General features: G+C 37.8%; 1 protein-coding gene and 1 pseudogene across 1 annotated transcript; one reads left to right on the top strand and one right to left on the bottom strand.

Moving 5' to 3' along the window:
- The first annotated feature begins 49,985 nt into the window (after positions 1-49,985).
- On the top strand, positions 49,986-96,207 carry LOC145983055 (NADH-ubiquinone oxidoreductase chain 2-like; annotated as a pseudogene).
- A 13,526-nt stretch (positions 96,208-109,733) lies between these two features.
- Positions 109,734-110,192, bottom strand: LOC145983056 (protein CFDP2-like). The gene has a single exon (XM_083116335.1). It carries the CDS (start codon positions 110,190-110,192, stop codon positions 109,734-109,736), a length of 459 nt encoding a protein of 152 aa, XP_082972461.1.
- Between the last annotated feature and the right edge of the window lie 33,987 nt (positions 110,193-144,179).

Genomic DNA, 144,179 nt, shown 5'->3' with positions numbered 1-144,179 from the left:
TCAGTGTACAGTTAATGAGATAGTTAAGTATAAATTAGATGTAGTAGCTGTCCAGGAAGTTAGGTGGCCAGGAGAAGGGAATTGTAAAACTAAAAACTATACTTTTTTCTATGGTGGTACTGAAAATCATAATTTTGGAACAGGCTTTTTCATAAATAATATAATTATCTCGGCTCTTAAAACAGTAGAATTTATTAATAATAGGATATCATATGCAGTTTTACAGGGTAGGTGGTGTAAAATTATTTTAATAAACATACATGCACCAACAGAAGATAAAGATGATAATACTAAAGATGATTTTTATACAGAGTTAGAACAGGTCTTTGATAAATTTTCTCAGTATGATATGAAAATTCTGTTAGGTGACTGTAATGCACAGATTGGCAAAGAAGAGACATTTAAACCCACGATTGGTAAAGAAAGTCTTCATGAATTAAGTAATGATAATGGTATAAGATTGATTACTTTTGCAACCTCAAAGAATTTAATTGTGAAAAGTACCACTTTTAAACATAAAGATATCCATAAATATACCTGGTCTTCTCCAGATGGTAAAACTCATAATCAGATAGATCATATTCTCATTGATAAGAGAAGGCATACTAGTATAATTGACGTTCGTACACATAGAGGTGCTGACTGTGCCAGTGACCATTATTTAGTAATTGCTAAATTAAGAGAAAGACTATCAGTGATAAATCATAAGCAACAAAATCTAAAAGTTATAAAATTTGATACAGGAAAGTTTACTGATGAAATAATTAAGAAAGATTACCAAATTAAACTGTCAAATAGATTTGATGTTTTGCAGGATTTAAATGATGATGAAAATATAAATGAAACAGACGTAAATAAGAATTGGGAGCACATACGTAATGCAATAGAATCAGCAGCTAAAGAAAGTATAGGATACCATAAACCGAGAAAAAGTAAGCCATGGTTTGATAATGAATGTCATAATCTAATAGAAATAAGAAATCAGGCTAGACTTAGGTGGTTAAATAACTCTGATGATACAAATCTAAACAATTATAATAGAATAAAGCGAGAAGTTAACCGCACGTTTAGAAGTAAAAAAAGAGATTACTTGAAAAGCAAAATTAACGAAATTGAAACAAACAGCAAAAATAAAAATATCAGAGATTTATATAAAGGTGTAAATGAGTTTAGAAAGGGGTGGCAACCTAAAGTAAACTTGATAAAAGATAAGGACGGGGATTTTCTTGCTGACCCAAGCGATATTCTAAATAGATGGAAGAACTACTTTAATGACCTTTTAAATGTCCATGTACGAGATAAATCACAAGTGAATGAAGTACACACAGCAGAACCTTTAGTTCCAGAACCTAACTTGACTGAAGTTAAAGATGCTATTAAAAAGCTAAAGAATAACAAAGCACCTGGCATTGATTTAATACCAGCTGAGTTAATTAAATATGGTGGAAATTCATTAATATGTCAAATTCATAAATTAATTTGTTTAATATGGAATAAAGAAGAAATTCCTCAACAGTGGAAAGAATCCATAATTGTTCCTGTGTTTAAAAAAGGTGATAAAATGAACTGCAATAATTACCGTGGAATTTCTCTACTCTCAACAACATATAAAATATTATCTAACATTCTTTTAACAAGACTAACCCCATATGCTAATGAAATTATAGGTGATTATCAATGTGGATTTAAACGTAACAGATCAACTACAGATCAAATTTTTCACATCAGACAGACACTTGAAAAAAAGTGGGAATATAATCAAAATGTCCATCAGCTATTCATTGATTTCAAAAAAGCATATGATTCGGTGAAAAGAGATAAATTATATAATATATTAGTAGAGTTTGGAATACCTAAGAAGCTTGTTAGTATGATAAAAATATGCACCAGTGAAACAGAAAGTAAAATTCGTGTGGGTATTAATATGTCTGACAAATTTACAATTCATGATGGGTTAAAACAAGGAGATGCATTATCTCCATTGCTCTTTAATTTTGCCTTAGAATATGCTGTAAGGAAGGTAAAAGAAACTAAAGAAGGACTAAAATTAAATGGTGTGACTCAGTTGTTAGCATATGCAGATGATGTAGACTTACTGGGGGATGATGTGAATACAATTGAGAATAATGCTAAAATATTTTTCAAAACTGCTAAAGAGATAGGTTTAGAAGTTAACAAAGAGAAAACTAAATATATGCTTACAGGCCGAAAACAAGTGTTAGGTAATAATCAAAATCAAATTATTGATAACAACTCGTTTGAACCAGTTTCCAAATTCAAATACTTAGGAGTAATATTAACAAATGAAAATTATATTAAAGAGGAAATAAAAAGTAGGCTTAATTCAGGAAATGCATGTTACTTTTCTCTTCATAAACTTTTGTCTTCTCGTTTAATATCTAAGAAACTAAAAGTTAAAATATACAAAACAGTAATTTTGCCTGTAGTATTATATGGGTGTGAAACTTGGTCCCTTACATTGAAAGAGGAACATAAATTGAGAGTATTTGAAAATAAGATCCTTAGGAAAATATTTGGACCTAAAAGGGATGAAGAAACAGGCGAGTGGAGAAGGTTACATAATTTAGAACTACATAATTTGTATTCATGTCCAGATATTATTAGAATAATTAAATCAAGAAGACTTAGGTGGGCAGGCCATATGGCACGAATGGGAGAGGAAAGAGGAGTTTACAGGATTCTTGTTGGGAAACCTGATGGTAAGAGACCAGTAGGAAGGCCAAGACGAAGATGGAGGGACAACGTCGAGATGGACCTAAGGGAAATTGGTAGGGATGGAAAAGAGTATATAGATCTTGCTCAAGATAGGGACAGATGGAAGGCCTGTGTTGCTGCAGCCATGAACCTTCGGGTTTAAGAAGGCTAGAGAGTTAGTTAGTTAGTTAGGGGACAGCATATATATTTTGCCGCCTGGTGTAAATGGAGAATCATATTCTTTGTTGGGGATGCTGTACAATTCAAGAATTACTGAATGTTTTGGATTCTCGATTATGCCTGTTATTTCCTTTTCTGCTGTGAGCAATCTGCTTGTTACAGATTCAAGGTGCTCATTGATGGTCCTAACAACATCATCATGGCCTGGCTTGATTTTTATGTCCACAACAAGTTTTTTGTATTGTTGCACAATTTCTTGAAGCTGGGTGGCAAAAACAGACAGAGCATTTGCTTGATTGGATTCCATGGTCCCTAGCTGTTGCTTGATATTAGCTACAATTTGTTGCAAATTTTCAACAATTGCCAATTTTGAATTTTGAGCAGTAAGATCATGGACCTGTCTTCTGATATCCTCAAATAGGGCATGCAATTCTATATATGTTGATTGGTTGGTAGAGTGGCCACTGCCTGAGTGAGATGTTTGATCTCTGCCTGGATATTCTTGATATCTTCTGATTTCAATATCCGATTCACTGCCCTCTTAATATTTTTAAGTTCCTGTGATGTAGGAAGATTTGAGACTGTATTTTGCAAAAATTCAAGTGCCAATTTCACATCATTTAATTCAGAAGCATGAGCCACATTTTGCATAGCATTTTGGAGCAGGGCTATATCTGCCTGAGAGGGTGTGGATTGTTGTAAAATTTCAAGTTTTGTTTGGATATCATCTATCAAGTGATGAAAATGAGATAGTTCAGATTCAGTGTTGAGGTTTTCAAGCTTTGTGATTTGTTGCTGGACACTGACAAGGGTATCTACAATACCGGGCAATCGGGATTCTAGTACATTTGCCAAATCACTTTGCACTGCTGCTATTGTACCTTCAAGATGGGTTATGGAACTTCGAATTTTTCCAAAATCTTCATATGTTTCAAGTTGCAGCTTAATATTTGCTACACTGCGAGTTATTGCACTTAAAGCATCAGAAGAGGGCAAATTGTTCATAAAATTTCCAAGTGTCTCAATTTTTTCTTTAACCTCGGCTATGGCATTGTTCAGAGGGTCTAGATTAGGTATTTGGAGTGATTGAATCTGTTCCTTTAGAGTGGAAATCACTAGATCAAAATCTTCTTGTGATTTTATGCTTTTGACAATTGTTTGGAGCTGTGTCTGGACATTATTTATCTGCTCTTCCAATTGCTGTTTCAATTGCTCAGAGTTGTTAGCCTGGGTCTTAAATTTGGCTTGAAGAGCTGCTACAGCTTCTTCCAAACTTTGAAAATTATCCAATGTGGCCAAATCAGTATATTTCTGAAGCAGCAATTTGAGTTCAGAATCAATTTTAAGAAGAGGGTCCATGCATTGTGATTGCAAATTTGTAATTTCCAATTGAAGACTGGTATTGAGTGTAGTTTGTAAAGCTTGTAAATCACTTCTTAATTTCTTGACTCTGACATCAAGCATAAGAATCTCATCACTGTGATCTTCATGTCTTGTATGGCCAAAAATATCATTAGGCATTTTGTTTAGTGGTTATTTATTATAGAGTATCTGATTCTTAATTCTATAAAAAAGGGTATAAGCTTGTCATAAGATCCAGGGACCTAAATATATAAGCAGTCACCAGCAGAAACAGTATAAACAGTGCCAGAAATCATGTTTGAGTGCTTAATTCTGTAAATATTTCTCCCTACTGAAATCTTGACATCACCCTCAGGGGTTCTAATAAATTGCAATTGCCCACCTACAGGTAATTGGTAATGATTTAAATTATTGTTAAATATGTACAATGTTTTGCCTGTTTCATCATCAATATCTGTAAGTATGCTGTTCAGATGAATAATTAAGAAACCACTCAGTTTAGATATTATATCAGAAGAGGGTTGTGGTGTTGGCAGCTCCATAATAGCCCGTTTTTTGAACCCAAATACGTTCATAGGCATGTTTATTTATTTCAAATCATGCTCTGGAATTGGGCATTGATTCCCATTTTTCAAATCACAATGACCCCATGGTAAAGTATGAATGCCACATGATAAAATGCATCTCTTATCATCATGTGGGTCCAGAGCCACTTTTCTTACAACATTTGAAGTCAATAAGTGATCCACACTCTGAATTCTGGATTCTGATGTTCTGATTAAACTCTGGGATTTGAGGCAATTTTTATAATCTTCAAATTCAAGCTCTTTTTCCACAGTTACTTTGCCAATGCCCTTGGCCTTTTTGGCAGCAACACCACTACATGTTTTAAAACTGTACATCTTGGCACTTAACCCAGCAAATGCCACAATAACATCACCAAGTGTCTCATCTTTTAACTTGCCGGGCACCTTTTTGTTGTGGTGGTGTTGAATCTCTTTATGTTCACTGGTATCAAAATATTTAAACAATTCAGGCTGTGCTATATCTTGATAAACATTTTCTGTTTTAATATCAAGAACAAAACTATCCGTGTCCATGTACATCAATTTTATATTATCACCATAAAAAGGTTTCAACACATCATAATACAATATTGACATATGTAATTTGGCCAATTCCAATATTGTAGCCCCTACATAAATAGGTTTATCAAACTTAATCTTTGTTTTTTTCATGTTGAAAAGTGCCATATTTTCGTCATAAATTCTTCTATAATTGAAATTAGGCTTTGCAACCAATTTTTTGCTCAGGCTGGGGTCAGTAATTATTTTAACATCGGTATGTTTTCTGACATTTTCAATTGTTTTGCCATACACAGAATTAACCATCAATTTGAACAAAGATTTATCAAATTGGCTCTTTGCAGAAGTTCGAAGCTCTGTATTTGTATTAATGTATGGTTTCAACCATTTTGAGTGCCTGAACCTCAAAACTTTGCCAAGTTTGGTCACTTGAACACCATGATGCATCAGGAACTGGAGGTTTTTATAATATATGACATAACCCTGTTTTGGCTCCAGAGTCATCATCAATTTCTTCTGTTTAGAGCCAGGTGAGCACTGAACCTCAGGAATTGGGGGCAGATCAGAAAATTTGTTGTGTAAATCATCAGGAATTGTCAGATCAACCTCTAAGAAGAGGCCATAGTCACTGTCATCAAAGTCCTGAAGATCCTCAATATTAAAATCTTCAACCCATTCAAGCCCTGCATATGGTAGTTTTTGCATCATGGCATAAGCATACAGGCTGTTTGCATCTACATACAATATATAATTTGATGGCCGTGCTGGATAATAACCAGAAATATATTTGTTATTTGCTCTGGCATATCTCTGAGAGCATTGCACCATGCCTCCTCTTATACATTGCTCCATAAACAGATACATATCTTGATCTTGGATCAGATCCAATTGCATTTTGGTGTTTAAAAACATTGCAGCCCTTGCTAGGCCCGGGGCACTGTAAAAATATATTGGATTCAGTTCATAATTTTTCATGGAAGATTTTCTGAATGCCTGCAATATATCAGCTAAGAGGGTCACATCAAGTTTTAAATATGCCATGTGATAATCACCAAATGTCTGGCATTTTAAATTGTTCCACATCAATTGGGCATGGTGATAATCATCATCAGTGATTCCAGATCCTCTGATTTTGCTGTAAAACTCTTCTTGTGGTGGCAAAGAACATTCATCAAATTTAGAAAAATCTGTAACATGATCATATGGATATACACCCTTCCGCCTAATTAATTTCAGGTCCTGATTTGGAAACATGGCACATGTAATTTTGAATTGATCATCAGATAATTGAGTGGCCAGTGTAGCCAGGCTAGCAGATAAAATTCTGTAAGAATCAAGAAATCTTATGTGAATAGGAACACCATTAACTTTAATTATTTTGCTAATAGATATATATTTCTCATCATTTTCAGCTAAAATATTTAAATTCTGCTTGTCAAACCCCTCATATCTGATCAGATGATGGAAATCATAATTGGATGCTCCATGGCAAAATATGGGGACAAATTTTGGTCTCTTGATCTTAATATTACAGCTATTACACAGGGCCATTTTGAATTTACCATCTGTATGAGAATGGTGTTTCACCTTGATGTTTGTATCTGAAAATTCAGAATCACATACCGGGCATTTTTCTGCATTGTTGAAATCTTCAATCTGTTTCTCTGTTAAAGGCAACATGGGTTTTGATTTTAATAAAATATTCGATGCTATGTCACGGCACTCATTTTCTATTCTATGTGCAAATATTTTGATGGCATCTGGCCCCATGTATGAATCTTTTTTACTAACAACACCATCCTGTACAATCACATAATAAAAGCTGGAAGGTTCATGTAACTGGTATGGTGTAATTGAAGATTCCTCAGGGTCTGGGCTACAGAATGCAAGAGGTTTGAGATTTGATTCAAAATCACAGACTATATATGCTGGGTGTTCCAACAAGGCTTCAAACTTTTTGAATTTTGCATTTTCTCTTGGATTGGGCATCACCATATGAACAGGTTTATGATTTTTACAGTATTTCAGATGCTCAATTAACTTGTTTTTAGCAATTTCTGCATTCACTTTACAAACCCCTTTTATTATTTTTTACCATCAAATACAGTTAAACATCTTCTGCACAACTTAAATATTGTATTGGATTTGTCTAGTTGTGTTTTCACTAAAGCTTCAAGATTATGTATCAGAGTGTAATGATATGTGCCATCCCCTTCAATTAAGAGCAGATCAATCGGAACAGCAGAATCATCATCAATTGTACTGATTCTGAGAGGTTCTATCAAGCAATTGCCACGGCCAGTGGAACAAATAAATACATTAATAGATAATTGTTTGCCATTGATATTCCTGGCCTTTTTTTCAAATTTATCAATATTCTGAACAGACATTGGATATTCTAAACCCTTCATTGCTTCATCAAAATCATGTTCATGTTGTTTGTAATAAGTTATTCTCTCAGGATGCCTTGAAACTGGATACAAAGCAGCTAATATACACCACAAAAAGCATTTCTGGTCGGTATTTTCAATATTAACCACGGCTCTTTTGTTTTTAATATTGTCAGGTAATGGCAGATATGTAGATCCTTGTAATGGGCTGAATTCAGAAATATTAACATATAACTTGTGTGGAGATCCGCATAGGCTCCATCCAGACTCTTTTGCTGCAAATTCAGAGTGTTTAATATTCAATTGATCTATCAAACTGCTTATTATTTTGTTTGAATTTGCATTTGAATATACAGGTACAGTTTCTGTTTTGTGGGGCTGTGTAAATTTTGTGCCATTTGGCTTCTTATATTGTGTATACAATTTGAGGGACAGCTTATAAGAGCCATTTTGTGCATTTAGAATTGCCTGCACATCAGGATTTATACTGTTCAAAAAATTCTCAATGCCACATCTTGGCTCTGATACAAACCGGTAATCCCTAAGTTGGGCATTAAAACTGCTATGGATAGGTTCATAGCGTGGCTGCTTTGCTGCTCTGGCATTAAGAGGTGCTTCATGCTTTCTTTTCAGACCAGATGTGGATGGTTGTGGGGGCAATATTGATGACTGTGCAGAACAAGTATTTTTATGTGTATATGTGAAGTATTGCATGCTGTATTTTCTATTGCATTTGGGGCATATTTTTGTGGGGGTTCTGTATTTGTCTGGGTTACAAATCTTTTGGTGTCTGGCCCAATTAGAGCTAAATATATTTTTATTGCACTGATTGCAATATTTTTGATTCGGCATTTTTGCTGTTGTTTATTATATACAATTTCCTGGGTTTCAATTCAAAACTTTATACTGAATAAAAAATATCAGTTGGGTTCAGCTGTGTGATTTGTGTGTGTATATATGTGTGTATGTATGTATGTGTGTTAATATTTTTGGCTTTGGTATTTATATAAAATTTCCTGGGGTTCAAATCAAAACTCTATGCTTATTATGACAGGTTGTAAAGCCAATAGCTTACAAGTGGAAAAAGAGAATAAATATTCATTCACACTGACCCAGCGCAAATACCTGCACAAACATGCATGTCTAGAATGGCAATAACCTTGTTATGTATTGATTTTTGTATAACAGGCTGGGACAAATATAAGCTTGACTCTAAATATGAGTGGATTACAACAAATATCAGATTTTATATTGTTCAATATGAATAATTATATATATTTAAACCAAACAGGCCTGTAAGTATGAGAAGCACTGTAACAACACATCTGTTCTCCTCAACCACTCTCACAATACTGGCTGATGCAATTTTTTTTGTTTGCACGCAAAGCTTCCATACTCGGGAATTTCTGTAAGCACCGGCGCAGAAGAGAAACATGCAAAGCAAAAATCAATACTACCGTCTCGGGAATTGTACACACTGACACAGAGGAGAATTACTTGAAACATGCAAACATATAATATAAGAAATGAGAGAGTCAGGGAGCAATTCTAGAGGGTCTCTGCATATTGCATTGTTTTAATATTGGATATACAAGTTGAGGCTGGTGCCCAATTGAACTTAAACTGGAAGTAAATATGTGTGTGTGGGTATGGGTTTTTGGCTTAATTTCAGGTGTAGCCAAAAAAATATCAATTTTTGACAAGTTTATGGACAACAATCTGGCTGATGCAATTTTTGTAAGTATAGGCAAATCAATCTGAGGGGGCTCTTCCTTTCACAGAAAATTCCCGAGGGCATTTTTACAAAAATCTTGGATTAGGCAGGGTTCCACACTTAAGCAAAAAGCTCATATGGGCATGTTGAGCTAGTTTTAAGTATAGCCAAACCTGCTTGAGGGGGGCTCTTCCTTTCCTGGGTTTATCCTATATACTTTCCCACTACTCATATTGTATATTGAACACCTACAAAATCCAATGATAAGTAATTGGTAAACCGATAACTATATTATTAAACTTGGAGGACTGTTAACTTTATTTTAGTTTGATTTTAATGATGTTGGGTGGAGGAAAACTATTTCAGTGGAATAATCGATGGCTTGTCCCAGTACAGAGCAAGGACCAGGTGGTTGAGAAACACTGTCCTAATGAGTATTAAACTTTCCGAGAAATTCACAGTGATATATGCGCCAACTTTATGGGGGGCAGGGCACTTTCTGCACCCCCCCACCCCAAAATTCCTCAACAAGTATGCACATTATACATAAAATATTAATATTAACAATCTTGGCTCCCTACCCAATATGTATGTGAAGTTGATGCCTCTGCACACTGAACTCCGTGGTCAGCGTAACGTGCTACGAAACTCTACTCTGTCCCGATTATCTCTGGAGCAAGACCGGTCATGACGGCAGAGAAGGGAGGGAAATCGAGTGGCAGAGCGAAGCAATACACGCTGTTGCGAGGACTGTTAACTGCACTTGCTTTTCTCATCCACGCAATCCCATTCCCTCTCACGTGTTCACTGGTGGAGCCGTCTCGCGTCATTGCTTGCGCAGGAACTGTTTTCGTTCGTTTGCTCCAGAGACAACCGGGACAGAGTATAGAGGCTTCAGGTTCGATCTTTGTGTAAAGACGTTATCCATTTATCCGTCCGTCCTTTATCGTCACGATCAACACAAATGGTAGAAATACGGCGTAAAATAGCCTAATTGGAAAGAAAAAGAAATTTCAAACCACCAGTCCAGTGCAATGCGTTACCATAAGATATGAATAAATATGTGGTGATCGACACAAAAAATTACAGTCAATATATACAAACTGTGTATATTTACCATAATCTCCATGAAATAACGATGGAAACTTCTTCAAAAGTACACCATCATTGAACTGCCAACTTGTTCTCCCTCAAAAGATCATCCAACAATGCTCGTTCCTTTCCACAAATTATACATCAAACCAACAAAAGAAGAAGAAGAAAATTGATGCTTCCATGTCATATTTGTTTGAGTAATATGCAATCAATTTCTTTCCATTTATAAAGATGCTTCTATTGGAGGTATTCTCATGTATAGATCGACAGAAGAGAGGTTGGTGGATCATTCTTCTTTCCAATAATTCATTCGCTTCACTGGTCCTTACCTATTATGCGTGCTGTCATGAGAAGACATCCAATATCCATTATACTATTTAATACCATGCATTCCCTCAGAGTGCAAATGGTGAGAAGAAGGCAGAAGTAAGTTATGTAAGTGGTAGGAGGTTCCTCCTTTTCTTATATATGTAGGCTACAGTCGTGCATGACATCTGATTACATTGGGGAACATTTTTTTCTCATTTTCTGTTGCATAAGATTTTTTAAGTATTTCTATGAATTTTTCAACGATATCAAATCTGAAACCGTGTTTCCTGTATATGCTGTAGTTATAATGCAATTTTAAACCTTCACTTTTTCAGATTTGATTGAGTGATTGATTGAGATGGTGTTTTAAGTCAACTTTATGCACAGTAAGGCTAATCGGGACTGAACCGAACCGCTATGTGCCACCACCGGGTATCGAACCCGGGACCCCTTGATTACAGGGCGACTGCAATACCACTGCGCCATCGGGAAGGTCCTGCTTTAGCAGAAAAGAACACTCATTGGTAGTGGAGATAGGTGGACAACGACGCTTAGATCCACTCTAACCATGCACTAAAACACTTTTTTTTTATGTTTTTTTCATATCGGATCATAACTTCTGCAAGTAGACATCTAAACTGAGTTATTAGCCTCTAGGCTGCAAGAAAAATATATACTGCACTGCTCAGCAAAAGTGCCCAATTTGCGAAAGACTTTTATGGACTTCTTTTCAGAAGACAAGCACTTGTTTACTGTCATGATATCCCAGGGCTTTTCTGCCAGTTAAGGGTTACCTCGTATCCAACCCGTACCCAAGATTTTTTTGAGAGGTTAGCGTAGCAAATCCAAAAATGTAGAACAAAGAGAATATCCGAAATGCTGTTGGATTGATTGATTGAATTTATTTATTTTACTTCGCTTTTTTGTGCCATTCCCACCATTATTTGAGGGAATTTTGTGTAGTCCATTTTTTTCTTATCTATTGACATTTGTAGACATTTTTGTGTAACCAGTTCTTCCTTCCTAGTGTGTTATGATTTTGTGCTCGATGTGGAAATTCCTAGCCGCGCGTTTGAATTTTTGAGTTTCAAGATAGAAGAGATGATTCTTGAATGGATCAACATGGAGACAATTCAGAAGGTGGGGGAAGTAGAGGTAAACTTTTCCGTGCATATAGCACCATGGGATAAAGGCACTTGCTTAGGGGGTGCTTATTCGATGCCAAAAACCTTTTGGGGGTTCCAGTCCTTGCGATCGGCCTTTCAGTGAGTGACAGATTTTCAGTGAATAGAACCTCATCGCAATCACCACTATATTGCCTATCTCTCAAGACTAGTCCGCGTCTATTTTGTTGTAGACTTCAATTGACCTTGTGTTCTTGCAATAACGCAGACAATCTAGAGGTCCAGTTAAACCACCAGAACTGATACATTAATATTGCTTGAATATATTATAAAAATATAAAATATAGATATTTTCTTATAGTCACAATTGATACATTATTAGCAGGCAAATGTCAGCGACTTATCCCTTGAATCTTGAGGTAGAGCTGCCAAGAGGATGGTTTTTGGGGCTGAAGCCGCACCCGGTGCAAAGTAAACAATTCCATACACCAGTATTTTTTCAATATATGATTATGCATTGACTATGTAACCTAATAAGTTCCCACTCTTCCAAGAAAGGAGCCTGCTTGCGCCACTGCGTTGAGGTAATAGAAAATATTTACAGTTTCTCATAGATTGAGACCATAACTGATTCAGTATACAGAAACTACTAAGCTGATGCACACTCCTGTAACAAAAATAAGGGAGGTTCAGGAAGGCACGTATATTTCAGGTGGGTTAGAACCAAGTGTCTAATAATAATAATAATAATAATACTGTTTAATAATTAGGTTTAAAGGGCCTCCCCGATGGTTTAGTGGTAACGTCGTCGCCTTGTAATCAAAAAGTCCTGGGTTAGCTAACCGGTGGAGACACATGGAACAGTGGTCGTATCCCAGTTTAGACTATAGGTCAAGTCCCGATTAGACTTATTTTGAATAAAGGGGACATTAGACAACAAATCAAAGAAAATCAAATAAGGTTTACATTTTTATAAGTATAACTGTATTAAATGAAATCTCCTACAACGGCTGAGGGTTCGACGTGATGACCACACGTCACCCCATTACTGGTTGAATATGTCCATTTTCCACACCTCTACGTAGGATTGTGGGAGGGAGACTGGTAGTCGGGAGATCAGCCTAGGCCCTTCAAGGGCTGTCGAGCCACGGGTCATTTAACTAAATTATATTAATTAAAATAATCATAATAATAGCATTAATTAAAATATTTAAATCAATTAATATTATATACGGTATAAGAACAGTAATATAACAGCACGTATTCGTTATCAAGCTTACGTATAACTAAGGTCGGCAAAATTTGTAAAAAAATGATCTGACAAGGAAACAAATGTCAAATAAATAAAGATTTGAATATTTATTGAATATAAAAAAAAGGATGTTAGACCGAGTTGACGAAAAGGAATATGTTATGCACATTATTATAAGTAGTAATAGATCTTGCATAATTCTTCCTTGGTACTGTCATCCAAAGTAGTATGATTCTAATATAATCCTTGCTTTTCAATTAGTTCTGCGGAAATAAATAACCCTCGATTAAACAAGTATATTTTCATTATTTTATTTGAGTTATATTAGCCTGGTGCAAATTCTCAGAAATGTGGCTGTAAAAAGTGTAGGAAGCCTTTTTGAGGAAAAGCCGGCAAACAACATTTTCTGAATGTAATTGGTGTGCTGATTCCGAATATTTTGTTTGCCACTCTCGATTTTGATGTTATGTGCTTCAAATTGCTAAAAAAAAATGGCGGCCATACGAAATGAGCTCCAAATAACTTTTGAAGGAACAGAAACAAAATAGTAATCTTGGTGTCAAACATTATCTTTTTGGGTATTTTGAATCCAAATATTATGTTTTCTAATCTGAAATTTTAAGCAATTTGCTCCAAATCGCTAAAAAACAAAATGGCGGCAATACGAAATGAGCTCCAAATAACTTTTGAAGCAGCTGAAAGAAAATAGTGATCTTGGTGTCAAACATTATGTTTTTTGGTATGCTGAATCCAAATATTATGTTTTCTAATCTGAAATTTGAAGCTATTTGCTCCAAATCGCTAAAAAACAAAATGGCGGCAATACGAAATGAGCTCCAAATAACATTTTAAGGAGCAGAAAGAAAATAGTGATCTTGGTGTCAAACATTATGTTTTGGGGTATGCTGAATCCAAATATTATGTTTTCTAATCTGAAATTTTAAGCGATTTGCTCCAAATCGCTAAAAAACAAAATGGCGGCCATACGAAATGAGATCCAAATAACTTTTGAAGGAGCAGAAAGAAAATAGTGATCTTGGTGTCAAACATTATGTTTTTGGGTATGCTGAATCCAAATATTATGTTTTCTAATCTGACATTTTTGAAAATTGTTGTTGTTTTTTCCTCTTTTTTAAACAAAAGAACCACAAAAATGACTAAACCTATAATATATATTTGTTATTTTTTTACTTTATCTCAGAATGATAGAAACATTGAACCATGGATCCACTTATAAATTTGAAAAGACCTGCACCTGTGAGCCATCATCTTAAGATGTTTCTTATCAGTTCCTCCAGAACATTGCCACAAACAAAGGATTTAGCTACTTCAGATATTCAAGATACTCTCCTCGAAGCTGAAACACTGGGCCAGGTAAAGCTAGACACCTTCGTGAAGGAAAGGATGATGGCCCCTGGTAAAAGTCACACACAAGTCAAGTTAAGTGATCCTCTACATAAGTCAAATGCAAAGACCTTCAAGTCCCTCTATGAAGTTAAATTGGTAGTAAGTGGCAAGGAAACCATTTTGAAAACTGACAGGAATATTCTCCAGCGCCTCGTAACTGCCTATGAGGCAGGTCGTAATGTGGATCTAAATCGCATTTTGTGTCATGAACTAATGCCAATTCCAATCTCCCTTGCCAACACAAACAGAAGTCTGAGAACAGGAAACAAACCCATTCTAGCTGATGTGATGACCAAGGATGTAATTTGTCCACCTGATATATCAATTCCGTCTCCGTCATGCCTTATAATAGATGGTCAAGCATTAGTTGTTGCACTTGGAAAGCCTGCAGGAGTTTTAAACTTTGGTCAACTGGCAGATGTATTTCTTAACCTTCTTCTTTCTATGGGAAGAAGATTGATGTCCCCTTTGATCGGTATAACGAAACTTCAATCAAGGCTGGAACAGGGGATGGGCGCTTGAAACATGCTCATTTAGTAAGAAAAGTAATAGAAAATGGATCCGTGCTAATCCCCAACAAATTCGGTGACTTTCTTGCTAACTCGGAGAATAAAAAAGATTTGGCCTGTTTTCTCTCTAATCATTTGATCAACAATGCTCCTGAAAACAAAATATTTGTGGTTTCCGGTGGATTTCACAAGGAGGATGACGTACGAACAAACAATCGTGATTTGTCTATTGAAGGATTGCAGGCAAACCACGAAGAGGCAGACACGCGTATTATACTTCACTGTCTTAATTCTGGTGCTGATAACATTGTTGTCTCAGCACGTGATGCAGATGTATTAGTGCAATAGGTAGATTAGATGTACGAAATTGTGGTTGCGAGCAGGAACATACATTCCAGTACATGAAGTCAGGCAGAAGCTTTCATTTACGGATCCTGTCTTCGAAACTCTCATCCCATTCCACGCCATAACAGGATGCGACACAGCATCCTACATTGCTGGGATCAGTAAGAAGACAGTATGGGAAATATTTAACACTACTAAATCTTGGTGTTGACGAATTGAAACAAGAAACAGCACACACGGCAGAGAAGTTCATGCAAGTTGGATGGTGTACCGGATGCAAGCAGCTGTGATGAAGCCAGAGTAAAGCTGTTCAGCAAAGAAAAAACACCACAAGCACTGCCCCCCCCCCAACCGATGTTCTACGGTTACTTGTACAACGGGTCCACTATCTAGCCATGGTGTAGAGGTAGTCGGTCATACCAAAACCTGTGTTACCACCACCTACTATCTTGGGATGAAAAATGGTTGATGAACAGCTCGTTCCAAAACTTCAATCGCTGCCACAAATTCCACAATCCTGCTACGACATTGTCACCTGTGGATGTTTGGGTGGTTGTATATCCGCTACATGTTCCTGCAGGAAAGGCCAGCTTGTATGTACTGCAGCTTGCAAATGTGCAGATACTGGCACTAAGGAGTGCATGAATATCCGTGACTAGAAAAATGTTATACTATTTTTGTAGGCAAAATAAGGTTGAATAAGGATAACATGGAGATTTATCATACACTGGTACTGTTAATATTTCAATATGGTCTTATGCTTTGAATAATATTATAATTTTGCATCTTTACTTCAGAAATGTTCTATACTTTTTTCTGTATTAAAAACCTACTGTTACACTGTTTTATTCCTAGTTCAAAAGTATGGATACGAAACATTGCATGGATGCACGTAGCCGCCATTTTGATTTTTAGCGATTTGGAACAAACAGCTTAAAATTTCAGATTAGAAAACATAATATTTGGATTCAGCATAGTACCCAAAAACATAATGTTTGACACCAAGATCACTATTTTCTTTCTGCTCCTTCAAAAGTTAATAGGAACTCATTTCGTATGGCCGCCATTTTGTTTTTTAGCGATTTGGAGCACATAGCTTAAAATTTCAGAGTAGAAAACATAATATTTGGATTCAGCATACCAAAATACATAATGTTTGACACCAAGATCACTATTTTCTTTCTGCTCTCTCAAAAGTTATTAGGACCTCATTTCGTATTGCCGCCATTTTGTCTTTTTAGCGATTTGGAGCACATAGCTTAAAATTTCAGATTAGAAAACATAATATTTGGATTCAGCATACCCCAAAACATAATGTTTGACACCAAGATCACTATTTTCTTTCAGGTCCTTCAAAAGTTATTAGGACCTCATTTCTTAGTTGCCGCCATTTTGTTTTTTAGCGATTTTGGAGCAAATAGCTTCAAATTTCAGATTAGAAAACATAATATTTGGATTCAGCATACCCAAAAACATAATGTTTGACACCAAGATTACTATTTTGTTTCTGTTCCTTCAAAAGTTATTTGGAGCTCATCTCGTATGGCCGCCATTTTGTTTTTTAGCGATTTGAAGCATATAGCACCAAAATCGAGAGTGGCAAACAAAATATTCGTAATCAGCACATCAAATACATTCAGAAAATGTTGTTTGCCGGCTTTTCCTCAAAAATGCTTCCTACAGTCAGAATTTTCAAAAATTGTCCCAGTCAATATTATTATTTCAATATTTCAATTTAGTACTTACAAGGGAGGTTATCTAAGTGTCCCCCTCCGATTTCCATGAAACTTGGCAGGTGTATAGAGGGTCCTAAAGGAAGAAATACGTGTTTTTTTGTTTCGGCTAAAAAACGGTTTCAGGGGGCAAAACCTCCCCTCTAATGTCAAGATGAGGACAAATTGAAGTGAGGATCTGACCTCTGTGTCCAACTCCGATTTCCATGAAACTTGGCAGGTGTATATACGAGCCCAATGGAAGAAATACATGTATTTTTGTTTCGGCTAAATAACTGTTTTAGGGGCAAACCCCCCTCAAATGTCAAGATGAGGACAAATTGAAGTGGGGAACCGACCCCTGTGTCCCCCTCCAATTTCCATGAAACGTAGCAGATGTATAGAGGGGCCGAAAGGAAGAAATACGTGTTTTTTGTTTCGGCTAAAAAACAGTTTTTATTTGGCAAAACCTCCCTCAAATGTCCAGATGAGGACAGATTGAAGTGGGGATCTGACCCCTGTGTCCCCCTCTTGTATCCTTGGCTATGGATATCACCTATATGATATCTAGGTGATGCTTGATAGGATTATGGTTCCCGTGTGCGGCTATTTTGATGCTCCGTTACCCTGCTTTAATCCGTCTAGTGTTATGCCCATGCCTATCCGGGAATAAAGGTGTCTTTGAATTCGGCATCTCTCTACAATTGCACTGCGTGTGGTACCGACAATCATACAGTTCTGTGCTGTGCGTGTTCCAATTATAATTATATGAGCGTGTTGTTCCTATGCCAGATTTACGTGGTTTCGGAGTAAGATCCCCACTTCGATCTGTCCTCATCTTGACATTTGAGGGCGGTTTTTAACCCCTAACCAATTTTTTAGCCGAAACAAAAAACCAAGTATTTTTTGCTTTGGCCCCCTCTATACACCTGCCACGTTTCATTAAAATCGGAGGGGGACACAGGGGTCAGATCCCCACTTCAATTTGTCCTCATCTTGACATTTTAGGGGGGTTTTGCCCCATAAAATACTTTTTTAGCCGAAACAAGAAAAAAAGGAATTTCTTCCTCTGGGCTACTCTACACACCTCCCAGGTTTCATGGAAATTGGAGTTGGACACAGGGGTCAGATCCCCACTTCATTTTGACATTTGAGGGAGGGTTTGGCCCCCTAAAACAGTTTTTAGCCGAAACAAAAAATACGTGCTTCTTCCTTTGGGCCCCTATATGCACCTGACAAGTTTCATGGAAATCTGAGGGGGACACAGGGGTCAGATCCCCACTTCAATTTGTCCTCATCTTGACATTAGAGGGGAGGTTTTGCCCCCTAAAACAGTTTTTTAACCGAAACCAAAAAACACACATTTCTTCCTTTGGGCCCCTCTATACACCTGCCAAGTTTCATGGAAATCGGAGGGGGACACTTAGATAGCCTCCTTCGTTAGTAAGTCTTTCTGGGGGTCCGGACCCTTTGGACCTTCTCCCCTAAATACGTTCTTGGGGGTAGAGTATTTGCGGTCAAAGTTAATATCTTGTACAACTCTTGAGGGGAGGGCTAGCATCATAAGTGGTGTATAAGTTATAGTATTGTGGGGCGTTGCGGATACGAAGGGCGAACTCAACAAACGTGCATTGTGCTGGAAATCCGTTAAGTTATAGTATTATTGGGCGTTGCGGATACGAAGGGCGAACTCAAGAAACGTGCATCGTGCGGGAAATCCGTTAAAAGATGTCAGGCATAGTGCGAACTTCACAAAAACTTTGGAAATCACGCATGAAACTTTCCGATCTACTGTTACCAAGTTTTTGTGGAGTTCGCACTGTGCCTGACAACTTAAAACGCATTCCGCAACGCCTCATACACTATGTGGAAGAAAGTCATTGGACACCACATGTCAGCGGATACCATCAGTTTTCTTGCAATCAATAGAACGTTGGTCCGCCTTTGGCAGTGATAACAGCAGCTACACATTGTGTTTCACTGGCCACAAGGTCGTGTAGTACACCGAGTGGGATATTCCGCCAATCCTCCTGCAGTACAGTCACCAACCCTGGAAGTGTAGATGGGCGAGGCGATCGCGACCTCAATTTTCACTCCAGTTCGTCCCATAGATGTTCAATAGGGTTGAGGTCAGAGCTCTGAGCAGGCCAATCCAGTCAGGTGACATTATTTTCTGCATACCACTCCGTGGTAGCCCTGGAAACATGACAAGTCGAATTATCATCCTGGAACACATATTCTTCGTTTCCATGGAAACGCTACAACTTGGGGAGCATGGAGTTGTCGAGAATATCTCGGTAGGACGCAGCCGTCATGTGGCCATACACCGGTACCAGTGGACTCACGCCATGCCAGCTGAAAAAAAACCCAGAACATGATGCCCCCACCACCATATTTCACTGTGGGCACTACACACTCAGGTAAGAGAAGTTCTCCGGGTAATCGCCATACCCACACTCTCCCATCTGTTGGAAACAGTGCGAAGCGTGATTCATCGCTCCATAGGACCTTCCGCCATTGCAACACCGTCCAGTTTCTCTGCTCTTTACACCAGCGTAGTCTCTACCATTTATTGTTTTTTGTTATCAGGGTTTCTGGGCTGCGGCTCGACCATGATAACTGAGCGCCTGGGCCCTCTTGTGAAGTGTCTTGGTCGAAACAGTCAAATTGGTCGCACTTTGAAACTCTTCTGCAATCGAATGCATTGGACGGGTCCTGTTTTTCCGAATCTCCCTCTTCAGCACTCTCCTGTCCCGGTCGTCCAATTTCGTGGGTCTTCCACTTCGTGGTGTATTGCTGCAGTGTCCCTTTTCCTTCCACTTCTTGATGACAAAGGCTACAGTTGATTGAGGGACCTGTCGGGCATCAGCTAAGCTACGTATACTCATGCCTCCTATGGAGCAGCCTACTATGATCCCTCTTTCAAACATGCTGAGCTCTTTCCTGTTCGTCATTTTAACAGCGATTGATCTGAGAAGCCTCCTGCTGCCGTATATATACCCATCTGTACTCTCTTTTCCATGAGGAAGTTCGTTTCAGAGTTGAAATCGGGGTGTCCAATGACTTTCTTCCTCATAGTGTATATATATATGTATATACAGGGTGATTCTAAAGGTAGGGTACAAACGAAAACCACAGATACCTGCCATGAAATAGAGACGAAAGTTCCTGTTCCACTTTGCCGAGAGATGCCTCCGTGAGGAGCTAGACAACGCCGAAAACGTGTGAAAATGAACTTCACACCGCTGTACAGCCAGTACCAGTGAAGATAGAAAGGCGGAACAAAGGACGTCAAAAGGAACACCAAAGTCGCCGATCCGAAAAACACCAGGCGGCAGCTGCGCAACGCATGCGCATGGGGTTCCACAAAGGAAATAGGAGTGTCCCGCAAGACAAGTGAAGGGAAAGGGTAGCGATCGACAACAGTAGGGACAAAAGAAGCAATGATGCATGAAGGAACAATTTCACAGCGGGAAAAAACACCATGACTGAAGCAGTGCAGTCTAAAACAGTAGTGCGAGGTTGCAGAACCACGGGAGAACGACGTAGGACGAAGAAACACACCGAGAATGCAAGCAAAGTGGTCCTTGCCAACAGACGCGTACATGGTTCGGGGCAGAAATGGCGGCGCTGGCGGTGCAACTCATGGGGAGTCCCTAAACAGAGTGTAGAGACACCGCTGCAAGAACAAAGCACGGTGCAACAGAAGAGAAAGAGGACCGGACGGGGAATGGTACCTGCCAAGGAGACAACAAATGCAGGACGAGGGATTCCCCGTAGCAGCACCGAGGGGATGTCACACAGAGGTCATGCGCCAGCAAGACAAACACAGCAACTACGGACACAGGAGGTTATTGCCAATGAAATGTGCACGTACAGATAGGACCACGTTCCTCGTACAGACGTTGTTAAAAACGTCGTGATGGGGCCCAATCAGCCTCTTAGAAATGAAGCCGGAGGCACATCGCTGGGTGGGAGGGGGCGACCCACCACTCCACTTTGCTTGCATTCTCGGTGTGTTTCTTGCTTCTTTTGTCCCTACTGTTGTCGATCGCTACCCTTTCCCTTCACTTGTCTTGCGGGACACTCCTATTTCCTTTGTGGAACCCCATGCGCATGCGTTGCGCAGCTGCCGTCTGGTGTTTTTCGGATCGGCAACTTTGGTGTTCCTTTTGACTTCTTTTGTTCCGCCTTTCTATCTTCACTGGTACTGGCTGTACAGCGGTGTGAAGTTCATTTTCACACGTTTTCGGCGTTGTCTAGCTCCTCACGGAGGCATCTCTCGGCAAAGTGGAAGGGGAACTTTCGTCTCTATTTCATGGCAGGTATCTGTGGTTTTCGTTTGTACCCTACCTTTAGAATCACCCTGTATACACACACACTAAAATATACCCAATATTTTACTTGCTGTGGAGAAGGCAGACACCACTGAGTGCATTTATAATTATAATATTCCAGAAGTGGGATTGGCACTTGGTCCTCACAAAAATGCCAAAGAAATCGAAAAAAATATGAACTACTTTATTTGTTTCTTCCAAGGAAAAAACCGTCAGATAGTTTGAAAGATTCTGCAATAACAAAATTGTGAATATTTCCGTGACAGAGATGGTAGTTTGAAAATCGATACCAGATTTTCAAGACATAAGCTGCGGTGGTTAACTCGGTATGGCATCTGACTGCCACGCAAGATCCCCGGGTTCGATTCTCGTGGCGGGTGATCTAATGTCGAAATTTTTCGGCCCTTATCCGGCTCTGGGTTTCATCCATCCTCATGGTTACGTGGGGGAAACTGTGGAAGCGATAACATTGCCTCCAAAGTGGGCGAGACCGAGAATATGCGGGCCCCTACCCTCACATCCCCTAAATGTGCCCTCATGGCACGGTGCTATATGCACGGGGAACTTTACCTTTTCGTTGACTTTCAAGACGAGACCAAGGAAGAGACATGCTTCTCTAAAGACAGAAAACACCTAGACTTACTGTTCGACACGCTCGTCTTATTGGATAGTTGGTCAATCGGAATGTGTGGCTTTTGAAGAATTAGCCCAAAACAAAATCACACGAGACCTGAGAACTCGATGGGATTGGTACAGTATCTCTCAAAAGTTTTAGGACAATGACATATTAAACTAGGCAACCCAATTTACACAACGCGTTGGTGGGTTGCGTGTAGAGTTAGGCTCAATTTCAGGGTTGCCACATGCACAATAGATATTTATGAAATACGTGAATGAAATAAAAACAAGTATTATTGTATAAAATTATAAGAACATCACTATTATGTCGCAAATGACAAAATTCGTTCTGAATGAAAATAACATAGGTTTTCTAGTATTTCATCGCTGATGAGTCTACATAAAGGAAAATAGGTGAGAGGAAACTAAAGGTGACAAAGGAGAGAAGAAAGAGAAAGCGAGAGGAGAAGAGGAAAAGTAGAGGGGAGAAAAAAGAGAGGATAAACGAGGATAAGTAGTGAGAAGATAGGAAAAGATTCAAGGAGAAATTAGGAAAATGGAGCAAACAAGAAAAGAGAGGAGGAAAACGAGAGGAGATGAGGGGAGGAGACAAGAGGAGATGAGGGGAGGAGACGAGAAGAGGGAGTAGAAAGTAGAGTAAACGAGAGAAAAAGAGAAGAACGAAAGGAAGAGGAGAAGAGTGCAGTGGAGTTGTAAATAGAAGTCAGGAGGGAGATAAGAGGAGTAGAGAAGAATGAGATGGAAACAAGATGCGAGAAAAGTAGGGAAGACGATATGAGATAAAAGCAGAGGAGAAGGAGGGGGACAAGGAGGAGAAGGAGAATTGACACACATTCAAAGGGATATTTTCATGTGTAAGATTGTGAATTCTGATACTCTAACGATAATTGTGTACTGCTTCAAAGACATTGACAAATATTTATGAAATATCTATTTATATTTGTGGCAATTCAGGACATACTAATTTTATCCATTTTCCCACTCGAATTCAATGCAAAGATACCTCCACAAATATCGACTGAAAAGTTTTCATCATGTGCAATTCTCCATTAAATGTTTTCGCCGATTTGTACTAACTTCGTTTTCTTTGTTACAAACAAGTATTCTTTGCACATTACAAGTAGAAGCAGAGTTGCATCTACATTTCATATTGGTCAGCTGCTTCTGCTTGCTGTCAGGAGCGAAATCTTGTAAGGTAGTGGTTACCATTAAGGATTGTCAACCTGATGGTCGTTGGTTCAAACCCGTCCCGTAGCAGAAACTTTTCGTAAGTTTTAGACATATCCCAGTATATTAATTGTCCACGCCGTGTGAAATGGAATGATTCAGTTTGGAATTAACGATGGGGGGAGGGGAAATATTAAATTATTTACAAAAATCTCCATTTCAACGAACCGAGAAGTAGAGAAATATTGGATAATTCTTATAAGTATTAAAATTACATTCATGTTTTTAGTGATATAATCGCAGGTAAAATCAAAGATCTTACGTGGAAGATTTTATCTTGCTCTGTACTCAGCCAAAATACATTTCACACCGATCGAATACATTCTCCAATACATTTCAAAATGTTATTGACTGTTTCATGTCGATAGTTTGATCACTGCATCAATTCTTGACGCTGAGACGATATTTTCTGCAACTACCTCTTCTCTTCTTTCCTTCTGTTCTTCTCTTCTCCTTCTCCTCCTTGTCCCCCTCCTTCTCCTCTGCTTTTATCTCATATCGTCTTCCCTGCTTTTCTCGCATCTTGTTTCCATCTCATTCTTTTCCACTCCTCTTATCTCCCTCCTGACTTCTATTTACAACTCCACTGCACTCTTCTCCTCTTCCTTTCGTTCTTATCTTTTTCTCTCTTTTACTCTACTTTCTACTCCCCTCTTCTCGTCTCCTCCTCTCCTCCACTTCTCTTGTCTCCTCTCCAAACTCTTCTTCTCCTCTTCTCTCATGTCGTTTTCCTCCTCGTATCTCCTCTTGCTCTATTTTCCTCATCTATCTTCGAATCTTTTACCTTCACCTCATTACTTCTCCTATCCACTACTGTCCTCTATTTTCTTCCCTCCTTTACTTTTCCTCTTCCTCTTTCTCTCCTCTCCTCTCTTTTGTCCCCTTCCGTTTCTTGTCTCCTCTTTTCTTTGTGTAGGCTCATCAGCAATTAAGTACTAGAAAATCAATTTTCCATCTTTCAGAAAGCATTTCTCATTTGCAACAAATGTAATACTGATATTTTTTTCTAGTTTTATACAATAATACTTGTCTTTATTTCTTTCGCGTATTTCATAAATATATATTGTGCATGTGGCAACCATGAAATTGAGCCTAACTCTACACGCAACCCACCAACTCCTTGTGTCAATTGAGTTGCCTAGTTTAAAATGTCGTTGTCCGAAAACTTTTGAGAGACACTGTACAAGTTTGTTACATCTCAAAACTCAAAATTATAACGATAAAACTCTTGAAAATAGAGACACAGCCGAGAACAAGACAAACTTTGCAAAATCGAAGCGAGACAGAGACTTACTGTTCGAGAATGTCCTCCCGCTGTAGACTTCGATAAACTTAATGTAGGCTATGGTGTTTGAAAGATAGCTTAAACCGTAATTACATTATTATTTGATTAATTTACACATATAAGGGAATAAAGTTAATTCCTCTCATTCCTCTAACGTCCAAGGGTGTCTGAAGGATTTTTTCAGCGGGGAGGGGGAGAGGGGGCCACCTTCAGTCATTAGGAACAAATATTTTAGCTATAATAATAAGTATTATTATTTTACAAATCATAAAATTGTAATTGAATTCAAAATACCTTGGTATTGTTGACAAGTTCATATTTTAGTCCAATATTTAAAGAAAAACATTTATCACTTTCTTTGATGAACAGTTCGTGGTCTTTTTCTACTTTTTCACAATTAATCCATGACCTAGGGCTCAAAATTTCACTTATTGGTACCACCTGGAGTGGCAAGTTCTAGTAATTATTTTTATAATGCTCCATGTGTGAGGGAAATTTTCTGATGTGATAACCTCAGCAGAGTGGTAGCTTAAAGGGAGTTATAACCTTTTGTCTCTATATCCGTGAAAGGCTTTTCGGAATGATAAAAATGACAATTTTCAGAAGAACTTAATTAAAAGCAACATAAGCTACAAAATTATTTTACATTACTTTCTTTTAGCAAAAGTTGATTGCACATGGTAATATGGAATGCAATAATAGCAATCAAACTCCTGTAGTTATTAGTTTTAGGCCTAGTAGACTGTTTTAAACAGGTTGGGGTTCGGTAAGTATAATGACTAACATGAAAGGTACGAATTATTTTATTGTTAATGTTTAACCTTGATAGTAGTTTTACTTATTATTACAAATCAACTTAGGATCAATACAACGGTAAAACGTTACAACAATCAATCATCATATTGCTCACATATATCATCGTCTGAGTCCTCAAGTTGGAAATCAGATTTTTCATCTTCCTGCTGTTTCTGGTTACTACAGGTTTGTAACTTGCACATGTATGTGCACTTGAGTCCATTGGACAGGCAAGTGCAGTTTGGCAGTTTGCAGCAACGCACACAATTACATGCTAACATTTCCAAAACCAGCTGCAGATGGAGAACGCATCCACTGAATGACAAGGTTGCCATCTTCACCATTGGACCATTCATATTCAGTAGGGCTTGACACCGTAGGGTTTTCCTGCAAGCAACACTTTCATATTGCTGCCTGGTAGTTGGCTCGTAGAACATGCATAAAGAGAGGGTCCCTGCATGGTTGTAGGTGGCCGGATCCAACCTCTCCCCTCTTGGCACAGAATAGTTGATAGCGAAGTTCATTTACCTTGTCCGTGTTAGCAATGGAAACATACATGCAGCAGGTAAACTTCTCGATTTTATGGAGGACTTCATCACTGACGTCTCATGACTGGCTAAGCTGAATAAGCATTTACTGGTATGAACGGTCTGCTTTAACCAGATTCAGAGCTATGAGATTCCAACGACCAGTAAAGGCAATGGCAGTGTCACAACCTGTGAAGGCATGTAAGACAGAGTGTCGCACATGGTTTGTCCGATTGAACTTGCTAGCTTTCTGATGTCAACAAAGTATGTCCTATTCTGAGTCCCACGCTTCTGGTAAATGGGACATGAGATCTTATTTTGTAACCTCGGGGATTTCCACTCTTCTACCAGGAACTTAATAAGCCTGGTCTTATTGAGAAAACTACACGATAATTTTCTCCACTGCTGGATGTGATGTCCTCCTGCAATGCTAATATATTGGAGAGTTGTGGATGAACCACTGTTGATCCTTTCAGCACCTTTGATTGAACGCTGGCGGTAGATATCAAAGACAAGATCTACTCTTTCACTCTGTGCTCCCTCATGGAGGGCCCTGGTCAAAGCCAACACTGCCAGCTGTGCGTAGGTCTTGTTGTTTCTCATAATTTTTTGCACAAGGTTCATCCCATCAACGATGGTGCTTGATGATGCTGGAATATCTTCTGCAAAGACAACACTCTTTTCGAGCTCTATGGCAAATGCGGCCTTGTTTGGCTTTCGAAGGGAACCATCAACATTTGCCAGAGCCCATGGTAATGGGCCCAGTGGATGGGCCAGAACCTCTTTCATGTTCAGGTTCCTACTTTCTGCTACCAGGATCATGTGACTAAAGAACCACTTCCTCTGATTTTGATCTATGGACTGTCTTTGTGCAGACATTGGAGAATGTCTTCAGGTTTTGCCTCGACATCTTATCATGAAATTTCACCAAACGTGGATCTTCATCTATCCTCGTTCGCTTCAATGCCTGGTAGGCTTCCTCTCCGACTTCAAGAGCCCTCAGAAGATCCTTGGCTACATCTGGTGGGGCCATGCTGCCAGTGGACAAACTACTCACGTCAGCTTCATCAGGAGATATAGGATTCAGCCATCTGTTCTTCATGTGATCAACGGGAGACTTCACATCTGCTTCGTCTTTCCTGATCCTTGGTCTTTGTAGATCTGGATGGGATAATTTAGACTTGCTTTGACCTATCATGTCTCTCAGTTGCTTCAGATACATGTATTTGTACTCAGCTGTAAAGTAATACCGGCCAAAGCACCTTCCTTCAAACTGTACCCCCTTGTCTCTCCTGGTGCCTGGGTATCTTTGTTCACAGATTCTTCAATTGTTTGGTCAACAGGGATTCGACCAAAAGTGTTGGTGGAGCTGAGTTGAACTGAAAATCCTCCTCGCATGAATTCAGAGTATACATCTGTGTGTGTACTTGCCAGTTGACACATCTGTGCACAGTAGTACGGGAGGTAGCGTGCATAATTTAGTCTGTCATATGCAAAGCACCATGGTATCATTCCTCGAATGGATGATAAATGTATCATCCAGTCTCCCTCTGTAGATGCTCGGGTCAGGCGTAGCAAGATCTCCACCATATCTAAATAAGACATCCAGGAGCGTAATAGGTTGTTCCCATTCTCACTTACGAGAAATTCACGATAGACTCCAAACAGATCAATGATAATTGCACATGAGAGTTTTTGGAGAACTTCCATCAGGGAGGCTTGTGACATATCCAGTCCAAGATCTTCAATGGTCTGCACTGTCTTATACTAGTGAATCACATCTATTGAACGAGTATCTTCCAACCATGACCGAAAACCTTTCCATGTCAATCGCATGGAAGCCTTATACACCAACTTATGTAGCCGAACCACTCTGTTGTACGTTCCACCTTCCATACAGCCAGCAATGGAGCCTTCGGCTATCACTCCAGACTCAATGCAGAGATCTTGAAGTCCAGCATCTCTAAATCGCTTCCCTATTATTGCCAACAGTGTGCAGATGATACGGAATACTCCAAGCCTAACGATGATGGTATTCTAGAATTTGTCTCGTTGTTTCCTTATGATCTCGACAACTTTTGCATACAGTGCTTGGTCGAAGACGCAAACAATCTTTGTCAGGTGCAAGGACTTCATAATTCTTAGTGACTGATTTAGCACCTCATTAACAGTAGACATTTGAGTTGTTGGAGCATTGATTGTTGGCAGGTAGCCTACATTGTCTCCGTTGACCGTGAATTGATCTCCAGTCTGAATGTTGAAGTCGGTCCACCTGCTGATTGATTGGCTATCTTGCTGTTAGATTCGTGTCAGAACCCATATGAGGTTTTTCCTTCTTGCAAGCTGAGTCTCAGCTGCAGCGTTGGCATCTACTGCTTTAGTGTGAGGTGGTTCCACTCGTGATCCAGCATTGTATGTTGGTATTCTTGGTGGTGCTGCGTCAATGCTTCTCTGCTATGTTTTTTTTTTCAACAGTGGATATGGGATGAACTGGAACTGAGTCGAACACCTTTGCCTGAACAGCAATCCCATTGACTCTGTGAGATGTCCCCTCTCCACTGATGGTCTCCTACACGGTCAATGTTGTCCCAGGCCAAGGTTGTAAAGACACAGGGTTTTATATTAGCTGGTAATGCTACAGCATTAACTGATGATGAGAGTTTCTGAAGGCACAAAGCAGTGTCGATCTCTTCCATCATTGTATATGACACGCTGTGGCCAAGTCGATTGAAGACAGTTATCAGCTCTACATTTCCTGTTAGTGATTTCACACTGAATGGCAGAATGACATGTTTGGGAGGCTTGATTTTCCCATGTGTTACTGCATATATTCCTGCCCAAACGAATGCATAAGTCGCTGGATTCTCTAAGATGCATCGGTAGAGTCGTTGGATCCCGTGAGTAGATAGCACAGGAATACCATCAAGGACTTGGGGATGATGTCACATTCAGATGTTGGTTCTACCTCTGGTGGCCAGACTTCACGAGCGTGTAGGTTGTTGATGTCAGCGCTCACTTTCATGGCTGCTTGAGGTACAATGTCTTCAACAGAATTGGCCTTCAGACGCAACTGCATTTTCAGAGATTGGTTTTCTATGGCATGTTTTTACGCGGAGAGGTTATCTGGATATAGGAGAAACTTTCCTTTCCTTTGTCATTGGGAAAAATGTGTAATATCCAGCAAACTCAGTCTCCAGCTTACGCCTTATATGCTACTTAGCCGATTCTTTAACTTCGGTAAAGCTCAAGCTGTTCATTGAATTAACCAGTCTATAAGAGAGATCGGCCATTGTCAACACCTGAGGGTTAGTAAAAAGTTCTGTTCTGAGAAAATAAAATAGCTAATTGTATGACTCACACACAGCAGCTTCATATTGCGTCTCAGCATCATCATCTTTGTCTCCCTTATTACTGGCAAACTATTCTGTAGAGGCCTCCTCTTTTGTGTACAGTCGATAACAGGACCTGTGGTAATGGCCCTCGGCGGCTACTAGTTCTCTGATAACAATTGCCATGATTCTCTTGTCCATTTTCTTTGTGGCTGCACTCCTTATATTCGCATCAGCTCGTAATTCCCGACACTGTATTATAACTCCTTTTTTCTTCTGTCCCTTGGCGTACTTGCTTGTTTTCTGACAAACGATGCACTCTGCTGAATAAGTTCTAGAACTACTTGGAGATTGTCGAGCTGATTTTATCGATTCTTTATCATAAGGTGGATCAGTGGTACTAGACTGCTCTTTTACATGGATAGACTGAAGAAGTTTCTTCATGGCAAAAATTCTGCGACACTTTCTGTGGTAATGGATTGCTGGAATCTGTCCATCTGGAATGTCTTTTGCAAATTCCAAAAGTTCTGCATGTTTCCGAATTTCGGCTGCCCTCAGCAAAGTTATTCTTGAGGAGAAACCAGTTTATCCGTATCATCATCACAACAATGGATAATGCACTCCAGTCGGGCACTCTTTGCAGGAACATTGCTCGCCTCAGCCATCTTAATTTACAGATGTCATACCTGCAACACAGAGAAATTAAAATGTTTTACAAGTTATTATCAAGTTATTCTTTTTCAGGTTTATTTATCAAGGTAAGGCAATTATTACCAAAATGTTTAGATGGGAAAAAGGTGAAACCCAATGTTTGTTTTCATAGCAATAATAATAATAATACTCATAATAATAATTTACCCAAACAGCCATATGAAAATCATAACAGAATTAAAGCATCGTGAAATATTCCACAGAATATGTATGGTTCTTTCTTGTAAGCTGTGAACTTGTACAATCGCATAACTGATGCAATGAATGCGAAAACATGTTACCCCTGAGAAAATGAAAAAGCTACTCATTTGAAAAGGTTATCACATATTTTTTTACTTATATTGGTTTAACAGATATTTCAGTACCATTGAAGTTTTGTCACCTTGGGTGGTACCGATATCTGGTCTGGCCCATGGACTAAATGCACAGATATAAAACAGAGACCACTTACTCCGCTGTCCTTCATGGTACCTCTGATCCATGTTTTTACTCACCGAAAGATACTGTAAAGAAAAAGTAATTCAAAATAACGCGCACGTATTGTCAATGTCAGATTCCGACTTCGGTAAATGATTTCTCCACTTTCGGGATTCCGAAAGAGTCAAGAAACTTTCAAAGATCATATATAAAAGTAATTTGTGCTATTTTCTGAACTATACGTTTCTGAGATGTCTTTAAGTAGACAGTTGATTGTCCAGAAGTGCAAAAACAATCTCTTGAGAGAGAAATAGTGAGTAAAATTCCAAATTTTCATCGCGTCGGGAAAATTGGAAAATTTCCCATTCAGAAATTTCAGTACCGAACATAGGGATTGTTAAAATTTTCCTTCCCAATCCGGCTACGACCAAAAATTTGCCATTACGCACACTGGCGTACGCAGGAGGGATTTTTAGAAATTAAAAATAAAATAAATTAAAGCAGTAAGGACAAGGAGAAAGACTACTCTTAAAATGACTCCCGATTTTATTTTCGTCCTTGAACAACTTTAAAGCATTTTATAGTATATACCGCCCCATAGAAAGCAATCATGTAATATCTACCTTACACTTCTAGCCCCTCCGTAAAAAAATCCTGCGTACGCTAGTGATCACACACATCTCTAGCTACAACAGTCAGCAAAATTTTTAATGTATACATGGCGAAAACATTCTGTTGCAATTTTGTTGGACATGGCAGTTAATTTCTGTTAATTTCTGTAACTATCAGCCTAAAAATCAGATATAATAATATTGTTTGCAATAAAATTTCAATTCAATATCAATTCAACTTGTTCCAGATATCTTAGGGGGCAAGTGCCCTCTCTAGTTCCATCTGGTGGCTCCCTTCCAGACGTCACAGCTCTAAAACTCTGAGATTGCAAGGAAGTTGACCGAGGACTTGCTTGGGTGTACCTCGCTCCCATCAACGGTTGTAAATTATATTGGCCGCTAAGTGGACTAGGGAGGCAGGCAGCTGTGGACTTTGCCTTCTCTCCCCTCGCCCCGCCTCATCCGTTCCCTTGTGAAAGTTTCCAGAAATCTCAACGACTTTGAAATTCTCCTTTTGTTCATGTTGCAATGGAAATATTAACGTGATGGAAGTGCTTCCTGTTTTAAGTAGAATATATATATATAACCATTTATTTAATTGTTCGACGCCCATTTGTCTATAGGGAGCTTGGCGAATGTATCTTTGCACTTCCCCTACCTCCAAGTTAACCTTTATTCAGCTCAGTGTGTTTAGATCTTCCCATGAGAAACGTATGATATCACGTGTGCAAGAAAACTCCGTACAGTTAATTTTGATAAACATACAAACAATAAAGGAATTTCGATTTCGGAAGGGAATACATATCTGTTTCTGCTTGCTCACTCAACTAATATTATCGGCTTATTTCATTATAGTATTTGTCGCTGTTTGTGAAACGAAATTAGCAGTGACGTCAGTTAGGATTTCTCGGATATGAACATTCAAGATGTAATTATTTAGCATGTCTATTTTCAAGGTTGGAACTTCCACGTAGATAATTTGTTAGTATGTCATGCCTGTTGTGCGACATGTCCCTGGTTCTAACCCCTGTGGGAACTAAATTTCCGTGCCGACTCAACACACATGGAGTGCTACTTGAAAGTAATACTACTTCACACCTGTCTTCAAAGCAAGAACACAGCGGCGATGGGACTGGATGCACTGACCAGGCGTTCATCAATGAAAATACACTTGGCAGTACTTGGTCCTCAAAGATCTGTTGCGCCACGGAGCAACAATTAATCAAAGCACAGGGAATTTTATGGTGTCATATTCTGCTGAATGAGTTTCGAGATTTAATAGAGATATACACTGTTTTGTCTTTCTTACCTTCTTTTACTTGACATAGCTTTTAGTTGTTCTTCGTTAAGCTAATTGTGAACATGGGTTCAAATACTGATTAGAATAAAATGATGAAGAGACGCACACAGAGAATCGCTCTCCTGGTCAGGACCGGAACCTAAAACTTCGGTGGCGAGATCGTGATTCGACCACTAAACGCGATCGGTCACTGATTTGGCAAACGAAACCTTAAAACGCTCTTTTCTCATCTTTAAAGACAAAACTTTAGAAGACAGTTTGAATGATTACACATTCTTAGCACACCCTTGTATCAATGTTTAATCGTGAAAATATTTCATGTCTGGTTGTATTTAATAACAATTGGAAATCCGCAAAAACAAATAACCATGCTACGGGTAGATATTAAAATGTGTAATTTCTCGTTAATGACGTCTGGTCTGAATGGCTAGACCTAAGCAGTGATGCCAACCTTAGTACAATTGCGCTAAACGTAGCATAGTTTGAACTTCGTTGGAACCTAGAACCCTGTATTTGGCGCTTAACGGTAACATCATCTCCGCGTCCCTGGGAGACAGGTGAATTAATGTTATTTATTTTTTTTATCCACAGATCTTACTTCTCCGCCGATATGTTTCAAACAAAATGCAGTGTCCCTACCCAGGAGTACGATCTGGTCCAACCCCCTTCTTGTACTTTTTCTTATTTATCCTCCCTTATTTAGCTAACGAGCAACATTTCATTGTAGGAAATCGGTACAAAGTAAAGGTCACAAATTTAACAAGCAGGCCGCTGTTCTTAGTCGTCGATTTTTCACAAACTTTTTTCCGTCACTCATATATTGAACCTATTTCATTTTTTAAACCGTTGTAAATAATATAATGGGGGAAATTCCCAATATTGTTTAACTATAGTATCGCAAGTATACAACTCCAAAATAAATGCATAAATTTAACAACTACAGTAATCCAAAAATAATTATAATAAAATTAATAATAACAATAATCATATAATTATAATAATAGATCCAAGCACAATTTAGTCGCATTTGGCATAATTTCAGAGTTTACTCAGCACTTTTTCTGATCGGGAGGTTGGCAATGCTAGACCAGGGTGCGATACGGAAATATGCGATCGTCCAATGGTCGTGTGACAAATGACGAATTAGTTGTTTTCAGGAGAGTCATTTCAACGATTTTAAGTTTCGGTTGCAGTTTATTACTTGATGATAGTGAAGTAAGGTTTGTGGAAGCCCCTGGGCAAAATGTTTTGTGGGCGCCCACATTCTTTTTCTTTTACTAGGAGCTTTATTAGCTCAATATGTTAACCACCAATTTTCAATAAAATAAAGTTACAGGACGAATATTGTAGCAGTAAAAATATGCGTCTAAATGTCTACAGTATATTAGGAATAGTGAACACCGTAACTACAATATATAGTAAATACTAAGAGCGTTCAGATGGAGACAGAGATGTGAGAAGTAGACTGTACTTACGTACATAATTTATTATAAATTATATTATTTACAATTAAGAGTTAATATGTCACTACATATGGACAATTACAGACAGGTTCATTGTGGAAATTGTAGTAACTACACCTTTTTCAAGAAAATTCCCAAAGGCTTAACACTTATAGTAGACACACTTTTCTTACCTTTTTCGCCGAAAATTCATCTACTATATCATCGAAGTCCAATTCATGAAGAAGTTCATGTTCAATGCTAAATAAACAAAGATTGGATGGGCGATCCTGTCTGTTGACAGCACGAAGCCTGTTTTTCACTAATTTCATTTTTGAGAAAGATCTTTCTCCGCTCCAGTTTGTTACCATTAAGACCAAATACATTCTAAAGAAAATTTCGACATTGGGAAATATACTGCGGAACGGGTCCTTACATACAATAGTATACATAGATAGTTCCATTGGGATGTCTTCCTGATGTTTCACATTGCTACTGCTTACTAGGTGTGCAAACTGTATCAGCTCATTCTCTAGCGAGGGTTCCAGATCTTCCTCGTAGATGCTCACAAGCTCGCGAACTGCAGATGTAATTTGTGATGGAGTTGCCACTGCAAGTTCATTTAGAATATTGAACCTCTTTGCCACAGTATCATAGGGAAAAATCCTGTCTGCGAGTGATGAGGTGATTTGATCAATCACTGGTAAAAAATACTTTCCACTCTGAAAAGTTCACTAGGCGAGAGGTGGATCCAGAAGAGTGTAGACATACGACAATATTGAAGTTTTTTTATTTTTAAAATACAATTTCTTATTTAATTTTTCACAAGCATAGCCAGCTGTTTAAAATATTTTTTTTTGGTGGAGGCCCTTCACAGCTTCCTTTTGGTGGTGGCCCCGGGCAATTGCCCCAGTTGCCCATAGGTTAATCCGGCCCTGATAGTGCATTAGAACAATTTGAAGTGTGGCGTGTGCGTTTGATCGCACAAATAATGCTCATGCGTCGGAAACAGCGAGTGTTCACAGAGTTTCAGGTTGTACACTGGTGAACTTTTAAAAAAGATCTCCCTCCTCTTAGTTAGATTGGAAGCAACAAACAAAAACCGATATTGAATTGGAAACACTCCAGCGTCAATGCCGAAACTCTATGCAAGATAAGGAAGCTGTCAGAAGAGCAATGTTAACCATGAGTCATCAAGGAATTAGCACCGCTTTTCTTTCTGTGGTCATTCGGCCTCGGAAGAAATATTTGTTGTCCATTTTGAGCTCTCAAGAAATCAGGTTCTGAGCTGGTGATTTATTTGCTTCATGAATGAAAATATGTTGTTCATTTTTTCGTTTCTTTTCTCTCGTTTGTCATTAGCTCTAAAACAAATATAAAAATAAAACGAGCAAAGAAAGTCATTTCTTTCGCCACGTGAAAGGCATATGATGTAACTTTGCTATTTTTACGACCATATTATATCCCTCTTGTTTACTTTCAACAATAAGGACGAATGTTGGAGTGACCAGAAAAAATGAACGAAAACAATATGCTCTTAAATATTACCCACGCTTCGAAAAAAAGATTCCGGCCCCAGTGTCAGAGTGGTTATCACATCACGCTACGACGCCAGGCGTCCGGCATTCGAATCCTGGCCTGGGCATGGATTTGTGAGTGTCCATTCATCAATTTCATCATATCGTCACTCATCCCCATATTTGATTGAGTTTGATTGATTGATTTTGTGTTTGAAGTCCACTTTATGCACAGTAAGGCTAAACGGGACTGGACATACAGTTTAAAGTGGGATCCGAACCACTAGGTGCCTCCACCGGGTATCGAACCCGGGAACCCTTGATCACAAGGCGACGATGCTACCACTGCGCCATCGGGGAGGCCTCCCCCATATTTGCAACTTAGCCAAAAGTGGCACAAGAAGCAAAGTAAAATGAAGCAAATAAATCAATCAATCAATCGAACATAGGGTCTCCGGTTTCATAGAGCAGTATGCAAAGCACTCGGTCATGAAGACCCTCAAAATTGAAATAATAAGTGGAACAAAAAACCTGATATTAGTGTATTTTAAGACTTTAGGCAGATTAACAATTCACGTCAACCTACAACAATTGCACCTGTATTGTGTGACATATGATTCTGCCCTAATATAATTGAACGTGCTCTTGCGATAATAGTTACACATTTCCGTCTTGCAACACACAACCTCGACTCTGCACGATATGTGCATTTCCTTGCCCCTTTTCTGTATTTGTTTCTATTTAGGATATATTACGTTGCCTTTTTGCCTCTTGGTTAATCCGTGGCGATGAGAATGACTGACCAATTAATAACATGGATGTGATGGGGCAAACATGCCTTAATCATGGTCCGAACTTAAGACCTCTGTCTTCAAAGCACGTTACAATCTGCCACCTGTCTCTTTTCATCTCCAGTCACCATTAATTTCAAGAGGTAGAAAACGACGTTACTCAAACAAATTGTATAAATAATTTCCATGACTATAAACATTTGTTGCACTTGTTGAGAGAAATCCATACCCTCGTAATGTTATAAGTAAACGTCAACCTAGTTGATGTCCCAGGAACCCTTCGTTGCACGAAAATCACACTGTGTCTACAGGATTTACGACTGAACGCTTACTAAAGTAATGGAAATGTACATCCCCATTTCCATTAATCGTTCACTCTTCGTATATTTTGAGGTCAGCTAATTCGAACATACGACCATAAGACAGCTACGCACTGCCAAAAAAACTGCAGTGTCAATAAAAGTAATTACTGTATATTTATATATTTTATTTTTGGTAATGGAATATATTTCCCTTCAGCTTCTTATTTATGTTTGATTTGGTTTATTTTACTTCGCTTTTCTGCCACTTTTGGCTAAACGCGACGATAAGGATGAGCGACGAAATGATGAAATTGATGAAGGGACAGTCACAATAAACAGCGAACGAACACAATGCCAAGACGGTGCTTAAGCAAGCTATGTTAACCACTCTACCACGGAGGCCGGAATCCTTTTTAGTTAGGAGAAATCGTTCCTTGACAGCGAACTAAGAACAGTTAATATGCGTCACGTCAGAGTTTTAATATTTTAAATTACTAACAATCAATTGGGATTTACTCTTAACCATTTTTTAGCCTACATAAAAACTTCCACACAGTTAAGATCGTTTACACTAAGGACAACGGCGTTAAAGTTAATGCTTTAAGGAATGATTAAGCACACTATGATGAAGGATAATAATGATTCACATGACTATAGTGATGCATTACATCGATGAAACAATAATTTTCGTTCAGGAAGAAATATTGAAAAACGCAGGGACACAATGACCAATTGATTTATTTATTTTACTTCGCTTTTTTTCCACTTCTGAGTAATCACATAGATAAGGATGAAAGGTGTATTAAGACGAAATTTGTAAAAGGCAAACACAAACGTAGGACACAGCCCAAACTTCACAGACCATTATATTGACCTTGTGTCTAGACGCCTGATCATCGTTAGTCTGCAAAATATGCTCCATTGTAACAATGACGTAAGCATTTTTAGAATAAATTTGTATATCATTCTCCCCCTCCCCCTTAGAAATGTGAGCTAAACTAGTGCGCATTCTGTGATATGTTCATTACTTCTCAGGAACCACTCGCGGCCTTCAACTAGTTTATGCTGAAAAAAAAACTGCGGGTTAGGATGTTAACAGATATTTCAGGGACAATGTCCAAAGAATACTGTCACAAACGCAAAATGCAAAACATTTATATTTTCTCATTTCTACTACAACCCTGGCGAAATAAATTCGGCTGGAGCGTGGTGCTGATCGTATGACCTCCAAAATGGCCGAGCTCGAGAATATGCGGTGCCCTACTACCACGTCCCTTAAATGTTCCTTCATGGCACGTTGCTATACGCACGAGGAACTTTACCTAACCTTTACTACTACTAACTACTCATGCCAGGAATTTTGGTATTTTTTATACTTTTTTATTTGCCCTTTGCTAAGCTGGTTCATTCCCAGCCATAACAGCAATTAGTCGATGCAATAAAAAAATACGCCAAACTTAAAAAGAAACGGGTGTCGGCGAGAGCGCACACACACACACACACAGGGGGGTGGGTAGGAACACAAAATTCTTCCACAAACTGCCCAGATGATGCCTGACAAGACTCCAACAGAAAGCTTTCCGGAAACAAGTTTACGTGCGCATAGGGTAGTGATGGCCTTGTCTGCAAACGTCTTCCCAAACTTTCTTATCCAATACAGGAGTAATGAAGTGTTTCCAACTACCTTCCAATCTAACTAAGAGGAGGGAGACCTTTTTTAAAAGTTCGCCAGTGTACGTGGACGAATAGCATTTTAAGGAATTCCGGGAGGCTTGAGGTGACTCATCTCTTTAGTGCCGCATCGTGGACAGAAGGGCGAGGGCGTTCCAAGGTGGCTGTGAATGAGACGCCAAACCCACGATCCAGGACTCCTTCGCACCCTAAGTGTTCAGTACAATGGAATGTGATCTTCACATGTTCGGAATGATACGTAGTGGCATTCAAAGACAATACAAGTTAACTAGACAAATAGTAATTTCGCACCTTATGATCTGTGCGTTGGCATTCTTAATATGAACAAGCTTCCAGAATCCCATTGTTCTAAGAAACATAAGCAATAGGTGATATGTGAAAAGAAAGGAATGCATAAACAAGAGACGGTAGCATAAAGTTGCAGGTTGTTGTTATCAGCTTATCACACAAACATAGACAATAAGTTGTTATTCATAATACGTACTGGGTAAGCATCTGTACTGTGATTGGTCCAAAAATTGTCATGTGACTAAAACCAACCAATGCGTCATTTCTGTTGCAATCCTTGAGTGTCGTGATTGAACATTGCCATTTGTGTGGTGGTTGTGAAGTTTACCAGGTGCTTGACGAATTGCCTCAGCTCTATCCCAACGGTGCTGCTTTGCGAGGAAGCGATGGCAAGAGACATTGAAGAGCATTATAACTTGTGTCCTGGTAAGTGTATTGCTTAATTTTCTTTGATGATGATAATTCACTTTCTTATCAACCTTGCTATCCGACTTGGAGAAACATCTAAATCAAAATGTGACGAACTTCCTAATATTCTCACAGAAAGTTTATTTTTAGTGTAGGTTGTTGGTGTCGTGGAAAATTGGTGTAGACTGGAAAATAAGTTATTTTCCTTGTGTGACTAGGAAGATTTGTGATTTCAAAATCACATTTACATACCTCTTTTCACAGTTGCAAGTCCAGGATTTTCGTAAAACTGGATACAAGAATAACGAGGAAGGATGTCTTCCTTTTAATTCTCAGTTCTACATTTTCCATCTTGTCCTGCATGTCACATTCATTTTTAGGAATGATGGGCCAAAGGAGATGCTTGTGGCCCCTACGAAATATTCCTGGATACTTTACTTCTTTCTAGTCTGGCATATTGGATTGTGTACGGGGTCGAAAACCTTAAAACGGTGCACCTAATGATAAAATATCTACAAGAGTTGGATAATCTTGAAAACTGTACCTTGAGAATTTTTCTTTACAAAAAATATTACCCGAAATTCTGTACAAAAGACAACGGATGCGTAACTTTGAGGATCATTTCTCAAAAAAGTGGCAAACGACACGCAACATTTAGTCTAGCATTGGAGTGACATATTACTTGAGGTCGAATCATAACAAATAAATTTGTCTTGGTCTCCTTGTCGTCTTACTATTTGTGGCATCAGTGGAGAATGTTTCTTTCAGAATGCAAGGGGAAGTGGCTACTGTAGTGCCACCCTAAAATTTTTCTTACTATTATTAAATTTTTGGCCTCTCGGTTTCTATTATCACTTAGATATTCGTAGGATTTCCTTGTTTTTTCAAAGTCACACCCAGTCCCTTGCTTGGCATGGCAAGAGGGAGAACCACGCCCCTAAGGCAAGTCATATTGGCTAGGGTGTTCTTCTTGTTATTTTTTTGTTCCTTTTTTGGTGTATTAGTGTTGTGTCTGTGTGTGTTAGAGCCACTGGACAAGGCTAAAGAAAACGGCAACATTGCAAGGACACAAAGGACACAAGGGAAGTTTTGGCGTCTTTGGGGGACGAAGGACACAACGAGATAGAGGTGACAAGAGTGAGGGTGTGTCTTACGCGGTGTGGTTAAACTTTGCGTTTGTGCGTACAGGGAAACAGGGCGGCGCTTTGGAGACAAGCAGGTGAAGTACGACTGGTGTTCAGGTGGTGATAGTGAGTGGGAGGAGATAGAGATTGATACCACTCCACCCGACTGAGAGAACTAAGAGCGTCTCGAGGCTCGAAGCCGGAACAACATCCTGCTCAGAGGAAGGCACAAGGAAGCTGAAATCTGGAACCGTGACCAGTTCCTATTCACCGCCCCCTTATCACCTCCAACAAAGGATCACATATTCAATCCCCGCCTTATCATAAGAAAGAACAGTGCTTGAGTGAGAATAGGAATGGAAGTAATTGTATGTACGGTGCACCACGTAAGTGACAAAAGGTAGAGATCCCATTAAACTTTATGGCCATAAGAGGTACATAAAAGTTACTTAATTTTGTGTTGTATATGTGCTATGTCAGGATATTGTATATTTTTTTATTATCAATAATAATCAATTTATATGTTCAGAACAAAATTCGAGTTCTTTACATATTAGCCCCACACTACATGGCAAAAGGTCTTCTCGACAAAAGAGCAGAAGACATTACATTGCTATGTCGAAGAATAAAATCACGATGTCGAACCGACCACTGCCGTTACCAAAGCTACCACACATCTGCTGATATAGTCTACGGCAAGCATCTTAGGGCTTTTTACGTTAATGGCTCTATGAGATTCAAAACAGATTACGTGTGTTCTAGGAAAGTTTGACGCTCTGTTTGTTTAGACCATTTATGTGTAAACTTAATCCCATTGAATAATAGATGCACAAAACGTGTCCTGACAACATTGAAACACGTGACAAATACGTCAGACAGGTTGGCACCAAGCCCGCTCTGCACGATACCGATTAGTGTGGGTGCAACAGTCCGTGTGGTGTTGAGTGAAGTGTTTCTGACTGCAAGCTGTGTGCGTTTGGCGCACAAGATTCGAGTCATAGGGAAAGAGGATGGCACAGCGTACACATTTGCATGACATTACGTGTGGCCGGATCATAGGCAGATTAGAGGCCGGCCAAAGTCAACGAGAGGTGTTTCAGTAGTTGAATGTCGCTAGAAGGGTCATTTCTCATCTGTGGAGAGGCTTCCAGGTGGACGAAAACATTCAACAGCAGTATGGGCACGGCCGATCACGTGCTACAAGCAGCGCCAGATCGTTATCTTGCTTTAAATTCCCGAAGACACCCAACCACCAAAGCACCTGCAGTGGTTAGAGACCTCGTAGCAGCCTCTGGGACAAACATCTCCCGCCAGACTATGTATTGTCGGCTTTGAGATGTTGCTCTGATGCATTCTCCTCACACAAAGACACTGCGTGGCTCGTCGAACATGGTGTATTGCCCACAGTGATTGGACCCAGGAACAATGGCGTAGTGTGCTGTTCACGGATGCGTCTTCGTTTAGTCTGGAGAGTGATTATCGGCGCCTGTTCGTCTGATGTGCACCCTGGGATACGTTAAAACCCTGCCAATATTGTGCAAAGGGGCCGATATGGTGGTATCAGTGTTCTCTTCTGGTGGTCGACATCATGTTTGGGCACGTACGCCACTGCATCTGTTCCCACGGAGTACTGTGACGGCTGTATTCTACAGGGATGACATCCGGCAACAGTATATGACGCTTTTCCGTGGAGCATATGAACCTTGGTTCCGTCTGATCGATGATAATGCCAGATCGCACAGAGTGTGCCTGGTGGTGGAGTATCTGCAGCATGAGGACATCATGCGTCTGAACTGGCTCGGTCAGTTACCGGACCTCAATCCGATCGAACATGCATGTGACGCTCTAGGCCGAACAACTTCAACCCTAACTCCCCCACCATGGGCCATTGCAGACATCCGAAGGGCTCTTGTTCAGCAATAGGATGCTTTTCAGCAGAACATACTGGACGGCCTGATTCACAGTATGAGGAGACGTTGTCCAAACTCTATTGCCGTTCGGGGTCACCACACCCCGTATTGACTGGTTATGGCACCGTCCACCATGAAATGAGATCACAACACGTAAGTGCTGAACACTTTCAATTTCTAGTGTGACTATCTTGTATTCGTATCCGTATTACTGTTGCATTTGTATCAGCGCGGCCAGGGCACGTTTTCGTACATTCATTATCGCAGTGACCCAATGTATTCTAGTGAATCTCGCAAATCCCTTAACTAATGGACATGAGTGTAATTTTTGGACAGGTAAAAGACTAGTCGTGTCCATCCCCGATTTCGCAATATGACGAATATCATAATATCCACGCAAAAAGCATATTTTAAATCTAAGGTATTGGTGAACCGGAAGAACGGCTTAGACCTGAAAAGAAATAATTTCCCTTGTGTGACTAGGAAGAATTGTGATTTAAAATTCTGATACATACTTCAAGTCAAGGTTTTTCCTAACATGGGAAATAAAATAACAAAGACGGGTGTCTTTGATTTTCTCTTATCATAGTCGAAACCCAAATATAAAATGCCATCTTTCTACTTGCTTGAGAGGTTAATCTTGACTTCGCTTATCCGGACAGAACTCTAGAACCCATACAGCACAACATGGTTTCAGATATGTTACGGATACGTAACTCGTGAAACATTGTAACATTGCAGCAACATTGCGAAACATTACTGTGATGTTTCAGGTATGTTTCAGCAATGTAAAAATGTCCGCGAATCAAACATAACATTCGTAATGTTACAGAAACATGTCAGTGCAACATTACAGAAACGTGTCAATGTAACATTGCAGAAACATGTCAGTGTAACATTACAAATACATTTCCGTACAGTTTTGTGATATTTCAGTTACATTACAGTGATATTATTTCACATTATTGTTATATTGAATGGAATCAGTACTGTATTCATAAATGGCATATTTGAGGGGGGTTTGGGGTTAAACCCCCTTCAAAAATTATTACAATATTTACTTGTAAATAATTTCTTGAAAATAGAATTCACAGTATTTCTTTTAAAATCAAGTATTGTGATGCTGTGAAAGTGCCAGAGGTCTTGGGTTTGAAACCTCATTAGGCATGATGCTTAATATTTATTTTATCTCCCATCAATTGACCACATATCTCAATTAATCTAGTCAGGAGGAAAAGTGCATAAAATTGCTGATTATGCATTCGTTCATGTCAGACAAAGCTAGAGTTAAAAAAAACAACTTTAGACACCTCAAAAGAAAATATGAAACATAAACTGGTAATCATCTTTAATACCTTCAATTGTTTACAAAGGAATAGAGTTTTACATGCAATAACAAAGCTCTTTGTGGTTTGCTGTGCCACGTCACAAGGAAGGTTGGATTGAGGGTGATGTTATCAGCATCATGCTCCAGTCACTTTTCGCCCACTTTACCAATTGATGATAGACTGGAAGCATGTAAACATTTTACTAAATACTAAAATTTACTTTGTGCATTGTGTCACTTTATGATGAAAAATCTGGTACAATAAGGTATATTCTATATATTAATTACAAAAGAATGAACAGATAATTTGAGCATATCATCCCAAATAAACATTCAAAATTAATGTAACAATTAAACTGCAAACTTGCATGTTTGTAATTTATCACCACCTTGTACATAGCTATTGTGAATTATTTACACCATTTAGATTCTAATAATATTGGTTCTGAAACTTTATGCATTATTCTGGAAACATCTGAGATACCTTATTGGATACTTTCTGGAGATCATGCAGAGTGACCTACAAGTTACCTGAATTGGCAGTCTATAGATTTGATAAGAATATCCTACATAATTACATAATTGGAGAAATCGACCACAAAGTTGGCAACCGTTAAGTATGCCGTGCCACCCCAAGGTCTGCGGAGCCATGGATTATTATTATTAAAAGAATCAGTAAAAAATAAAAACTTGGAAAACTATCAGTTCACAAGAAAAAAGAGCAAAATGGACACAAGCTAAACTTGGGCAATTTTTGGGAACTAACAATATAAATAAGAATTGAACAATAACAGCAAATCAAAGTTTAAAAATTGATGAAATGTGTTTTGACATTCTCTATAATCTTGAAAATGTGCAGTATCAGAGGTTGTGCTTGCCAGTCAGAATTATTAATGCTATTACTGTTTCTTGTGAGAAATTTCCATTGTCTTGTTGCTTCAAAGATGTTCTACGATTTCCTACATTACCATTTCTTCATGAAAACAATTTTACATAGATTTCCTAACTTATACCAAAACATTTCAAAATGAGAACGTGCAAGACATGATTTTTGAATGATTTATATTATATCTTTCATTGACTTTCAAAATGGTTGTGCTAGGCTAGGTTCGTCAGTTTCAGAATACACTGTGAGAAATATAAATAAGAACCTTGCAGTGAAGGGATCCCAAGTTCAATACCATGTGAAGGCACATTGCACAGTGGTTGGAATCCCACTTTAAATTGTAGGTCTACTCCCGATTAGCCTATCTCACATTAAGTGGACTTCAAACAACAATTCACACACGAAACAAATATAAAAGGATAATTATTATCAAAGGAATATATATTTTTTCACAAAAGAGTCTTTATTTTTTTTTGTTCAGTTGAAATTTCTGCAGACCACAAGTTCTCACTCAGACAGCCTCAGTGGAACAACATTCAGTTTTACCTGTAAAGAGAATAATGACATGTAACATCAATTCTGAATTAGCATTCTGTGGGCAGAAATATCATTTAAAGAAACAAAATTTTGCATAAGGTCATTCCACATCAGACATCAGTTCAACCAGATCACGGTACCCATAATCTCAAATTTTCATGAAACTCGGCACATTTAATAATACTTTCATGGTGGTGAGAAACCATAGTTTTTCTCTCTCTCTAAGTTGTTCAGTAATTCCTCTTTCTTCCATTCCCAAAGCCTCCAAGTGTGAGCTGCACTGTCCTGGAAGAAATATTCTAGCTCCCTTACAAATTATTCAAACTTCTTTGAAATTTCACAACATCACCAAAATAATAGAAAGAAAATATGACAACGTATCACATTCACATTTTAGTACACCAATAAATTAGTAAAATATTACCAGATTTTAGGCCAAAAACAATGTTTACTACAATTTCGATTTTTCTTAGGTTTGATATATCATCTAACTAGCCCAGAAATAAAATAGATGGTGATTCATTCCTCCTCTGCTTTTTTTTTTAAGTGACTACCGGATTTTATAGTTTTCACATTAACTCTTAAGAATATAGATATCATTGAAGCACATTTTTTGGAGTATAAAATTTTATATAGCGTTTTTATGGATGCCAGGAACGCAGGGCATGGAAGGAAAAGCCAAACTGGTGTCTTACTACTGGACCACCAGATCCACTTGGCAATTGGACAATATCTTCACTACTTGAGAAGCGGTTGGAAAACTATGAAGTGCTTTTTGTTGAAAATGGCTGGCTAGTGTATGCTAGTACCTTGGTATATCAGTAGCTATAACATGCTCAAACACTACACAAAGTCTCATCCTAAACCGAGGGATCAAATCTACAAATTGTAATACAAGTTACATTCCTCGTTAATTTCATTCCATGTATTAAAAAGTTATAGTAGTATTCAACTACTTTTTAAGATGTGTTTTTGTCATAGTAAATGTAAATAAACCAATATTAGTAATTATAAAGGTAAGAACAAAACATTCATGTTTGACCACAGGATGTTTTCAGGTAGGGCCAAGCACTGAATTTTTTTCAAATGGGAGGGGGGAGACATATTTTCTCCATAATAGTGTCACTCCCTGAAAGAAACACCGTCAATTCAAAGTTATCACATTTCTGCAATATCCTTTTAATAATTAACTCAAATGACTGTGACTGAAATAAAATTATATGGGTGAAGTATGAAATTTTAAGGTGACACCTTCCTGGCATCCATGAAAACCTTATTTAAAATTGTATACTCCAAAAATTGATTCTGTGATATCTAGATTCTTAGAGATAATTTGAAAACTATAAAATGTGATATAATTTTTTTAAAAAATCAGAGAAGGAATGAAAACACCATCAATTTTATTTCTGTGTAAGTTAGATTATATATAAAAAACTTTACTTTAAAAATATTTGAGTTGGTGTTGCAACTTTCCCTTTAAAAAAATCGAAATTCTAGTAAACCTTCTTTTTGGGACAAAACCAGGTAATATTTTACTAATATACTGGAATATGAATGGCACATTTTTCTCCGAAATCTATATTGTTCGGTTAACGTTGTGAAATCTCAAAACACATTACATAATTTGAAGAGCGACAGAATTTTTTTCGTCTAGGACAGTGCAGATCACACTGGAAGGTTTGGGAATGGAATAAAAAAAGGGAATAACTAAAAGTTGAAGGGGTTATAATTCAAGGTAAATACCAAAAAAATCATGTGGTTTCTCACCACAATGAAAGATGAAATGTGCTGAGTTTCATTAAAATTGAGGATCATAAGTTCTCAAACCCCTTTTGTTGGTAGAAACCCTCCAATGGTGGTTGTATGACCATTTTAGAAAAAAAAACCTTATTAGTACATGTTTCTAGATATCAGAAACAATGTTCAAAAATATTTATTGTCTTTAGTTCTCCTGGAACATCCTTTTTCCAACATTGCAAAGGTGTTTTTTTTCTCATGTAGCAAATTACGGAAACCTTAATATCTCAAAAATCAGTAAAGCTAGAGACCTGAAACAAAATTCATTCTGTAGTTAATGAAACATACTTTCTATGATATGCAAGTATGTTTTGCTCAAAATTGCACCCTAAGAACAAAAATTAAGGTGGTAATTTGGGTAACAAGACAAAAAATTGGATTTTTAAGCCAGATGTTTTTATAATTAAGGAGTTTAGTCTAAGGGTTGATTTTTTTAATGTGCACACCTACCTGCAGCATGTTTGCTAATAAAATATCAGTGCTTGGAAATGCAACCCTATTTTTTCAGCATAGGCTTAAACATGGCCGTTTATGGAATTTTGAGTTTCGGTTTTAAATATCTCAGATGGGTCTTTTTGAAAAATTCTGAAATTTGGCATAGAGGAAGCCCTGCATGAACCTAACTCACAGTAAAAATCTCAACTTTTAGACTCAACTTGTTTGGTAAATATGACATAACATATGCGATCTAATTTGTGACATTGGTGTGTAATGTTAAGCTACATGTATACCTAGAATAATGAATGAAGCATTTCCTTTTTCATTTTTAAAGTTGGGTTTAAAAAATCAGAAAATATAGTAACATAGGATTTTAATAATTGACTTACCAGAAATTAAAATTACAAGGTATGACAATTGAATATCTGTGAAATCCGTCAACTTCTACATGAGCAAAAAAAAGTCACGGGCAATTGTTGGAAAAATGGCTGGCCCAGGAGAACTAAATACAATATTTTTTTGGGATATTGTTTTTAATATCTACAAACATGTACCAACATTTGTACTAAAAATGATTTTTCTTTCTAAAATGGTCATGCAACCAATTACTTGGTTGGTTTGACATGGAATGATCCAGAATTGACATGAAACTATCCTTGAGTAAAATAAAAGCAAGCCATATATTTGAACTTCTGCAACCCACATCTGTTCTACAGGGCTACAAAATATTTTTACATTGCAGTCTTATTTCTAAAATAAATACATTGTGTGTTTGTTTGTTGCAGCCAACTTATAAGAGGACGTGATAGAAATATGAGCAAAAGCATACTTATGCCTCGCTAGGGCTTCTAACCAAAGGCCACTTTCCATTAACCAAAAAGACCATTGTTCATCACAGTTTAAGACAGAACATCGCACAAATTTCCATGGAGTGGTTAGCACATTGCACTGCAATGATAGGGGTTCCAGGTTAGAATCCCAGCCTGGCCGTGGCTGAACTGCATCCATGAATAAAGAATTTCTAATAATAATAATAATCTTTACGATTAGCAAAAATGTGGCAGAAAAGTAAAGTAATATAAACCAAATCAATCAATCATCACCGGCGGTCGGTAGATAGGCCTTGGTCCTCACGGGCTGTTGCGCCTAGGGTTATTACTATTTGGAAAAGAAGTTTGCATTTCATTTCATTTTACGAAAAGAAAGAAAATAAGGTATGACTGAAGACGACCGGACCCCTCTCAGATTTTCTTCATATTTGGCATACTTACTAATTGAGGCCTGCTAATGATGAATCTGAAGTTAAAATTTGTCGGAAACGTCTAGAAATTGCAAAATAATTGTGAATTATTGACGCTAGCCCCACAAACCATTGACGTGTGGTTAGGTTAGGCAAACATAGTTAAAATTTCATGTCGTGGTAGTATCAGGATCTAGAAATTTCAAAATAATTGCGATCCATTGACGTGTGGTTAGGTTAGTTTCGGTAGGTTAGGCAAACATAGTTAAAATTTGGTGTCGTGGTAGTATCAGGAATATATATATATTGCTTGTGAAACAAAAAAATTTGCAAGAATCGACGGTTACCAGCCCGAAAACTAACGCCTTATTTTAGCTTATTTTGCAATTTCTAGACGTTTCCGACAACTTTTAACTTTAGATTCGTGATTTGGAGGCCTCAATTAGAGAGTATGCCAAATATGAAGAAAATCTGAGAGGGGTTCGATCATCTTCAATCGTTCCGAAAATAACTACTGTGTTTACACTTGGCAAATATGGGTGGGGGGAGAGTTTTGCTAAGATTTCTTGCTATCTTTGACTTAACATGAATATTGTGGCTAGTGGGAGATATAAAAAAGGTGCTGATGCCATCACTGTACATTATGGAGTATATAAAGGGAGATTACACTTTGAAACAAGCACAATAATGAATCCAGCACATGTGTAATTTCTACATGTTAATTTGGATCATCAACATAATGTTTTTTATGACTCCTTGAGCTAAAAAAAATACAAATTAGCCCATCACAGAACATTATTACTTACTTGTTTTCTCTGTCTAGCCAAGTTTGTCCTGCACAAGCCACAACATCAGACACCTCTTGCTCTTTAGTATTTGGCTGGTGTTGGCAAACAGTGCCTAGAAGAAAAAAATCATAAATTGTATAAGGAATAATTCATTTGTATGCAAACTGAAATGCAAAATTATCCATAATTTGAACCCGTTGACTAAGCAAGTAGAAAATATTGCATTTCACATAAACTACTTATAAAATTACAGAACAGTAAAATAAAACATTCTAGAAGTCTGACAATACTTCCAGTGCCTGCATAAGATACCATACTGCTACGCCAACACAAAATATAAAATGAGTGAAACATGCTGCTTGTCCATTGCTGATTAACATGTATCTCTCATAACTAATCAAGAAGTAATAAAAAAGGTTCTAGCTGAATCACCTGGCATAGCTAGTCACTCTATTATAATATACACTGTGTCCAGTCATGGCACTGTGTCACTTTCAGAGGATTGCAGTCATTTAAACTAGTACCACATCTACTTTGTTTACAATTGCACTTCAATGTACATGGGCTATTTATTATTGAAGGGTTTAGCCACCAAATGAGAGCTGAACTAGTAAAAATTGAGTTTCAGAAGTAATTTAAAATTTGGCTGTAACTACTTTCACCAAGTGGTGAGAATACTCATGGAACTCTTTCACCAGGTTGTGAGAATAGCAGGAAGTACTGAAGACCAGAAATCACATTATAAGATGTTGGAAGGGTAATGGTTCCGAATTTTTAATGATTTTTTTCAGTTTCATAGGAAGATTAAGTATTGCAAAATTGTAGAATTTATTGTTACAATAAATTTGAACCCTGGTGAAAGTAATTACCAGTTTGGAATTCCAAAGTGCAACTCATTAGCAAATAAATAAAAACACGAAAAAAGTACCTTACGCAAGCATTTGTCGACAAGGCATTTTTCATTTGGAACACTTAGAGCTAAAAATGACCCACCCAACCTAACCACAAAAGCATTTAGAGGCGTTTTTTGAAAACTAAAGAACCCTAAACCTTACTTGCCTAACTTTATTAAGAAACCCCTTTGCATCATGAACACATGGCAGTAGTAGTCCGTAATCAAGATGGCAGTAAACAAATGGCTGATTGCAATTGAGAAGTACATGTAAGTGAAACCTTAATCTCAAAGCAAAAACACAGAAAGTGATTGCTATAACTCTGAAGTACATGTGTAAACAAACATTGAACCATGAAAAAAATGCCTGTGTACCATAATGAAATTGGAATTAAACAATTGGAACTAGGACCAAACCATTTATGAATGTAATATTATCTTCATCCCTTCATCACGTGATACACTAGTCCATACATGATACATTTTTCCAACTGCATGGTGTGGAGGTAAAAAAGTAATGATCGCCTGCATGTAAACACACACCAATGTAATCTTTATACCCACCAATAACTAAAGAATGTGTGTGACAGTGTAACAGGTCAGGTCAGGTCAGAGATTATTCGCATGCACAGATTAAAACCTGGTGAAACAACTCTAAGCTAGCTTCACTAGTCACTCTGTCAAAATTTTACTTTGGTGGATGCTGTATATTCCATATTTAGATCAAATTCTGATTACATAAGTTTGCAATAATGTGACAATTATATTTTGAAGCAATGTAATCACAGAGTTGGGAAAAGTATTTGTGTGCATTGCTGGATTTAAGGTAAATTATCGCAATCACAAACACAAAAATTAGTTAGCAAATACATTTTTAAAAATATATTGTTTCTGTTACTTGTTCTTTCACCCATTTCAAGCTGTGGTAATTGTAATGCAGCAACATTTCATTGCGTACTGTAAAATTAGAATCTGAATTATAGGAGCACCATGTAAATCATGCTGTGATCTTCAGTAGTAGCCTGTTCGCTAAGACTCGAGCTACAATCCACACAGCTAAAAAAAAAATGCACGTGACAATGCTGCAGCCTTCGATTTACGTATCGAAATCGCAGAATGAATTAGTAGAAACGTATTTCTTATTAGATAAAAACTACTAGCGTAACAACTTATGTAGTTTAAAGTATTCTACGCCTCTTCACTATGCACAGGGAGGTGAGAAACTTTTTTAAGAGGGCAAGTTTTGTACAAAATTAGGAAGGTGGTAATTATAATGTAACCGAAAAATAATATATTTTCAGCAACAAGTACTTTACGTCTCTTCCATTCAATCTATTTTCGTTATACTATAAATGTGCACTGCTTATAGGTAAGCACTTTATTCCCTGTTATTTTAGTTTCATGAGGTGCGAGAAGTTCCATGCTTCTTCACATCATGTATTTTCAATTAAACAAACAAGACGAAATACTTCTTTAAACACTGGTTTGATAACGCCTGCCTTGTTTCCACTCACGTTCTCACACACGTTACACAACACAGATTAAATATATAGCGTGCATAAGTATAACACAATTAAACACACTTTGGTATTAATAATATTCAACTTACCGCTCAATAAACAACATTATTCTTCATAAGATGTGCACGACTCCCGGTCAGCGTCGAACGTAAACACAACATGGCCGCCTCAGAAAATTTCCCGGATGGCCGATGATGACTGAATCCAACGTTGCAATGTCTCTGAGACGTTCCAGAAACTAGACAATGAAACGATAACATTGCAATGTTTCAGAAACAAAACTGGAACTTCATGTGATGCTTTCTGTAACGTCAACGCGAAACCAGAATGTTAGAAACGTATATGAGAGATTGCAATATTTCTGAAATATGTCTGAAACTTGGTGTGCTGTATGGGAAGGACCCGACCGTCAACATTCAAAATTTGCGGCAAAAAGGAAAACCGGCCCGATTGTTTAGGTCGATTGTTTAACTCATCACCGTCAGTGAAGCGAAATGATCTTCTCTTACGGCAGTCGAAATCCGAACCAAAGGTCATTTTAACACCTACTTGAGAGGTTGAGTTGGACTTCGCTTAAATTTTCCGTCCCGACCGTCAACCTTCAAAGTTTGAGGCAGGAAAAAACATACCCTATGATCGATTGCTTGTTTTATCACCACCATTTGCGCAAAAGTATTGTCACCCCTAGGGCTGTCCAAACCAGAACAAAAGATGATTTTGACACAATCTTGTGAGGTTAATTTGAACTTCGCTTGATTTTTCCGGCCCGAAATCTAGACGGGTGAGACCATCAACCTTCAAAGTTTGAGCCCGGAGGAAGCCATTCCCTCAGATCGATTGTTCGATTTATCATCACCAATGGGGCGAAAGGTTGACACCTATGACCTAAGCATTACGCCCAAGAGTTGGTCCGAACATGGTGTTAAAGATAATTCTTCCGACATTTGTCCTAGCGACAGAAAACACCTGAAATAATCCCTGGGTTGCAGACAATTATCTTGTGAAGTGAAACTGGCAATTGATCTAAGGATAGATCGAGAACGAGAGGTGTACGTAAATTTTCTTCTCGGTCCAAATTTCAAATTTCTCAACGTCTAGGCCAGTCCCCGCCCAGTCACCCCGAATTTTAGGGTGATAGAATCGGTTGGTACAAGTTCTTCTAAGCTCTTATCTTCGCCCGAGACACTGCTGGTCTGATTGGACATTCAAGAATTATTCTTTGCCTTTCAACAGACCTCAGTTGTTACTGTTGTTCTGTTTCGGACGTTCAAACTGAACAGTCAAATCACCTAAACTTCTTAGTTTCAATAGATTGTTTGTCTGACGACCTCTTTCTCTTTTGATAAGAAGGCAGTCTCTCAGTTATTGATGGCAGGAACATCACTATCAGCAACATAGTCGAGCCGCTCCCTCATATGGAAATATGACAGTTCCTTCAGATAGCCGCTCTACTTTTAATAGTGACGCCTGTGAGAATTTACCTTCCGCTCTCTGAACTATACTAACTAAAATATAGAGTTCCGGTACCATGAAAGTGAGGCTAGTTGTCTGTTCCAAACAATGTGGGTACAACGGCTTCGCACGCTTTGGAGGTTACCCCCATTTGAACTTCTTTTATATCCATACGTTATAGATATACGTATGTCAAAAAATCGCCTCGACACGCCCTGTTTGCCTAGGAAGACATCAGTGGCGGAGCGCCACCTTTCAAATAGCCTAGTGTGATGAAGATTATTTCCCTTTGTGCTTATTTTTGAGCTGGCATGGTCAGTGAATTATCCACTCATATCGACCCCCCTCCACATTTTTTTAGAACACTTCCGTGGAATTTTTCACAAAAACCAAATTTGGAAATTAATTAAAAACGAAGTTACACTACACCAGATTAAATATTTTGGATAAATACCTGAGCCTGCACAATGAATAACCTAACGATAAAAAAATATTCAAATTTACATGAAACAAAGAATAATGATAATAAAAGAAAACAGAAAGAAACAGAAATAATTCTTACAATCGCATAACCAAGTTCCTTGAATCACAAAATCGGCGCACTTTATTTTTCGTATCTGTTACCATAGAGAAGTAGTGGGCCACGGCAGCAAAATCCTTGCTGGGAAACGGTATCTTCAACAAGTTCTCCACCCCACCGAACAATCACACTCGTTTTGTTCCATAATGAACTTGTTGTTTTTCACTATCACACGACAGCAAGCTTTTCAATAGATGGAAATAGCAGTAGTAGAGAAATAGGGCATTCATCGGATAAATCCGTTTGATACCGTAGCCTACTTTGGCCAAAATTAAGCTATATTTTCATATATTCTGGTGGATTTAGCTAAGTTCTAGCTGTAGAAAAATACCCAACCATGCTAGTACCCTCGTACTAGGGTGATTAACAAGAGCTTAAATTTTTTAATATCTTGATTGTGAATTCTACCCTTAGAGTCATGTGACACTATGTTGATTGGTTGAGAGTGTATTTAACTTATGCTACAAACAGGTGCCTAGTTTTATTTGATCTTATTTTATCTTATTCCTAATATCACAGAACACAATAATACGGTTGCAGTAGGAAATGAAAAAAATATTATTACTCTTGGTCAGTATAATCTATCAACATTACAATCTCATCTGTCTAGAGGTGTGTTAGTATCACAAAATTCATTACGCATAGAGTAGAATTAGTTTCTGCAACTGAAACTGTTGATCTTGGTACACTTTGTAACCCACTAGGTTTTGAGAACAACACAAAACTTGAACCTGCCATCAAACACATAGGTTACAATATTCCTAAATTCTTGGCCATAGAGACTTCGAACATCCATTGTAATGTGGCAGATGGAATGATTACCAATTCTGATGGCAACATAGGTAGTCACAAACAAACTGGAATCATAGCAACTTTCAAACCAAATTCTGAGTTCATGGAACCTATCATCTACACACACTCCTCACCTATCTATCTATTTTCCAGTATCCCACAATCGTATAGACCACATAGAGTTAGTAGTAACCAATGAGAAAGGAGAAGTAGTAGATTTTGTTGGTGCCTCCACAACAGCAATCATAGAAATTAATATATAAAATAACCATTAACATGGAGCATACTGAAAGTTATGAATTACAATCTTTTCCTCCCAATCGTCGTACATTTGCTATTCTCAATGAACCCAATCGTGAAATTGAATTTGACGTGTACGTGGGTGACAGTTTTGTACATCCTCACAGGGCTGACTTGTATATAAAATTTGAAATAGTAAAAAAATGAAAATAATGAAACATTTTCCCCTGGTGCAAACATAAAACTAGTAGATAATTTTGTGCCACACTTGTTCTATCAAGTAGAAATTAGAAAACATGGTACTGTGATTGATAGAATAGACTATCCTGGCATTACTTCTACTGCCATAGGAACACTTAAATTTTCCAAAGTAGATGCAACATATTTCCAGGCAGAGGGATTTGAATCAGGAACCAAACTTCTGACAAAAAAAACACACAGTACTATTTCCCATGCGTCTGCTACCAGGTTTCTTCTCAGCCTACAAGGACATCATATGGACAGGTGGTTTGAGAATTACTTTTCGCAGGGCAGCTTATATCAATGATGCTCTTATGCGTTATAGTACTTTAAATCCTCATGGTACAACATTACCCAACACCTTACCAACACCTTACCTGAAACAGTCAAGACCATGCAGCTAAGGATACCAGTAGTAGAATATGAAACTAATTATGCTCTTCAATACAAAGCAAATATTCTAAAAAAAAACACAAGTTCCTATTGGATTTTACACTTACCAGTGTGTCCAAAAACCAGCCTCTGGTGGTCGTTATGAATTTGATGCCACTAATCAATTCAGTAGTACACAGTATGATATGCCAGATTTTGTAATTGTGTTATTCCAGACTGGGAGAAAGAACAGTCAAGAGAAAGATTCTAGCAAATTTGATGATTGCAAGATTAAAAATATTTATCTTAAAAATGGACGTAATGAGATTTTCCCCCGTGAAAATTATAATCTGGACATAGCACAAGATGATTTTCTTAAATTATATGAGGCTTACACTGCTTACAAGAGTAACTGAAGGAAACATAGATGTATACTAAACTCCTAGTGAATTCAAGGCACACAGACCAATGTTTGTTATTAACACAGCAAAAAGAAAACAAGTGGTAGTCAATGACAGAACAAATATCAAGATTGTGTGTAAATTCCATTAGCCTCTGCCTGACAACACTTTATGTAGTGTTATTCTTATTGCAGAGAAGACGTTTGTTTATGATGTGAAGAATGAAAGAGTCACAGAACAATTTTAGTTGTTTAATTTACTAGACTAGATTAAACTAGTCCCTTACGTAGGATGCCTCAAAAGTTTCTTCTTAATATTGGTAACCAAAATAATATTTAAGAAACTACCTTAGGTATAAGAAAAGCAGAGTTTCTCAAAATAACTAGTAATCAAGTAGTCAGTAGTTTTTATAACTAAAAAAAATACTTTGGCTCCATTCTCAAACAAAACTAACTACCTGTTTGAAGCATAAGTTAAATACACTCACAACTAATCAACTGAGTGTCACATGACCCTAAGAGTAGAATTTCCAAGCTAGATATTAAAAAAATTGAGCTCTTGTTAATCACCCTAGTACGAGAGTTTTAGAATTCGTAGTAGGGTTAGGCAATTTGCAACACCTGCAGATTAGCTAAATCCACCAGAAAATAAGAAAATGTAGCTTAATTTTCGTATCAAATGACCTTGGACAAGATCGTCCGGTGAATGCCCTATTCCCCTCTACTATAGCAAAGAAAAAAATTCCGCGAGACTTTAATCATGCACACAACAAGAAAGGGGAAACAAAAACAAACCAGATCCAAAAGCTTTCACTGCTCACAGCAGTAATATTTCGGACTCAGAGGGTTGATTGATTGATTTGGTGTTTTAAGTCCACTTTATGCGCAGTAAGGCTAATCGGGACTGGACCTACAGTTTAAAGTGGAATCCGAACCACTTGTGCCTCCACCGGGTATCGAACCCGGGACCCCTTGATTACAAGGCAATAACGCTACCACTGCGCCATGGGGGAGGCCCTGGACTCAGAGGGGAATATCCCTTTTGGACATAAATAAATTCCCTCTCTTGCCTTAAAATTCCCTATATTTCGTAAAAAAAAAAAAGAGAACAACAAAATAAAATATAAATCAAATGCTCGCTAATTCTAAGGATTTATCCAGAAATATATATCAAAGGAGATGTAAGTGATTTCTTAGCGTACCTACTGTAAAAGCAAATCTAGCACCTAAAATACCATAAACAGAATTTTCCAACATTTTTCGAAATGTGTTTAAACTACGGTCTATGTAATTAAATGGAAGTTGTAATATTTGGTTCACATTTGACATGAGATTTGTAAAACTAGTTCAAACTTCAGTTATCATTAAACATTTTAATTTTTGAAAAACTTCTTCCACTTTTAGCTTCTACCAGCTGAGTTCAAATATAAACGAAAAACAGAGATCTTAATATTTCCGATGTTTATACTCTCCTACAAACTAAAAACAGAACCGTTTCTCGCTCATTTTAGGTGTTTCTCCTGTTTCCCCTTCATGTTAGTTTTTTGCTTCAGAATTCCCTGTTCCTCCCTGGTGGAAAGAAATACTGCAGACCCATGAACAACACTTTTTATAAACGTGAGGTTTGCAACGCTGCTGTCAGCCTCTCACTGTAGGTTTACATACACACAGTGTCTTGGCCCGCTCTTCTCCATCCAGATATGGTAGTCACTGCTCGCTAGCGGTCAGCAATTTGTAAGGCAAAATTCAAAAGGTTTACAACTGTCCACAAGCAGAAGGCGGGAGTTCCCGTGTGCTGCCTCGTGCTGAAGTGTTGCAATCTAACAAACAGGATCTCGATCACTGGTGTCAAACCAAGTTCAACTTTGAAGAATTTTACGAATTTTGCCATATAATTACACACATTTTACTAGAACTAATGATGCGAAAGCCAGGCTTACACGGCTAAAGGTTCATCCACACAATGCCAGCTGGCAAGGCGGCGCCCAAAAGTAGTTCTGCTTTGCCGAACTCAATAGACGTCCCCACAGCACTGCAGTGTGGAGATGTGCATCACTCTGGTTCGACGGCTTGATACCAGTGCAAGTGAAATACTCCGTGAAAATGCGACTTGATGGGAGGGAAAATTTGCTTTAAAAATAATAATAATAATAATAATAATAATAATAAAAACCAAATAAAACAGTTTTTTGTTTAAAACATGATTTAATGAAGAACAAAAACATATTTTAAACAAATGAAAAAAAATTCTAAGAATGATGATTAATAAGGAATCTGTTAATCATTAAAGAAGGACTGTGTTTCTAATCATAAAGGAAACACTTGATCAACTTCTTAAAATACCTATTTACGCTACTCTCAAATGTAGCATGTAAGCTGTTCGCGAAAGTTCAACTAATCCACACTCTCCACGTGCTGTTTTCCGAAATACATTTCATCGTGAATGCAACAAAATACTAGGGCCTCCCCGATTGCGCAGTAGTAGCGACGTCGCCTTGTAAACAAGGGGCCCCGGGTTCGATACCTGGTGGAGGCACATAGTGGTTCGGATCAAGGTCCGTGGAATCAGTCTTCCTCCCTGCCTGAGAAGGTCTCGCCATAACTGAGGTTTTTAACAATCCCCGCGGTCGAGAATTCTGTGACGTCATCGCGGAAGCACTTGCCTTCCTTCGCCAGTCTTTTTACATGGAAGCGCATTGGAGGCACAAATGTTTTCAATTAGTATACAGAACTATATGTATGCAATTGTTGTTGGAGTTCTATATAGAGAAAGGGGGAGTCAAGCTCCCTCGGAAAAGTTGCCAAGTACTAAAATTAAATAAGCAAAATACTTGATTACAGTATGATCAGGGTTTAAAGTGAGCCGGAACACTTCGGAACTCCGTTCGTTGTCAGAACTAATTTTCTGCTGCGACATTATACACGAAAGTCCATCCGTACAGTGGGATTCATGAGTATTACCGTGCAAGTTGTCCATGACTATTATTTACATATTTTTTTCTTCCATCCTATGTGTTTTTAAGCGACATATTTTTATGTATGTTGGTACAGAAGTTGTCAACAGCTTGTTTTGAGTTTTCTTTTAGTTCTGGAAGTTCTTATTGGGTCAAATAAAGTGCACGAACTTGGTGATGGACAATTTGCACGGTAATACTCATGGATCACACTGTACAATAGGTAAAGGGGAAAGAGTGGTGGTCCGAAAATTTAAAAGAAAAAAATACATCTCGGTCAGTGATATTCGTTGAAGTTGATTGATTGATTGATTGATTTAGTTCATTTTACTTCGCGTTTTGTGCCTCTTGGCTAATTTGCGAAGATGGGGATGAGTGATGAAATGATGAAATTGATGAATGGACATTCACAAACAACCAAGCCCGGCCTGGATTCGAACCCGGGACCTTGGCGTCGCAGCGCGATGTGCTAACTACTCGGCCACAGGGTCGGGCTCGTTTAAGTTGTAATTGAGAACGTAATTTCCTGAAATGAAAGACGTGATAAATCTTTTGTTAATGTGTTTATATATTTACTTTGGATGAAAAAATAATAATAATAATAACAATAATATCATCACTCCATTTTTCTCTAGCACGATGACAAATTATTTTATTTTTCTGGGCGTGTTTTTTTTTTGCCATTTTTGGCTAATTGCGAAGACGAGGGAAAATGGTGGTACGATATACAGGGTGTTTCGTAAGTTCGTTTACAACGCTTGGGAGGTGATTGTACGAGTGAAAATAAGGTGGAAAGTTCATGTAACGAAATTCCGGAAACGGCTTTGTTGCCAAGTTATTGACTGTTGAAAACGTGGGAAAATGATTTTCCGAAGTGAATAATGGCAAAACGGGTGGAGAGAAGTCGTCGGTGTTGAGCGGTCCACTAAGAAATTGGGTACGCTCTTGTCAAAAAATCACGCGGCAATGTTGTGCAAAGTCGGCGCAAGGGAAGATGTTGACGGGAGTGGGGTGGGTTTGCGTTCTTCGTGAACTGGTATCGACGAAAATTGGCATGTGTTGAATGGCACCAAAAAACAAAGAAAATATCCTGAGCCAAGGGCACCATGACGTAAAAACGAAAAAAATGAACTGTCATAGGTTGCATACCCTGAAGGGCACACAGTATGCTTAATGGAGATGTGAAGGGAACCTCATCACAGACGGTTTTCAAAGTGTCCACCATGTACTTCCAAGCAGAGGCGACAACGGCGAATCAAGGATTGTCTAGTGCGACCCAACAACCCCGGCGTTTCTGCTATAGATTCTGCAGCTACATTGATACGGGCAACGAGGTCCTCGGCTGACACGACAGGTGTTTCGTAAACGAGGCGTTTCATCTCTCCCCAGAAGAAGAAATCCAGGGGCGTAATAGGCGAACAGGGAGAATGTATGGTCCAATCAAATGGTCATGCAGTATCCCGCACCACACATTCACTGCAAATCTGTTCTGATGATGTGCCACTAGCAGTGCATGTGGATTTTCATTTTCCCACACATGACTGTTTTTACTATTGAACACACCAGTTTTCGTGAAGATAGCCTCATCAGTCCATAGTACCGTATTCTGAAAATTGGTGATAGTTTCAATTTGATGAACAAACCGTTGGCAAAAGTTCTCACGTGGGCCAAAGTCCCGAGGTAAAAGATCTTTCACTTTCTTCAATTTGTACGGGTGAATCCCCTCTTCTGCAAGGACTCGCCACACATTCACATGGGAGGTGTTTCGTTCGTGGGCTAGTGCGCGCGTACTGGTGCCTGGATGATCCATCACTGCAGTTAGCACATCTTCCACAAACCGTCGTGTTCGCACACTTCGCGGTCGTCCAACTTCTCGACGAGGTGGCAACACTGATCCTGTTTCCCGAAGTCGAGTGTCTTCAATTTGAAATAAGGTGTGCGATGGTAACACCCTATTTGGAAAACGTGCCCCATACAGACGTCTTGCAGCACGGCTATTACCTCCAGCCTCCCCATAAATCAGATGCATTTCCGCCAGCTCTTGGGACGTGTATGCAGCCATCCCTTACACCGGGCTACAAGTGTTTATGGCCGTTAACACTAGTACACTTCACAGAACACGATGGGCTGTGGCTAAGAATTTACATGTAACACTGCTAGGTCAAATGTTTGCCAAACACTACTGTCCAAGAACCTCACGTCTTTCCATTCAACCGTGAATGTTTAACAACCTGCTGCTGGCACAGCACCTGAAGCACGATTTGCACAGACACGTGCGCTCCTTCATGAGGAAACCTACACTGTTGGCGCCCCTAGCGGGAAATGTGGAACGTAACGTCAGATCACACGGACACCCATCTGCCCTTCAGGGTATGCAACCTGTGACAGTTCATTTTTTTCGTTTTTACGTCATGGTGCCCTTCGCTCAGGAAATTTTCTTTGGTTTTTGGTGCCATTCAACACATGCCAATTTTCGTCGATACCAGCTCACGCAGAACGCACACCCACCCCACTCCCGGCAACATCCTCGTTCGCGTCCTTTGCGGAATCCCTTGCGCCGACATTGCACAACATTGCCGCGTGATTTTTTTGACAAGAGCGTACCCAATTTTTTAGTGGAGCGCCAACACCGACGACTTATCTCCACCCGTTTTGCCATTATTCACTTCGGAAAATCATTTTTCCACGTTTTCAAACGGCAATAACTCGGCAACAAAGCCGTTTCCGGAATTTCGTTACATGAACTTTCCACCTTATTTTCACTCGTACAAACTTACGAAACACCCTGTATATACGTAGGGCAATCACAAATACATATTGACAGCAGTCATACAACACAAGTCCCAAAGAGGATTATACTGGCCATGGAGTCAGACGCCAGAACCTTGTAAGTATGCATAATGCAGTCCGGTGAGGTTGACATTTGGGTGTATAGAGAGAGGGCACTCCTAACACCCCTCAAGATCATTATGAACATACCACAATATTTAGAGTAGTTTCTATGATGAACGTAACAAATAATAATAAAATCGGAGGAACCTGAAGAGTACCAAAACATTTCTTCCCCAAAATATCACTAATGATGATAACAATAATAATAAATAAAATGGCATTGTTTTAATACGTTTATTATTATTATTATTATTATTATTATTATTATTATTATTATTATTATTATTATTATTAGTAGTAGTAGTAGTAGTAGTAGTAGTAGTAGTAGTAGTAGTAGTAGTAGTAGTTCCCATGAGCCGACCCCCGTGGCGGAGTGGCTAGCACATCGCGCAACAACGCCAGGGGTCCCGGGTTCGAATCCCGGATTAAGTGTGTGTGAGAGTCGATTCATAAATTTTATCATATCATCATTCATCTTCGCAATTAGCTAGAAGTGGCAGAAAAGCGAAGTAAAATAAACCAAATCAAACCAAAGTATTCCTTCGTGGTTGGCGTTCCGGCTATTGAATGAATTAGTTTTTTATTGACAGTGTCTGCGGAAATTAGTGCATGATGAATGATGATAATAACAATACGTTCTATTTTTATCACCTGGAACTATAACAACCTTTTCGTTAATCTCGTCCACGCCTTATAATCAAGGGGTCTCGGGTTCGATACTCGGTGTAGGCACATAGTGGTTCGGATCCCACTTTAAGCTGTACGTCTAGTTACGATTAGCCTATCTGTGCTTAAAGTAGACTTCAAACTACAAATCAATCAATCAAACTTATCGTTAATCTATAAGAAATTTATTTATTTTGTAGGTAGAACACCTCTCTCTGATAAAAATAATATCTCTAAACTAAGAGGAAGCTAGATAATGAATGTGCTTTGTTACATGTATATTCTTACAACTTCTCTTTACTGTTCATAGAGGTAAGGTATAGTTCCCATTGCACATTGCACCGTGCCATTAACCACACATCTTCGATCTCGCCAGTTTAGATGTGTGATGAGCATCACGCTCCGGCCCACTTAGTCCTACCCCAGGGTTGCCCTCAAGAACGCACATATTTGAGGTTCAGTTGACTGCAGAGTCCCTTCCAGCTGAGACAAGGCGAAAAAATTCCGACCTTAGATCACCCACATGGGGAATCGAATTCGTCTCGTAGCAGTCAGACGCCCTACAGACTAAATCACAGCGACTCCTGTCCCTATTCACATAATAATCCATAATTATTACAAGTATTACCTATTCTATATCTATTTCTTTCTACTTAGTTATTTTATCGCATTTGTGCCACTTTCGGCTAATCGCGACGATGAATGATAATTGGATGAAATTGATTAAGAACATGCATGCCCAGGCCGGGATTCGGACCCGGAAACTTCGGTGGCGAAATCAAAAGTCGACCACGTTACGCTCCCGGGCGTAAAATGAGGTTTTTGGCTTCTTGTATGTGTGTGAATTAAACTACTGTGTTTATAATTTAAGGAGGGAAATAATTATCGAGGAAAGGCGGAGAACGTTATAGAACCCTGAAGGATAAATAACCCTGTTATTGATAATATTGCACGTACATTTTCTTGCTGTTTCGGTATTGTTGTCGCAGCGAACCTGAGCATTGCTTAAAGGTTTGTCAGCATTTGGAAGTTGCACAACAATGCACTGTCGAAGGTAGCGCCAAGAGTAGGATGATTCATTATACTACCATTACTTATTCTCTGGAAAGAGAGAGAGGCAATGTTCTTTAATTGGAAGTTGAGTTGAATACTGGCAATATTAACAAAACATTTTATCTGCGGAACATTCCAGAATATAATATGGATATAAATAAACAATTTGCATTTCCCGGTTGATCTGTACAACAGAATAGGTTAATGAGACTTCATGGGAAAGTGTGAAAGTTCATAGAGTATATTAGTGACCAGTCAGTGTCCATTGAAAATTTTATAAAAGCTAGTGATTAAAAAAGAAGAGGACTAGTGTCACATTTTTCCGTAAAGTACGGAAGTCTATACTACTAGTTCCAATTCGAGTCCAAAGCTGAAGACGTTGACTGCAGTAGGACTCCCGGAGCCTCAGTTTACTGATAGTTCTCAGGTCAGGAGCCGAAGAGATAGAAGGTCTCTAAAGTGAATATGTCAATAGTAAAGTAACGGGTATTGGAGATGTAAATTAAATAAAAGAAATGAGCTTCACATATCAACTGAAAATTATGAAATGATGATTTTCTTTTCCCCAGACCAAATTTCGTGTATACAGTCGAAGATTTTCATGGGATGAAAGGACTTTTAAATCAATTGTTTTCGACACCCACTCATACACTAACCACCACAAAGAAGCAGCCATTAAGGACGAAAATAGTTATGAATGTCTATAAGAGAGAGCAAGATTCTGCACATGTAGAAATTTTAACGGAAAATGCACGCTCGACCAGGATCCGAACCAGGGTCTCTGGCATCTCGTGCCATTGCTCTACCAACTGAGCTACCGAGCCACTCTTGGCTTTACCTTTAACAACAATAAAATTACTCTACTAATTAATAAAATAATTGACATGATGCTTGTAATAGAAAAACTAAAAACCATTGATTTAAGAACATCTTAGTTACCACTAAGTCCGCAACTTATTATTCTACATAAACTATTTAAATAATTTAAATTCAATGAAATATTGGAGAACAAAAAATAATTAAAAAAATAATGGAAATAATTGACAAAATAATAATAAATATTCACGAATATTACTTCTTCAACAAGAAAATACACCAGAATAATATATTCCATGCTGAGTATAGGAATATAAATATAAAGTATACCCCGCGCTTAAAAAGGAGAGTAATGCAACCCCCATAAAACTAAAGTATGATTACCCAATAATTCTATTTAATAAACTAATCTCTCACAACAAATTAATAGAGGGTGGAGCAGCCATATTAGTCATTCTTAATATAAATCATCATAGAGATAGTCTAGGAATATAATTAATTATTCCCTTATTAATTAACATACTACGACTACCCAATCGCTCATAAGTAATATTTACTAAACAAAATATACCAGAAGAACAAAGACCATGTCCTACTATTAAAGTAAGACCACCATTCATACCCCACGCTCCTATAGTTATAATTCCTATTAAAACAAGACCCATATGTGCTACAGATGAATATGCAACCAAGGCCTTTAAATCAATTTGACGTATACAAACAAGACTAATTATTCAAATACCGACAATTCTAATACCAAACCAAAAAATATTATATTTAATAGCTAACCCCTCAATGCAAGAAATAATTCGCAAAATACCATATCCACCAAGCTATAATAGAACTCCAGCCAAACTTATAGAACCACTAACCGGAGCCTCAACGTGAGCCCTAGATAGTCACAAATGAACCAAAAATATAGGCATTTTTACTAAAAAAGCAAACACCATTCTAATATATCAAATAAAATAATTTATATCAATATTAACATATCTAAATATATGTATATATAAGCCCCCTACCCTATAATTTAATATAAAAGTACCAACCAAAAGAGGTAAAGAAGCAAGTAATGTATAAAAAAGTAAATATACCTCTGCTTGTACTCGCTCTGGTTGGTATCCCCATCCTAAAATTAAAAATAAAGTAGGAACCAATGATCCCTCAAAAAACAAATAAAATAAAAAAAATATTTTTATAAAAGTTAATATTAATAGTAATAATAAAACAACTAACAAAAATATAAATTTACAAGGATAAAAATAAATAGATATAATACCGTTTCTATCCAATATTATTAAAAAAATAATTCAAATACTAAGTAAAACTAAAGAATAAGATATTACATCCAACCCAATAAAATAACTAGCCCTCCATACCCCAATACCAAGCCACACTATTAATAAAAACAAAAAACAACCAAAAATAATAGAAACTTGAACCACTATCCATAAAGAAGTATTAAATCTCAAAAGGATTAAAAATATAAAATGAAAAATATATTTTAACACTTCAATAATACAAGAGAATTAAAATAATCATTACCATGAGTACGTGTAATTGATACTATAACAGACAAGCCAAGGGCCCCATCACATACACAAAATGAAATAAATAGTAGGCAAAAATAAGATTCTTCTTGATTATTAACAAAACAATAAGTTATATATCAATATAAAGATAATACAAAAAATTCAAGTCTTAATAGAGTTACTAATAAATGCCTCCGTTGAGAAATAAAGCATGAAAATCTAATAAATAAAATAATAAATAAAAATAACATTCTTAACATAAGTGTTTATAATTTAGTGAAAACAATGGTCTTGTAAATCATAAGTGAATTAATAATTCTAAAAACATCAAGGAGGATATATTTATATCATAAAAAGTTCCCAAAGCCAATATTTTAATTAAACTACCCTTTGACATTAAAATCCAATGAATATTGACTATTATTATACTGATAGCACTAATAATATTACAAATATAACATCCACAATCTATAGGGATCATACTAATTATACAAACTATTACTGCATGGCTAATAATATCAACATTTTTAAAATCCACATGACTTTCCTATGCATTATTTCTAGTACTTTTAGGAGGAATATTGGTTCTATTCATTTATACAACAAGACTTACACCAAATGAAATAATCAAAATAAGAACAAAAATAATAATTATAAACATAGCCCTAATATTATTATGTTTCTTTATACTAATAATAATAGACCCATTATTAACACCCTCAACACTACAAAATATAGATACATATACAACCTGAAGAAATACAACCCCACTGCCAGGAATAAAATTATATAATGAATCCATTATAATAATAACTACCATAACAGTAGTCTATCTATTTATTACATTAATTGCAATTGTAAAAATTACTAGACTTGTACATGGACAACTAAAAATAATTAAATAATTACAAATGACAAAGCCAGCACGAACTTATCACCCCATGCTTAAACTAGCAAACAATGCACTAGTAGACTTACCAGCTCCACTAAATATTTCCTACTGATGAAATTTTGGCTCACTTATAGGCATATGTCTTTCAATTCAAATCTTAACAGGTCTTTTTTTAGCAATACATTATATTTCAAGAACAGATTTAGCCTTTCCTAGAGTAATACACATCTGTCGAGATGTAAACTATGGATGGATATTACGAACTATTCATGACAATGGGGCCTCCATATTCTTTATTTGTATGTATATACATGTTGGCCGAGGAATATATTATGGATAATATTTATATATTCAGACATGATCTATTGGGGTTATAATTATATTAACAACAATAGCAACAGCATTTGTTGGATATGTACTACCATGGGGTCAAATATCATTCTGAGGTGCCACAGAAATTACTAACGTACTCTCAGCAATCCCATATTTAGGAACTATATTAGTTCAATGAATTTGAGGGGGTTTCGCAGTAGACAGTGCTACACTAACCCGATTCTTCGCCTTTCATTTTTTACTACCATTTATCTTAAGAGCAAGATCCATAATTCACCTACTTTTTTTACATCAAACCGGATCTAATAATCCACTTTCTATTAACAGCGATATGGACAAAATTCCGTTCCATCCATACTTCTCCATAAAATACATATTAGGGTTCATATGTATAATCTTAATATTAATACAACTCTAATTAATATTTCCTACGACCCTAGGAGACCAGAAAACTTCACTCCAGCAAACCCACTAGTAAGTCCAGTACATATCCAACCAGAATGATACTTTCTATTTGCATATGCCATTCTACGATCAATCCCAAATAAGCTAGGAGGAGTAGTTGCACTAGTGTTATCCATCATAATTCTATTTATTATACCAATACATCATAAAATAAATTTTCGTGGTTTACAATTTTACCCCTTAAATCAAGTATTATTTTGATTAATATTTGAAACCTTTATTCTATTAACTTCAATTGGGGCCCGCCCAGTAGAGACCCCATACATTACTACTGGACAGGTATTAACAGTTATATATTTGATATACTTCATCATATCAGTAGATGGTACCCGAGATCTGACCAAACAATAGACCCATTAATTGACATTAATGGCTTTTTTATTCATTTTCGAGGGGTGACGCTATTGTTAATTAATCAAGTGCCACGTGTCGGAGGCGGAGGAGGAGATGAGTCATCGATGACTCATGCACACATGTGACTTTGAAATTAATGGTTTTCCATTAGTGCACAAAAGATACTATTGTGTATTCCGTTTTCGGCCTAAGCTAAACTATTGTTGTATTTTATATATGTGTTTCTGGCGGATATGAGTCACTGATGATTTATACAAACGTTGGAGTTTGGAATTAATGGTTTTTCCATTAATGTACAAAAGACACTATTGTGGAGTTCGTTTTTTTTACTCTAATCTAAGCCTATTGATGTACTTTATATATGAGTTTCAGCCGGATATGAGTCATGGGTGCTTTATACAGACGTGGGAACTTGGAATTCATGTTTTTTCCATTAATGTACAAAAGACACTTTCGGCCTATTCTAAGGCGTCACGTCCGGCCATTTTGGCGTCGGTGGTGAGTCATATTTAGTATAATTAAGGATCCGTATTTACCCGAATTCAACCGGTCCCGACGCGTTCGATCGGAGGTAGAAGATATTATAACACATGTTCGCTTTAAAGGCGAAGAAATTGAACGATGTAACCTATATGAAAACGAAGTATGCGAGCGGAAGATATGTTATTAATATTAACCTGTTACGCAAGAACTTGCTTCGAGTTTGCATTCTTCGTCACCCCAAACTGCGAGCGTTCATGGACACGTGAGGGGGAAGAAAGGTTCTCTATTGTTACGGCCCCCATCGCTCGGTCTTCTTCCGGAGTTGAATGGAAGCCTGGTCCCGCCAATTCTTTTACACACGAGTATTGATTTTCTTTGAGGTTCCAATTTTATTTGGCAGAAGTAATATACGCGTTCTTTTTTCTTCTGCCTTTCGTAACATTGCAAAGATTATTTAACCTAAGGCGTAAGGAATTTGGCTGAACTAGGAACAATCAGTTCCTGTATCTACAGGTTAAAGTGGATGCGAACCACTATTTGCCCTTATTTCTAGCTTGCGAACCACGGAGCCTTTGATTATTGGGTTATAAACATCAGGATTCACGTAAAATTGACCAGATGGTTTTACTGTTAGGGCCAATATTTCGCATTTTTTGTGTATTTTTACTCAGAAAACGCTATTTGAACGATTCAAGCAAGAGTTCTCATGGCAATTTAGACACACAAACTGCGTTTCTTCAACTTTAGCTGAAGTTTAGGTTTATTTTTAATACTGTGGTGGTTTATTTACTTTTCAAGTACCTTTTTTAGTAATTCAATACCACTTTTTACAAATGAAACAAATGGTTTCTACAGACGAAAATTTTATTTTCACAAACTAGCCCAGTCAACAAGGTAATGTTGGCACAACGTTGTGGCAACGTTAGCCCCTAACATACCTAACGTTGTTACAACGTTGAATGTATGTTGATACAACGTTGTGAAAACGTTGTGTCAACGTTTCAGGGTCATTTTTTTCAACGTTGCTGCAACGTTGGTTGACAACGTTGTCACAACATGTACTGAACATTATGTAGCAACGTTAGGTATGTCAGGGGTTAACGTTGCCACAACTTTTTTGCAACATTACCTTGCTGCCTGTGTAATTTATGAATATAACAATGCATATTTAAAATATGGTTATTTCGCATGGTAAGCTATTAGCAATCTTGCCAAGCCATTTTTGTATATAATACATATGCGTATCGTCACAGTTTCTCTTTACATATTATAAAAACTTTTCCTGCTCCACCAAAATAGGCAATTGTTAGTCTGGAGATTGTGATGACTTGACCAACCTCTAACTACACCTGGTAATCGTTTTTTTTTTTGCAGTACTTACCTCCGGATTATATAGTCTGGAATAAAAATATTTATCATGGGAGTTTCACTTGTATTCAACACATTTCATTTTCTGATCTTCCTTACAACTTCAATATTCACACATCTTTCGAAGGATAATAAAACACATTTTTTCACTAATTACAATCGAAAGTATCCTTATTTGTGTTACTAAAACTTATGTTTGTTTTGCATTTGAGTTGCACTGCCATCTAGTGTACGCTGTAGGAAATATAAAGTTTGGTGGTCAGTGCACACACAAATTCAGATTAAACAAAACACTCCGATCTGACGCTTGTGGCGCTCATGGTGGTGATCATCCAAACTAAAGCATATTCAGTGGAATGTTTTTTTGCAACGTTGATGCAACGTTATCACAACGTTGTTCCCATACATACAACATTCATCATAAATACAACGTTGTGGCAACGTTATCACAACGTTGTTCCCCTACATACAACATTCATCATAAATACAACATTCATACAACGTTGTGGCAACGTTAGTGTGTTGACTGGGAGTCTACTACAAAGTATGTAATACATCAAGCTTTTTCAATTGTTACATATCAGAGAATACTATTCTACTACAAAGTAGCGTTATACTAACGCTTTTTTTATCTCTAATATAATTTCATCACAAGTGCGGTATCCAGGCTGATTGTTTCTTACTGTTCACTCAAAATTCTGCTATCCATGTTCACATTTTACCCAAGTACTCTGAGGCTAATGAACATCCAGCTACTACAAAGCTCTGCTCATTGATTAGGCTCTCACAGCATCCACACTGTTGATAAAGTCAAGAAAACGCATTTGTAAATTTTTTTCTCACTATGCGGTCATTCTTTTTCAAATCTTTCCCAAAGAAAGATAGAAAGTATCCCATAGTTAGATTCCTGCTGGCATAATAGAGGAACATAATACAGTACAATCCGCACACACTGGACAATGGATTCTGAATAACTGTTCTCTTTATACACCAACAAAGGCACTTGCGTTTCAAAAACGCTGTCACAGAAGCACTGGGGTTTTCACCAAAACTGTCAAAGTATGTTCCGTGGCAATTCGAATCAATGTACAGGGCAGTCCAATGTATTCCAGGCCCCGAATCTCTGTCTGTATTGATAATCAGGGAAGCTGGAAGCTTGATATTTTTCGGTAACGTATTGTCTGCAAACACTCCAACGAAGCTTTCAGATAGAACACTGTCTTGATGTACTGTCATGGCAAATCTTATGGTATCCATTTTGCAGCCGAATTCAATGAATATAAGTTCTCGTCTGACGACGAGTTGCTGCCTTCTTTGTAGTCTGATGTCGAGTTGTTCTCGTCTTGAGTTGAGGCATATGCAGGTACAACGTGCTGAATGAAACTGTAGTGGTGTAGAAAAAGACCGTACAGGTGCGCGTTTCTCAGAGCACAAGCTATTTTTCTCAGGCGGTGGTTCTTCTCACAGCAGGTATAGGTAGGGAAACTTAGTAGAGCTGATTTAGGGCATCCAAGCTGCTCCAAGTTCATCACAGTGCGTTGAAGTAAGGTAGAAAGGAAATGGCACTTTTCTGCGCCAAAGGAATAAATGGCTGAGGCATTTTCGGTACAGCAGGATAAAATAGTAGACATATTGGTAAAATTCTCTTCTCCAGCTTGCCAAGAGAGGCCGTGCACATTTTGAGTTTCCCATAAATTTTCATTTTGTATTCTGATATCGAGATCATCCCATGCGCACGGAGGTTTAAATACCCATGATTGCAAACAATTAGAATCTGGATCCACAACAGCTATTTCTTTCGGAATATATTTTCCATGATTATCTCGAAAACCTATAAAATCGATAACGGCTCTCATATTGTGAGCCTACTTTGAGGCCAACAGTCACTCAACTGAAGGCTTATTTGCTATAATCAGTATATATGGCGCGGTTCTTGTCAATTTGTACCAGAGAATCAAATTCTCCATAAATAACACAAGTGACTGAGGAGGGAAGTGGCGAAGCAAAAGAGACCTTTAATGTCACACTACTGTCGCGAATTAAGTCCCAGGTGGAATCAATTTCCATGGTTGGTGAAAGAATAAAGGCATACAGGGCAAATCCATTATCGTAGTCCTCACGCGATATACCGTTCCCACTATCAGAAAAATAAAGAGAAGTACCAGAGAATAATGAGTAATATGCTTGAACGATGTTTTTGTAACTAAAATTGAGTGCCAGATGCTGACTTGGGATAGACTTATTACCAATTTGAAACTGAAGCGAACTAAGATTGAAATGCTGAAAGTTGAAAGGGTTAGAGTCAAATCTACCAATGAAAGAACTATTCGATACGAATCCTACTATGATACGTTTAGGTACTGTACCTAAAAAGATGTTATCCAGATTGTAGGAAGTGATATTTTGAGGCAGTGTGATTGATTTTACTTCTACTCGTGTTATAGGGTACTTTCCTGTTGCTTTTTCAAGGGCTTCACTGTGAGCTAAGCCTACATGAGGGCTAATTGTCACACGGCGAACAAATAAGGAGACATCTTGTAACTGAACTCGATATTCTGAATTCCCACTGGTTATTAACCTTCTAGCGGGCGCGTTCATAATCGTGTCACCAGCGGGCGCGTGACGCATTTTTTACGTCATTTAGTATCATTCATTATGAGCGAGGATTTTTATAATATAAACGTAAATGTTTTGGGGTCTACATTTATTTATATCATATCTGAGGTTAATATAAATGAAACATATTGAAATACAAGTTAGAATGCTGAAAAAAAAAGAAAAAAACAGTACGTAACTTATTACATATTTATAGCGCACCACGGTTTTCATCAGCAGGCGCGTGTCATACTTTTTACGACAGATATTTCTGCTGAAAACCTAAATGTTACAAGTCTATGTACAAACACTTTACAATCCAAGTTCAAGAGGGATCGAATCTAGTAAAAATTATCTACGTCATATGAAAAATTATGGGCAGTCTATGGCAATATCCTCTGTACTCACTCCCCCTTCCCCCTTCGTTCACCGCGCGCGCGCGCACACAAATACTCTCTCTCTCTCTCTCTCTCTCTCTCTCTCTCTCTATATATATATATATAAAACTAAGTAAAATAAACCAAATAATAAGAACTTACTTTCACATTTTAAGATATGTCCGTCCCCTCAAGACATCCTGGGAACGAGCCTACCTACCAAAGTAGGTCAAGTCGCGATTAGCCTTTCTGTGCATAAAGCAGACTCAAAAACAAAATCAATCAATCTATTCTATTCAAGAAACTTGAAGGATACGTTGAATTTCGCTAATGTCTACGTTTTGTCGACTCATTTTCAACTATGACCGGACGAAATAATTACTGAACAGGAGCAGGCGCGCAGCGCAAACTTTACGACACGGTGATCTGATCTGAAATAAACAACAATTGACAGAGTATAACATATTGATTAGTAACAATGACTGCTAATATGCAACACAAAATACCTATTTGAGGAATACATAAAAAGCATAGGTCGACGAAATCAAAGGAAACACAAGAAAATTAAAGAAAATTGCTTTTGGCGTAAATTTTGCGCAGGCGCGCCCGCTCGAAGGTTAAAGCAAACGCATCGCTTGTTCTGTGCAATTTAACTCGCATAGACACTTTGTTCATTAGAAGGCGGGGCTGAGAGGTAATATCTGTATGAAGGCGACCATACATTTCGAAACTACGGCTACCTGTTGCAAAAGACATGCGTTTCTCAATTCCTTTGTTTTCTGTTAGATTTTCTAGTTTTCCAGGAGTATCGCGATACCACAGAGAGGCAGTGAGGTGAGATTTTTTAGCTTCGTTCGAGTAATTCAATAAAGTTTCAATGTAAGCACGGTAGGCATATGATCCAGAGGAGGATGAAATCAATTTGTCGTTCAACATTACGTCAACTTGAGAAAAGAGTGAATGTAGAAAATTGTTCACGGGGGAAACCAAGTTATCTGGAGCCAAATTTGCTCCATCCGGTTTAGTAATTTTACATCTCACATACAAATAAACGTGCGAAGGGTCCAAATATTCATCGCCGCCCCCAACTACTGAAAATTCGATTGGAGAATCTGAAGTTAGCGTTGAAAGTGGGCGATATTCAACTAATGCTGAATTCTCTATACTTGTCTGAGTGAGTGGAATTGTAAACAAATCAAGTTCCGAGTTTGTACAATCACAGGAGCCAGGATGTAAGAACGACATGGTGGTTAGCTATCGAAAATATCTCTGTTTACCCTACGCCTTCTCTTTTTGAACTGAGAAGGTACTAGAGGGATGCCAAATTTTATAGTTGCAGCCTTCCGTTTTCTTTTTCCGCTACCAGAGAGAAGTTGAGAAACTTTTTGTTCTGCCTTGCCTCTCAATGTTTCTCCTGCTTCGCCTAACCGAGTTCTAATCGAATGCTTTACCGGCTTATTTTCCAGGACATCCCCCACTACTTGCATCACAGTTGTCAGTGCTTGTTTTCCTAAAGTTTTAGCGCCTTGTTTGAGTAATGGAATAGCCAGACGGAACAACCCCTTGAAGATAGATCCTAACCCGTGTCCCCTTTGAAAGGGTGGACCTGAGTAATATGGGAGTCCCGAACCGGCCTGCTCGAGATAGTAATTGCGGTACAGTTCGCCTCTGTCGTATTTCATTTTCTCTTAAAATGAAGTTTAACGGTCAACTCCCCAAATGCAAATGAAGGTTTACGACCAGCATTGTCCCTTAAAAGGATTTCAATGGTGTCGAAATAATGCTTTGATGCTGATAAATAATGAACAGGATTGAAAATAATGTTTTGTGAACGTCCATACGGAACAGAAGGTATTGTAAACATTCTGAAAAGTGGAGCTTTAGTATCTCCTACTATCTGGTGACTTACTATGTCGCTGTACACCATAACTTGTTGTGGAACGCCAATACTTAAATTTGGTTGTTTCGAAGCTTGTGATTGCTTCACAATATTTCTATCTGGTTCAAAGCCCAACTGTAATGCTAAGATGCGCGAAAATTTGAGTGTGGATAATTGAGAATCGTAGTTTCCTTCGACAGAGTTTGCGGAGTAATTGCACCTGAAACGAAAAAGCCCTTCTCCTATGTGATTTTCATTCAAAACTTGTAACACAGAGTCTACAGTGGGATAATATCCAGGGGGCACCACCGTTTTTCCACTCTGCCTATTTGCCTGACCTGGCTGTGAGTTTTGAACTGTCCATGCAATCTCATTTTCCCCTTTCATAACATTGTAAAGACTATTAGTAAAGTGGACTTCAGAGAGCCCTACAACCCATTCTCCAGAATTTAAGTTGATTGGATATGCAAGTTTGGTACTAAAATGAGAAGGTGTATTGTTTCTGAAAAGTTTCTTGGACGCATTTGAAACCAAAGTGACGTAATATTCGTTGTCACTGCCTTCATCGATCATTGTTCCGCTTTTTTAAAATGTAATGTTACGCTCGACGCTCCAAACTGAAATGGGAGAGGGGTGCCGTGCTCTGATTTTAATAGTATTTCAATTGTTTCAATATATTGTATTTCAAATTTTATGTATTGTCGTGGTTCGAAAATATAACTTTTCTTTGTTCCATATTCATAGTCTACAGTGCTGAATGATCTTATCACGGGGCCGATATTTGGTTGAGATTTCACAATATTTGAGCAAATGTGAATCTCGTGTGGAATATGAAAATCCATGTTGCATGGATACGTGGAACAGGTTCGTACTATCCCTGATCCCATATCAGAATGTATAAGTTCCTTTTTCTCTGGAACAGATAACGAATAACCAAACACTGGAACCAAGGAAGGCGACAAAAGTACTTTCATGCTTTCATCATGTTCCAAAGTTGTTTGCACGTAAATTGTGTGTTTATGTGCATCGTATCCTAAAGTTACATGTTGAGCAAGCACTTTTCGTTTTGGAGGAGGAATATTCGAAAGCAACAAAGAAATATTGGAATAAAATCCTTCTCGGACCACACTTTCACTGTAAAACACTTCGTCTCTGTTTTTAGGTTTATATTCATATATAATAATATTGTTATCTCCAGCTATCTTATAGAAACTACATGTCATATGTACTTCAGCTACAGCAACGACCCACTTTTGATCCAATTCGATTGACTCACTCAACTTTGTACGATAGTGAGCAATTGTGTTGTCTGGAAACAAGTCTAAACTTGCATTGGAGGGTAAAGTAAGATAGAAATCGTCTCGTGCCATAGTGTCAACTAACCTAAACTTGAGTAATATCAGAAATAAATACCCATGATCTCATGGCTCTGGGATACCCCCGCCAATGTACAAACGCCTTATTTCCTTTTCGTTTCAATATTTTTTCAATAATAAAAGGTCTATTTGGATCCAAGTTAATTTTCTGTAATTCAGGTTCGTAAAATATCCCTTCTATAATTTCTCCGTTCCAATCTTTGATTCTATACGTTGGGGGATCAGTACTTATTTGTTTGTCAACGACAAATATTTCCTGTGTCCAATTAGGCAAATAACCTTTTTCGAATTTGAGCTTGTTTTTACTTATTCTTACATAATTACCAATATTAAATTTAAATTTGATATTTTCTTTTGGTTTAACGCGCGAGCGAGACCACACTCGTAAAGCATTATCAAAATTTACTTCTGCAGGCGCCATTTTTATGGATCTATGGTAAGAATGATTGTAGGATTTAACAATTTTAGCTAGAATATCAATATATTTGTAGGTATTATTTGCAGTGAAATGCTTATACAATTTTGATTTCATAGTACGTATAAATCTTTCGACCACGGCTGCTTTCATTTCAGAATTAACACTGTAATGTTGCACATTATACTTGTGAAACACTTTCTTCACATGAGCGTTGTAAAACTCTCTGCCTTTGTCTGTCTGACAATACACGGGAGGATATTCCAACATATTTATAATCTTTGTGATAGCCTTTGCCATAACCTCGCCTGATTTGTTTTTTACTGGGACACAGTACGCTTGTCTTGAAAACACATCAATTGCACAAAGAATGTATCTAAAACTGTCGTTAAATCGAGCGATATTTTGCATGTCAGCTAAATCCATTTGAACAAGTTCAAGAGGAGCCGTAGCTTCGTAACGTTTACGAGGGAAAATTTTACGAGCAGGAACATGTAAGGTATACGCATCCTGTTCTGACAACCAGTTCTGAATTTGTGTTCTAGATTGTGTTGAAGCCTTAGATATTTTTTCACTATTAGAAAAAGAAGTAGGAAGTTTATGATTATAGTACAAAGTTTTCAGATCCATGTTACAAGTCTTCCCAAATCAATTCAGGTTTCCTTTTTCTTAAAGGGGGTGGAGGCGTGCGTGTAACAATATATTCGCGAGGGATGTTTAAAGAGTGAAGAATGCGTTCGAACTGATCTTTTCCTATTGGTTCCCTGCTTTTTTTACGTGGGCGTACAACTTCGTTAATCAAATCGACTATATTGGAATTTTGATATAATTTCCCATGCATGGTGACTGTTCCTTGAGAATCCCAGCTTATGTTCCGAGAACCAAGCAATCTTTTCAATAACAATTCTGTCTTTTTCTGGAGTGTTTTAGGCACGAAGCAACAATTTCTTCTTTGAGTGTGGCAGTTTGTGGAGGTTCTTGTCGCTCTGTATCTACACGTATATCTTGTTCTTCTATCACGGGTAAATATATCTGACTGGGACTCGTATGTTGTAAGTATCTTCGAAGAGCCTGTTGGTATAATTTCCATTTTTCGGGTTCACTATAATCTTGCCTTGCCAATATAGCATGAATATCAGAATCTAACCGCGATTCGTGCATTTGTAAACGAGCGGCAGAAGCTTGCATTGCGGCTCCTGCTTCTTCAGGTACCAGTATCATTTTTTTTTACACTCATTTGTTAAACAAGGCACTTCCTAAGGCTGCGATAATAGGGCCAATAAGAAAAGATAGAAATCCAGCTCCTTTTTGTATAAGCAACTTTTTCTTCTTTTTAAGCGAAGTGCTCTTTGCAGCTAGCTTTCGTAGAGTGACTTTAAATTTTTGGAGCTTAGACTTTTGTACTTTTGAAAGTGGAACATTCCCTTTTATTGTATTGGCAGCACATTGACCGAGAACGCGTACTAGATCGGGGGACGCACGGTGCAACAATAGTTTACGCAGCTGAGGGTTGGATTTGCACAAAACTTTGAGCGCTGGAGCGTGTTGGTTTAGTTGTGAAGTCATTCTGAAGTACGCACCAGAAATGACTTGTTTGCGTGCTTTCCTGCCACATATATAGTTAATTGTTCGTCTGGAAATATATGCGCCCTCATTCTTAATATTTCGGGACTCTGTTGTGTCATATCGAACATTAAATAGCTATGAGGTTTATCTGTTGCATCTTCGAATGCTTGCAAAACACTTCTACTTTCGTCAGGTTTGAATTGTCGTGCCAAATAATTTATTTGTTGCTTATCTCGAGGGTTCTTGAAATACACAATGTAATGCGCGTTCAAGCTTATATCCCGCATCTTTGCACCTTTATGAAATAAATTTTGTACAATAAATATAACACTCATGTTCTTGTGGTGAGAATACTTGGTAAAAATGTCTGCTACTGAAGAATCTTTTCCACTCTCGTTCATCAGATCGTCAATAATAATTAATCCTGGAGATTCAATATCCATATTTGCAATATCGGGTATTCCTTCAACAAACTGAATATTGGTGTCTTGACACAATTTAAGATTTGGTCTAACAGCACCATACGCCCAGAGTATCGATTTCGGTACTCGAGTAAACATTTCATTTTTATAAAATAGTAACTTGTCCACAAATGTAGTCTTCCCGCTCTGAGACGGGCCGCACACAATCATAGCAAACGGGTGACCAAAGCGAAAATCCATTGTAAAATGAGCTTTGTTCCAACGTGAGCGTTTATTTTATGTTATCTTGCTTGAACAGCAAACACAAAATGGCTGACCTATGAGATGTAGTCAGTATAGGTGCCAATATTTTCTCTGTTGACTCTATTCGGTGCTTAAAATGAATTTTGTCTACAAAATACGTATCTTTCCGACATTCACATTCCGGGGGAACATGAAACATAGTTTCTATGTTTATAGCAAAATGTACTTTTGACTTGTTCATTTTTCGTTTCAAAATAAACCTAATGCTTGTTACGTACATGCGGAACATTTTATCTTTACATCTCGTACGGTAAAAAGACAGATGGGGAACATCTAAGTCTAAAATATACTCGAAAATACTCTGACATAAGGTTGACGGTTATCTGAGATCGAAATTTTCAAGCTTTCTCTCATGCATAAAGTGGCTCTAAGACCCACCAACCCTCAATAAAAATGGAAACATGCAGTAAAGGCACTTGGAGAGTTGTGGTGATCACATCATATGAAAAACATGCAAGAACAAGAATATATGGAACCCTACTCATATATTTAGGAAACTTTACCTAACCTAACAGTAAGAAAATACCGAGGAAACTCTAAAATAAGCAAACTTTCCTACGAACCAAACCAAAAATAGCGTAGTGGAAATCAATAAACCCTAACAACAACAACAAGATTCAACAACTACATCAAAACAAAAACAACAACAATAATAATAATAATACTAATAATAATAGTAATAATAAAGTTTGTGGGTACAGTTTTACTCAAAAGTACTTCTTCCTTAGTGATTAGAGAATTTTTTTGAAATAAAGAACAAAACTCAAAGTTAAGAATTAAAAAATATAAGATACAAAAGGCAATAAATAGAAAAATTAATAAAAGAAGTTGAAAAAATTATCTTTGCAAGTCTAAACTGCAATAAACACTCCTGCCAGAATAGATGAAATTGTGATATTAGAGTAAAAAATGGAAATATACTTTTAAAATAACAAGTTAAAAGTTGAAAAATGTGTTTGTGAGTCCAAAATTTAATAAAAAAATGTTGCCTGAATAGATGAAATTGTGATATTAGAGTAAAAAATAAACCTAAACTTCAGCTAAAGTTGAAGAAATGCAGTTTGTGTGTTTAAATTGCCATGCGAACTCTTGCTTGAATCGTTCAAATAGCGTTTTCTGAGTAAAAATACACAAAAAATGCGAAATATTGGCCCTATCAGTAAAAACATCTGGTCAATTTTACGTGAATCCTGATGTTTATAACCCAATAATCAAAGGCTCCGTGGTTCGCAAGCTAGAAATAAGGGCAAATAGTGGTTCGCATCCACTTTAACCTGTAGATACAGGAACTGATTGTTCCTAGTTCAGCCAAATTCCTTACGCCTTAGGTTAAATAATCTTTGCAATGTTACGAAAGGCAGAAGAAAAAAGAACGCGTATATTACTTCTGCCAAATAAAATTGGAACCTCAAAGAAAATCAATACTCGTGTGTAAAAGAATTGGCGGGACCAGGCTTCCATTCAACTCCGGAAGAAGACCGAGCGATGGGGGCCGTAACAATAGAGAACCTTTCTTCCCCCTCACGTGTCCATGAACGCTCGCAGTTTGGGGTGACGAAGAATGCAAACTCGAAGCAGGTCCTTGCGTAACAGGTTAATATTAATAACATATCTTCTGCTCGCATACTTCGTTTTCATACAGGCTACATCCTTCAATTTCTTCGCCTTTAAAGCAAACATGTGTTAAAATATCTTCTACCTCCGATCGAACGCGTCGGGACCGGTTGAATTCGGGTAAATACGGATCCTTAATTATACTAAATATGACTCACCACCGACGCCAAAATGGCCGGACGTGACGCCTTAGAATAGGCCGAAAGTGTCTTTTGTACATTAATGGAAAAAACATTAATTCCAAGTTCCCACGTCTGTATAAAGCACCCATGACTCATATCCGGCTGAAACTCATATATAAAGTACATCAATAGGCTTAGATTAGAGTAAAAAAACGAACTCCACAGTAGTGTCTTTTGTACATTAATGGAAAAACCATTAATTCCAAACTCCAACGTTTGTATAAATCATCAGTGACTCATATCCGCCAGAAACACATATATAAAATACAACAATAGTTTAGCTTAGGCCGAAAACTGAATACACAATAGTATATTTTGTGCACTAATGGAAAACCATTAATTTCAAACTCACACGTGTGCATGAGTCATCGATGACTCATCTTTTCCTCCACCTCCGACACGTGGCACTTGATTAATTAACAATAGCGTCACCCCTCGAAAATGAATAAAAAGCCATTAATGTCAATTAATGGGTCTATTGTTTGGTCAGATCTCGGGTACCATCTACTCATATCTCCTACAACACTACTACTATGAGATAAAATTTTAAAAAAATTGGCTTCTTGGTTGAAACTTTAAGTGTATGTCTTGAAAACATAAAATAGGACGTAAATATTCTAGAAATCTTTGCATTCTAACTATTATGCAATTAAATATAAATTGATATAATTAACCCCCTAAAACCACCAAAAAAAAATAATTTATAGAAACCGGAAGAAAACTCCTCCAAGCCAAATATATAAGTTTGTCATAACGATATCGTGGTAATGTTCCTCGAATTCAAATATAAATAAATCCTAAAAAAATAATCCTTAAGTAAAAAGAATAAGAAAGATGGTACCCCCCACCAATAAAATTCTAGATAAAACACTTATAAATAAAATACTAGCATATTCAGACATAAAAATTAGAGCAAATCCACCAGCACTATATTCAACATTAAATCCAGAAACAAGTTCAGACTCCCCCTCAGCAAAATCAAAGGGAGTTCGGTTAGTTTCAGCTAAACAAGAACCTAATCAAGTTAAAGGCAGTGGGAAAGCAATAAAAATAAACCACAAATAATGCTGAAAGATATTAAATAAAAGTAAATTATAACCACCAATTAAAAAAATAAAAGACAATAAAATTAAGACCAATCTAACTTCAGAAGAAATAGTTTGAGCAACTGCTCGAAGACCACCAAGCAATTCATAATTAGAGTTAAATGATCATCCAGCAGATATTACTGTATACATCCCCATTCTTATACAACATAAAAAGAAAAATACCCCAAATAAAAATTAAATAATAAAGTATGATAGGGAAAAACAACTCAAACAAATAAAGATAAAAATAAACTATAAACTGGAGATATATAATAAGAATAATAATTTCTAAAAATAGGTAGTGTTTGCTCCTTAGTAAATAGCCTAACTGCATCAGCAAAAGGTTGAAAAATGCCACAAATCCCGACCCTATTTGGTCCTTTACGAATTTGAATATAACCTAAAATCCTACGCTCAAACAAAGTAAAAAAGCAACTCTAATTAAAATACATACAACCAAAATAATAAAAGAAATAACTCCAATAAATAAGTCTAATATCATCTACTATAAAAAGAAATTTATCTTCATTTTTGAATTCTAAATTCAATGCCCTTCTCTGCCATAATAGTAATTATTATTAATCAATACATATTATATATAATATAAATATTTGGTCCTTTCGTACTAAAAAACTTTCAATATTAAGAGATAGAAACCAACCTGGCTCACGCCGGTTTGAACTCAGATCATGTAAGAAATTAAAGGTCGAACAGACCATCAAATTTGAAATGCTACACCCAAATGATATCTTAATCCAACATCGAGGTCGCAATCCCTCCTGTCGATATGATCTCTCAAGAAAGATTACGCTGTTATCCCTAAGGTAACTTATTCTTTAAATCACTAAAAATGGATCCAAATAACAAACATTATTGAACATTAAATAAAAAGGAGTTAAATATTATCTTCCCATCACCCCAACAAAATATTATTTAATAACATATATAGTTATAATACTAACCAAAATATTATTAAAACAATATAAGGATCTATAGGGTCCCATCGTCCCCTTAAAAAATAAAGCCTTTTCACTTTAAAGTAAAATTATACATTAATTAACTAAAGACAGTCTATTCCTCGTCCAACCATTCATTCTAGCCCCCAATTAAAAGACTAATGATTATGCTACCTTCGCACGGTCAAAATACCGCGGCCATTAAACAAGCGTCATTGGGCAGGATATACTTCATATAAAACCATGAAAAGATGTTTTTGATAAACAGGCGAGAATAAAATTTTGCCTAATTCCTCTAATTAATTAAATAAATATACTAATAGAATCATAATTTCCAAATCAAATTAATTAAAATATATAATTAGCTAGACAAGCAAAACTAAGCTAAATTTTTAACAAAATTCCAAATAAATTTTAACAAAATTACAAAAATTAGCAATCTCCAAACCAATAAATATAATAGTTTATTATAAAGTTATAACCAATATAAAAACCAGAAGCACATCCCCCAAGTCATAACTAAATATTAATATTATAATATAAATTAATATAAAAAGTATTAAAATGTAAAACTATATTAAATATAATTCCACAATAACTAGACATAAGATAAGTCGAATAACATTTTATTACAAATAGTAATTTTAACAGAAAAATATAACACTTTTACCTTAAAATTAACCCTACTAGCCCCTCATCTTTCGAGAAAACAGAATGTTTAATTAAAATGTAATCCTCCCTGATACAAAAGGTACGATTATTAACATCTCCTATAATAAAAATCAATATTTCATATATTTAATAAATCCTAACACTGTACTAATAATCTATAACACACTAATTTATATATACTAAATATATAACCAAAATCAATAAAATTCCTTTTAATTTATAAACAAAATTTAGATAGTAATAAAATTCCTATCAAAATATGTCGAATCGCACGACTAAATATTCAATGTAAATGAATACCCTACCTAATAGAAATATTTTGATATTAATAAAACAAGACACACCTTCCTGTGTGTATGTTACGACTTATCTCACCTATATAAATGAGAGCGACGGGCGATGTGTTCATACCCTAGAGCTAATAAACCAAAATGCTATTCTAAAACAAAATTACAATTAAATCCAATTTCAAATATATTTTCAACATACCATCCAAATCAACATAACGTAACCCATCTCCACCCATTAATAAGCTGCACCTTGACCTGGAATATATTACAAGAGAAAAAAAGAATACAGGGTGGCTCAATAAGTCACTTAAAACCCCCAGTACAACGCCACTGCGGCATGGATCGAGAAAATAGCGATCACCAATCGTTATCAGGCCAAGAGGGAACCACATTGACGTCACCCGCATGGTCGGCAGCCATCTTGATGTCCGCCATCTTGAATTCAACTTCAGAAATTTAAATGAGAAGGGGGTCGTGCGACATATCAAAATGGGCTAGAATTTCACCAGAAAAACGACTGTGACATTTGTTTTCACCTAACTTTAATTGTTGCAGAGTTAACAATACCACAAAGTTATGGCTCAATAAGTCGCTTAACACCCCAGTACAAGGCCACTGCGGCATGGAACGTGAAAATGGCGATGACCAATGGTTATCAGGTCAAGGGGGAACCACATTGATGTCACCCGCATGGTCGGCAGCCATCTTGATGTCCGCCATCTTGAATTCAACTTCAGAAATTTAAATGTAAAGGGGGTCGTGCGACATATCAAAATGGGCTAGAATTTCACCAGAAAAACAACTGTAACATTTGTTTTCACCTATCTTTGATTGTTGCAGAGTTAACAATACCACAAAGTTATAACACATGCTCAATATCACGTCCCTCTGGCGCAACACACACGTGTAATCGTCTCTCCCATGACCTTACCACATTCTGAAGAACCTCAGGAGTTATTGCAGTACAATCATCCACAATGCGTGTGCGCAAGTGGGCCAGATCCCTGATTTTCGTAGCATACACCATGGCTTTCAGGTGTCCCCAGAGGTAAAAGTCCAATGGTGTCAGGTCAGGTGAGGGTGCAGGCCATTCCACAGTCCCTCGGCGACCAATCCAGTGGTGAGGGAATTGTTGATCCAGGTACTGACGGACTATCATCCCATAGTACGGTGGAGCACCATCTTGTTGGAACCATTCAGGATAGCTCGCATCCTCGGACAGTAAGAATGGTAAGATCTGCTCCCGTAGCAGAAGCAAGTAGCCCTCTGTATTTAAGTTGCCCTCAATGAAAAATGGACCAACAAGTCGGGAACCCCAAGTACCACACCACACCATTAGCTTCACGCCTCCCGTCACCTTTCTGGGATCTGTCCAATGTGGATTTTCGGCTGACCAGTACCGCAGATTTTGCTTATTCACCTCTCCCGACACATAAAAATTAGCCTCATCACTGAACAGAATCTTCCTACCGACGGCAGGGTCACGTTGCAGTTGTGCTATAGCCCACTCACAAAACTTCAAACGCCTGTCTGGATCGTCCTCACTAAGGTGCTGCTGCAGCTGTATCTTATACGGATGCCAGTGGTGGTCACGTACAATCCTTTGAATTGAACCCCTGCTGACACCGCTTTCCAGCGCCAGTCTCCGTGTGCTACGGGTTGGGGACTTTGCAAATGATGCCAACACCGCTACAGCAGTACCCTCATCCGTGGCTGTTTTCGGACGTCCATGTCGCGGCTTGTCATCCACAGATCCAGTATCTTGGAACTTTGCCAGCAAATGGCTCACGGCCACATGTGACACCGGTTGCCTTGCAGGATTGCGGTTATTGAAGTCTGCGGCAATGTCACGCGTACTTCTCTCCCTTGACATCAATATGATGACAATCCGTTCCTCACGTGTTAGTGGCATTTTCGTTCAGATCAGTGAAAAAGGAAATATGCTACTCTTGACACGATCAATTCACATCATCACTCTTTTAAACTTTTGTGTAAAGACAAAACACAATCGTAATTCCCATGCCAACCAATACTACAAGATATGTACATACCGGTAAGTCAATATCCGGACATTTTCAGTGATTGGTCTAACAATAAATACCACATAATCACATACTAACGATTATTTGAACAATAAACATTTAAGCAAAAAGGAAAGGACGTGTCACTCTCCCATGCGGAAATCGCCCTTAAATTTAAAGTTAGGTGAAAACAAATGTCACAGTTGTTTTCCTGGTGAAATTCTAGCCCATTTTGATATGTCGCACGACCCCCTTCTCATTTAAATTTCTGAAGTTGAATTCAAGATGGCGGACATCAAGAGGGCTGCCGACCTTGCGGGTGACGTCAATGTGGTTCCCCCTTGGCCTGATAACGATTGGTCATCGCCATTTTCACGTTCCATGCCGCAGTGGCCTTGTACTGGGGGTGTTAAGTGACTTATTGAGCCATAACTTTGTGGTATTGTTAACTCTGCAACAATTAAAGTTAGGTGAAAACAAATGTCACAGTTGTTTTCCTGGTGAAATTCTAGCCCATTTTGATATGTCGCACGACCCCCTTCTCATTTAAATTTCTGAAGTTGAATTCAAGATGGCGGACATCAAGATGGCTGCCGACCATGCGGGTGACATCAATGTGGTTCCCTCTTGGCCTGATAACAATTGGTCATCGCCATTTTCACGTTCCATGCCGCAGTGGCGTTGTACTGGGGGTGTTAAGTGACATATTGAGCCACCCTGTATATGTATAAATTCTCAAAATACGGCGGTATACAAACTGATATTTTACAATAACAGGTCAAATAAAACGTGGAATATCGATTACGGAACAGGTTCCTCTAAATAGAATAAAGCACCGCCAAATTCTTTGAGTTTCAAGATCATAACTAATACTACTCAGACTAAATTTACAATGATAATAATAGTGTATCTAATCCTAGTTTAATACACCACCTTTATAAAATTAATAAAAATAAAGAACAAATTATATTAAAAATTTCACCTAATAAATAAAATATAAAAAACCAAAAATTAATTATTACTTCAATTAATCCAACAATCTTCCACTTATGTTCCCACGTCTAACCGCGGCAGCTGGCACGAATTTAGCCGGACAAATATATTATTAAAAATTAAAATCCTGTAATCTAATTTACATTAAAATTAAACAAACCCACGCACTGCGAACCATCAAACTCAAACATGCCGTCTCAACCCATAAAAAATTGGCGGAAATCCTACCTCTCTTTATAAAATACATATGCGAAATTTAATTAAGGAGATTTAAGCTAGAATAAAACTTTAATTTAAAATATAAAGAGAGGTTCTTATTATTATATAATATGTATTATATTAAATTAAACTGTAATTAGAAATTATTTCACGAAAATTTCCCCCCATTTTAATTATACTCACTTTCCCATACTATATAGAACACAATTTTTTATCCTCAAAATTGTGTTCTATATAGATATATTAACTTCTTTTTTCTCTAGATTCGATAAGTATTAAAATGACATACTAAGTAAGTCAATTACTTTAAGTTAGCTACAAATACTTCAAAAAATTAAATAAAATTAAAAACAATAGTGAAGTATTTTATATTATTTAATAAATAGGTTCTACTTATTAATCATAAAAATAAAAGTCTAATAAATAATTGTATTAGCCCACTATTATAATTAATATATAAATAAGATGTCTGAAAAAGGATTACCATGATAGCGTAAAGTATACATGAAATTTAACATGTTCTTATTATTTGTAATAAAGTTATTTTTTATAATTGAAAGAATTGAACTTTCCCCAATGATATCAAACCCCATAGTGCATAATACACCAAAATATAATAAGAAGGTAAGCTCATTAAGCTAGAGGGCTCATACCCCACATGTGAAGGTTTATAATTAATCCTTCCCTTTTTAATGCTCACAACCCCCCAAAAATTATATTCCTATTGACCCTCACAATAGGAACCCTCCTTTCTATTTCGTCCACCTCATGATATGGAGCCTGAATAATCTTAGAAATTAATCTAATATCTTTTATTCCATTAATTTCTACACCAAATAATCAGCAAAATACAGAAGCATCATTTAAGTACTTCTTAATTCAAGCACTAGCATCATCAATAATTCTGACCGCAGCATTAATTATAATTAATTCAATAAATTTCAACATACAGGCCCAGCTTCTAACCTTAGCTTTATTAATAAAAATAGGAGCAGCTCCATTCCACATCTGAATGCCCGAAGTTATGGAAGGAATAACATGAATTAATTGTCTAGTAATAACAACTATTCAAAAAGTTGCCCCATCAACGTTACTCAGATATGTAATTGACAATATAAATATAATTCTAATTGTAACAATTAGAACATCAGCAATTATTGGAGCAGTTGGAGGGTTAAATCAAACTTCGTTACGAAAAATTATAGCATTTTCATCAATTAATCATATCTCATGAATCATCCTAAGAATAACAGCAGAAGATAATACCTGATTAACGTATTTACTGTTATACATCCTTATAACCTCCTCCGCTATTATGCTATTTTCAATAAGCAAGACATACTACATCCATCAACTGTTTATACTAAAACTTCCCCCTATTAAAAAAATGTCCCTATTTATATCAATGCTATCTCTTGGAGGCCTCCCGCCGCTACTAGGTTTTTTTACCGAAATGAATAGTTATTATCCAATTAACCAATTGTAAGCAATTAATCATAATTATGATCCTTATTAGTATATCATATATATCATATATTACAACTCGTTTGAACCAGTTTCCAAATTCAAATACTTAGGAGTAATATTAACAAATGAAAATTATATTAAAGAGGAAATAAAAAGTAGGCTTAATTCAGGAAATGCATGTTACTTCTCTCTTCATAAACTTTTGTCTTCTCGTTTAATATCTAAGAAACTAAAAGTTAAAATATACAAAACAGTAATTTTGCCTGTAGTGTTATATGGGTGTGAAACTTGGTCCCTTACATTGAAAGAGGAACATAAATTACGAGTATTTGAAAATAAAATCCTTAGGAAAATATTTGGACCTAAAAGGGATGAGGAGACAGGTGAGTGGAGAAGGTTACATAATTTAGAACTACATAATTTGTATTCATGTCCAGATATTATTAGAATAATTAAATCAAGAAGACTTAGGTGGGCAGGCCATGTGGCACGAATGGGAGAGGAAAGAGGAGTTTACAGGATTCTTGTTGGGAAGCCTGATGGTAAGAGACCTGTAGGAAGGCCAAGACGAAGATGGAGGGACAACGTTGAGATGGACCTAAGGGAAATCGGTAAGGATGGAAAAGAGTATATAGATCTTGCTCAAGATAGGGGCAGATGGAAGGCCTGTGTTGCTGCAGCCATGAACCTTCGGGTTTAAGAAGGCTAGAGAGTTAGTTAGTTAGTTATTAGTATATTATTATTAAATCCTATATTATTACTTACTAACCTCCCTCACATCAATTTTAATAAACTATAAAACTAATATATGAAATATTATTAATAACAAACCATTAAATTTAAAAGAACAAGCGCTATCAGTAATTACAATTTTTATATCAATTTATGGAATACCTCTAGTTCAGCCAATTTATATATCTTTATAAGATCTTAAGTTAATTTTAAACTAATGACCTTCAAAGTCATAAATAAAGGGCACTCTTACAACGTATCACCTTGAAATTGCAGTTCAAAATTATATTCTTAACTATAAAGCCAAAATTAACGAGAGAGTTTAAAACTCATAAATAAATTTACAGTTTACCACCTATGATTTCAGTCATCCCATTCTTGCACGATGATTATTTTCTACTAACCACAAAGATATTGGTACAATATAGTTAATTTTCGGGGTATGATCAGGAATTGTCGGATCATCATTAAGTATCTTAATCCGTATAGAATTAGGTCAGCCAGGAAGTTTGATTGGGGATGATCAAATCTATAATGTAATTGTAACTGCACACTCATTTATTATAATCTTCTTTATAGTAATACCTACTATAATTGGAGGATTTGGAAATTGATTAGTACCTCTAATAATTGGGGCCCCCGATATAGCCTTCCCACGATTAAATAATATAAGATTTTGACTACTACCCCCATCATTAACTCTACTATTATCAGGAAGAGTTGTAGAAAGTGGTGCAGGAACTGGTTGAACAGTATATCCTCCCCTATCTGCAGGAATTGCACACGCGGAGTCTCTGTCGACCTATCAATTTTTTTCATTACATTTAGCAGGAGTCTCCTCCATTCTAGGGGCAGTAAACTTTATTACAACAGTAATCAATATACGAACTATAGGAATATCTATAGAACGGGTGCCATTATTTGTATGATCAGTGGTAATTACTGCAGTTCTCCTATTATTATCACTACCAGTTCTTGCAGCAGCAATCACCATGCTATTAACAGATCGAAATTTAAATACCTCAATTTTTTATCCATCCGGTGGCGGAGACCCTATCTTATATCAACATCTATTCTAATTCTTTGGGCATCCAGAAGTTTATATTTTAATTTTACCGGGATTTGGAATAATTTCACATATTGTAACCCAAGAAAGAGGTAAAAAAGAAACATTTGGAGTTCTTGGAATAATTTATGCAATAATAGCAATTGGATTTCTAGGGTTTATTGTATGGGCGCATCATATATTAACTTTAGGAATAGATGTTGATACACGAGCATATTTAACTTCAGCTACCATAATCATTGCTGTACCAACAGGAATTAAAGTATTTAGATGAATTGCCACACTCCACGGAACACAAATTAATTACTCCCCATCAATATTATGAGCATTGGGATTTATTTTCTTATTTACAATAGAAGGATTGACGGGAGCAGTACTAGCAAATTCATCATTAGACATTGTACTTCACGATACATATTATGTTGTAGCACATTTTCATTATGTATTATCTATAGGGGCAGTATTTGCTATTATAGCAGGACTAGTACATTGATTTCCACTATTTACAGGAGTAATAATAAATCCAGATTGATTAAAAATTCAATTTATCTCCATATTTATTGGAGTCAACTTAACATTTTTCCCACAACATTTTCTAGGATTAAGAGGAATACCACGACGATACTCGGCTTACCAAGATGCATATACAATATGAAATATTGTCTCAAGATTAGGATCAATCTTATCATTTACAGCAGTAGTTATTATAATTTTTATTACCTGAGAGGGTATAACAAGTGCTCGACCAACACTATTCAACCTACAACAAGCATCATCAATTGAATGATACCAAATATCGCCTCCTTCCGAGCATACATACTCAGAACTTCCAATACTACTTATTAACAACTAATTTTTAAGGTGGCAGAGAAGTGCATTGAATTTATGATTCAAATACAGGGAGGTTATTTCAGTCGTTCACCGCCAGAGTGACGGCCGTTCCGCGGACTCTTCATGCAACAGGTCCCGGCAAATTGCGTTCAGGAAGTCCGTAACAGAAACCGCTTGTTTTGTAATGTTTCCACTTTTCACAATTACAGTTACAATTACAATTGAAATAAGCACGTACCTTGTCGCACGGATGCAGGAAAAGGTGTCCTCCCAAATACAAATATTTCTGGCACCTTATTTCTGACATCTAATCTTAGATTAGTCATCGCTACTTTATTCTCAGTTGTCGCGACAGCGCCTGCAGCTTATCGGGGGTTGGGTGAGTTGTCAGCCGCGAGAGGGCGCTTCATACTGCACGTGTCGGCAGTGATGCCAACCGTAGGGACATGTCCCTACGCATAGGGACTTTTCACTAAATTTCGCCCGCGTAGGAACGTAGAGACAGATTTTGCCAAATGAGGGAAAACGTAGGTACTTTTTTCAATCTTGGTAAATTACATTTTATGAATTAGTTTATCTGGATACTTTAGCGAGGAGGAGAAAAAAGAACTAACTAACAGATCTCCATCAGAATTTTGGAACATGTTATCGGTTACCAAAAACTTTCAAGGCAAGTTCCTTTTTGAAAACATTTCCACTCTCGCGAAAATAGTGCTAACATTGCCGCATTCTAACGCGGAAACGGAAAGAATATTTTCAATGTTAAGTGATACAAAAACAAAAAAGGGAAATAAAATGGGACCAAAATTGTTAAAGAATGCAGGAAATACAGCATCACCAACCAACATCTATCTCTTCACAGCAGCAGCATGTATGACTTCAAATAACATAATCAACAGTAAACGACTCAACGTTATTCATTAGGGGTGTGCTGGATTCTTTACTTTAAGAAGTCGTTAATTCTCGACGTTTTCTGCCTTGTAAGTTTCTGGAACTTATCGAAAGTTGTAAGTTTTTATTCTAGAAATGCAAAAACAATCACTTAAAGTGAAAATGACTTGTAAAATTCGAGATTTCCAGTGCTTCGGGAAATTTCTAACATTTCCCGTCCAGAAAATTTTCCGACTTGGTCGGGAAATTGCAAATTTTTCAGTCCCGAATGTCGGGATTTAAAAAAATTACCGTCCCGATCCCGTCCCGACCCAAAAAATTCTGTCCAGCACACCCCTATTATTCATTAAGGCAAGAATTTACAATACCGGACCCTTCTGTAATTTCTATGTTACGTCTTATACTCACGAAATAATTATTCGTGATTATTTATCTCAAGTTAACATGTTGGGGTGAGGGGGAAAAAATGTTCATTAACGTGTAGAAGTTGTAAAATAAGCTTTTCAATTCTCGCAATGATTCTCCGTATACAAGTATGGTAGCCATATTTGTTGATATGAACAAATTAAAATTAGTTACGCTGTCTACAGCGTTGCCACACTGTTGATTTCATACTTGGAGAGCATGGATCGTGTAAGAATGGCGGAAGAGAACAGTAAAAAAGTTGTTAATGTTGTACAGATTGTTAGGTGGAGTGTGCAGGAGGATGGCTGTGGGCTAATTAATAAACTTATGGATTTCAGTATATTGCCCAAAGAACGTGCTTACATGTGACAGCGACAATCACGATGTAGAAGAACTGATTTGATTACAGGTAAATTTGGCAACAGTACATCAATCATAAAATTGCAGGATACGAAAATGGCGTCTTCGATGATGAACGTTTGCCGTTAAAGTGCTACGAAAATAATATTTTTTATCGGTTCGTAATCACAATTACCGCAAAACCATTCAGGAATAGCCCCACTGACCATTCTCGGTAAGTTTAGGTTAAGTTAGGTTAGGCAAACATAGTTAAAATTTGGGCTCGAAAAAAACATGCACGGGTAGCCCAACAAACCATTGACGGATAGCCCCACGAACCATTCAGGTACGGTTAGGTTAGGTTAGGATAGGCAAACATAGTTAAAATTTGGGGTCGTAGTAATATCAGGAATGTATATTTCGTTTTTTAAGTATTGGAAACACAAAATCTTCCGGTAAATAATAAGCAATCGTGCCGATCGCGGACCACTCAATGTCACTTATTTTGCAATTTCTACACTTGACCCCCCAAATTTTAACTTCAAATTCGTGATTAGGAGGCCTCAATTAGTGAGTATGCGAAATATTACAAAAAATCGGGGAGAGGTCCTGTATTGTAAATTCGCTCCTTCATTAATTGTGGAAGCACCGAGCAGAAAGATTTGGTAAGTAAATGTGTATATTTTATCTTCTGTTTGCATGCTCATGAGGTGTTTTTTTTTAGTCACTTTACTTGGCGTAGGGACATTTGGTCAGTTGTAGGGACATTTTGACTACGTCTGTAGGGACATTGCCGAAAAATGGTTAGCAACACTGTCGGCTACCAGACGTCAGTGTACGTTCATGTTCACTTCTGTTCATTTATCAGTACGCGTGTTGCTTATACTGTGTTATTGTAATGTGCTTACTCGTGGCCAGTGCTTTATTGTGTGTTAATTGTTATTCATTCATTACTTATGTCGTTAAACAAATATAGTCTTGAACATAGAGTTTTTATGTACGATAATTACGTGAAAACGAATTCTTGCAGAAAAGTGGTCAGGGATTACGATAGACAGGATCTCTTGAACCTAAGAAACGTGTTGTATTGCTGTTGAAGGAAGTCATTTTCAACATCTCTTATAACACAGGAGGTTAGTGATCATCATTATTATTACTTTTAAATATCATTTTACGCTTTCGGTTTGCTTTATGCGCCGGGATGCTGTCTTCCCTTTCTGTCAACTGAGGATAAAGTAGCGATGTCTAATCTAAGATTAGATGTCAGAAATAAGGTGCCGGAAATATTTGTATTTGGGAGGACACCTTTTCCTGCATCCGTGCGACAAGGTACGTGCTTATTTCAATTGTAATTGTAACTGTAATTGTGAAAAGTGGAAACATTACAAAACAAGCGGTTTCTGTTACGGACTTCCTGAACGCAATTTGCCGGGACCTGTTGCATGAAGAGTCCGCGGAACGGCCGTCACGCTGGCGGTGAACGACTGAAATAACCTCCCTGTATAAGGGTTACCCTTCCTTAAAAGTGGCAACCTGAAATCAAATAGGATTACAAGATAGATCCTCCCCACTAATAGAACAAATAATATTCTTCCATGACCACACAATATTAATTTTAATTATAATTACAGTATTAGTAGGATATTTAATAATATCATTATTTAATAATAAATTAACAAACCGAATGCTTTTAGAAGGACAAGTGTTAGAAACGATATGAACAATTATACCAGCAATTACTTTAGTTTTTATTGCTCTACGATCATTACGTTTATATACTTTTTAGATGAAATTAATCAACCTTCACTAACCCTTAAAACTATTGGACATCAATGATACTGAAACTATGTATACTCCGATTTTATAAAAGCAGGATTTGACTCCTATATAACCCCGAAAAATGAAATAATAATAAGTTCATTTCGATTATTAGTTGTAGATAACCGAACAGTATTACCGATTAATATAGATATCCGAGTACTAACTACATCTGCAGATGTATTACACTCATGAGCCATACCATCCATAGGAATTAAAATAGATGCTACTCCAGGACGGCTTAATCAAGCAGGAGTGAATATTAGTCGGATTGGTCCATTTTTTGGGAAATGTTCAGAAATTTGTTGGTCTAATCATAATACCAATTATTATTGAAACTACAACTCATAAATCTTTTATTAATTGATTAATAAAAATTATACAAGAATCATTAGAATCATTATATGACTGAAAAGTAAGTAATGGTCTCTTAAACCACAAAATAGTAATATAACAACTACTTCTAATGAAAAAGTTAGTTAACACATAACATAATAGTGTCAAACCTAAATTATCCTTATGGATACTTTTTATCCCACAAATATATCCATTAAACTGAATTATTCTATTCACAACATTTATATCAATTTATTTTCTATTTATAATTGTTAACTACTATAATTATAATAAATTATTAAATAATAACAATTTCAAAATAGAAAATAAACCAAAAATTAAATACTGAAAATGATAACAAGATTATTTTCTTCATTTGACCCAACATCATCAATTATAAATTTATCACTAAATTGAATAAGAACATTCCTAGGATTGCAAATAATCCCAACTCCATTTTGATTAATACAATCACGGACCTCTATATTATACAACATAATAATAATAAAATTACATGAAGAATTAAAAACATTCTTAGGAATACTTAATCACCAAGGAAGAACTCTAATATTTATTAGTATATTTTCAATAATTTTATTTAAAAATTCAATAGGATTACTCCCTTACTAGATCAAGTCACCTAGTTTTTACCCTAACCTTAGCCCTACCAATATGATTATCATTTATACTATTTGGGCGAATTAATAATACAAAACATATATTAGCACATCTTGTACCGGAAGGTGTACCAGCACTATTAATACCAATTATAGTAGGTATTGAAATAATTAGAAATTTAATTCGTCCAATAATTCTATCAGTACGATTAGCAGCAAATATGATAGTTGGACACCTAATAATATCAATAATTGGAAATACAGGAACAATATTAGAAATTATTGGACTTTCAATATTAATTTTAGCACAAATTATATTAATTATTATAGAAACAGCCGTGGCATTTATTCAATCTTATGTATTTGCATTGTTAATTGCTATTTATTCCAGAGAATCAAAATAACTAATGTCAACAAATCAAAACCACCCATATCACCTAGTAGATCAGAGCCCGTGACCAACAACAGGAGCCATTAGAGCAATAATATTAACAACAGGTCTAATTAGGTGATTCCACCAACAAAATAGAACACTATTATTAATTGGGGTAGTAACTATACTCCTTACAATAATTCAAGGATGGCGAGACATTTCACGAGAAGGAACATATCAAGGATTACATACAAACCAAGTTATAATAGGGCTACGATCTTATTTATTATTTCAGAAGTACTATTATTTTGTCATTCTTTTGAGCTTTTTTCCACAGAAGTTTATCCCCAACAATTGAACTAGGAATATTATGACCACCAAAGGGAATTATCCCATTTAATCCAATACAAGTACCTTTATTAAATACATCAATTCTGCTAGCCTCAGGAGTAACAGTGACGTGAGCCCATCATAGTCTATTAGAAAAAATTTATTCACACACAACTCAAGCACTTACACTAACATTAATATTAGGAGTATACTTTACTATTCTTCAGGCATACGAATATTATGAATCCCCATTTACTATTGCTGATGCAGTATATGGGTCCACATTCTTTATGGCAACAGAATTTCATGGACTACATGTTATTATTGGATCAACATTTCTAGGAGTATGCTTAACTCGACATATCTTATGCCACTTTTCACCAACACATTACTTTGGATTTGAGGCAGCAGCATGATATTGACACTTCGTAGACGTAGTATGATTATTCCTTTATATTTCAATTTACTGATGAGGTAGATAACATTTACGTAGTATATTTAAAGTACACTTAACTTCCAATTAAAAAGATTATAATAAAATAAAGTAAATAATTAATATAATTACAAGTACCTCATTAATTATTATAAAAATTACCTCAATTGCAATAGTATTATCCACACTACTATATAAAAAAAGATTACAGACCGAGAAAAAAGATCACCATTTGAATGTGGATTTGAACCAAAATCCTCAGCACGAATTTCATTTTCCATAAAATTCTTCCTAATTGCAGTAATCTTTCTTATTTTTGATGTAGAAATTGTATTACTACTACCAATAACAGTCATTATTACTAACTCAAAATTAATATATTGATTATGTGTGAGATTCTTATTTCTATTAATCTTACTTTTAGGTTTATATCATGAATGAACCCAAGGATCACTAGAGTGAGCATGCTGGAGTAATAGTTAATAATAACATTTGAGTTGCATTCAAAAAGTATTGAATAATTCAATTTACTTTATTAAGCAAGAAGCAAAAGCAATCAGCTTCGACCTGAAAAAATTTGTATAGATTACCCTTGCTTACTTAACTGAAGCCAAAGGAAGGCGGCATATTAATGTTAATAATAAAATTAGGGTTAACTCCTCAGTTAAGGGGTATAATATTAAGGGGAGGCTGCTAACTTCCATCTTTAGTGGTGAAATTCCATTAATACTCTTATATTATTTCTTTAGTATAAAATTACATGATCTTTTCATGATAAAGCTGGATTCTAAATAAATCCAAGAAATGTTTACAGGACTGATGATCTGCCCTTCCTAATAACTTCAATATTATGCTTTATTATAAGCTATATAAACACACATAAATTATTAATAAAATTACTATTAAAAATGAAAATATAAAATAAATATTAAAATAATTAGAATGTATTAGTTGAATATTTAAAGAACCACTCTGTCCACCCCCTGTCCACCAACCAACTCACTCCATCCGTAGTCAATAGTCCTAACATATACTCCCCCTGTAATAAATGAGCTATTAATCAAGCCTCCCGAAGATAAATATGGTAAATATCATATTCCACCTAATAAGTAATAAATCATTTTATTATTAAAAAATGGATAACTTTCGAATAGGAAAGACGTAATATTATATCCAATTCATCAACCTAATAAAATACAAATAATTGCTCCTATCTTCAGGTTAAGTGGAATAATAATAACAAAAATACATGGAAAAACCAATCATATTAAAACAGAACCACCTACAATGGATAGTAGTAATAATCCTAATATATCCTGAAATATACCCCAACCTCCATCATCAGTGCCCAAGAGATGTCTACGTTCAGATCGCCGTCCAAAATTAATGTCGCGTTGTTGAGTGGATTCTCCATCCTGTGCATAAGAGATTTCTAATGATACTCAAAGATACCATAGATGTTTTGATGCCTGATGAGAAGTAACGGATAAACACACACATACCGAGATGGTTTCGGCACACATGCAATGTTCATGCATTTAACAGGGGAGTCGAGTGATAAAAAAGTCCCGATTTCACGTTCTGATATAAATGGCAACCTTAAACAGTGGGGAAGATTTAGGGGATAGTTGCTCCCCATTTTTTGACCCCGTACTATCGCCTCTTAATGCTAAGCCTTGTATACCAAGAAGGTAAATTTTCCTTCCCCCTGCCCTATTTTGGCCCTAATCGCCACCACTGGCATCATGCTTACACTTGTGAGGTTCTATCTATATCCCTATAAAAAAAGATTTTTAGCCTCCTTCCCTCACCGAAAATAATTTTTGGATACATGCCTCGCTCTTTCTTCTTGTAGGACTCTCAGTTATAGGGAGAACAACTGACTAACTAACTAACTCTCTAGCCTTCCTAAACCCGAAGGTTCATGGCTGCAGCAACACTCCATCTGTCCCTATCCTGAGCAAGATCTATATACTCTTTTCCATCCCTACCGATTTCCTTTACGTCTATCTCAACGTTGTCCCTCCATCTTCGTCTTGGTCTTCCTACAGGTCTCTTACCATCAGATTTCCCAACAAGAATCCTGTAAACCAAGAACAACTGAAATAGACATAAATAATAAGAAGTGTGCAAGAAAGATAACTTATGAAAATGGCGGGAAAATAAAGTGAAATCATTAGAGATTAAAATGTATTTTTAAGACAATAAACATAAACTATTTTTCTTTTATGCGGGTGAGGAACATCAGTAATATTACAATATTAGCACGGCCTCAAAGTGGTTAAAAACAGGCCTCCCCGATGGCGCAGTGGTAGCGTTGTTGCCTTGTAATGAAGGGGTCCCGGTTTCGATACCCGGTGGAGGCACATAGCACAGTGGTTCGGATCCCACTTTAAACTGTAGGTCCAGTCCCGATTAGCCTTACTGTACATAAAGTGGACTTAAATCAACAATTCAATCAATCAATCAATCAATCAATCAAAGTGGTTAATATGACAGAATATTTTTTCCCCAAAGGTTTGGAATGATATGTAATAAAAATTGCATTCAAAGACAAACATGTATGTCTTACGTAATTACTTGCACGTTGGCGTTGTTAACATGATAATGCTTGTGGAATCGTATTGTTCTAAGAAGTATGAAGTGTAAGTAACTTGTTTTAGGTAAACGGAAAGGAATTCATAGACAATAGATGTTAGTAAACAACTGCAGTATATTGTTATCAGTTTACCACAAAACATAGACAATACGTCGTTATTATTAATACGTGTACTATGCAAACGGAAACGATTCATAGACAATGGGCGTAAGATGAAACAGCAGGTTATTGTTATTTGCTTACCACACAAACACAAACAATACTTCACTAACGTTACTACGTGTGACTAAACATCGACACTATGATTGGCTCAAAGAATACTACATGACTAAATCTAACTATTGCTTCATTTCCGTCGCAACCCTTCAGTGCCACCTTTGTGCTTGAGCATCGCCATTTGTGTGGTGGACGTGAATGTTACCAGGTGTTCGAAGACTTAGATCAGCTCTATCTCAAAAATGCTAGTTCACGAGGAGGTGATGCCAAGGAACACGCAAGGGTTCTGCAACTTGTGTACTGGTAAGTCTAATTATTCTTTTCATTGTTGGCAAAGAAACACTTCCTCTTTCTAATCATCCTGGTTATCCTACTTGGTGTAATTTCTAAATCAAATGTATAACAACTTCGTAATATCCAGGCAGAAAGTATAAGTTAAATATATGGTGTTGGTGTCGTGGAAAGACGTTGGCTTCCTTGAGTGACTAGAAAGAGTCGTGACTTCAAATTGACATATTGATGTACATTGTTTTCAGTGGCGGGTTCAGGTTTTACAAAAGATGAGAGAGAGGATGTCTTCATTTTAGTTGTCACTCTTACATTGCGCCATCTTGTCTAGCATTTGGCGTTCATTTTTAGGAATGCTATGCCAAAGGGACACCCTATTTGTAGTTTAGGTCTCGAATTGATTGTGTACGTGGTCCAAAGATTCAAAATGGTGGACTAAACTATAAAATGTCTACAGGACTTTTTTTGTCTTTTAAACTGTATCTTGGTAATGTCTTCATAAACCACATTTTCTGAAATTCTCTACCGAAGCCAATGAATGCGTAATTTTAAGGAAGATTACACAAGAGTGGAAAGCGACGATCGAGATTTCATGTGGTATCCGAGTAATTAGTTACTGGAGCACGAACCATAACAAATAATCTCACACTGCAGAGGTGGTGCGACACGCTGCACATTTATTTTTGCCCTTGTACGTATACAACCAACGGATCGACTTTACCTTGGTGTGTTCCGGGTCGCCTGTGTCTGTTTGCCGCACAGGCGCGGCAATTCCTCTAACTCAGAATGCATGGAAACGTGGCTATAGTGCAAAAATCATGCCCGTGCAGATTTCCCACCAAAAGAGAATATGTGGCTCTATAAGGGAAAATAAATCACGTCATCCAACCGACCACTGCCGATACCAAAGTTTTCCACGCCTCAGTTGATATGGAATACGTCTGAGAAGGAAACTTTGTGTTAAGCTATGATTTTTTCTGGTGTTAGTTTTCGTAGAGCTTCTGGGACAAATTCGACATGGAAGAGCTTTAGGCTCGGATGTTAGCAGGCCATACGGTTTCTTGGATCTCATCATGTATGTGGGAACTCCATCCCATATAACTAATTTCGGGACAGATAAAGACTGTAGCGAACTTCAGATAAAAATTATCTATTTCCGGTGTTGAAAAATTGTTTCGAGAGGCAGTGGACGGTGGGAGAGAAGAAAACTGGAGAAAGCCTATAGATGAATTCGAAACAGAATACTTTCTTGAGATACAGACTTGTTATTAGATGAAATTATAGAAACTTTTATATTTCATTAGTGCCCAATAATCGGACGTAGTTGTGGGTGGAACATATATCTCATACAGGGTTCCAGATGATATCGTAGGCATCCTGCATTTACTTGCACTTTCTTACACCAGAAGAGTTGCCAAATCGTCGATTAAAATATCATTGACTAGGCTTATTTCTTTTTCGTACTTCGAAATCAGACATTTGGTTGCTTTTCCAACTTCTTCGGTGAACTTGGGATGTCATTATGACCTTCATTCATTTCTTTAAAAATCAAATGGACAGAGAGTAAAGGAAAAAAGAAAAGCATCGTGCGAAGAATTATTTCAATGTGGAAGACACTGTAGAAATTCCAGGCTTGCTTTGTTCTTTTGTTAAGCAAACGATGCCAATGTACAAGAATCGAAATCAATGTGATACTGTACGGACTAGCAAGGACGGTAGTCGAGAAAACTTGTGACATTTAATGTTTTGGAGTGATCTATAATTCCACTACAACGTAATGTTTGGGCGGCGACACTGTCATTCTACATGCAATGCCTTAATTCATTGACAGCCAAGTACTTCTGCAAGATGTTCAACATGATGTAGTCACCAGAATTTTCAGGTTTTATACTGAGCCCGGTGCATCATATCACATCATTGTTTGCCACCAGCACCAGTTCAGCTATCAAAGTAAATGATCTTGAAAAGTGACCCTCATGAACTGATGGATCAGTTGTCCCAACAGACACTAACTCCATTGAATTAACGTTTCAAAATCCAAACAAGAGGCACTGAAAACTGGATTGCAAACGAAGACATACTATGGACAGTTATTCAAAATCCTGTTCCTCGAACCAGTGGTTGAACATTAGTCACATGGTAGACCTGGTGTTTAAAAAGGGAAAATTCAAACAGTAGTTATTGTTCAGTCTACTAGAAGATGGTTCAATATGGTCAAGCCTTAGATGGAAACTTCTACACTCGACAATTTAGATGAGTATTTTATGTTCTGCACATTCGATATCCGACACTCATCATTCGAAAGTGTATACAGCTGCAGGATGACAACGTTCCAGATCAAGTTTCCTGAGCGGTCCAGGATAAGTTACTGGATGAATAGGATATTGAAGTTCCTCCACATCCACCCTACAGCTATACCCCGTGCCATCATATTTTAATCTGTTCCAGTCCCTGGCCCACATTTTGAAAGAACGCTGCTTCAATTCAATGGGGAATTTTGAGAACACAATCCACGAATATTTGTCATTCAAACCGACCAAGTACTGTTCTCAAGAATCAGCAATTGACAGAAATATTGGATTAGACCAAATCAAGTAATGAGATTTATTTCCATGATTCTGTAAACATTAGTTTGTTTGATGAACAGATTCTCTTGAGATATCGCCCACTTGAGTTGTGGAAAGGTTTACAAGCTTTCGAGATGTAGTGCCACACTAATTTTTACGACAGAAATAGATTGCTCCTATTACAATGAGGCCTCCAAAGCTCTCAGCCATATGATTGCGGTCTACGGTGCATGGAATGTGATGACAGCCTCCCTTGGGCACAGCCATTTGTAAGACATATACAGTCGAACTCTAGGGAGATCTCCTTGTGTAGGGCATGATGGCCTTATGGGCAATGAATTGATAAGCCATAATAAATGTGGAATCTTCTAAAATAAGTTTGAATGAGGACTCCGATGTATGAGTAGCTTAAGCAAGCTATGTTTTTTTTTGGGATGTGTATTGTAATAAAACAGTAAATAAGCTTAAAGTTTTGATTGAAATTTTATAAATACATTTAGCTGGTTTAATTTATTAGACGTAAATGTCAGTGTCGATCTGGGTTGATGAACAGCAAGAGCAACTAATTACAGAGTTGGGGATGAGAGATGATATGATGAAATTGATGAATGGACACTCGCAAACACTCATGCCCAGGCCGTGATTCGAATCCGGGGCCCCTGCCGTCGTACTGAAGTGGAATGTGCTAACCTCTCCGCCACGGAGGCCTGCTCCTTTGTGAAGCGTCCCGCAACTTCTTGGCGATTTGCAGTACCGTAGGGTAGGGTCTCTTACTGTGATTTTTTGGTCCAGCGATTATAGAGGATGTGCGCTTACATCCCCAGCTGCCCCCCAAATATACGTCCCTTGTGTCACCGATATCGTCCCTCTGCGCAGGGTATCAAGTGCCTACATGATCAGTATGCTTTTGAGGAAAGTGGGTCCCCTCCGTGGTATGCGGCTTCCGGCGTCTGATTCACCTCCCATCCCGGCTCGCAGAAGTACTGACCTCAGATCATTTCCCTCTATGTCAATCTCAGTTGGGCCACTGTTGCCACATGAAGGGACATTACACTTTTCGTAAAAAAAATTCCCTTTTGCAGATAAATGTCGACCGAATTTTAAGAGAAAAGAGAAATTCTATGACAATTACCAAAAATTCCCACCTCTTTGAGTATAAGTCTAATGTATATTTATATTTTTTGTTTATTTTACGTCGCTTTTGCCGGCTTCGTGGCGGAGTGATTAGCACTTTGCGCTACGACGCCAGGGTTACCGGGTTCGATTTCTAGCCTGGGTATGGATGTTTGCGAGTGTCCATTCATCAATTTAATCATATCATTATTCATCCCCATCTTCGCAAATTTGCCAAAAGTTACATAAAAAGGCGAAGTAAAATAGACCAATCAATCAATCAATCAATCAGTCAATGAAACGTCGCTTTACTACATCCTCGGTCAATATCGACGACGAGGATTAACTTATGAAATGAACGATGGAATATATTTATATATATAACTGTACATTCATACCAGGATTCGAACCTGGAACTTCTGTCTCGGTAGCAAGAAGCATAAACGTTTCTGATGAATTGTTTTAAACATTTTCCATTTATACGAACATGGGCCAACGAAAGTAACTACTGCTACTACTACTAATTATTATTTATATTATTAGTATTATTATTATTACTCGTATTATTATTACAAGTTTTCTTTAAATGAAAGGATTCTAAATTGGCCGTAAAAAGAAATTTGTGCCCCTTGAAAAGGGAAATTGTATCTTCAGATAGTGGCAGTTGCGATGCGTGGACTGACGAAGGAGGCAAACGATGATCAGTCCAACAAGGCACAGAGTACAATGGCATGCCGGTTAGGGGTCAGTGAGGGTAAAAGCTATATATGCAAAAAAGGATAGCTATTCGATTTTCAAAATATTATAAAGTGACGGTAATAAAATCCGCAATCTTCATATTTACTTTCAAATTTCACTGTAACGTTATTCATACATAGTACTAAACACCTTACAAACGAACGGGCCGTTTGATTATCCTTATTTGTGCATTTGTTTTAATAACAGCAAATGATGACAAAACAATGGGACTCGTTTGTTCATTTTACGTTGCGAGTTCGTAATTGAGAATTGGTGGGCGCTCTAAAAACCGCATTCGGAGTTACCTTGTAACACGAACACAGAGAACAGGCGCCAACTTAGGAGGGGAGGCACGTCTTCTCCCCAAAATTCACATAGAGGGACGGCTTTTGCAAATACAGTGCGTTCGTTTTGGCTCTGGATCGAGATAGCGTGTGGATGCAAAATGTTAGACGAGGTGCGAATGCCGGCAGTCTCGACCCTGACGTGACACTTATTTTTACGCACAAATCTTTAACATGCAGAAAATTGTATTTATATTGCATAGCGAGTACTAACCTATGTTACAAGTGTTGTTCAAAGTGATAGCCAACTGCAATCACACATTCCCGGTTACTATGATTGACATATTTGTTCTGTTTGAAAGTTGCTATCTTGCCATCGTAAACCCGACTGGACGCACTTTGGGTAAAAATTACCCAGAAGAATATTGCTTCTTAACTCTCAATTTTAATGCTAACTACTGGAAGTTAAATGGAGAGATATGCAATCCTTTCTGTGCGATGGTTTTACCGTATAGAGCGCCCGAAAGCAGAGTAGCTAGTGCTAGCCAATGGGCTGCTCAGGGAGATTGCGTCCATCAAATTTTGTGAAATCGAGTGTGATGGAAAGTACATAAAGATGAAACATGAAGTACATTAAATAATATTCTAATAGTGCAAGGAGCACTTATCTCGTACGAAACCTTACAATTTAATATACTTCGTTTTTCTGAAACTTTTGGCTAATTGCGAAGATGATGAGTGGCGATCTGATTAAATTGGTGAAAAGACACTCACAAAGTACACCCATGTCCAGACCGGGTGTCGTAGCACGCTGTTCTAACCACTCCGCCCGGGACGTCGCTTAAATTTTGTAAGTAAGTTCATTTGAACCTTAAGCACATGGACAGGGATTGTCTTGTTCATTTTAATAATAATGTAAATTTGTTGAATTTAGGCCAATGAAAATCTGAGAAGGAAGAAACTCAAACTATTTATTTCAATAATAACTATTTCTGCACCACTCAACCACCTAGGTTCCCTCTGGGAATAAATCCATATTGCAATCACTGGAATAATATTTACTCTTTGTATCCATGTCAAATAACAAATTGCACATTAAGAGTGGCCTGGAGTTTGGTATGAAAACAGTTTTCCTGCCCTGACGCGATACAGACACACCTAGCGACATATCAGGTAACTAGGAATTCTTCTCAGCTGTGAAGAAGAGGACCTTCCTCCCTTCACCACCCCTCCCCTCCTCCGTGACTCCCGCAGTGAGGTTTCCAGGCAAAGGGCACACACCTGTTTCTTTTCATCCTGGTTACGGAAGCTAAGATTTCTCCACTGGCAAAGCAATTCACTTTCTGGCTGGCTCTTTCATGGAGCGAGTGGCCACGGTGGTTGGCTCTCCCCGAGACAGAACATTCATCCCTAAAGTTTTGATTGAATAAATTTGGTTGATTACAGTGGCTACTATAATTATGTTGAATTTTCTTGTTAAGTTTGGAATTATCAATTGAGAGTATAGAAGGAGATAGAGATTATCAGAGTAGAATGTAACAAGAGGAATTAGGGATACATAATTGAAAGTACACCGTGGCTGGATAGTTTTCCTGAATGAAAACTACAGCACAATGGCCAGGGGGAAGGAGGGATTTGCCACTCCTAGCGGCCGCAATTCCAGGGGGAAGCCCAAAAATTAGACACTGAAAGAACAGAAATGATAAAGACCATCGATTAAAAATCCTTAATATTGATTGATTGATTTAGTTTATTTTACTTCGCGTTTTGTGCCTCTTGGCTAATTTGCGTAGATGGGGATGAGTGATGAAATTCATGAATGGACATTCACAAACAACCAAGCCCGACCGGGATACGAACCTGGGACGCTTGGCGTCGCAGCGCGATGTGCTAACCACTCGAGCACAGGATCGGGAAATCCTTAATATTGTGAGGATGATGAAAATAATAATAACAACAACAAGAAGAACAACAATCTGTGGCGTAATAGCCCGTGAGTACCGACTGCCATCCTCACTCCCACATGCCTCAGAATAGGTAGGCGATCATTTAACCAGTTACGGGGTGACGTGTACGACGAACCCGCAGTCTTTGTTGTAGGTTTCCATGAACTGGTTTCTTAGTTCCCCAATTCCTCATGATGGTAGGTGGCCACCGCTCCCCTACACAGGCCGAAATCCCAGGAGCAAAGTTCCCCCAGGAGACTCGAATCTGCGCCACGGTACGGGACAATAATCTGATAATAGCAAATTAAAATAACATGTAAAGTCCTTTTACTTGCTTATCTCAAGAAATAAAATAGAATGTAGTTTATGGCGTTTAAATATCTTCTTATATCATAAGACAATTTTCACTACTGTAGTTTAATGAGAGTGTAAATCTGGAACCCGATCGAGATCAAGTAATAGTGCTCGAATATAATCAAATGTTTCTCCAAGAAATGAATGTAAACATTTTGAATGCTAAGTACTGAAAGTTAAGTGGAGGAATATTGACGGTTGATATCAACGTCCTGGTTTCTAGGTTCGCACCCAGTGCGGCTACCGTAATGTAGTGTCGGTATTGTAAGTTGAAGCATTTTTAAACGATTTACACTTGACAGAAGCAAAGTATGAAATGAATTCGGCTGGTGACTATTTAAAACCTATTCGCGAGAAACATTTAATTGAGCTTTTCCAAAATCTTGACGTTGCTCTCAGAATTTTTGTATTTTACAATTAAATGCCAGTGGAGAGCAGTTGTCCAATAGCAGGCTTTGTAGTTTGGCATCATTCACAGTGAATGCTGAATGTCCTGCAAGAAATAGACTTTGAGTCTCTCAAAAGAACACGTAAAGCACCCGTAACCAGTACTCTTAGTAACACACATTCAGATTTATCGTCTGCGATGGCTACTATACCTCAAGCGTTGTATCCTCACCACTTTATTGGGCAAAATCCTCAAGAAATCGAGCAATTTTTATTTAAATTTCAGACGATTGCCATCGCGACCAACTGGAATGACCGTAAAGAGAAATAAATGTTATCCCTATTTCTGACAGACATAGCTTTGATTCATGTCCAGGACATTATAGTGCAGGAGGCTTTAGAAAGATATCTTCGCGGGCTTACAGCAGACGACAATATGGGTGTGTGTCTACGAGAGCCAATCAGGTACGCGAATAAGAGAGCCCGGTTGCCACAGCTACCTCGCTGCACCCTTCTGGAAGGGTGAATGACCTCTGCCTCTTGCTACCTCGGCCTGTTTGTTCGGCTGAGGAGCAGACGACACGAGAGTATCGGCAATAGTGTGCGAGCGACGTCACCTTTAGCCCGCGAAACGCTCTTTCTAAGGCCTCCTGCACCATAAGACAAGATCAAACGTTAATGACTTAAGGGGTGTAAGGGTGCTCCTTCCACGTAGTACCCAATAGTCAACCTCACTTCCACGTAGTACACCCTGGACTGCAAACTAACGAGGCTCTGGCGACTGGCCCCATGGCCAGTATAATTTTGTTTGTGTTGTCCTGTGTTTTGTCCTTATTTGTGTGCTCCTTTACATCCTCAGCTTTTAACGAAAGTCAGACGATTTTAATATTTTATGATTTTAGTTCTGCAACGTTAGAGTTGTTATGTGTAACGATAAGGGGCTGGATCCCGTATAATGTGACGGGTGCAAAATAGCCTTATTGCTGACGCACCCAAAATTTTAAATTCAAATTCAAATTCAACTTTAATGACTTAACATACGCCCAGATCAAGAACGAACTCAGTACGTTATTCAGGGGAGCTTATATGCCCAGTCAGCCAGTACAAATAGTATTAGCAAGAAAACAGTTACTGACTGAACCCATCCATGCCTACGTAATAGCCAACAAATCTCTAGTATTACAGTACTATCCTGAGGCTTCCGAAGAACAGATTATATCATATATCATAACTGGATTCCGTTCAACATTTCTTCAATGCTTAACTAACAACACATTTTTGAAAACAGAAGATCTGATTTCCCATTTATTTACTTACTTACTGGTCAGCGCTACAGTCAATGTAGATCTTTGGCCTTCATGACTACATATCTCCATTCATCTAGATCCTCTGCTTTTCTTTTCCATCCTTTAACTCCTAATCTTCTTAGGTCCTCTTCCACGTCCTCTATCCATCTTTACCTGGGCCTGCCTCTTCTCCTTCTCCCTTCCGGTTTTCCATTGAATATTTTCTTGACAACCCGTGCTTCTTCCATCCTCTGAACATGCCCAGCCCATCGCATTCTACCGTTTGAACTTCACTACAATATCTGGCTGATTAAACAATATTTGATCTCATTCTCCATCCATCTTTATCTCTTTCCGCTCCAAATATCCTTCTCAGTATTTTCCTTTCCCACCTTAACAACCAATCTTCCTCTCTTACCCAACTTTCTGAACCATACATTACTATGGGTCTTAATATTTTTGTATATATTTTAATTTTTGTGTTCCTACTAACGGTTTTGGATTTAAACATATTTTGCAAAGAAAAATAGCATCGATTTCCACTTGTTATCCTTTCCTGTATTTTTGTAGTTGTCTTGTTATCTGCTGTTATTATTGAGCTCAAATATTTAAAAGCTTCCACTCTTTTATATTCTTTTCTATTTATTCTTATGTTCTCTTCTGCCTCTTTCTGGATCTCCCATCTTTATATACATTTGGTTTTATTTGTGTTCACTTCCAGTCCTAGTTCTTGAGCTTTCTTTTCTAATACTTGATAACTCTCTTCCATATCTTGCTTATTCCTTGCTATTAAAGCTACATCATCTGCATATGCTACTTTTTGTGTTAGTTTATTTAATATTGTTCCTCCAGGGTTGATTGGTAGTTGTCGGATTACTTTTTCCAATTCTAAATTAAATAGTATTGTAGAAAGTGAATCTCCCTGTCTCAGTCCTTTCTCTACTTTAAACATGTTTGTCATTTCCTGTTCAACTCTGACTTTACATTCCGTTGTTTTCATTGTCATTTTTGTCAGTCTTATCAATTTCCTTGGGATTCCAAACTCTTCCATTACACTGTAGATCTTATTTCTTTCCAGGCTATCGTATGCTTGTTTAAAATCGACATAGAGTTGGTGAAGTTCCTTGTTATACTCATAAAACTTCTCCAGCACTTGTCCAAGTAAAAATATCTGGTCCATCGTGGAGCGATTTTTTCTAAATCCTGCATGGTAATCTCCCATGATTCTTTCCATCCAATCTTCCAATCGTGTTGCTAAAATTTTACCACATACTTTATAAGTTCCATTCATTAGTGTTATCCCGCGGTAGTTTTCACACTTAGCTTTATCCCCTTTCGTATGTATCGGACATATTATTCCTATTGTCCAGTCTCTGGGCATTTCTCCTTTTATCCAAACATCTTCTATCACTTCATATATGGCCTTCTTCACTCCCTCTCCACCATATTTCAACCACTCCGATTCTATGTCATATTCTCCTGGCGCTTTATTATTCTTTAGAGACTTTATTGCATCTTTTACATCTTCTACTAAAGTTGGTATTATTTCTTCCTCCTCCTCCTCCTCACTTATTTCTTCCTCTTCTTCATCACTTTTCCCCTCTTCTTTATCCTCCTCATTGGTTCCGTTAAGTAATTCACAGAAATACTCCTGCCATCTTTCCATCATCTTTTCTTGGTCTCCAATGAGGTTTCCTTCTTTATCCTTGTAGAAAACTGCTCTGGGTTGGTATCCTTTCTTCAGATCTCTTGTTCTCTCATAAAACTTTCGTATCTCATTTCTATCTTTCATTTCATCTAACTCTTCTATTCTCTTTCTCTCAAAGTGTCTTTTCTTGGCTCTAGATGTCTTATCTGCTTCTCTACTCTTTTCTCTATAATCTTCCACTACTTGTCTTGTTCTCCGTTGAAACATCCTTTTTCTGGCATCGTATCTCTCCTGTATTCGTATTGAGCATTCTTCATCAAACCACTGTTCTCTCTTCTTGTTTTGTTTCTTTCCCAATGTATCCTCTGTTACATTACATATTATTGTTTTTAATATTTCCCACTTACATTCTAGTTCTCCTTTTTCCCATATCTCCTTTTTTGTTTCTAGTGCCTCCATGAGTTTTTCTTGGTATTCTTGTCTTAATCTGGCATTTCTGAGTTCCTCTACATTGTGTTTCATGTTCTTATTCTTCCTTTCTTTATCTTTTCACATCAATTTTCTGTCTATACTTGATTCTCACTAGATGGTGGTCTGTGTCTCCATCAGCACCTCTATAACTACTGATCTCCATAATATCTGTGTCATGTCTCCTGTCTATTATAACATGATCTATTTGGTTTTTCGTGCGGCCGTCTGGAGACACCCAGGTTTCTTTTCTTATGTCTTTTCGTGGGAGCCAAATACTTTTAATTACAATTTCCTTAGTGCTTGCAAAGTCTATCAATCTCATTCCGCTATCATTGCTTACTTCATGCAGGCTTTCTTTCCCGATTATGCTTCTGTACATCTCTTCTCTTCCTATTTTGGCGTTTAAGTCTCCTAGTATGATTTTTACATCGTGTCTTTGTACATGATTTATTTCTTCTTCTAATTTTGAGTAAAAAGCTTCTTTTTCCTCCTCCTCTGCTTCTTCTGTGGGGGCATACACACAAAACATTGTGATATTGAAGAATTTTGCTCTAACTCTAACTGAGCACATCCTATCATTAATTGCTGTCAAGTTAATAATACTTGGTTTGATAGACTTTTGGATTAGGAAACCTGTACCATTATTACCAGTTTCTCCTCCACTATACATCAGAATATGCTTTCCAGATGTTATCATTCTTTGTCCTTTCCAGCGTGTTTTTTGTAATGCTACAACTTTCACTCCATACTTTTCTATTTCTTATCTTATTTCTCTCAGCATTCCTGGTTTCTTCAATGTTCTTACATTCCAGGTTGCGAGCATTATATCGGTTTTCCTTCTCATTAGCCTTTTCTTTCGCCAGGTCGTCAACAAATTATCCGATCTCCTCCGAGGCAATCTTGTGGTATCCGTAACAAGTTCTTTTGACGGGGTAGGGGAGTTAACCCTACACCCCACCCCCAACCTGGAGGACCAGGATTTATTTAAGGTTTACTCCCCTAGGTAGGTTGGTGTTGCTATGCCTTCGGAGCTCTTCCTACCCCTTGGTTTTCTGTCAGGGTATCCCTCCCTTCCCTGCAAGGCAGCAGAGGCTGTGCTTATTTAATGGCGGCACTTCTTCGCCATGTCACAGTGCTGTCTTTGGGCATTTCTGGGTTTTAATGGGTGTGATCACTCTCTCCAGACTCTGATAGCACTGCCGCCTCGGTCCGGGACTGCTTATTTGGCTATGCCTTATTCGCAGCAAACCATCATATCTGATGGCCATTCGCTATCCGCCACCTGCGACCCGCCCAGTAGCTGAGGCCCGCCCTGGGTGATTTTCCATTTGCAGAATTTTAAACGCAAAAAAACATTAATACAGACTCGTTTAGTTGAAGAACAGAGAGAAATAGAGAATACGCTAGAGCAAGCAAGATACACTCAGTCAGTGAACCCTCTTTCCTCCTTTTCCTGCTATTCATTCCCGATGCACAGCAATAGCTCTGCTCCAACCACATATCCAAATACCCAGCACATTCTGAACAGCGGTCAAAGTCCACACCCTTCAATCCAACAGTGTCATCAGTGTTCCCACGCACAACCTCAGGCGAATAGCATGCATTGTCACCCAGTTAGTTCCTTGAATCCCCGCAGCGCAGAGCTACAAACAGTAAGAAACAATGAAGTCAATCACAATAATAATCCTAGTGGTCACAAAGAGAAACGTAATCCAGTAGACGAGATTACAAACCAAGTGCAGACTTTATTTCTCTCTCTACGAAAGAGACACAAATACCCTATTCCGTATTTTACTTTTGCGCGAATATTTTGGAATTCGCACGAAACACATCAAGTAACAGGATCAAAGATATAAAAGTGAGGTGAATAACAACAATTCCACTCACAGAAATCCCTACATGGCTAATAAAAGAGGACAATATCCAAAATATTTTAAAAATAGAGGTCAATCTTGGGGAAACCAAAGATCTAATTCACGAGGACAGTTTAGAAATACGGCTAATCGCGACTATGCTGATAGACCACCCTGTGATTATTGCCATAGGACTAATCACGAGAGTATTAGATGTTTTTATAAACAAGATGAGGCTAATGCATTAAACTAAATTCATCTTTGGTGTGCATGAACAATTCTGAAGATAAATTCAGAACAGATACAGTTCCATTAAATGAGAAATATTGGTTGGTTTTTTGACTTGGAGTTTAAAGTCCACTTTATGCACAGTAAGACTAATCGAGACTGGACCTACAGTTTAAAGTGGGATCCGAACCACTTGTGCCTCCACCGGGTGAGAAATATTGGTTATATTACATTAACGCCACCATTCAGGAGAAACAAATCGATTTACTTGTAGACGAGGATTCTCAAATTTCATTTCTTCTTGGCACTTACTCCCGTTTAAAGTGAAAACATATAAAGTACACTCCAACATTCAAGGTGTTACAGGGACAATCCTAACTGTAACTGAGATTGTACATTCCCTATTACAATTGGTAAATACAAATATCCACATCCCTTTAGAGTTGCAGAATCAAAAACCCTCCCTCCAATCTTAGGAAATGATTTTCTAAAAACACAAAGGTGTGATATTTCACTAAACAACAATAGCATTACCATTAATCATTTAGGATACATACCGAAGTGGAATATCTCTAAAATGAAACAAACCACTCATACAGTGTAACATGACATTTTTAATCAAATTGAGAATGTAAATGTGTTTAATGGTACAGCTAGAGTCACAGAAACAGTTCAGTTGAATCCACACACTCGACCATACATTACCATTTCCTTTACCCCCTTCGCCACCTACCAAGTAAATCAACCTTACTTTTCACCCCATCTCAATCAACAATGGCTAAATATGCAATTTCAATTCCAGATGCTACTGTAAATGCAAATTCAGCAGTCATTCATTTAATCAACCATAATGACACTCCTGTTAGCTTACAAATGAGCACTCCCATAGATGATATCTCATTGTGTCAAATTTTTGATGACGTCACATTTGTTTAGAATTATGCGAGTATTGAGGTTAACCACTCATATACTTGTAGCGCAAACAGTAAAATAGACCAACAATTAAGTGAAATCCAGCAAAAGTATGATCCTTCCCTGCTTAACGTCAACCCAGAAATACCACCAGAAGACAATGAAAAAATTCATGAGCTAGTATGCGTTCACTGGCTTGGTGATAGGTTATCTAAAACTAATGTCTTGAAATATCGTGTCATTCTAAAGAATGTGGGGATCTGAACCAGTCCTTGTGCAATTAATTGCTGGGTGATGTAAATTACTCATCATTCATCCTCTGATGAGAGCACTCGTCATTGGCATGACGAGTTAACGCTTGGCAATGCGAAAGGTACAAAATCACACTAAGGAACTAAACTGCAGAAAAAACAATGGTCACTCGTTGGGTTTCGTGAACCGTTGAACCTGAATCATGGCTGGGTGTTAGGGTAATTACCTGTCTATCTGAAGAATTAGGCTGAATAGAATATACGAAGTCCTCTGTTGGCTTCTCAGTTTGTCGACCAGAGCGTTGTCTCACTGTTGACCCACTGCTCTCCTGACCACTTCTCCCTTCTCAACTCCAATCCAAAAGTCAGTCCCCTCTCAGCTTGTCTCACCTCTATATCACTAGGCCATCGAGCTCTTCCTCTATCCCGAATTGTGTTTTTTAATTGCCACCATGCAAACCGCTGATTCTATAACCAGAAGAAAACTACCTGTTTCCTGAATGCTCAGGAGGTTTGCATGGCACAACACTGTGCATTGTAAACATGCCTCAGAGGCTGAGACAACTGAGAAAAACAAGTGAATGCCCTGGTCAACGTGAAGCATTCGGAGAGACTTAATAAAATAAACATATAATCTTAGGGATTGATACGATATGATATCATATTAAAATATAACACTCCTGTATATGCTAGATTGTATCCTTTGTCATTTCATTACCGTGAACCCATGAAAAATAGGAAATTTACAAGTTATTAGAGCAAGGTGTAATATCCCACTGTATGGGCAGTACTTATAGACATCCAGTACTATTAATTAAAAAATCTGACGACTCTTTTGGACTAGTTTCTGACCTAAGATCATGAATCATCCAAATTGAACCGCATTCTTTACAGACTCCCGATATCACTACGATTCTGGCTAAAATGCCTGAAAAGAAGTATTATTCAGTTTCAGATTTGTCCACCGCTTTTTTCAGGTAGAGTTATCAGAACGTTCTAAAGACATTACAGCATTCTCGGTCAACAACCTAGGCTCATTTCGTTTCGAACGATTACCGCAAGGAATGTCCACAAGCAGTCAAGTAATGAATAAAGTAAGTGACTTAGCATTACAAGGAATAGATAATTCTGAACTTTCAGTGTATACCGACGATGTGATTTTCTATTCTCATAGACTACCTTCTATGATAAATTTAATTTGAAGAGTGTTTCAGAAGCTTCGTAAAGCCAACCTTAAACTTTCTGCACGCAAATGCCAGTTTCCTTTCACTGAAATTAAGGTTCTTGGGCATTTAGTATCGATGCGTGGCTTTAAAATTCTGATCATATTTTGAGGACAATAATTGACTTTTCCCCCTTCAGACTAAGAAGAAATTACGTTTCTTTCTTGGGCTTGTCAATTTCATGCGCAGATATATTCAACATTTTGCAGGACCTACAGAATGCTTATTTAAGCTACTCAGGAAAAATGTAATGTTTGAATGGACAGATTAACATCAAAAGAGTTTTGACACGTTCAAAAAAAATTATCACCTCCGCCCCTATTCTCCGATCATATGACACCAAGCGTTCCTCATTTTTGTACGTGGACACCAGTACAGAGGACCTGGGGAGTGCATTACTACAGCCTGACGATGAAGGGATCCTTCATCCTTGCTTATATTGTTCAAGATCACTCACCGGCACAGAAAAGAAACCGGACATATTTTCATTAGAAGTAGCAGGTGCTTATTATGTACTGAAAAGCTTTGAATTCGTCCTTATCAACCATCATTTCACAGTTCTGACTGACAATCGTGTGTTATCCTATCTACGTACCACTAAAAATCTATCAGGAGTTTTGTCGCGTAGAGCATTATATTTTCAAAGCTTTGATTCATTCACTTGTTTTTCTCAGTTGTCTCAACTTCTGAGGCATGTTTACAATGCACAATGTTGTGCCATGCAAACCTCCTGAGCATTCAGAAAACAGGTAATTCTTCTGGTTATAGAATCAGCGGTTTGCATGGTGGCAATTAAAAAACACGATTCGGCATAGAGGAAGAGCTCGATGGCCTAGTGATATAGAGGTGAGACAAGCTGAGAGGGGACTGACTTTTGGGATTGGAGTTGAGAGAAGAGGTGGTTAGCAGAGCAGTAGGTCAGAAGTGGAACGACGCTCTGGTCGACGAATTGGAGAAGCTAACAGAGGACTTCGCATATTCTATTCAGCTTAATACTTCAGATAGACAGGTAATTATCTTAACACCCAGCCATGATTCAGGTTCAACGGTTCTCAAAACCCAACGAGTGACCATTGTATTTTCTGTAGTTTAGTTCCTTAGTGTGATTTTGTACCTTTCGCATTGCCAAGCGTTAACTCGTCATGCCAATGACGAGTGCTCTCATCAGAGGATGAATGATGAGTAACATACATAACCCAGCAATTAATTGCACACACACTGGTTTAGATCCCTTCATTCTTTAGAATGACACGTGGTGGAGATGCTTCGGGTCTTTTCATTTTTTTCGGAAATGAAAAGAGTTGCAGTTAAATGTTAGCTTTGAAATTTTCCCCCTATCTCCATTTTGACACGTGATGGAAATGTTAAGGGCTTTCATCCATTTTTTCGGAAATGAGATGGAAAATTGTTAACCAGTTTTTAATTAAATTTAACCCCACCCCAACAATTGACACGTGGTTAACCAGTTTTAATTAATCCCACCCCAAAATTTTGCTCACTTGTTTAGTTTTTTTTGTATGTCCTTGCCACAATTGAATTTTAAAATACACAGCGATTAAAGTTTTTTTTGTAACATTAATGGGGGAGAAGAATTTATATATGCCATGATAGATGTCGAGCTTTCACCTTGCTGATGAACTCGATGAAACATTAGACCAGTTATTAGAAATAGCACGAGGGACTACAAGTTTTAATTTAGATATCAGCGGTCCAACTGAAAGTTCCACCCCAAATTTAAGCGTAGCCCAATATTAACTAGACGCCTTCAGCGACAGTTATTAGAACAACAGGAAAAGGAAAAGCAATTAGAGCACCAAGTTCTGGATATTAGAGATTTAGGCCCAACACAATTTGCAACAATGGCTCAGTCTCAGTTTGTTCCCCCAACTATTCTAGAGGGTATCCCATTTCAGGGGATAGCCGGGGAAGACGTTTCGAAATTTTTAGACAATATAGATAGCCTTGCCATTTTAAATGGTTGGAACAGCGCCAGAAAGCAGGAATTGTTCCCAGCCCTTCTGGCCGGGCCAGCGTTACGATGGTATCAGACTTGGAAAGATGTTCCAGAAAATCAAGACAGGTCTTACGAGGATATACGACAAAAATTTAAAGATGAATTTACAGGTCCTTGGATCAACTCCAGATCGAGGAACAAATTCGATACAGGTTGCATAAGGAAACTGAGCCAGTTACAAATTATGTTCGGGACAAGCAGCTACTTATATTTAAAGCAGACCCCAAATTGGGCATTGAACAGCAGATTAAACAGATTATATTAGGACTGCAGGTGGATTACATGAAAGATATCCATCATAAAGAGTATGAGTCAGTGCATGGGTTGCTTAAGGATTTAAAATCCTTTGAAAAGCTTCAGTTTTTGATGAGGCAGCGCAAGCTGAAAGAGCTGAGGTGCGAAGATCAAAGGGACAGTTTATTCCTTCCTTTGCACAGTGCACCAACACTATCGCAACAGCAGCAGATTTTATTGCAGAATAACAATCTGGCTACTGCTGAGTCTGCACAATCGCGACCTACTTCAGAGATCGACGCAAGATTCAATGCCATGCAAAAGGAGGTCGAGCAATTGAAATTAGCTAATAATCCTCCAAGTAATAAAGCTCAAGTCCAGGCTCAGGAATCTGGTTCGGAAGCAAGATTAGCTAGTCTTACTTATAGACTGGATAGCATGGAGGATCAAAAACAGCACCCTGGCACCGACTCATCTAGTCAGAAACAATTTAGAGACCTATGTTATAGAGAGCATTATCAGACAGGAAATAATTATAGAGGTTCCTACCGGGGTAACAATAATAGAGGACCACAGTACAATAGGGGGTATAGGAATTCACGCCCTAATAATAACAACAATTCAGACCGCAATAGGCGATATGGCAATACCCAACAATGGCGAGGACGTGGAAACTTCCGCGGACAGAACTCGCGGGGTTCCTAGTCTTCAGCAGGGCGAGGCCAGGAAGATAGAGAAGAGCAACGGGGAACACCACGCTGCTCCATTTGTAATTACCCTAATCACTCGGCAGCCACTTGTTTTCAGAACAAGGAGGCTTTAAACTAGCAGTGACTGCCCATAGAAGAGACGTATGCGCAGATTTTGTAAGAAAGCTAATTTCAGTCTCTAATTTCCCCTATGAGGAATTAATATATATTAACACAGTGTTAGGGAGACAACGTCAGAGGTTTATTGTGGATTCCGGGAGCCAAGTATCAGTTACTAGTGATCGAGGTATTCCTTCAACCGCCAAACGTTTTAAAATTCATACGGCCATAAGGGGAGTAGCAAAAGAATAAATTGAAATTAAAGAGATTGTCCTGTTAACATTTGCAATAAACGGCCGCAATTTTACCCATCCTTTTCGGATGATTCCAAATTTTGAACATGGGACAATCTTGGGAAATGGTTTTTTTAAGAGCTCATCAAGCAAATTTGGATTTTGATCAAAATCGACTCACATTGCGGAGATTTGGTACTCCTCCGCGGAACCAGTTAAGGACGGAACACAGAAAAACCTTTGACGTATCCATAAAAGTTGCTAGTCTGATCAGGGATTTATATGTGCCAGAATTTGTAACTTCCAGACAAATTAGAATTAAACCTAGGTCTCATTTGTGTATTTCTGTCAAATTGACAAATTCTAGTAATCAGAATTTAACTTATTTGGAACCAGATTTACAGTTTCAAATGGACACAGGCTTAATTCTGCCTCGAGCCATTGTAAATCCGGAGTCATTTTTAATTTGGATTACTAACCCAAATTCGTACAAAATTAAAATTAGGAAAGGGGCACGCTTAGGTACCGAAGAGGCATGGTAAAATCCAGTACCAGCTTCGCGTCATTGCATCTGACGAAGGACCTAACGTTATGGTGACCAAGGAAACTGGCACCATGACAAAACCAGTGCACGACATTACTAAATTTGACATTAATCCAGCATTAGAACCCGATCAGAAATTGCAACTTACTCAATTATTAGAGAGGAATGTAGATGTGTTTTCTTGGTCTGAGCAGGACATTGGTTGTGCCACTAATTATACGCATTGTATAAAGTTAAAGGACGATTCTGAATTTCACGTCCCAGCCTACCCTATACCTGTACACCTGCGTTCGGAAATTAATCAGCAAATTGACAACTTGCTAGAGGCAGGGGTCATCAGTCCTACAACATCACCCTACAATTCCCCAGTTTTTCTTGTTAAGAAGAAATCAGGAGCTTATCGCATGGTGCAGGATTTTCGTTTACTTAATGCCAGGTCTGTTTTCGATGCAGTTTCAATAGGAAACATTTCAGAGATATTGCATAATATGGTCGGTTAAGAGCTACTACTGTAGTGCCGACCTAAAACAAGGATTCTTTCAGATTCCATTAGCGGAAGAATCGAAAAAATACACTGCCTTTACTATACCAGCCAGGGGACAATTTGCCTTGAATTTTACACCTATGGGACATGTGACATCTCCCGCGGCGATGACCCGATGTGTTCAGCTCGTTACAGCGGGTTTGAATGATAATCATTTTGCCTTTTATATTGATGACATGTTTGTATTTGCTAACACATTTAAGGATATGTTGGTGAATTTAGAGAAAATGTTTCAATGTTTACGATCTGCCGGATTGAAACTGGCTGTACCTAAATGTTCATTTGGATACTACGAGACAATTGCCTTAGGCCACAATTTGGGGAGATATGGGTACCGTATCAGCGATAGAATACTGTCATCCATTAAGAATTATAAGATTCCTACCACCACAAAAAAAGGTTAAAATGTTTTTAGGTCTCTGCAGCTACGTAAGGAAGTACGTCAAAAATTTTTCTGACATTGCATCACCATTACAAGGTTTAATCCGTAAAGGCAAGAAATTTACATGGGGTCCTTAACAACAATCAGCATTTGAAAAATTAAAAGAAGCACTAATTACTGTACCTGTTTTGTTACCTTCCGATCCAGCGAAGAACACCAAGGTTTTTACCGATGCTTCATCTCATGCTGTCAGTGGCGTCTTGATGCAGCCCAATGCAGAAGGAGAGTACTTGCCATGTGCGTACTGCAGTAGAACGTTGACAGACACTGAAAAAAATTGAGCGTAATTGAACAAGAACTAACAGCAATTTTATATGCTCTCAAATCATTTAGATTTTTTCTTGTGGGACGCCATTTTGATTTACACACGAACAATAAAGCAATTACGTATATTAGGACATCCCGTAATTTAAGCTCAAAGCTTTTTCGATGGAGTAATCTTTTGGAGGATTTTTCATTCACTCCTATACATGTCAAAACTACGGAGAACATCGCCGATCCCCTCAGCAGAGAATGTGGAGAAAATGTAGAGGATGGCAACACTGAAGAGGACATTCCCGAACCCAGGACACTTACATTATTTGATGCAACCACAGATGTCGCGGAACATAAGAGACAGGATTCATTTTTTGGCCCAATTATTAAAATTCTGGAGGACCCAGACAGGGACGATGGAACACTACCTTTATCCATCCAAAGGCAGGTTTATCATCATGTGTTGGAAGATGGTGTATTATATAGACAAGAGAAATTAGGAGCCACTACCAGGAAATTGTTATGCATTCCAATGACGTTACGTGATTCTGTGATTGAGACACTCCACGCTTCACCCATAGGAGGTTCTCATCTTGGATTTACCAAATGTTACAATGTTGCATTATCACGAATTTATTTTCCAAATATGAAATTATTTATTCAAAGGAAAATTAGGGAAAGTATTTCATGCCAGCAGAATGAACGCCGTCCAGGTCCACCAGTAGGAGAACTGTGTACTTTTCCCGCACAGAAGACATTCCAGCGGATTTGCCAAGACTTTTCAGGTCCATATCCTCCTTCATCCAATCTTCGTCACCGATACATAATTGCCGCAACAGAATTTTGGGACGCGGTATTTAATAGCCAAACCAGTTGCGGATTGTACGGCCAGTACAGCAGCTGAATTTGTGTATGAGGAAATAGTGTTACGCTTTGGGAACTCACATGATATTTATACCGATCGCGGATCAGCATTTAAATCTAAGCTTTTTCAGGAACTTGGCAATAAATTGGGAATAACCATCAAGTTTTCGCCAGTTTTCCATTACTTTGTACCTCAGTACGGTTCGATTGATTTTAAGTATTTAAAAATAAAGACAACACCTGAAAATAAGTAAGATAAGTATGCAGTAAAAAAATTAAAATAAAGTAAGTTAAACAGTGCTAAAAAAATTAGAGAATAAATCAATTATATCAAATAAATAAATTAAGCAGATAAATTGAGCCTAGAATTAGAAATAATTAAGTTGAGTTAAAATACCTACTAATTTAAACTAGGCAGGCTTAAAGTACGTGTTAGTTTTGAAGAACTGTTTGTTTTGTTGCCAAAGCAACATGGAAATCATTGCGATTTTAGTTATTTTAAATGGATTTCTTCCATACGTAAAAGCTTCTAATTTTATTTATTTGTTGAACAAGTCCTTTCACTATCCTTATAATATAATTACAATTTCATTATTAACAACATTTATTATTAGTATTTTTATAATTTTCATAATTTGTTACTGTCAATGTCAACGCAAGAAATCTATTACTTATGACCATGAGTGTACCAACGAATTAGCGTTAAGTCAATTTAATAATGATTCACCATCCATTGACCAGATTGACGACGATGTTGCATCAATGGTTGAAGTGGTACAATTGAAAACATTACACCCGCCAATCCCGCCTCCACTGCCCCAATCTGTTATTATTCAACATAGTGTACAACAAGAAGCTCAAGATTTATCCCGAAATATATTAGTCACCAAAGACGACATTTTAGATTTGCCGAAGAATATTGTATCTGTTAAGGATAGAGTTCAGAAGTTTGCCGTAAGCAAGGGTCCAAGTTTTGTTTAAAACAGCCGCAAAATTGAAAGTGAATTGACTATTTCACCCTGTGTCCAGCCAATTGTAAAAGTTAAAGATTTATTCTTCAATCAGTCAACAGAAAAAAAGTCGAGAAAGTTCCAAGTTTCTCTCTAAAAGCAGAAAGTAAGCCAAATTCTCAGGTTTCCGAACCTGTCGTATCTTTCACTGATCACATTTTTTACGATTATACGTTTGCCTAGAATTTTATTATATTCATTACGTTTTAAATTTTAAGTTATAATCCATTATTGAGATTTTATTGTACTTTATGCAAGGTTTATTAGTTTTTAATTTTGCTAGCACCTTCCCAAGTTTTGTTATTGTATGATCACGGAAGTGTTCGAGTTTTTAGCCACGCTGACAAAGCACGGCAATTTTTCTCTCTTTCCATCCCGCCTACGACGTCATTTCAAAAGTCCTTGACTTTATTTAGATTCTCGCAGCTCTTACTAAACCTTGCTTGTAGTAATTTAAAGTTTTGACAACATTCACGAGTTACTCAGCGTATCAGCGAATCATAGCGCGTCATTTTCCCCCTCCGCCTCTGATACGGAACCCGAAGTCGCCCTAACACGGCAACTATCCCCTTGCCTTGCTTTGAAGCCTCCAAGCTACGTTGGAATGCAACGCTAATCAGAAATACATTGCCGCATACATCGCCGCTGAATTTACATTTTTTTTCTCCGAGTGGACGCCTTCCAGAGCACGTTAGAAGCTCAGAAAGACTTAACATGGAAATTACAATGAAAAACTTCAGACTTTGTATATTTTTTTTGAACCAGTGGCGTTCGCTTATAAAATTTTCATGGGACCAGTTTAGTTAAGGATATAGCCATCAGAATTTTTTCACGATAGAATTTCATGACAACAATATTAGGGATATTTTGTGTTACATAGATAAATTTTGCCATAAAACGTCGCATTTATGCACTTAAGATTAATCACGACCAATAATTTTAACAAAGGAACAGCAAGACGAATTTTTTTTTTAGTTGTTCTTGCAAATTTTCCCGTTTTTATAAAGATATTTATAGTTAGTCCATTTTTTAGGAAATCGACGTACATTTGATTAAAATCAGGATAAAGTCAAACGAAATTTTGATAGAAATCAAGGAAATTTTACAAAAGGGCAATTTTAGCATTTTATGCACATAGAGTAATCAAAATTGTTAGCAACATGCCCACGCTAAACTTCGGTGAATAGCACAGACATGTGCAGCAAAAGGCGCCACGACATCGTCAGCCTTTCCAAATTTAAGCAGTGTGGTTTACCACAAATGTTATAATTTGAGAAATTATTATTATTATTATTATTTAGTATTAGGAAAGGTTTGATCACTTACCCTACCCCACGAACAGTCTCCATTCCCTGCAGCTGTGGAATAAGTTTCCCAGCCACAGGAAATCAAAAGAAAGCTATGTTTTGTTGTTTTTTATATTTTGTATGTTTGTTTTTCTAAGAAAATACATGGAATTGGCGAACCTGGGTCATGTCAAACTTTGCAATTTGATTTTTAAATTTTCAACATGAAAATTTTTTCCACCGCGGCAGAACTTATCAATCCCTAAGATTATATGTTTATTTTATTAAGTCTCTCTGAATGCTTCACGTTGACCAGGGCATTCACTTGTTTTTCTCAGTTGTCTCAACCTCTGAGGCATGTTTACAATGCACAGTGTTGTGCCATGCAAACCTCCTGAGCATTCAGAAAACAGGTAATTCTTCTGGTTATAGAGTCAGCGGTTTGCATGGTGGCAATTAAAAAACACGATTCGGCATAGAGGAAGAGCTCGATGGCCTAGTGATATAGAGGTGAGACAAGCTGAGAGGGGACTGACTTTTGGGATTGGAGTTGAGAGAAGAGGTGGTTAGCAGAGCAGTAGGTCAGAAGTGGAACGACGCTCTGGTCGACGAATTGGAGAAGCTAACAGAGGACTTCGCATATTCTATTCAGCTTAATACTTCAGATAGACAGGTAATTATCCTAACACCCAGCCATGATTCAGGTTCAACGGTTCACAAAACCCAACGAGTGACCATTGTATTTTCTGTAGTTTAGTTCCTTAGTGTGATTTTGTACCTTTCGCATTGCCAAGCGTTAACTCGTCATGCCAATGACGAGTGCTCTCATCAGAGGATGAATGATGAGTAACATACATCACCCAGCAATTAATTGTACACACACTGGTTTAGATCCCTTCATTCTTTAGAATGACACGTGGTGGAATGACACGATATCAAACAAATTAGCTCCGCCCAGAATGGCCTGGCTGACGCGTTAGGCCTCGACTGCCTACCACTCACAAATACAGAGAAGAATTGTGACAATGATGATGAAAATGAATTTTTTCACCCAGTATTTTTTCTACAGTCAGAAAATTTTGATATGAAATCAGCGGAACGGAATGACCCTCATTTTCAAGAAATCATTTACACCTTAGAAGATAATCCCCAAAGTAATCCTAAGTTCGAAAACCTTTCCTATTCCTTTGTTTTGAAAAATGACGTTATGTACAGAAAAAAGAAAATAAAGGCAGGATTAAAAGACAAGTTATGTATCGCACATGCATTGAGAAAGGATGTATTTCAATTTGTTTGATGTCAGCACATCAAAGTGGTCACACGACCTATAACCTCATGTTGTCACTTTACTATTTACCAAACATGAAATAGTACGTTTATGATCAACTTCCTAATTGTATCCCATGTCAAATTGCAAAGAGACCACAAGGATCAACCTCCCACACTCTCCAGACCTCACCCCCAGCCCCCTCCTTTTCGCAAAATACACATAGATGTGTGTGGACCACTAGTATCCTTTAAGAAATACCAGCATAAATACTTTATGTCAATGATAGATAGCTGAACTAGGTACGCTATAATTACCACTTTGCCTAATCGTGATGCACAATCTATTGCTTCGGTATTAGTAGGTAAACTTTTGTTTTGTATATGGAATACCAGATGTTATTTATCTTCTTCAAACTCGAGCTTACTGATAAAGGAGCTTGCCAATATCACTAGTGTCCAATTGAAATATGTTGACACTGCTGGGCATTTCAGAATGTAGTAGCTGAAGCATCGTTCAATTACTTGAAGAATGTAATGAGGATATACGTACTACAGAAAAATGATGAATGAGGTAACTATTTAGCTAGCGCCACCTTTAGTCACAATATTAGTCGTCATTCAGGAATAGGGCACACCCCTTACAATACATTATTTGTTCACCATCCCAGACTTTTGGCAGATGCTGTACTTCCTACAAGCCCTGACAATATATCCCTTTCAAACGCACAGAGACCCGAACAGCTGACATCCATACGAAGGACAGCGCACAAACGATTTGAACAGCAAAAACGTTATTCAGACAGACGCACGTGCCAGGTTGAATACTCACCAGACAGCTTGTTTGGTTAATGGATTCGACCCAAACACCTGGCGTCTCAAAGGCGTTTGCTTCTTCGTATAAGTACTAGGGCACTATCATTCGCAAAATGGATGGGAATTCATATGAGGTCACTTTCATTGCTGGTCGTGGGAAACCTAAAACAGACACGATCACTGTATCCCGTCTAAAACCTAGGTGTGATTTTGATAACTGAACACTCCTGACGAAATGCCTACCGCACTTTCCCCCTTGCCTCCACTTTTTACATCTCCACTGAAACTTGGTTTATTATTCACATATTCCCTTTCCGCATCACTTTGAGACGCAAATCTCCACTCGGTATCACTGCACTCTTGAAAGATACCTTTACTCCCCGCAGAATTTCCCCTCTCCCTCCCCATTTTTCTCACCTAACGAACTCATGCATCACAAAAGTTATAACAAAATAATATTGTAAGACTAATGAAAATTCCTCCCTTCCCCCCATGAATATTAGTAGATTGCTTGCTTGTTTTTAATCAATCCTTTGCTGTTTATCATATTGCTCAAGTTAATCAGAATGGATGAATACGCCACATAAGTCAGAATTAATCAACAAGTTTTGATTTGACTCACTGCGTATCCGGCGAGACTCGTACTCACGGCTTTGTTCTTTTTTTCATTCTCCGGTACATTCTATGCTTTGAAAGAAAATAAAAAAGTCAGGAAGTAAATAAGCTGAATTGGTAATCCATGAAGTGCTAAGTCCATAAGTCACAGTTGATAGGCAAACTGTTTACATTTGTAAATGCCACCACTGAAAATGGATCACTCCTGTCATAATAAACGGATTTAAGCAACTTGTTACCAAAATTTTATAATTGAACTCTTACCTCCAATTTATGTAACGTAATGGAACGTTTACTCCGTAAACTTTACCCCCGTATTTTTTTCTCATTCCACCAGCCCCACTTGTTTTTAACATTTATAATTTTATTGTTATGTTTACATTACATTAACTTACATATCGTTAGGGCGAGTCAGGAACGCGTTAATACAACTCCTGTACAATTACGCATTAACCATTTTACATACCTGTTATCTTACACAAAGTACTAGGAGGAAATGCTTAGTATGCAAACACTAGATTATTTTTTCTCACAACTGATTTCCCCTTTTCCTTTTTTTCAGACAAGGCTCTGAGATGTCTCTTGCATATTATACAAATCTAACTCTGATGGCAATTGCTGCATTTCTAGTCGTTTCATTTATTCTCTTTTTATTAATCAGCTCATGATGCTGTAATTAAACTCCAGCCAAGACTATGGCTACCAAAATTTCAGTCAAACCGACAATCAGTTCTCCCCTTGAATTACAGTCTATCTCTTGTACCCCCGAGACATCTTTAGATAGGGCTTTGCCTCCCGTCCCTTGTCAGCTTCATCGAGAAGCGCCGTCATTACCTGATCAGCCACCACCTGTTTCTTTTCAAATTGTCTCGATGATGATTACTGTCGACCCATAACGCCCCCTTCCCATCACTCCGGGGGACACTTTTCTATTTCTTTCATAAGTCACAATCACTTACTGTAACCAAGTATTCTCCCCCTCTCTCTCCACTCTGCCTGCAACGTTTACTCCATCATCAGGAAGCAGTCGTCGAGATGCAAACTCCGTCGATCTTCGACCGTCCAGGTCGTCCAGATGTGTCACCGCTATCTCCCGGACTCCAGTCCCTGCTCCGATGACGCACTTCTCCCGGTGACCAGGCGTTTATCCCAATCCCCCGCTCCTTTAATCATAGTGCATCACCATACGTCCTAGGGCACCAAATACGACCTAGTGAGTCCAACTACGTCATAGTACGTCATATCAGTGTTCGGAAAGTTATTTTAAAAATGTAACTAGTTACAGTTACTTACTTACTTACTTGTTTTTTTTATTTATTAACATTTTCTCAGTTTTCCCGTATGTCAATTTTCTGTTTTCTGTATTCTCATTGGAACAAACACAAACATCCATGTCCGAAACGAACTACAATCCGGGACTCCTGACATATAGTGCGTTGTGCTAACCACTCCGCCACGGAGGTTGACCTGAGCTACTGCAACTAAAACATTTGTATTTATTATCAATGTTGTTCTTAAGGAATGTCCATTGGAGTGGGGGATTCTAGAAAATGTATAGAAAGAGAGAGATATATCACTCACGTAGAATATATTCTAAGAAGGGAGGTCTGTTTCGCATAAAGGGCGTGTCAGAGAGAAATAAATTTGTTGTACATTTTCAAGTGTTTATGAACCAGAAAATGATAAAAATTATAATGTAGTAGCCTATAATTGTGCGTTATCATTGAAGGTGAAAATGTCATTTTAAACTTACCCCTTTCTTTCTCTCTGAGACGATTACATAAACAAACGAGAATGATCGTTAGGCGTTTCCTGAATCTTTCGTTTGCCACTTCAGTGTTGTAATTCACTGTTGTATCAATAATAATGGTGAGATCTGTCGTATCTGTTATATCAAGAAAAAGAGCTCTCGTTTAAATCTTAAACGAATTACCAAAATGTATTACTTTTACAAAATGTTCAGAAATTCTGAATAATCATAAATAAGCTAATTCTAACCGGAAATGTTTTTACTTCCATTTTTAAATTATCAGGATCTGAGATAAATGAAATCACGTGGAAACAATTACATGGTTTTCCATTCTTTATTTATTTATTTACATTTACTTGGGATTACCGCTAAGCAGTTTTCCCCATATCTATTGTTTTCCCTTTATATGCGCATATACTAGCTCTCGTCTTCTTCAGTTTCGTTCATAGTACCAGTACGTTGAATTCTTTCGTAAAGACACTGAAATATTGCAGTACGTCCCTTTTCAGCTTAATCCAATATTAGAGCAAAGAAAAAACCTATCGGATACTGCTTAAAGAAGGGGGAAGTTATAAGGTCACAGAGGAACACTACAGAGGAACAAACTACAAAACAAGAGACAGCATACAACTGACAATGGCAAACTATCAGCAATAGGAAGGAATTTTCCTCCTAGAGGCTTATCTTCTCGCTTCAGGGAAATCCAGCCCTCTTCCGAGGCGTGTACAGTCGGAGAAAGAATTACCTGGGCCACGGTACCTAGAATTTCGTAACGTCTTAAAACCTGTTGTTTATGCAACCCAAATAACAAATTATTCGCTTAAGTTTGTCTGGTGGATCTGAGTTCTCGGGAAGGATTGAGCATTGATAGCATGAGTCACATGACTCATGCCCCAGCAACAACAAACAACAGCTGGGTGCTACGTGGCCTCAAGGAACATTTCAGCAAATGTTTTCTTAACACGATCTGCCACATGCTAATTGTTTAAGTCTAGTTTATACACTGGACCTACAGATTAAAGTGGGATCCGAACCAAATGTCCCTCTATCTGGTATTGAATTCGGAAGCCTTTGATTACATGTCGAAGACGTTACCACTACGCCATCGGAGAGGCAATGGAACGCCTTGAGAAAGAGACGAGTGAAACCATATTAGGCGTAAATTGTAAAAATAAGACAATATTTTGTGGTCACAGTTTCGAACCGTGGGAGAGGCATATATATTTTTTTGTCCCATCGTCCATTTCACGAGTTTATAATTCTTCCTCACCGACACGATTAACGCCAGTGGGAGAAGAAAAGCGAAGTAAAATAACTGAAACAGAAATAAAAGGAAAAAGCGAAACAAATTTTATCCATAATATTCTGCGGTCACTTCAGTCGTGTTCAAGGAATCCTACATTTAAAGAGAACCGTGGGCTCTAACTTGTCTTTTCCCCTTCCTTTGGGCTCTCGATTCCCTCTGTCACGATTGGTCTAAAACTAATTAATGCGACGTTAATTAAACAATCCAAACAACGAAACAATGCACAATCAACTGCTCAACATTCCAATTTTTTTCGAATCGGAAAACAATTGAGATGCAGTAAAATGAAGCAAGAAGCAGTAATAAACTGGGAATTTGGTACGGTCTAGAATCTTTCACTTTTGGCAAATAGCGACGATGAAGATGAGTAATGAGTGATGATATGATGACATTGATTAATGGACACTCACCAAGAACTCCCATGGCCAAGCCGATATTCGAACCAGGGGCCCACGCTGTGCTAACCACTCCGCCACGGAGGTTGGTTAGGAGTGGACATTATACCATATTTTGTGTGCGCAATTGGGATCAATCAATGGAATGACTAGCCATATTATATTATTAATATATTCATATCATAATATCACGTCATATTATTCGGCACGAAGTAACATCATAGACATTCAATCTTGCATTATTGCATTTCAACTATTTCTTCGACTTCAGGTTAATAACATCAATAAGATAAATTATGAAACAAATGATAATGAATGTGGGATATTGACAGATATTACGAATTACCTGACACAAGCAACATTAAGCAGACTCGGTGGGCAAGCTCATTAAGTGGTCGACATTCGATCTCGTCACCAAAGTTCCCGGATTTGAGTACCGTCCTTGTCACAGGTGTTTGAGTATTTCGTCATTAACTTCATGTAATGGTCACTCGTCCGCGACTAGGAAGAAATGTGATGTTACGTAACAAAACTAATAAAAATAAACATGATCGAAGAGTACTTATTTCATCTCTCACGAAATCTCCTATAAAACCGGGATATATGAAATATATGTATCTTCACATACTTTTTCGATTTCTATATTTAACTAGCCGAGACCGAGAACGGGAGAGCAATTTTCAATTCGAGAAACCGAGAGACGGGGACACTGTAAAGTCTTGTTTCTTTCTTGACATCCCCCTAATTGAGTTGTTGTTCTGTTCGTTATTGGCTTTGTATTGGCAATTATTGTCATTATTCCTCCCCTGGAGGTAAACCATAACGACGAAACATGAAATTTTCTTACACTGTGACAATTTCTTTTTTTAGTTTTTCTGCACAGATACGCTAATCTGGACTGGACCTTCAGTTTAAAATGACATACGAACTACTACGTGCATCCACCGTGAATCGAACCCGGGATCCCTTGATTATAAGGTGACGACGTTATCATTACGCCATCGAGGAGGCCCCGTGAGAAAATATTATTCACTCGATCTATACAATAATTTATTTAAACATTTACATTTTCGTTTTCTTCTTTCTTTTTTGTTAGCTACTCTTCTACGACTCTTTTTTTGTCTTGGAATTTCTTCTTGTTTCAGGAAAAAAATAATACAATCAGGCTGTATACCCCATACAAATAGATAGAAAGCTCACTCTCGAGAACTAATTTATAAATAACGTAACCTTTAGGAAACAATTCGAACGTTAACTGATATAATTTTGCAGATGAATCACAGGCAACAGGTATCTGGTGAGTCATTCACTCTTGCTAACTACGAGCGAAGGTCACGGAACCAAAGGGTGGCAAACAGGCGACTGATCTACGAAACTAGGGTTAGCAGACGAGGCCGTGTTCCTGTTATCAATGACGTACGAAATAAGGTGGAACACAGCTTTCATATCAAACTAGACCCGTGTTTTGGTCCTGTCATTGCATGTAAAACACTTTTTCGTCGTGGGCTTGAAGCCCTACCTAAAGGCTTCTCTGCAAGAAAGATATCTTACCATTGATGGGAGGAAAAGTGTGTGTGTGTATCGAGGTCCTTCAACTTACGTATTCTTCTTCATTTCAGAACGCGTGCTGTATCGTCGATTTAATCCAATCTATCCGATCTAGGTTCTGTTCCTGTTCGGTAATTTCACATTGTCTTCCTACTTATGTTATTCGCGACAAAGCTTCTGGTTTCGATAATCTGGACGATAACGGGATTGTGTTGGTTGGTTGATTTGGTGTCTTAAGTCCACTTTATGCACAGTAAGACTAATCGGGAATGCACCTACAGTTTAAAGTGGTATCCGAACCACTATGTGCCTACACATTACTTTGCTGCTAGATATTTGCATGCTAAGATGTAGGAAATGCTACATTTTCAGTGTGTGGAATTGAGAGTTATTTCGGATACGAACAATCGGAGAATGGAGTAGTGAGAAAAGTATCACCTCACATGTTTGAATTATAGCCCCCCCCCCTTCCCACACACACAGGATATCGGCTGTGGTTTTTATAACGAAATATACCATGGATGGATTGTATCAAGAAAAACTGGAGCCTATTCACATCCCTACGGAACATGGAAGAAAGTCCGCATAGAAATTAGAAAGTTCTGTTCCGACAAAATCGGGACGTACAGTAAACGAAAAAGCAAAGTGCTACCTTTTGCTTTGCACCAAGCCATGAAGCCATGTAGGGGGTGCGGAGTTAGGGTCCCACACTTTCTTGTTACGGCCGAAGGTGGGGATAATGTGATCACAACCACGCCCCTGGCCGCCTTTACCCCCCCACAAGTTTCCTACAGGTACCCACTTTATACGACGCTGGGTGGGCGCCGGAGCCACTTGAACAGGTGGACAAAATTCCAATTCTCCCCAGTCGGGGATCGAACTCAGATCTCTCGCATGGTAATGAAACTCCCTAACGACCGAACTACCGCGGCACATATAGTATAGTAGTAGCCTTTGTAATTAAGGCAAGAATTATTTTAGCGTTTCGTTCAACGGTTTTAGGGGAATCATTTTCGGACATATAACTCTTGTCGGTTCTGGGACCTGGCTTGAGAAAAGGCGATTTTATGACGAACAACATTCCACCTGATGTCAGGTGACTTTCCTACATTTCCTGTGTCTGTTGGCTATTGCATCAAAAACGAGTTGCTCCTTGAGACAGACAGAATCACCCGATCACCTAAAGGTGCAATGTGTGTTGCCTACCTTTCCGGCATTATTTACTGCCATTAAAGTCTTATGGGGAAGAACTTTTTTCCACCTCTGTACATTGCTTTGGAATTAAGGTCTGCCAAACGAAAGATGAAACTTACGATAAACCTTGATATTCCTGGAACTTGGCTGGAGCCTACAGACTGACCACCGACAGGATATAAATTTAGTACAACAACTTTCTCCTTTCCTCTTCATCTATTGTTTGCAAGAATTGGACGGCTTAAAGTTACAGTGGTGTAAGTTACTTTCTTAAAAAACAAAATACGTCTGACTCACAGCACTTTGCTGATCAACACAGCAGCTGTTTCCGTTATCACTAGACCTTAAACTGTCATCTGTTGACAGTTGAATGAATCTCTGATTGACTTCACAATTCTGTTAGCAAATTAACTTATATAGATCTGGTTTCTGTGTCTAAGTCATTTTTTTTTCAAAGTGACTTACACCACTGTAACTTTAACCCGTCCAATTAATGTATCAAAGAATGTTTTTTTATATCACAGCAGGAACTAAATTCCGGCTTACTTTGAGTCCAAAATCGCCATTAATTTATGACACTTACATAGCAATTGAAATATCGCAAAGTAACTGTCAAAGTAACTGTTAAAACGTTACTTCTATCGTAAAAAGTAACTCAGTTATATTTACAATTACTCACATTTAAAAGTTACTTAATTACAGTTACATTTTCTCCAAGCAAGTAACTGCTACTTGTAACTGAGTAACTTTACACCCTTGTGCGTCAGGATGAGTCACGTTGACTCCCGTCAGTCGTCAATGTTGTGAAATGTGAACCCGCAAAAAGTGTTCTAGATTCCGGCGTGTTGTTTCGCTATACCTTCTAAGTTTCCACAAATGTAGTGTTTCCAACTACACAGTGGTGTATCGCAAGAATCATACTGTGCGTCTCCGCATGTAGTGCGTCACAGTGTAGTTTCTTATACCAGTGTATGTCAAATTATGTTTTTCACGTACACAAGTGCTTATAAGTGCGACACGCTGTGTCATCAGACTCGTCGATGGACAGTGTCGTGCTCAATTTTTGTTTATTTATGACACATAACTTCCATGTTGTGTTCTTTTTTCTTCAATATGTTTTTGTTATATGTTGGACTTTCATTTGTAAAGCCACTTCTACGTTTTTACATTTTTTGGTGTGTTTCAACTCACACCTTTGGCACGTGGATTACGTCTGTCATTGACTGATTCTTTTTTTATTCTCATTCTTGTTACCTTCGCTCTCCATGCAAGTAAGCAATTCTTTTCAATAACATATGAACGACGGGCTAGGCTCACCTACAGGAAGAAAACAAAATGCACGGGCAAAAGTGTAACCGTTTTCGAGATCCGGTCGCCATTTTGAAAGGGAGAACACCGAGACGATACTAACGCAAGAAACCCTATGTCTTTACGATCGTCCTTTTGAAATTTACGAGCGATTAAAAAAATGGCAATTGAACCCCTCCCCCTTGAAGTTAGGACCACCAAACTTGGTATACGTATTGTAGAGTCTCAAAATCGACAAGGGCGTACTTGAGGAGGATTTTTCGATTTATTTCGGGATATCTCTCACCGTTCTGAGATAAGATCACTTCCGGTCCCCATTTTATGACTTTCGTAATTTTGAAAAAAAAATCAGAAGGTTCGAATTTTTGATAGGCGACAACAGATCCATCTATGAACGAAACGTTGAAACTCTTCAATGTTGGAATATTCTGTCAACTTTTTCAGTACGTAAACATTTTTTTCCTTTTCTTAGTGAAAGGGTTAGGTTACTTGCAACGACGAAGGCTTTCTAGCAAAACATACTTAGCTTATGCCGGCGTATTTCACTAAAATATGTCCTTAAGTATTGTCATTTAGGAACCACCATCTCCTTCTGGAAAATTTGGTAATGGCCAATTTGAAAATTGAGCCAAAAATAACAGTGGAGGTGGTAATTGAAAGTTCGGAAAAATGACAATACATACAGGTTTCTCCAATCTAAATCGAATTGGTTGGTTGACATTTCTAAAGCGTATTTTGCATTTTTTTAAAAAAATATATAAACACGTTGAATTTTCTTACATGATCGGATTTTACTTATTGTCCCCGAGAAATTCTATATAAATAACACACCTGAAAATTCTATCGTATTTGTGACCATAGTACTTTAACTTGTTTTAAAGCTATATTCGACAATTTATTTCAATTTTAAAGGTGGTTCCTAGTTTTTTTGACCACATTGAATTTTTTACATGATCGCATTTTTCTTGTTGTCCCCGAGGGAATCTATATAAATAACATACCTCAAAATTCTATCGTATTTGCAGACCATATTCCTTAACTTGTTTTCGACAAAATATTTCAAGTTTAAAGAGTCTTTTTAGAAGGTGTTCCGGGTGTTTCCAAGGCGAATTTTGCATTGTTTAAAATATATGAACACATTGAATTTTTTACATGATCGGATTTTACTTGTTGCTCCAGAGAAATTCACTATAAAAAAATACATGCAAATGCTATCGTATTTACGATTATAGTTTTTTAAACTTGTTTTCGAACAGTTATTTCAAGTATAAAGGTGTTTCCTGGTGATTTCGACCAGATTGAATTTTGACTTGATCTGGCGTTTTGTGTTGTCTTCAAGAAATTCTATATAAATAACATACCTGCAAATTTAGTTGATATTTAATTGTTTCTGTGATTTCTCGAGAAAGCATATCAATAACTTATTAAAAAAATGCATCAACCAGTTTCACTCGTAAAAATGATAAAACCAAATGCTTCACTTCCGAGAAGCTAATCTTAAGGAACAATTTATCAGTACATAGGGCAAGCTGAAGTGAAACAAGTTCAGGAATAAATCGTTTGTTAGCTTCTAAGCCCTGTCCGCAATTCGGAAAGAAAATTAGCATTCCTAATCTAAATAGGCATATTAAAATTTGCGAAGCGTCACTTCATGCTTCAATTTCCGAAGCAGGAATGACTAGCCAAATAGTTCTGAAAAGAAAAACTGTCAATCCTTGGACTGATGCGCCCAAGTCAAAACAGAGTAAGAAGATGACGGTTGAAGTCAAACTACGTCGAACTGCTTTCGGTGCAAGACTCAAAGACTTCCATATTTTCAGATCAGAAGCATTCTCTGACGTCAGTAGCGCCTTGAGTGAAATGAAATCTTATGTAGTTGACATTGTGAAAAACGAACTCGAAAACGGTCCGATTAGATTTTATGTCATTCTTTCTTCTGAATATCGGAATTCCGATGATTAGATAGACACATTCCATCATTGCTCAAAAAACCAAACTCTATATTTGTCTTATATTAGTCATTTGAACGTCATTTACGATCGTCTAATTGACGAAATGGTTAAAAATCATGAAGAGTTTGAGGCTAATGGTTCAGGTTGGAAGTTGTGCGGAGTTCATCATGATTTAGAGTTGAAAGTGTTCACGCCCCTTTCGGGAACCCCTCACAAATTACGGACGAAATTGAATCAATTCGATCACCTTTTGACATCAAGTTACATTCCCCTTCCACCGGACATTCAAAATAAGAAAGCCGTGTTGAATATTCAAAACACAGACAACAAATGTTTTCTTTGGTGCGTCTTGGCGGCTCTGCATTCAATTCATTGGTCAAATCATCCGGAGCGGGTTATTCGTTACACGCAATACGCTGTTGAGTTTGAATATGCTATGGCGGGCATCGAGTATCCAGTTGCTCTTAAAGATATAACAAAACTCGTGCACGAGACAGAGAAGGCAATCGCTTAGCCATTAATGTGTATTCTTACACATCAAATAAACATGTCGTACATCCCGTCAGAATAAGCAATATTGATGATGAATATCCTTGTGCAATAAATCTCCTTCTCATTTCCAACGAGCATTGATATCACTACTGTCTTTTTCGTTCAATTTCCCGGTTGGTGAGAGGTCAAACAACCAAGCATGAACATCATATCGAGGTTTGTCCAAGATGCTTAACCGTGTTCAACGATCGAAAACAACTCAACTACAGAAAATACACTGGACGTCACAGTGCTGTAGAAAAACTTGCAGAACATAAAATTTGTTGCGGTAACAACCAGCTTGTGTGAGTTGCTTGAGTTGGTTTGAGTTGCTGTTTTAAGTCCACTTTATGCACAGTAAGGCTAATCGGGACTGGACCTACAGTTTAAAGTGGAATCCGAACCACTTGTGCCTCCACCGGGTATTGAACCCGGGACCCCTTGATTACAAGGCAATGACGCCACCACTGCGCCATGGGGGAGGCCCCCAGCTTGTGTGAATGTTGATGCCGGAACAGAATAAGGTCGAAGAATTTAAAATGTACAGTGCGATGTTGGAGCAACCGGCCATAATCATTGCAGATTTTGTGTCTTTTTTGAAACCGCTTTCCTACTGCAAACCGGATCCCGAGCTTTCTTCCACAACACCGTACCAATTACACGAGGCTTCTAGTTTTGGTTACGTTGTTGTTTGGCGCGATTCCCCAGGAGAAAACAAATGAGCCTGATGTATACCGTGAAGTAGATGCTTAAGAACGCTTTTTGGATAAAATGGTCGAAGAGGTAGGAAAAATTGAGTAAATCGAAATCGATGCTTCCGTTACGCGTTACAAAATTGCAAATTCACGATGCCACTGTTGTCTGTCCGGTCTGCAATTCAGGTTTCACGAATGAGAACAGAAAAGTATTCTACCACGATCATTACACCGGAAGCTTCGTCGGGGCATTACATAATACCTGTAATCAAAAAATTCAAAAACCTAAATTCGTCCCCATATTCTTTCACAACGGCAGTGGATATGATTTTCACCACCTGGTTAAATATCTTGCCTATGATCCGAAACGAATAGGTGTCTTGGCCGAGAATGAGGAACGATATATCAGTCTCAGCAAGCAAGTGTTGAACGAAAAATACAATCGAGATGAGGTTTCTAGATTCGTACAGATTTCTCTCTGCTAGCTTGGATGCTCTCGCGAGCAAACTCACCAATGATCAATTCAAAATAAAAAGAGCTAGTGTTCTCAACGTAGATATAGAACTTATTAGACGTAAAGGAGTGTATTCCTACAAATATGTAACCGATGAATCTAAATTTAATGACAATACTCTCCCGCCACGGTCAAAGGTTTACAGTCGACTCAAAGGTTCAGATATTGCGGATGAAGAATACGTGCACGCGAAATTAATGTGGAATGAATTGAAATGCAATACTCTCGGGAATTTTCACAACGCATACTTGAAATTAGACGTAACAATACTCGCCGATGTTTTTCAAGCATTCAAGAAAACGTCAGCGAATATTTACAAGTTGGATCTTGCACATTTTTGCAGTCTTCCTGGTTTGGCGTGGTCGGCCATGTTGTTCCAAACAAAAATGAAACTCGAATTGATATCGGACGTTTACATGCTTCTCTTCATAGAAAGGGGGATACAGGGTGGAATGGTTCAAAGTTCCAAGAGACACGCAAAATCAAACAAAGTTCATGTGTCTGAGAATCATTTCGATCTAAATCAACCATCCAATTACATATTTTACGCTGATGTTAATAATCTATATGGATTCGCTATGATACAGAAACTTTCCTACGGTTTTTTTCAATGGGTTGATCCCACTACAATAGATATAGAAAATTTCGACGATAGGGAATGTGGTTTCTTCGCAGAGGTGGAACTCGAAATCACCGACCACTTGCACGACATGTTTTCGAATTTACCTCCGACTCCCGAAATCAAATTTCCACCCGACTCAAAAGAAAAGAAGCTTCTGATGACTCTTGAATCTAAAGAAAGATATGTCATACACTAAAAAAATTTGAGATTTTTAATGAGAAAAGGGGTTCATATAGTGCAAATTCGAAGGTTTCTCATGTTTAAACATTCTCCATGGTTGCGTCCATATCGCACCGCCGCTACTTCAGATTTAGACAAAGATTTCTTCAAGCTGATGAATAAAGCGGTATATGGAAAAACAATGGAGAATGTTAGAATGCATATAGACATAAAATTGATTTCATTTAAAAATAAATGTAGAAAGTGAGTGGCTGATCCTAGATTCAAATCACGAAAAATTTACAACGAGAATTTAGCACATTTTAATCTCGAAAAAAAAATAATGAAATTCAGAAAACCGGTTTAGGTAGGAGCTACGATTTTAGACTTGTCAAAGATCCACATGTTCGAATCTTATTATGGTGTTATGAAACCATTCTGCAATGATAATATATCACTTTTATACACAGACACAGGCAGTTTTATTTATTGCATACAAACACCGAACTTACACGAAGACCTGAAACACCCTGATATGTTTGATTATTTTCATACTTCTTCCTATCTTCAACCGAGCAGATTTGGAATTCCTTCCCACAATAATAAGGTCCTCGGCAAATTGAAAGATGAATGTAAGTGTGATATTATTGTTGAGTTTGCTGGCTTGCGTTCAAAAATGTATGCCTTAAGAACAGAGAGTAGCGTCACGAAGAAAGTTAAAGGAGTGGGCGAAAATACAGTTGCGAACAAACTCACCTTCCAGGATTACGTCGAGGGTCTTGACGCATTGTCGCCGATACTGAGAGCCGAGAAAATGATCCAATGCGTTGATCGTATCATCACAACCAATAAAGTTAGAAAAGTAGCATTAGATCCACACGACGACAAAAGATGCATCTTATCATGTGGTATTCATACTCTCCGATGGGGACACTATCGTTTAAAAGATGGAAGGAATTTCACTCAATACAGGCAAGACATACTACAGGGTTTTTCAAAAGTAGTTCCACATTAAAATTCACTATAACTTTGCAAGGAACAGATATATTTTCGGGTGAAATAAAGTTTGTACTTCACAGCGATCTTTAAAGTTTTTCCTGGGACCACTGCAGATCTCTCATCCTCATTGCCATACCACCAACTTGGCACCATTCCCATCGATGCATTCCTGCAATTTCATCTTGAATCCGAAATGAACGCGATGACTGCAGATATCCTTGCTTTGATGTTATACATATATTTTGCCTTTTCCGCGTACACTTCCGTCTTGACTCTTGACATATCTCTACAGCCTAAAGTTGCAAGGAGGCAGGTCTGGCGACCTTGCGGGCCATGCTGTAAGTCCTCTGCGGCCAATCGCCCCCTGAATCGACGCCATCTTGAAATCACCTGATCAATCGCAGTCACCTCATTCTCTCATTGTGAAGTGTTGCCAGGTAAATCTTTAATGACCTCTGTGTACAACAAAATTTATTTCACTGAAATATCTCTGTTCGTTGAAAAGTTATAGTGAATTTTAATGTGGGAAGGACTTTTGGAAAACCCTGTATTTGTCTCCATATTTCTCTCTGCGGAAACATTTATGTTGTCTCCCTAGTCGATGGCTCCTAATACACTGGAACCTTTATATCTCGAACCTCAACATCTCGAATTCCTTGATAAGTCGTTTTTTTTTGTTTTTTTTTTTGTAATCCCCTTGAATTGTCCGTAACACTCAATACTAATTTTACCTCAAGAACTCGAATAAAACCATGATAGGACGAATTTTTGTACAGTTTATGGGATGCCGGTCGAGCTCAATAACTCGTAGGTAGAGTATGATAAACCTTTATGAGTCGAAGTTAAATTCTAATCACTTGTATAACTCGAAGTTTTAGTCGCACTGACCTCAATAAGTCGAAGTGTAGGGTGCGTACGTACAATGTCAGGTGATCAAAAATCTAAAGTTTTGTTCAATAAATTTTATCTCTACGTACGTTGTACTGCACAGTATACGTATTAACTTCAAATGATGCTACATACTTTATAGGAATACGTAGTGCCAAGGTTCAGAAAGGTCGGTAAACTTTAGAGCTCTATAACTCGAAGTAGGTGATTTTGGACCTAATAACTCGAACCTTGGTAAGTCGAAATACTTGATATCACGATTTTTTTTATTTTCCCCTCAAGTTCGAGTTATCAAGGTTCAATCGTATCTATGTTATCCATGGTTACAATTCACAATTTTTTACTCGTCATACCTCATCAATATTACTTTTAATACAGGTAATTCTTTTGAAGGTAAAAAAATATAATATTGTTTGCCTTTTAATGCAGAATTGTGGCCGAGCGAGTCAAGCTTTTCGCACACTGAGACACCGGAAACACGCGACCCGGAACCTCCGAGTGTACACAGGAATTCGAAAGAAACGCACTCCCTTACGGTTATGCAACCCGGAATTTTATATCGTCTAGTTTCGCCCGAGAGGAGCAGTGTTTCCAAACCTATAACAGTAGTGTTTCCAACCCCGTATTGGTTGGTTGGTTGTTGATTTGGTGTTTTAGGTCCACAATGCACAGTATGACTAATCGGGACTGGACCTACAGTTTAAAGTGGGATCCGAACCACTTTGTGCCTCCACCGGGACCCCTTGATTACAAGGCGACGACGCTACCACTACGCCATCCAAGCCTATATTGCTTCGTAGAAGACGAAACCTTCACGTAACTTCTTCATTCGTGATTTACATTTGGTTTGCAGACTCACATTACAGGACACTCTTTTCCTGTATTGCATGTTTTCTGGAGCATTTATTTTTCCTTCTGTGGAGAAAATTCTGTTATTATTTTACATCTTATTTTTCGCAGCTTCTCTACCATTTATTAGCTAATCGCAACAATGAGGATGAATGATGACTCGATGAAATTGATAAAAGGACAGTCATAAAGGAACCATGGGGAGCTAGATTCATATTTTTATTATTACTAATATCTTTCTCTTTTTTTACTTTACTTTTGGCTAGTCGCAACGATGAGGATTAGTGTATGATAAAATTCATGAAGGAACACTCATAAACAATCATACTCAGGCCGGGACTCGAACCCAGGAATTTCGGCAGCAAGATCAAAAGAACACGCTCGGCACAGCGGCGGCCAATTATTATTAGTGATATTGTCTCAAGTAGTGTATTTTTCCACCATATTCTTTCACACAATCATGAAACGGATGAAAATTAAAATGTTAAAATACCTGCCTACGTTGTTTTTTTTTAGCTTGCAATATAAAGCCCTACTGCACGAAGCCAAATTGTGGGAATACGAAATAGAACCAAGTTAACATATCTTGGCCGTGGAAAGTGTTAATAGAAAATCTAGAAAAGAGCCATTTAACAGTTGCCTGATTGCTTTTCCATTTGTTGTATGGGAAGAATTGTCTGAAATGTGTGTGTAGTGGCAGGCAAAAGAGAATACAAAGATCGAATAGAGATTCAACACTGTCATTGTTCTGCACTGCACAGACCACGCGTCTCGTCGAGTGGGCGGGGCACTGTGGGTGCGAGCGAGCTGCTGTTGCTTCTGCAAAAAGAACACTCACAAACAACTGAATGACGCTCCGCTTAAAATCTAGTCAATCGAGAAAGGATTTGTTGAGGAAGTGAATTGAAATATAAACGCCAGAATTTGGTCTAAGCCTATAATGGTTACTAGCAATAAGAGCTGATCAATTTTTACATGTGGAATTCCGTAATGAACGAGGCAACAGGCCGCACTCCACACCTTTAGTCTGGTAACACTAATAAATCATCTCATTATATGCGTTCGGTTATGCTGATAGTCATGTTTAATATATTACCTTCAAACATAAACAATATCATGGACTCACTCAGAGGCAGAATTCAATCTTACGCTTTACTTTCCTGAAGATATTGTAGCAATATAATCATTCCGCTTTATTTTCGTATTCTCAATTGAACTCGCACTATTTTCCCCCCTCCCTTCTCCCACCTTAAAAATTTTTGGGTGAGAGGCTACAAACTATACTAAAACTGAATTACTGACAATACTTTACGACTCAAAGTGACGTGACCTAGAACGTAGTGAAAAATCACTGGTGCAAAATTCAACGTAATGATGATAAAATGAAGGTAGGAAAATGGATGTGCTACAAAGTTTTACATACATACACACAGTTAGCTCCGTGTAGAAGATATTTCTTCACATTTTTCTCACCTTGGCTTCCTTGAATTCACGAAACTGTAAAGCCATGAACGCGTTAACCCCCTATAATCACGGAGTCCCAGGTTCGATTCCTGGTGGAGACACAACTGCCTAGTGGTTCGGATCCCACTTTCAACTGTAGCCCACTTCGGGTAGCCTTTTTGAGAATGAAATGGAATTAAAACAAAATTGGAACACGGTAACCCATCACAACACCCGCGCAGAGAGCGTTGAACTTAATGACTGACAACGACATCGAACTTTTAGCAAAGCTGGAATAAGGTCTATTTGCCATGCCAAATAGTGTGAATTTTCAGTCTCGTGGTGCTTTCTATACGAAGTGCAAGCAAGTTATCTAAAAAAATTCAAATGTGAGGGTGAGTCGAGCTATGTTTCATTCATTGATTGATTTGTTGTTTTAAGTCCACTTTATGCACAGAAAGGCTAATCGGGACTGGACCTACAGTTTAAAGTGGGATCCGAACCACTATGTGCCTCCACCGGGTATCGAACCCGGGACCCCTTGATTACAAGGCGACGACGCTACCACTGCGCCATCGAGGAAGTCGTATGTTTCATTCAATAAGACTCTTCACTTCAAACATATTTTGCTCTATAGCTGTCGATTTCGAATGTGCATCTAAGACTGGTTGCTTAGCGGACCGGATTTGGAAAAAAATCACGGACTGTCATAGTTCCAATCACACTACAGACATAGCAAAAATTGATCGCCTGAAGATGAGAGAAGAGGTGATCTCTTGATATGTCTCGAAATATATAGATAGAATATATAGTCAATCAAAAAGAAAAACAATGGATAATGTCCAATTAAGTATAGAAACGCTGTTAGAACCGGTGTTCATTCACAGAGCAGAAGGGTTATTTTGACAAAATTCTGTTTCCCGGCTGGCTGCTTCGGAGAAGAGGGCTTTGTGAAGTTGCCGCTTCTTGCCCAAGCGGTAGACCTAATTCGTTGTTTGGCCACGAGTTCCTTCGTAGGTAAACGCGGCAAGAGAGGATCACTGCCATATAGGTGGTTCCCGCGCCGGCTGAAAGAGCGACGGGAAATTAAAGAACCATTGTCACTAACTTCAGACAGACATCTAATCATTTCCTTAGGTTTCGAAGCTGATCCGAAGGGACAACAAATACCAAAAAAAACGACATGAATTAAATGATCGATTGGTCCGTCCTTCTGTTGATGGATGGTAATCCATATTAATCGTAAGCTTATCATTAAAGAGTCAACAATCAAAGCTAATACGCATCTATTGATCAGAAATTACTAGAGGGTTCAAGTTGTTTTTGTACCTCTTGTTATTATAAGTCGCTCTTCTGCCACTTTCGGCTAATGAGGATGAGTGACGATTAGATTAAATTGACACCATGATACCAATACTGAAGCCGTGACTCGAACCCGGAAATTTCGTGGTATCGGAAGTGGACCATTTAACGCGCTTGGCCACCAAAGAGAACCTTCTCTGCGGCCAAGCGCGGTTAGTGATGGACTAACGATCCAGACACCGAATGTTCCGGGTTCGAGTCCCTTCACAATCTAAGACATAACACTTTATCAAAACTTCATTCCCCTCCCCTCCACCTCAAATTTAATACTCAATCTTCCCAACAAAATTTCCATGCCAATTTTATACTTCCTGTTGATATTGCTCCCTCCAAAAAAGCAATCTAAGACGTGATAGTAATACACAAGAGTTGGGATTCCCTGCCCCCAAAATAATTATCAATCCAGCTACCTGAAAATCCCACTAACTTCATTAATCGCCCACCATAATTTCCCTATCAATCTAAGGCCTAATATGTAAGAGTTGGATATCGCCCCCCTCCCCACCAATATTACTTATTACCCGTAACAATTCCCTTGACAATCTACAAATTACTATTTGTATAACAGCAATGGCTAATTGATAACGTAATTAAACTTGTTCCCTGTTTACTGAGTCAAATTTCCATCACAGTCTGCGCCATAATGCCCCTCCCCCTGGGCACCACTGATTTAGAACTGTGACAACGTGATAGGTGTAATGTAACTAATAGTTAAGTGTTAGGAATGGGTGCATGTGTGCTGCGCATTTGAATTTCATGTGAATCATATCTGTCAATAATGTGAATGTTAATATTATAGAATATAATATAATGGTGCAGATGTGTGAAAAAGTAACCATGAGCACCAAGGTATCAATAAAAAAGAATTGGAAACATAAGTTGCATATGGAGATGTGTGTAATTAGTTTTGTTCTGGGATGTAGCAAAGAACATCGGTTAAACCGTGCGGGGTTTCAATACTGTGCCCACCCGCCGTTGGATTCAAGCACTGCATCTAGTCGACGAGGCAAGGATTTCACGAGCAGATGTTTGGTCTTCTCCTTAAACTCTCCCAAACATCAAACACGTGAAAATGTTTTCGATTGGGAGACTTCGCTGGCCAATCTACTCTTGAAATTCCTGGGTGCTGATTAAACCAGGTGGTGTTCGCTTTCGATGTATGGACGCTGCTGTTGTCTTGATCGAAAGTCATTTGCGAAATCTCATCTTCAAGGTGTCTCTCTCGCACGCTGGGAAGCGTGTGGTTTTCCAGCACTGCGATGTATTCCTGCGAATTCATTCTCGAGGACACTTCCACCAATCCACCTACTCCAGACGAACTGATCCATCCCCCACACCGCCACGGATATCCTGCCACTCCTAGCATGGGTAGAAATGTTCTCGGGGCCGTAGCGAGTGTTGTTGCGCCTCCAAACATAAACCTGACCATTTTTGTCAGACGAAAATACTTTTTTGTCGCTCAAAATTACGTTCTGCCAAAATTCTTGAGGAGCTGGTAAATATTGTAAAGAAAACTGATCTGTGCTTCATGATGGAAATGCATCATTGCTTATTTCTTTGCCGCTCGACGGTGCCGAACTGTTGCAGCATGGCACTCCAGTT

Source organism: Lepisma saccharinum, unplaced genomic scaffold, assembly GCF_977018435.1.
Source record: "Lepisma saccharinum unplaced genomic scaffold, izLepSacc3.1 HAP1_SCAFFOLD_597, whole genome shotgun sequence".
In the NCBI taxonomy this organism is placed as follows: Eukaryota; Metazoa; Arthropoda; class Insecta; order Zygentoma; family Lepismatidae; genus Lepisma; species Lepisma saccharinum.
The sequence above is the reverse complement of the archived record's forward strand: the minus strand, read 5'-3'. Positions and strand labels throughout refer to the sequence as shown.

Bases quoted from the DNA above. Each gene is read 5' to 3' on its own strand.
- LOC145983056 (XM_083116335.1), bottom strand. From the start codon at position 110,192: ATGTTTTGTGTGTATGCCCCCACAGAAGAAGCAGAGGAGGAGGAAAAA.